This window comes from Chionomys nivalis, chromosome 7, assembly GCF_950005125.1.
Source record: "Chionomys nivalis chromosome 7, mChiNiv1.1, whole genome shotgun sequence".
Taxonomy (NCBI): Eukaryota; Metazoa; Chordata; class Mammalia; order Rodentia; family Cricetidae; genus Chionomys; species Chionomys nivalis.
In genome coordinates this window covers 85,097,502-85,230,644 of record NC_080092.1, presented here as the reverse complement: position 1 = coordinate 85,230,644, position 133,143 = coordinate 85,097,502, and the positions used below count along the sequence as shown (strand labels likewise).

At 42.5% G+C, this 133,143-nt stretch overlaps 2 protein-coding genes and 1 pseudogene across 5 annotated transcripts; 2 read left to right on the top strand and 1 right to left on the bottom strand.

The window, feature by feature from the left end:
• Positions 1-21,200: 21,200 nt before the first annotated feature.
• Myl4 (myosin light chain 4) lies at positions 21,201-31,864 on the bottom strand. Its single transcript, XM_057775672.1, has 7 exons — positions 31,674-31,864; positions 28,603-28,630; positions 24,557-24,706; positions 24,137-24,310; positions 23,333-23,410; positions 22,209-22,252; positions 21,201-21,321 (listed from the first exon to the last, which is right to left on the bottom strand). Exons 1-6 carry the CDS (start codon positions 31,800-31,802, stop codon positions 22,224-22,226), a joined length of 588 nt encoding a protein of 195 aa, XP_057631655.1. The 5' UTR covers positions 31,803-31,864; the 3' UTR covers positions 21,201-21,321; positions 22,209-22,223.
• Positions 31,865-40,715: 8,851 nt separating this feature from the next.
• LOC130877086 (RNA-binding protein RO60-like) lies at positions 40,716-41,325 on the top strand (annotated as a pseudogene).
• Positions 41,326-55,976: 14,651 nt separating this feature from the next.
• Cdc27 (cell division cycle 27) lies at positions 55,977-112,916 on the top strand. Of its 4 annotated transcripts, none has more exons than XM_057774967.1 (19): positions 55,977-56,129; positions 71,694-71,769; positions 73,360-73,507; positions 74,009-74,134; positions 76,991-77,088; positions 77,946-78,100; positions 78,203-78,414; positions 79,489-79,603; positions 80,235-80,350; positions 86,869-86,968; positions 88,070-88,277; positions 89,269-89,438; positions 92,625-92,777; positions 93,474-93,682; positions 102,789-102,906; positions 104,883-105,011; positions 107,604-107,678; positions 108,274-108,430; positions 109,878-112,916. In XM_057774967.1, the coding sequence occupies exons 1-19, from the start codon at positions 56,103-56,105 to the stop codon at positions 109,958-109,960; spliced, it is 2,475 nt and encodes an 824-aa protein (XP_057630950.1). In that variant the 5' UTR covers positions 55,977-56,102; the 3' UTR covers positions 109,961-112,916. The 4 variants fall into 4 exon arrangements, with proteins under 4 accessions (XP_057630950.1, XP_057630949.1, XP_057630951.1 ...); XM_057774966.1 differs by having other exon boundaries at positions 89,266-89,438; XM_057774968.1 differs by lacking the exons at positions 55,977-56,129; positions 73,360-73,507 and having other exon boundaries at positions 71,702-71,769; positions 89,266-89,438.
• Positions 112,917-133,143: the final 20,227 nt, after the last annotated feature.

The following is a 133,143-nucleotide window of genomic DNA, read 5'->3' as shown; positions in this document are numbered from 1 at the left end:
AATTGGTAGGGCGCTTACTTGCGTGCACTGGGTTCCATTCCCAGCACTACAAAAGCAGGAAGTGATGGTGTATGCCTGTAATTCCAGCGCTAAGGAGGCAAGAGGACCAGAAGTTCCAGGTAGTTCTTGAGTACATAGGGCAATATAAGCCAGCCTGAGCTACAGGAAACCTTGGGGGAGGGGCGTGGCAAGAAGAGACCTGACGCCTTGACCCATCCACTCGATCTTCCCCCAGGAGATTCTTTTCACTCCTTAAAGTCCCATGCCTTTCCATCTGACTGACTTCCCTTCCTCTTTCCATTTGGAAAATTCCACTGATTTTTTCAAAGCATCTCATATGTCATCTCTTCCATGCCATCTTGTCTGACACTCCTCATCTTCCGGCTTCATCCTAGGCAGAGGTGAGAACTTCTCCCTCAGACCTCCCCAACACCAGGATATTATAGCATTTTGTGTAACAGGTAAGGACTTTACAACTGTACAAATTAGTTCACACAATTGCATTTATTTATTTATCTATTTCTTCTTCTTCTCCTCCTCCTTCTTCGTTTTTCAAGACAGGGTTTCTCTGTATAGCCCTGGCTGTCCTAGAACTCACTTTGTAAACCAGGTTGACCTCAAACTCACTGAAATCCTCCTGCCTCTGCCTCCCGAGTGCTGGGTGTGCTCCACCACGGCCCCACCACAATTGCATTATTATGCTATTACAACCTAGTGTCTTATACATAGTGAGTGAGCCATAGCAGAGCATGGCGATACACGTCTCAGTTCCAGCACTTGAGGGTAAGGAAGAAGAATGGCCATTCCCCGAGTACAGCCTAGGCTGCATAGCAAAACCCCATCTCAAGCAAAATAATAATACTAGTGAGGCTGGGACACATCTGAATGAGTAAGAGTGCTTGCTGGACCAACATGAGAACCTGGGTTCAAATCCCCAGCACCCGTATCCAAGCACAGACATATGTTGGCCTGTGAGCCCAGTGCCATGGAAAAGAGTGCAGAGGCGGAAGGCTGGCTGGCAGCTAGCCTAGCTCCAGGTCCAGTGAGAAACCTCAGCTTAAAACAATAAGGCAGAATGTAACAGAGCAGAACACCCCCCTCATGCTCTGAGCGCCCCATCCGCGCATGGGTACCTGCAACTACACACATGTGTACCTGTCCCACACACACCCTCATATACACATACACACAAAGTAGCAATTCACAATGTCATTTTTAATTTTAAACAGTTATTTAATCCCTTAAATAAGGAGATCAGATTCATCCACATATTTCCTGTTTCTGGTACTGAACACCATTGTATAGTTCTGAGTTTCTATCTAGAAACACTTCCCTTCATCCTGGAAAGCATCTGAAGTTTAGCAACTCCTGGCGCTGGAGAGATGGCTCCGTGGTTAAGAGCACTGGCTGTGCTTCCAGAGGACCTGGGTTCAGTTCCCAGCACCCACATGGCAACAACTCAGAATAGTCTGTAACTGTGGTGATCCAACAACCTTACTCAGACATACACGCAGGCTAAACACCAATGCACATAAAATAAAGATAAGTTAATTATTTTTTTAATTAGCAACACTTAAAACTCTCCTTAAACAAATATGCCTAACCTGCAGTTACTTCACTCTGGTTTTAATGATATTTCTTAGAAATAGCTTTTATAGCTTGTCAGAGGTTCCCCCCCATCTTATTACATCCTCAAGTTAATTGCATTGTGTGTGTGTCTATATGCGTGTGTATGGGTGTGTGTCTATGTGTGTGTGCATGTGGGTGTATGTGTGTGTGTGTGAGCGCATGTGTGGTGTATGCAGGTACATGCATGCCATCATACACGTTGAAGTCAGAGGACAACGTGGAATCCAGGGATGGAACTTGGGTCAGTCATCCCGTTTGCTCAACTAGCACATCCACCCAGTGAGCCATCTTGCTGGCCCTCCCCTTAGCACTTCCAGTATTACATTACTTTTCTCAACATACCTGACAGACACAATTTAAAGGAAGAAATATTCATTTTGGCTTCAAATTTGAGAGACTCTCAGTCCATCATGGCAGAGAAGACCCGGTAGGGAGTCGCTTAGTCCCTGATGAAAGGGACCTGAGGTTGCTGGTCACCCTGTGACAGCAGACCTGGAAGCAGGGAAGCTTAGATGAAACCCGGAACTGAGCTATTGCCTTCAAAAATTCCCTTCTACCAGCCAGGACTTTACCTTTTAAAGAATCCACAAAACGCAAATCTGCACCACCAACTGGGGACATTCAAGCCATAACAAAGAGGTCCTACCCTGTGCTGACCCCACTGTCTCTGCTGAAGTTTATCTTTTCTATTCTCTTCCCTATCTTCTTGTTCTAGCTGGTCCCCCACACCCTAACTCTTCATTTTGAAATTAGTATGTTTATCTTGTCATTACAAAGCACTAAGGAAAGTCCCCTTCTGTCCTTCACCCAGCTTCCCCTAACGTCCGCTTCACAATTACCAAAGACATAGCTTGTTAATTCAGTGTTGTGAACTAATCCTGCTACAGAATTCGAGCTATGCTGCTCTTCCCGCTGCCCAGTTCTGATCCGGGATCTCGACTGTATTAGTCGTTGTATCTCCCCACTCTCCTTCAATCTTTGACATTTGCATAGTCTTACTTTTTAAACATCATCCCTGATTGGAAAACTAAAAGGATGGTTTCTAACAGATGGTTTCTAACTGTGCCGAGAAGAGTACACAGCGCAGTTGGCAGAGATGCAGGCATTGCCTGGGTCGATGGTCTACCCTCTTTCTCTAACTGCTTCCTGGCCGTGCTCTCTAAACCCTAAGGGAACAAGTACAGTCCCTGGTGGCCATATTTCAGCCAGTGCCGTGCTTTGTGGATACAGAATAATAGACAAGGGTCTGTGTACACTATGAGCTCTGCCAAACAGAGCCCATTCCCAGAATCCTGGATTAGGAGGACACCCAGTGAGTGTTTAGTATCTGGGTCTGTGCTATCAAGCTTGGGAGCTGCAGGTCCCCTGAAAGCTGAGGCCAGGAAAGCCATTTTGAGTAGAGTGCATGAGAATGCAGACCGAAGTCTAAGCCGCTTGCTCAAACAGACTCAAGATGGAGAATAACCATTGGGATTAAAGGCCAGGAAGAATGTCCTGGAAGGTGCAGAGTGTCACTTTTTCTTCTTTTTCATCACTTAGATGTTTTTGAAAAGTTGTTAAATTTTTTTTGTAGTTTGTCTCTCGGGTTGAGTTTGTCTTCTGTTTTCTCATGATTGCCTCATTTTGGACAAGAATGCCACAAAAATGATCAGATTGGTTGCCTTTGAAGATAACATCAGGAGCACGCAATGTTAATATGTCTTATTACTGAGAAGGTTGACTTTGATGATAAGTTATGATAGTATCTGCCCAGGTTTGCTCGTTATAAAGCCACCATTTTCCTCTTCGTTACTGATGCATATTTCATTAATTAATTAATGCATATTTTATAAGAAAGGTAATTCATTTCTGTGTCCCAAGACCTGAGTCCCATCCCCAAGCCCCACACAGAAGAGAGAACTGACTTCAGCAAGATCACTTCTGAATGCACAACAATCCACTGTGGACTGAGGGCTGGGGGCAGAAGGGCGGGGATGAGACACACACATACACACACACAAAGTAAGTAAATGAAATGTAATTTTAAAAATGAAAGAACAAGTGATGAAGGCTGGATGGCAAAATTAGTGGGTTGTCAGGCCTGCCAGCAAGTGCTTCTCACTGAAGTGTCTCCCTTATTTTTCAATTTTTCCATCAGCGTTTCATAATTGCAACATTTGCCGCTACGTGTTTAACAGGGCTTTCCTACTTCCTTCGGGGGCTATTAATTAGTATTCTACACAAGGAAGAGCTGTCCTGCTTCTCTTTCTAAAATTACAGGATTCATATCACTATGAGCCCATGAATACTTATTCCATGGGTTATTATAATCTAATACTATCATTATTTTGTTCTTCAGTTTGTCCCAGTTTTTCTCCTGACTACCTTTACATTTTTTTCTTTGTCTTTGATTTTTTTTAAAGCCACTTCAGTCTATGGTAACTTTGTATTTATCAGTTTGACTTCTGGGGGAGAAACTTAGATATATAAGTAGTTTGTCTTCACTGTACATATTAGAAACCTTTAGCCATTGTTTCTTCAAATATTTTCTCTCTTTACATGTTTTAGACTAAAGGTGTCTTGCACCTGCTGAGGCTCAGGTTTTGTTCTGTGGAATAGTCTCTAAGATCTCACAATTCCCAGATGCTTGCTCTATCACCGAGCACACCCTGATTTTTTTTTCAATCTATCTATTCCTGATGCCTGTAGTGTGCACCAATCTACTGAGCTCTTTTCATGATCTCCGATCCTTTCTTCTGCCTCTCCTAATTCTGCTGAGCTTATTGGGGAAGGATTGTCACTTCAGACATTGCTTTTAAAAAAAAATCTGCTTAGCCGGGCGGTGGTGGCGCACGCCTTTAATCCCAGCACTCGGGAGGCAGAGGCAGGCGGATCTCTGTGAGTTCGAGGCCAGCCTGGTCTACAAGAGCTAGTTCCAGGACAGGCACCAAAGCTACAGAGAAACCCTGTCTCGAAAAACCAAAAAAAAAAAAAAAAAAATCTGCTTTTCAAACTGTAGTATTTTCTTTTGGTTCCCTTTTTGCTTTCAATTTTTCTGTTGAGATTCCTCATCTCTTCAACTGTCAGTCAGGTCCCTGTTTTCTTTAAGTTTTTAAGTCTGTTTACAATAGTTGTTTAAAATTCTAGCGGGGGGAATGGGGGATGAGGGGAGGTGTCATACACCTTTGATCCCAGCACTCGGGAGGCAGAGGCAAGTGGATCCCTGTAAGTTCGAGGCCAACCTGGTCTACAAAATGAGTTCAGGGACAGCCAAGGATACACCATGAAACCTTGTCCCAAAAAACAAACAAAAACAAAACAAAATTCTAGTCAGCTTGCCCTGGGGAGATGGCTCAGTAAGTAAAGTGTCTGCCCCAAAGCACAGAAACCTGTACAGGACCCCTACCTAACACCCACAGTTTAAAATAGAAAAGAAAAAGGAGAGAAAAGGTGTGTCAGTGGAAACAAGAAGCTCTCTAAGATTTACTAGCCAGCTAGTCTTTCCAAAAGGTGAACTCTAGGTTCAGCTTGCGACCCTGTGACATAAAGAAACAAAAGACATCTAATGTCAACCTCTAGAGCCGACATACGTGTGCTCATACACAGCCGCGCACAAAATTCTTATTAGCTAATTCTGTTTCACCTAAGGGTCTGTTTCTCTTGGGTTTTGTTGGACTGTTATATAAGTACTAACTTATGTATATAAAAAGTATATAATTATAGTATAATTATTAACTATATAATACTGACTCAGTTCCCAGTGTCTCCACATTCAATCTTTTTATTACTGATTCATTTTATTTATTATTGTTGGGGAAGGGACATGTGCGTGCCACTGCACACATGTGGAGGTCAAGAAAACTCTCGGGGAGTCAGTTTTCTCCCTCCAGGGATCTAGGGATCAAACTCATGTCTCTAAGCTTCCTCAGACATCTGGATAGTCTTTTGTTCTACATTTGATTTGGAGGGTTTTTGTTGCAGCGTCTCTCTATACCATGCAGGCCGAGCCTAGACGCGTGATCCTCCTGCCACAGCCTCCTTTACTGAGGTTACGAGAGGACACTCCCCAGCCTTCCTTGGTTGCTAGCGCCTTTTCCTTCATATGCATAGCGTAACCATCCACGTGCAGGTATTGATGGTGGATAGAAGGTTCTGGATTAGGTCCATAGCAACCCGTCATCGACCCCTACTTGTTTGGATTTGCATCTCAAGGATTGTGATTCTTGTGGAGCATCTCTTCCTGCACATGGTTGTCATCAGTAGCCCTTCGGGAGCTCGTTGTTCACTCTAGAGCATGGTCCTTATTCCTGGCACTCTGATTGGGCTCACTCCCCGCCCCCCAACATCTCCAAGAGGTGGCAGCAGCCTCTAGCAGTGACTGCTCTTTTGTTTCCTGGCTGTTCAGACCCAAATAATCACACAGAAACTATATTAATTACAATACTGTTTGGCCAATGACTCAGGTATTTCTGGTTAGCTTTTATATCTTGTATTAACCCATTTCTATTATTCTGTACATCACCACGAGGCTGTGGCCAACTGGGTAAAGTTCTGGCATCTGTCTCCTTCAGCTACTACAAGGCATCTCTCTGATTCTGCCTACTTTCTCTTGCTCTATCTCTGTCCTGATTTGCTACTCTGCTAAGCCATTGGCCGAAACAGCTTCTTTATTATCCAATGGTAATAAAATATATTCACAGCCTACAGAGGAGAATCCCACATCAGCAGCCCCCAGTGTCTAGCTCTCAGTTGAACTACTGAGAAAGCCATAGTGAGTCTCCTGCATGCACGAGCATGCATCCTGCCACCCAACCCCGAGACCTGTTGTTGGTTTTCTGTTTTCCACGCTTTTCCCCTAGTGTCTACCGATCTCCCCACACACACCTGATCCCAAGTCACACTCCAGGCTACTAGGTTCTGTGAGACCAGAGTTAGGAAAACCCCTAACCAATACACCGCAGAGGATGGTGTTCTCGGTGCCATTATTTGTGGAAAGACTGCAGAGCTCTTGGTGAAAATTCACTCCTCTGGTTGAGGAGACGAAATGTGATTTAGCTTCTTGGCTCAAAGGCTTCTCCTCCTACATGCTTGGCAGAGGATCTCCTTCTGTCCATTGAAATGACCCAGCTGGTCCTTGGCTCACAGAAGAATGAGCTTTACTGAGTTCACACTGATTAAAAAAAATAATAATAAAAAGGCCTAACTTAGAGTTTCACTGTTCTGGAAGCTGTCTTAGAAAGTACCCTTGGAAGGGATCTAGGAAACCGGGGGGAATGAACTCGCCCTATCAGTCACTCGCCCACATGTGCCTGACAGCTCCCAGGAAGCTAAGGATGCAATGACCGAGGGCCCTGGGAAACCTACTTCAGGCTCAGAGGGAAACTACGTCTTCACGGAGCCAGCCCTGCCTCTGCTGAGAAAAAAGTGAGAGCCCCTCAACTTGCCATCCCCACTCCACATATATGTGACAGTCTCATCAAGCCTGAACGGAAACACTGTGCCAACAAGGATGTCACATGACAACCCATGTCATGTCCTCAAAGCAATTCATAAACGTTCCCCAGCTAATCCTCAAGACAAAAGATACCTCCTTCTGATATGGGCTACTTCTTGGCTTCAAATTTGCCCTGGCCACAGATTCTTATTCTGGTTCCTCTCTAAGTCGCTAGTCCCCCAGCCCAACTCCAAGGGTTCAGCTCTAGTAAGAACAAATCTACTACCCAGCTGCTCCCAATACGCATTTTAGATATCTCAGTGTCCTTATTCACCTGCCTAAGAGACAACTTGGTTAAATGGCTCTGTAAATGCCCTTGGGACTAAACCTGACCACTTTAGATCCCTGAGGCCTACATGGAGGATCTGACCTTCACACCTAAGCAGCCACACATGCTCACAACCACATGTACATACAAGTAAATAAAGTAATTTTTAATTTCAAAAGGAGACTGTTGGAAATAGCCAGAATTTTTTTTATTGATTTTTATTGAGCTCTACATTTTTCTCAGCTCCCCTCCCTGCCTCTCCCCTCTCCCAAGGTCCCCATGTTCCCAATTTACTCAAGATATCTTGTCTTTTTCTACTTCCCATAGATTAGATCCATGTATGTCTCTCTTAGTTCCTCATTGTTGTCTAGGTTCTCTGGGATTGTAATTTGTAGGCTGGTTTTCTTTGCTTTGTGTTTAAAAAACACTTATGAGTGAGTACATATGATAATTATCAATTATCTTTCTGGGTCTGGGTTACCTCACTCAAAATGGTGTTTTCTAGCTCCATCCATTTGCCTGCAAATTTCAAGATGTTATTATTTTTCTCTGCTGTATAGTACTCCATTGTGTAAATGTAGCATATTTCCTTATCCATTCTTCAGCCGAGGGGAATTTAGGTTGTCTCCAGGTTCTGGCTGAAAATAGCCAGAATTTTAACCTCAGTTTCACAGTTTACCTTGGGAAGTCATTTAACTGTCTGAAACTTCTGTTCCCTGCCCTGTGAAATGGGCATTCATTCAGCTCACTAGCTGGCGTGTAATAATAGCTCAGGAATGTGAGCCTGCCACTCCCCTCTGGACCAATCCTCTTGTGCTTGCTGTTATGATGTGGTCTGACTGCATCCCACCAAAGGTTTCTATTCACTGGGAGGCAGTGTGAGCCTTGAGATGGAGCCTAACAGGAGGTCTAAGCCACTGGAGGCGTGAGATGCTTCACACGTGGCCAACTCAGCAGGTCCCTAAGACCCTTTAGCATTTCTTCCTAAGAATGCTATTATAAAAAGAGCAGGTCTGGCCTTATCCAATGTTCTTCTTCCAGTTGAAGATGTACTGCTCTCCTACATATGCTTCCCCTTTGCCATCTGCTGCTTGCCATGGGGTCCCCCCGGAACTAAACAAACGCAGGCACCTGCCTTTGAACGTCTATAGATATGAGCCAAAGAAATGTTTTCTCCGTGAGACTCAAGAGATGAAGTGACAGCAGATATGGGTCTGGGTTCTCAGTCTAGTCCCAACATCTGCCTACAAGTCAGGAAACCAACGGCTTTGCTGCCGCTGGCTGTCATTAGCTGTCTCCTCTCGCCAGTGCTGGCTGAACTGAGGCAAGAGGGTATGGTAAATTACGGCACTGTTGGTGCTGAACAAACTCACCAAAGATCCGGGTCTGGTCTTCTGCCCCTATGCTACACCTTGGGAGGAGTCAGTGGCTATTCCCTCTTAAGTAGTGCTGCTAAGACAAGCTCCTTCGTCCCAAGCACTGGCGAACCTGCTTCTTCTGCTGCCAGGGAGAAGTTCTTCACTGGAGTTTTGGGAGCTTTGTGGGCCCTCTCTAGTAGGCAGACGCTTGTGCGCTGTCTCTGTTTCCAAGAAGGAAAACAGACTTTACCTTTCACCAGCTTCTAAATGGGTCTGCAACCTCAAGGGTTAAGAACAGAGGGGGAATCCTGGAGTCTAGAGCTCTAGGGTACTGCAAGGCCTCACGCTAGCCACTGTCCACGACTTAACCACTATTTCTGCCACTCTGCCAGCCTCTCTGTAGAAGCAGGACCTAGTCAGTGGCTCCCCAGTCCCTTGACACTTCCCTCCAAGAGTCACCTCCAAGGCTAGGGCTCTAGCTCACTTCCCTGAGCATATGCAGGACCCAGGGTTTGACCCCCGACACCACAAAAAAAAAAAAAAAAGAGGGTGAGAGGAGTTAGCTTCACAGGTCTCCAGGCAAAGGAATGACCTCCTTCCTTCATGCTAGGCTACTTTCCTTTACCATGATGGCTCCTGAGCCAGGCCCACCCTCCAGAGTTTCTCCTAAGGGTAGGAACTAGAAACCGAGAGCACCCACCATATTTAGCATTAAATACTGATCATTTCCTGTTCTCACGGTTTGGGTTTTTGTTTGTTTTATTGTTGTTGGTTTGGTTTGATTTGGTTTGGGTTTGGTTTGGTTTTTCAAGACAGGGTTTTCTCTGTGTAAATGACTATCCTGGAACTCGCTCTGTAGACCAGGCTGGCCTCAAACTCACACAGATCCACCTGCCTCTCCCTCTTGAGGGCTGGGATTAAAGGTGTGCGCCACCACAGCACAGCTACAATAGCCCGTCTTACAGAGATGGAAACTGAGCCTTGGAGGTATGAAAATATATTTATTATGTTGTTCATTATTATTCTATTACTTGCCATTTATTTTTGCAGTATTTAGATGTTAAATACTATGTTAAACATTTTTTTCCATTATACTTCTTATTTTCAGTGAACGCAACATAGACACGAGAATCCTAATTTTACATGAGCAAAAAACAGCGCCTCAGAGAGACGGGGTGATTAGCTTCAGAGCCCAAGTAGTTAGTGGCAAGGATGGGATTAAAAACAGATCCATCTGACTCGACGCTGACTCTGTAATCCAGTTTCCCTCGCTGTAAATAAGGCACAAGGTACCAGACAGCCTTGACTGTTTCGTTGTGGGCCGACGGGAAAGCTCCCATCTTTTGACTAAAACACGCTTGAATATCTTGTTTCCTGAGATAAAACTGAGGAGCCCGTAGAGAAGTGATCTCTAGTGCCATGCAGCCCAAACCAAGCCCAGGAATTCTGTGCCAAGAAGGCACCTTAGGGCCAGCCGGTCGCACCCTCCCACCCCCACCGCCTGCTCTATTTCTAGGTCTTGACCACTTCCTGTCTTGACTATTACAAGGAGTCACCAGCTCTGTCTGACTGAATCCTGATACAGCACCGGAAAAAGCTGGGCATTAGACCAAGGCCTCGGTGAAACACAGCACCCCGACCCCACCCCTCCCGGGATTCGGGCTTTTCCCTGGAAGGATGACGAAGAGTGGGGTGACTGGGAGACTATGAGTTTGGAGCAGAATCTCCTGCAGCAGCGGGCCTCACTTCCCTGTGCCCCAGGTTGTTCCCAACCCGGGAAGACCCGAAGTCCTCAGCCCTGGTCTGACAACCATGAAGAAGTCCCCAGGAAGGAGCAGAGGGAAGGCATGAAGAAGTTTCCAAGAAGGAACTGTTAGATATAATCTTAAAAGAAGCCTCTCCGCTAACGCAAAATAACTCCAATCAGACCAGATTAGACCAAATCAAAGATGCCCACTTTTAATGAATGCTGTGCTCCCTGGTGGTAGGGAGCTGGGGGGGGGGGCGGGGGATGAAGACAGAGAGGGAGAGACCATGAAAACCTGCAACCACGTGTTCCTACCCCTCTCCCCAGCCTAAATAGCCTGTGGGAAGCGTTTGGTGGGCTTTCCTGTAGGTAAAGTCTGGACCAAGGTATCGCCCAAGGGAAGGGGCTTAGGAGTGATGCCAGGGACTGGAGTGATGCTTCCAATCATCCCAGGCTCCTTGGATATAGGGGTGTTAGAGGGAAAAAGCCAATCGTGCCTTCTTTTCCAGGCAGGACACCGCCCCCCTCCGGCCCCTGCCTCACCACCTTCCTTTCTCCATCCCTTCTCTCTACTCTTGTACCCCATTAATCGGACTCCGACACTCAGGGGCTCATACTCCTGAAACAACCCTGGGGTATCTTTATCTGCCTTCCTCACGCTGCTTCTTAAAGGGTTCTTCCTTTGGACCTTTGGGTCTCTATCTAGACCCTCACACCCATCCCCCTCAGTGGTCAGAGGATGCTGCGTGGTAAACCTTCAGACCCGGACTGTACTAAGTCAATGAGCACCCGGTTTTCTAAGCTTTCCTTTGTCGAGATCGTAAAATTAACTCACACAGTCTACCTTTTCTGAATTACTGAAGCGACGCGCTGAACAAGCTGCATGCTGACAGAGAGAGCAGCAACCCTTCCGCAACTGCCACACTGAGGGCGCCTTTACGCGTCCGGCGTTGTGCTGTCTGCCTCCAAAGGATCCCACACTCTTGGACTGGGGATCACAACCCCATATGGAATTACAAACTGAATGTGGGGGTCCCAGAAAACCTGGCGACAGGAGATTTTTCTTTAATGTGATATGACCAAAACTTTATTCGAAATCAAACACGTTACGAATCTGAGCTGTTTCTGACAGGTCCCACGCATGCTGCATCACGTGATTTACAGCAGCTTTGGTTCTGAACATAAAACATGCTCGTTTTTGCGATTCACATACCATCACACCAGACTTCGATGAATGTTGCCCGAAACACCTTAGCTCAGATTAGAGACATATGTTACTTTTACATTTGTATTATATGTATTTGTTTATGTATTTATTGGGGGGCATGCATGGAGGTCGGGAGACAACTTGGAGGACTCAGCGCTCCCCCTCCGCCACACGGATTCTGGGATTGAACTCAGTCATCGGGCTTGGCAACAGACGCCATGAGCCTCTGAGCCATCTTAGCAGCCCAAGACATGTGCTATTAATTACAGAGTTTCTTCTGTGCATACAAAGTTTTCCATTTTTATAAAAACATAATAGCTCGTGGGAAACAGAGACTTTACACGTTTTCCTACCATCACACTCAGTATGTATCTAGCTAGTATGCCTTTGGACTGGGCAGCATCAGAATGCTTGGTTTAAAGTTTGCTGTTTGCAGTTTTCTGCCTTGCCTTTTATTTAATAACCATTAAGAGAAGGTTAAGGATGTAGCTCAGTTAAGGTATGCTTGCCTGACATGGGCAAGGCCCTGGGTGAGGTAACACACACTTCCATCTCAGCACTTGGGATGTGGAGGCAGGAGGGTCAGGGTCAAAGGTCAGCTTTGGCGCTGTGCAATGAGTTCAAAGGACCCCGTCTCAAAATTGGTTGTTTGATAGCTGCTGATGGAAAGTCAATTTTCCTCAGGGATGTGGCCCCTGAGAGGCTGCCCGCGGCCCAGGAAATGGACCTACATCTGCACACACCGACACCGCTAAGTGAACTTGGTGGTGGGTTTGCAAAAGAAGACCACGTGAAGTTAGAAGGGGATAGCAAGACAGGAAGAACAGGAAGGGGAGAAAGTAGGAAGCGGGTTTGATCAAGACATTATACGCATGTATGAAATTCTCAAACAAAAAATTATTTGGTTGATGAATTTGGGGTTGACATTGGAGCAAATTTCCAGCCATTTCTGAAATGGTCTTGAATATATTTCTGCCATTGTGTACTATGTCTTGGTATAAAGAGTATTCTCAGTTTCGACAATTATAAAATCAAAATATCTACCAATTCTGGAAAAGGCTGAAGATAATCTACATTTTTTCTTAATTAAATGCTTAGATATGATATAATTATCTATCAAAAAGTAACCAAGTACATCTATCTCATTCACATGTAAATTGGCTTTTATCTTTAGGAAATGGTACAAATGCCAAAGAATTGTCTTAAAATACCTTTCTTAATGATCCCATGTGGGTGTTGAAAGTCAAACCTGGATCCTCTGCAAGAGCAGCAACCACTGAGCCATCTTGCCAGTCCATCCCAACTTCCTTTCTCAGTGCCTCCCTCACTACATCTGTCTTCTCCTTGGTACCTTTTCCATGCATTGTGCACCATATATGACTCTGTTTCCACGCCAGACTTAGCATTCCTTTAGGGCGATAATTTGATGTTATTCAAGTTTATAAAAACCCCAAAGTTCAGGCAAAATATCAGTCATCATTGTAAGAAATGAGACACTAACACATATCAAAAAGGCTAAATTCTAATTCAAGAACTAGTAAGGTAGGCTGGGCATGATAGTGCATGCTTTTAATCCCAGCAGAAGCAAGTGGGTTCTGTGAGTTCTGATCCACAGAAAAAGTTCCAAGACAGCTAAGCTAAGCAGAGAAACCCTGTCGTTAGAAACAAAACAAGCAAACAACAACAAAAGAAAGAGGAGAGAGAGAGTGGCACAGTGTGATAAGCAAGGTTTTGGGGTTCCATCCAGTTCCAGGAGGGGAAGGGAAGAGAAGAGAGAGAATTAATTCTAATTCAAACAATATCAACAATAAAATGCATTGAATAAATAGCAAGGTAATGCATGAACTCTAGCTACATTCTCGCTAATGACTGTAGTTTTCTAAGCTAGTTCTTTGACCCTTCTTTTCTTTTCTTTTTTTCTTTTTTTGGTTTTGGTTTTTTGAGACAGGGTTTCTCTGTAGCCTTGGAGCCTCTCCTGGATCTCACTCGTTAGACCAAGCTGGCTTCGAACTCAGAGAGATCTTTCTGCCTTTGTCTACCGAGTACTGGGATTAAGAGAGTGCAGTGTGCACCACCACCACCCAGCAACCCTTCTTTTTAGCATGTAGAGGCTGAGTTGAGGGCTGGTGTGGGTGGGAATATAATGAAAGAAGGGGCGGGACCAAGGAGGCCATTATTTGAATCTCCTCTATTGCCCCAAGTCTGAGAAGGTGAAATCAGACCACACAAGCCAAACTGCTGGCTCATATTTTCCAACGCCAAAGTCTCCCAAGGAAATCTGAGACACTCTAAGCCCCGGTCCCTGCATCGGCTAAGTTACAATGTGACTCTTCTGCTCCAGCAACTCATACCATAGACGATGTATGTAAATGCAAAGTGATTTCTTGCAAGTAGAGACTAGAGAGATGGTTCAGAGACTAGGGGTGTGTGTGGCTGTTGATGAGGACTAGAGTTCAATTCCCAGCACCCAGATTGGATGGCTCACAACAGCCTGTAACTCCAGCTCCAGGGGATCCAGCATCTCTGGCCTCCCACAGGCGTCTCCACTCACATGCACAAACCCACACACAGACACACTCGTACACTTCATTAAAAAATAAATCTTTGAAGGTGCATATGCTCTCCTGTATATGACCAAATGTTGAGATGGGAGTTATTCTTGTTTGACAATGGACACCACCCTAAAGAAAAGTTAAACTGGTAGGAGAAGGCGCATGTGCGTGCTGAGCGTCAAGAAGCGGGGGAGGGAGCACATGCGTCTGAAGGGGGAAGCCCAGGTGAGGGACACGTGCCCTATACAGATCCAGAAGGTTCTGGAAAGAGGCTTACTGGGCATGTGTAATCCTAAGCAGTCAGGAAGCAGAAGCAAGATGGCCGCAGTTTCCTGAGCAGGCTGGCTCTGTAGTGAGACTGCCTGGGAACAAGCAGAGGGGTTCGGTAAGAAGACCCTCCCACCCCCCCACCCCTCACTCCCCCCCCACCCCCGCTGCCAAAAGAGGGACCACAGGGGCAGGGCAGAATTTAGGGGGGAGGGGCAGAAATGAAGCCAGTTCTGAGCTGCTGTCAAGTTCATGATGGCCTGGGAGGAAGACTGGCCTGGCCAGATGCAATGTCAAAACATCCAGCAAGATAAACAGAATCCCACAAAGACTCTAAACGGCACTTCTTGACCTTTTATGGGTCTCTGAACCCCTGGAAAATATGATAGCAAAGCCCAAAACCTCTTCTTGGAAAAGGAGCACACGCGCCTGCGGAGAGAGTTTTTTATGGTTAAGGATCCCTGTTGCTACCACAAAAGGAATGAACACGCTCTGCGGGGGAAATTCTAACAATGCAATTTGCAAACAATTAGACAAGAAAGCGAGGTGAGGAAGGGAGTCCCCAGAGGCTGACAGGGCTGAGGGAAGAGAGTCTTGCAATACTCTTTTACACAACACCAGGAAGGGCCAGCTAAGTGATCCTGCAGACTTAAAGTTATGGCAAGGGTCTGAAAGCTAAAACCTAGAAGACCTGAGTTCAAAATGAGATTTAAACACAGTATCAAAGGCTGGGGAGATAGCTCAGTCAGTCAATGCCGACCTGAGTCTGGATCCTCAGGACCCACATAACAATTGGCATAAGACGTACTGCACCTGTAACCCCAGCTCCGGGGCAGGGAAGGGGAGCAGACACAAAACAAGCAGATTCTTGAAGCTCATCTGGCAGACAGCCTAGAAGAATCAATGAGTTTTCCCATTCAGTGAGGGTATGTGCACATGAGTGCAGGTGTTTGCCAAGAGCAGAAGGCGGAAGATGGCTTCAGATCCCCTGAGGATAGAGTTGCAGGCAGCTGTGAGCTGCCCAGGGTGCTGGGTCCTAACTCAGGTCGTCAGGGAGAACAGTGTGCACTCTCAATTGCTGAGCTGTATCTCCAGCTGTGCCGCATTAGATCTTACTGGGTCCATTTGGGAGACAAATGCAGAGCAGCAGTGGAAACCTTGGGGACCTAAGGGGAATGTGTTGGTGCTTTTCCTCTAGTTAGGAATAGCCTACCTGGGAAGATAATGAGCCCCACACAAGGTAGGTAGAAAATGGCAATTGTGTTACAGGGATCTTTCTTTGCTACTGTTTTTGGCTGGGTGCTTTTAAGACAGAGTTTTACTCTGTAGCCCAGGCTGACCCCAAAGTCTCTCTGGGTGCTAGGGTTGTGGAAGTGAGCTGTGTTACTTTAAGGAAAAGTCTGAACTAGACAAAGGTTGCCGATCTCTGGGAGCCTCTGTGGTCCTACCAGAGCAGGAGAGGTGAGAGCGAGTCCCTCCCCAGCCTGTCCCCAGAGGTCTTCTCTCCTGGCCTGAGTGACTGCACATCCCTGAGTACACATCCCTTCCCATCCTCTCTCAATGCCTTTTTCTGCCCATCTCTTACTCAACCCAAGTACTATTCTCGGGACTCTTCCTCATTCCTCTTTCATTGCTGTCTCTTTTTAGCCAAATCTTAAAATTCAGGGCAATGCATACAGCTCTTGGTTTTTTTGTTTTTTACCCTTGGGATTGAATTTAGGGTGATGTATGTTCTAGGCAGACAGTCTACTGCTGAGTATATCACCAGCCATGTGTGTATGTATGTTTTATTTATTTATTTATTTTGAGATAGAGTTTATATGGCTCAGACTAACCTGGAACTTACTATGTGACCAAGGATGCCCTTGAACCTCTGATACTCCTGTCTCTGTTTCCGGAGTGTTGGGATTACAAGGGTTGACCACTATGCCTGATTGGTTTCTTTTTTGTTTTGTTTTGTTTTACTTTTTTTTTTTTTTTTTTTTTTTTTTTGGTTTTTTGAGACAGGGTTTCTCTGTGGTTTTGGAGCCTGTCCTGGAACTAGCTCTTGTAGACCAGGCTGGTCTCGAACTCACAGAGATCCGCCTGCCTCTGCCTCCCGAGTGCTGGGATTAATGTCTTACTTTTTTTTTTTTTAAGCAGCACCTTACCAACTAAATTGTCCAACTAGACTCCCTCCTACCTCAGCCTCCTGGAGCTGAGATACAAGCCCTTACCAGCATTCTTGACTGTCTACATGTTTGACAAACCTATTTCATGAAGCCCTCCTCCCTCCTCCTTCTCCTCCTCCGATCTCTTGCTGCTCTGGTCCTCATCCCTCCCTTAATCCTCAGGACACTCTCTATTCTGCCCCCTAACATAGCTTTACTTTCCATGTATTTATTATTTTCCTTTGGGTAGAGAATAGATTCATGGAAGGAGAAACCCTGAGTGGCTTTGTCTCCTGAAGAATCTGCTAGTGTGTGTTCACACTGATCTGTTCAGGATACTCACCACTGAAGGCTCAAAGCTCATGTACACAAAGATCATTTTCATCCAAATCCAGCACGAGGAGCTGAGTTCAGATCTCCAGGGCCCTCAAACTCAGCAGCCTTCCTCTGTGTCCTGGTTGGGGTTGCTATGGTGATGATGGACACCATGGCCACAAGCAAGTCAGGGAGCAAGGGTTTATTTGGCTTATGCTTCCACATCATAGTTCATCATTGGAGGAAGCCAGGACAGGAACTCAGACAGGGAAGGACTTGGATACAGGAGCTTATGCATAGGTCATGGAGGGGGTTTGTTGCTCATGACTTGTTCACCTTGCTTTCTTATAGAGCCTAGGATCACCAGCCCAGGGGCGGCACCACCCACATTGTGCTGGGTCCCGCCCCCATCCATCATTGGTTAAGAAAAGCGCTACAGGTTTGTCTACGAGCCAATCAAAGAGAAGGCATTTTCTCAACTGAGGCTCCTATCTCTCTGATGACTCTAGCTTGTGTCACGTGGACAAATAACTAGACAGCCCATTACTCTGTAACGCCTGCAGTAGTGAGGGAGAGACGGGGACTCCTGGAGCTCACTCTCCAGGTAATCTTGCCAAATCAGTGAGCTCCAGGTTCAGGGAGAGATCCAGCCTCCAAAAAATAAGGTAGAGGGAAGGCCAGATGGCTCGTCAGTTAAGAGTGTTTGCTGCTCTTCTACAGGACCTGAGTTCGGTTCCCTGCACCTATGTAATTCCAGGTCCTGTAGATCTGACATGTTCTTCTTGCCTCCAGACACACACACACACACACACACAATGAATTAAGTGTAACAAAAAATGTTTTAAAGAGGATCCAGTCTATCCTCTTATCTTACAAGCTATGGGACTAAGGGAAAGTGGGTACATGCTTTAGGAGTCAAATTGGGTCATTCCGGGAATCCATATTTTCACAATGACTTCTCCGTGACCCTCATTGCAAAACCCTGTAATGAAGCTCGCAGTCTAACTAATTGCTGTGCTTCTTTTAAAATAAACAAGATCTCCATTTGTCCAAAGGCCCAAAAATAAGCTAAATGACTTCCGAAATTTCTTCCAGCCCAGGCTGTGAACTTCAGGCCACACATGGGGCTTCTGGTGGAGGCATGCTGTTGCAATTCCGCCATCTAGTGGTAAGAACTAGACATGGCACCTCCAGCCATTACTAGTACAACTTACTTTAAATGCCCCAATAACCAGTTTTTGCAGGATGCCAAACACATGGTGGCACTGTGCTACACACTGCCTTCAGGTGGTTATGTGACACTGGAAATCAAAAGGCCTCTAGTTCTGACATCTTCAGCTCTCAACCTTGTGACTCTGTTGAGGAGAATAAGCTGAGACCTTGGGGTAAGAGGAGCATTTATCTATGATGGGGGCGGGGGGGGGCGGGGGGGGGAGCAATAGTGAAGGGCCGAGCCTGGCTCGGATCTTGAAGAGTCAGAGTAATTTTAATGTTGCCACTCTACTGATCAGCCAGGAAAGATGTGGCCCCTCCACAATAGTGACAAGTCTGAGACCTGCTCCACGAGTGGAATTCACGCCTGATGCTGTAAATAGCCCAAAGTCTGTGACTAGGGAGAGCACAGGCCCTAGTGAGCATGCTTCAGCTGTCGTTTTGCTGAGTGTGATGTGCCCATCAAGTTTTACCTTCTACCGGATTTCTTCACTCTTATACAATCCCGGATTTGCTACCTAGGGAATGGTGCCCCCCACAGTGGGTGGGTCAGCACGCCTCTCTTAATATAATCAAGATAATCCAGACAAGCCCACAGGCCAACCTAATCCTCACTGAGACTACCTTCCTGTGTGGTTGTAGATTGGTTCGAGTTGACAATTAACATCAACCGCCTCACCAACCCAAAAGTATTTGGGTATTTCTGTTTCTGTTGTTATTGACGGGAATTAAACCACAGACACTAGCCAAGAGCTCACCATTGATCTACATTCCCAGCCCTTACTATGACTGTTAGATTTTAATGTTCTTGAATGGGAATGGTAATTCCCACCTCCTGGGGTGCTGGGAATGGCCGTGGTCTGCTCAACACAGGGACAGGCACCAGAGTAGGTTCAGGACACTGACGGTGTTTTATATTCTCTGAAGTTTGCCTTTGTCCTTAAAGGACCCTGCTCCACCATCACATCATCTCTAAGGTCCACTTTCCTCAATCCTCCTGACAGGGAATAGAGACTGTGGGCTGGATCAGAAGTTCAGTGCAGAACTGGGAAGAAGTGGGGGAAGGGGCGGGGACAGGAACGGACACTGCCTCCCGCTCATTCCCTCTGCTAAGGGGACTTTCCACCAAGCTGCCCTTCCTCTCTGATGGAGAGCATTCCTCTCCATGGAAACCTGAGCTGAGAACTTTGTTTACCGTCTTAGGTCCTGGGGGGGCAGAGAGCTCGGCCACACTCAGCCATTCTTCCTTCCCCACAGCAGCTGCTCTGTGGCCCATCACTTCCCGTGAATCCATAGGATGGGCCCCGCGGCCAGAGCCTTTCTTATGTCTCCCCATTGGAATTAAAGGACAGGAGTTTCTTCTGTCTTCACATGGCTAGACCCCCAACACCACAAAGGGCATGTATTGTCAACTGTGTAGCTCCTGAACGCTCCTCAGTGGACAAGATGGCCGAGAAGCAGCAGCCACCTTAGATCACCAGGACAGCTCACACGTGAGGAGACAGTATAAAAGTGGCTAGAGTTCCTGTGGATTTGAGCAGAATACCAACGCCAGCGTCCTGGACCCCACTGGGACAGAGAAGAATGAGTGCACATCCATCTGCTGTCGGGGTTGGGGTTGTTGTTGTTGTTTCTAAAGGTTTTAAGGATTTATTTCCTTTTTCCCTTTTGTGGGTGGGGCATGGTTTGGTTTTTTTGGGGTTTTTGTTTTGTTTTGTTTTGTTTTCGAAACAGGGTCTCTCTATGAAGCCCTGGTTGTCCTAATACTCACTATGTAGGCCAGGCTAGCCCCACTCACAAAGATCTCTGTCTCTCTGTGTCCCTTTAACTCCCTCTCCCTCTCCCTCTCCCTCTCTCTCTCTCTCTGTGTGTGTGTGTGTGTGTGTGTGTGTGTGTGTGTGTGTGTATGTCCTCAGAGGTCAGAAGGTGGCATTGGCTCCCTGGAGCTGGAGTTACAAGTGGGTGTGAACGTCTGATATGGATGCCAGGAACTAAATCTAGAGTCCCCGGGATGAGCGGCAAGCACTCTTGACCACTGAGTCATCTCTCCAGGCCCACAATGCAAAGGTTCTTAACATTGCTGCAGTCATTTGAATGTAATTGGCCCCCAAAAAGCCTACTGGGAGTGGCACTGTTAGGAGGTGTGGTCTTATTGGAGGAAGTGTGTCACTGTGGAGGCCTTTGAGGTTTCATATATGTGCAAGGCGTACGCAGTGAGACAGACCACTTCCTGCTGCCTGAGAGTCAGATGTAGGACTCTCCGTTCCAGCACCATATCTGCCTGCTTGCCACCATGTTCCACCTTGATGATAATGCACTAGATCCCTGAAATTGTAAGCCACCCCATTAAATGTTTTCTTTATAAGAGTTGCTGTGGTCATGGACTCTTCGCAGCAATAGATGCCCTAATTAAGACAACAACTGAATTGATTAAAAAATGGCTATCCCGCTAAAGTCTGTATTCTAGATGTTTAATCACATTTTTTAAAGGGGATCTAATGTAATTACACATACTAAGCAAGTGTTGAGCTAACATTTTTTTTTAAAGCAGGCTGTATGTAGCCCATGGCTACATGTAGCCCAGACTGGCCTCAAACTCGCTATGTAACTCAACATGGTCTGATCCTCCTGCCTCTGCCTCTCTACCATGGTGATCACAAGTGTGTGTTTCAATGTTTGATATGATTTAAAGGAGAAGAAGAAGCAAGGACTCCGTAAGGGATCTTGACAGCCCCAGGTGTCCCTTTTCCCACCTTCGACTTAAGGGTGACAAAGTAGAGAAGGAGCTTTGGAGGGGGTGAGACCCTGGGTCCTCAAGCTGCAGGCCCCTCAAGGGCCTCTTGCTCATGTGTCTGATGCTATTTCTAGATCCTTGACCTTTCGTCCTCATCTCCCTGCTCCCAGATCCAACCCATTTCTCAAGAACACGAGGCCTCGGGTGACATTATCGCACAGGCACACACAAATAAACTCCATCGGCGGGTTTTAAAAAGCAGTCGAGGGATTGGTGAGACTCGGTGTTAGGCTGTTTATTCACAGGGAAGGCCGTAGGTCTGAGAGGTTGTGGAGCTGTGGTATGGCGTGAGTCCAAGACTCTGTGACAGCCATCGCGGTCTCTCGCTCGCTCACCCAGGACCAAGCACCTGAAGAACAAACGTGCTAGACGAAGAGAGATTGTCACCCTGTCACATCCCATGCCCTTTCACAGCACCACATCATGGGGAGGGCCCTTCACCAAGGGACTGAAGTAAAGGACATAAGTCACTTGGGGTGGGACTTTGTCAAACCCAAGAACCTGCGCTGGGCCCAGGCCTGAGAGACCTAGGGAGAGGCAAGGGGCAGAACAGCAAAGGTCAAAACAGGGCATGTCCTGTTTGGCTTTTTTGTTTTGGGTTTTGTGGTTGTTGTTTTGCCTGCGTGAGTTGTCTGAGAAAAAGAACCTCAGTCGAGAAAATGCCTCTATCAAAGTGCCCGTAGGCGAGTTTGTAGGATTTTGTTGTTGTTATTGTTGTTGTTGGGTTTTTTGGGTTTTTTTGTTTTTGTTTGTTTTTTTTTTTGACTAATGATTGTTGTGGGAAGTCCCAGTCCACTAGGGAAAGCGCCACTCTGGACACCCCTGGACACCCCTAAACTATGTAAGAAAGCAGGATGAGCAAGCCATGAGGAGCAAGCCAGTAAGCAGCACCCCTCCATGGCCTCTGCTTAAGTTCCTCCCTCCAGGTTCCTACCCATCAAGTTCCTGCCCTGGCTCCCTCAATGATGGAGTGTGATCTGAGAATTGTAAGCTGAATAAACCCTCTCCTCCCCAAGTTGCATTTGGTCTTGGTGTTTAGTTAGCAATAGAACCGCTAACTAAGATAAGGCAAAAGACAAGGGGCAGGGGGCTGGGCAGGTGAGGAATGGGGCCTAGACCCAGCACCAAGCTGGTAGCCCCAGGCTGCCCTCCTATCTTGGCTCCACAGACCTGGCACAGAAGACTTCTGGGGCATGTGCCGTATCCAAAGGACCTTGAGGAAGAGGCAGAACTCACCTTGAGAAATCTGCTCTATCCAGACATGATGTGCTTGACAAAGGCTAGGAAAGAAATCGAGAATCAGCCATACAAAGTGTCCCTCGGAGCTCCGCCCTCCTCTCCGCTGCTTCCTGCCCCCACCCTTCCAGCCTTGCCATGCCCTTTCTGCAGGTGGTAATGCTCTTACTGGAGGGTCATGGAGAGGACAGAAGAGGGGAAAGACCTAAACTCTGCTAGGTGTCCCTCTGTGCTGACATTAGACAGATGACATGAACGACATCATCACCATAGAGTCCCACAATTTACAAAATGGGTCAGCATGCCTCCCCCCCCATTTGAGGCTCAGAGATGGAAAGTGACTTGATCAAAGTCACACACATGGTTTATCACAAGGTCCTGGGCCAATAAGATGGATCGGAGGGTACAAGTGCTTGTCACAGAAGCCTGATGACCTGATGGAGGAAGGTCACTGGCTAATAAAGAAACTGCCTTGGCCCATTTGATAGGCCAGCCTTTAGGTGGGTGGAGTAAACAGAACAGAATGCTGGGAGGAAGAGGAAGTGACCTCAGACACCATTTCCTCTCCTCTCTGGGGCAGATGCGATGAAGCAAGCCGCCAGGTCAGACATGCTGAATCTTTCCCGGTAAGACTGGTGCTACACAGATTACTAAATATGGGTTAGGAGGCTAGAACTAATGGCCCAAGCAGTGTTTATATGAATACAGTTTATGTGTTGTTATTTTGGGGCATAAGCTAGCCAGGCGGCTGGGAGCTGGGTGGCAGAAACACAGCACCGCAGCTCCTTCAACAATGACCTGAGTCCAGTCCCTCAGAACCAACGACAGAAGGAAGTATTGATTCCTAAAAATTATCTTCTGACCTCTGAACACACATGTGTGCCCACACCAACATTTATATCATGCCTATATACATACACAACAATAATAATAAACATATATATATATATACGCCCCTTCTTTTATATTAGATATTCACTCCCAAGATGGAAAAACAAACAGCCTCCAGTGAGAATTTGCCACAGCCCATCAGAGACTCACATTCTGCAGCCTCCAGGCTGGCCAATCCCATCCCACACTCCCCTCTTACCCTGGGCACCCTGGGAAGCCAAAAAGAACCATACCTTCATAATTGATGCAGCCATTGGCATCCTCCTGCCCAGACAACAGCTGTTCCACCTCTGCCTCGCTCATCTTCTCCCCTGGGGGTGTGGGAATGGGGTTGTAATGACAAGGGGCAGAGAAGGGGAAGGAGAAAACAGAAACACTCAAAAGGCTTAGAGTAGTACTCTAATATGTGTATATTCCATACTTTCTGCATCAATGAGGGCTGCTGAGAAGTCAAGGGCAATGGCACTGGGTTTTGATCCTACTACACGTACTGGCTTTGTGGGAGCCTAGGCTGTTTGGATGCTCACCTTCCTAGACCTGGAAGAAGGTGGGGGATCCTTGGACTTCCCACAAGACAGGGAACCCTGACTGCTCTTCGGGCTGTTGAGGGAGGGGGAGTTGATTGGGGGAGGGGGAGGGAAATGGGAGGCGGTAGCGGGGAGGAGGCAGAAATCTATAATAAATAAATAAAATAAAATAAAATAAAAAGGCTTAGAGTCCCCCCGGATCTGAGAAAATGTCAAGCCTCCACAAAGGCTCGGGAAGGTAAGGCTCAAGTCTCTCAGGGCCCAGCACCAGTACAGCAGGCCCCAGGAGTAACCCCTGCTCTCCCAACTCTTCTCTTCCACTCCTGGTGCTTGCTGGGCAAACCCAGTTCCTGGGGTAGATGGGCAGGGGGTTCCCACAGAGGCCAGGGAAACAGGCCCTAGATTAGAGTTTGCCGGATACAGGGTCCCTTAGAGAAGCCCCATCCCGTGCCACTTGGCCCCTCTTATCCTACATTTCAGGCGGTTTTGATCTCTGCGCAGCTAACCTACCCAGAGTAGCAAGGACGTGCCGGAGCTCCGCCCCCATCACCGTGCCGTTGCTTTCCTTGTCAAAGACCCGCAGCCCCTCCACGAAGTCCTCATAGGTGCCCTGCTCTTTGTTGCGGGAGATGTGCTGCAGGATGGGCAGGAACGTCTCGAAATCCAGGGTCTTGGAACTCATCTCTGCACGGGCAGACAGAGAACACCACTCAAGTAGATGCTCTGGGGAGGAGAGGCCAAGGGGCTTCCCAGCCCTGACATCACTCGGGGCTTAGGGTGAGACACCCCGTCGATGACAGGTAGAGTCACGGAGATAAGCCAACAGAATTGGGGGTGGGGGGGAAGTATCCATGTAACTCTACACTGGGTCCAGTTACTAGGCCATTCGGTACGGGCGCTGGAATATTTAGACATTAATCCCACACTAACCTTCAGCCTTGGGTTTGCCCAAAAGACGCAGCACCTCTGCGTTGGTGGGGTTCTGGCCCAGGGCCCGCAGCACATCCCCACACTGCCCATAGGTGATCTTCATCTCTCCAGTTGGAGTCCGGTCAAACAACGAAAAGGCCTCTTTGAACTCTGTAGAGAGATATCCAGCTATAGCCTCCTGCCTGGAGAGAAGGCAGCAGCTGCAGCTTGAGAGACGCCAGGCTTCAGCCTCCAGCCCAGAGAGAAGGCAGCACCAGCTCACTGGAGTAAAGAATGTAGCAGTTCCCTTAAGCCACTGTTCCAGGCTGTTCTTGAAGCTGCTTTAACCCCATCTTCTGACAAGCAAACTCACCTAGGGACCCCATGACCTATCCAAGCACTCGTCTCTGGCTCCCTTCTCCCAGTCAGTTAGAGAACTGGCCAGTTCCCTGCTTCTCCACACCCCACATCCTTCCCCTGGTAGAGGCAAGTCGCTTATCCCTGCCAGGAAGGTTTCCCTGATTTTCAGTTTGGCTCTGCCTAGAAGAGCAGGAAAGAGCCAGGCCGGTCTCAGTTCCCTCCTGCTCCGCCCCCTATCCCTGTCACTGTGAGTGTCCTGGAAGGTGGCAGGACACAGAGACAGCTTATGAAGTGATAAGACCTTTTCAAACGTCAGCTATTATCAGTACTGCTTGCTCCCAACTGCAAGAGTCAGTCAAGGTGACTTTGGGGCCACAGTCAGATCACACCAGGCCTGTCGCTGATGTGATTTTGGTGGGTTTTGGTAAAATGACACTTCTGTTGGTCCTCTGGTTCTTCGCTGTAAGAGAGGACACAGTGTTGTTTGCCTGCGTGTATGGCTGGTGGGATCACAAAGTGTGCCAAGTGTGTGACTAACAGGGGTAGAGAACAGACCAAGGTGGCTCCCATGTCTCCTGCCTCTGGCGCTAACTCAGTACAAAAGAGACCTGACACACTGAACAGGTATCTAAGGGGAAAGGCCAAATTAAGACACCCCTGGGCCCTTTGTAAACAGCCTTACTTCTTCATCAGCTTGTTTTTGTGTTTTTGAGACAAGGTCTCATGTAGCCCAGGCTGACCCCGAATGTGCTAGGTAGCAGAGGATAACCTGGTACCTCTGATCCTCCTGCCTCCGCCTCCCAAGTGCCAGGATTATAGAGATGTGGCACCATGTCTGGCTCATTCTCCATCTATCTGGATTCAGTTACTTTATTAGAATAATGTGAACTGGTAGTGAGCCTGAAGTCACCTCAGGCCTTTGGCAAAGAAGCGGACAACCACAAGTGACAGCATACTGCCGTAGCTAACAGGGCAGCAAAGCGTCCCATGGCAGAAGCCCTGTTCTAGAAGAATATGCAAATCTGGCAGGGGAAATCAGAGCAGACATCAACAGCTGGAAGCTGGTTCTTGTGGGGGGTAAAGCAGCTCAACAGGGAGCTACTGTAGAGGGACGGGGTGGCCACCCTCAATCCTTTCCAGGTACTTAGAACTGCTTGCTTCCCTAAAGGCTGCATATGAATTACTTACAAATTATTCCACCGTCAAAGCAGAGTACCTCAGGCTTACTTACAACTCTTCCTGCTGGGGATCTCAGTGACCACATGAAAACATCAATGCTTGGAATTACTACTAGGAATAACAGAGCCATTGGTGCAGGGACAGCACAGGGCAGTAATGAGGCAGCTGCCCCGAGACAAGGAGCCCCATGGTGGAAGCCCCTGTTCTAAAAGGTTGTGCAGATCTGGCAAGGGGTCAGAGAAGAAGTCAACAGTTGGAAGCTGGTTTCTATGCGGGAGGGGGTATAAGGAAATTAGAGCCATAGCACCCAGAAAATGCAAAGCTTAGAAAAATGTGGTAACTAGCTCCAGAGAGATGGAGGATGGATGTAGACAAGATGCTGAATTATCACAAGACTTCTGAACTGGACAGAACCAAACAGCCTCGCTTTGAATAAAAGAAAATTAGGTTTTATAGAAGAGACGCCTGGGCTAGAGAGATGGCTCAGTGGTTAAGAGCACTTAATGCTCTATCAGACACGATTTAAAACCCAACACCCACATCGGGCAGCTCACAAAAGCCTGTAAATCCAGCTCCAAGAGATCTGATGCCTGCTTCTGACCTCCACGAGGGCATATGTAAGCACACATAAATAAAACGAACCAGGAAGATGAGGCGGGGGAGGGCAAACATCGTATGGCTCATCGTGGAAGAACTGGCAACAATAAAGCAGTCTCCTGATTCCCCAAGAATGCTCTTTTCACTGTAACACAACTAAACCATCAGCTGGGGCTTGGGGATGTGGCTCAGGCAGGAGAGATCTTGCCTGGCAGGGGCGAAGTCCTGGGTTCAATCCCAGCACCACATAAACCAGGTGTGGTCATACACACTTAGAACCCCAGCACTTGGGAGGTGGAGGCGGGAGAATCAGAAGTGCGGAGCTATTGTCAGTTAAAAGGGAATTTGTAGCCAGGCTGAGTTAACTAAGACCCTGTCTTAAAGGGGGGGGGGAGAGAGGGAGGGAGGGAGGGAGGGAGGGAGGGAAAGAAAAAGGAAGGAAGGAAGGAAGGAAGGAAGGAAGGAAGGAAGGAAGGAAGGAAGGAAGGAAGGAAGGAAGGAAGGAAATCATTCCCTAGCTACAGCTTCACCAAAAAGCAAATGAAGAGACAACAGGGATGAAACCTAAAGAAGAAACCTTCATAACCCCCACCCCACCCCCGGGAAGAGAAGGGGCTTCAGAGCGAGAGTGTTTAAGTTTACAGAGAGCTACCCCAGCCTGGAAACCTTGCGGGAGAGCAGAACTCAAGCAGCTGTCTTGGCGAGCTTCCACCACGATTCCCGTGGGAAACGAGATGCTAATTATTGAGTGAGTTTCCAGTCCTCGTGGGTGCCATGGGGCTGAAGTAGCTACAGATACGTGCATTTAACTAGAAAGCACTAAGAATTCCACGGTGTCTACAAAAGTATCACCTGACAGTGAGTCTCCATGGCCTACGACAGAAACAGATTCCTGTCACCAGCCTCGAAACACATGTGCCGGTTTTCATGTTCTGTGTGTGAGTAACTGATACAGCTTTCTTAGAGGGAAACTGACAGGAGCTATCATTAACCTTACAACTCCAAGGCAGACATCTTTCACCCAGTGCTGGGGAGACCAATGGAGAAAAGATGCTAATGCCCCCTACATGGAGACAGCCTGAAGGTCTCTCTGATTATTCAAGTACATCCATGTGTGAGAAGTCCCAAGGTTTCTCTCTCTTTTTTTTTTAAAGGTTATCTTTTTTAATTGCGAGGGTATGGGGGTTCATGTGGGTGCAGGCGCTGAAGTTACAGGTGGTTGTAAACTGCTCTGGGAAATGAACTCAGGTCCTCTGCAAGAACAGTGCACACTTCTAAGCACTGAGCCATCTCTCCAGCCCCTTGAGACTTATCCTAAAGTTGCATTGACTGACGATTTATATAAGATTGGGAAAACCTCAGTTGTCTATGTTGAAAAATGAAAGAGTTGTTGACAGAGACCACAGATGGACCAAGTACCTACAAGTCACTCCTGGCCCCGCCACCAGGGAAAGTAGACATGTCGCAGACTTTCTTTATGATGAAGGAGGGAGAGCCCATTAGCTAAAAAGTGTTTCCAGTATCAAGAACAGAGAGAAGGGCTTCCAGATATCCTCACAGACTGGAGTGGGGGGATGGAGGGGGTGGGGTTAAGACAGCAACATCAACAGTATCTCAACCACTCTGAAAGGACAGCTAAAATCAAGTCTAGAGTAAAATACCCAGATTCACATCCTGGACCCACCACTGCTGGCCCCATGAGAATGGACAAGACACCCAAAGTCTCTGAGCCTCATTTTTACTACCTGTGAAACAGCGGCAGTGCTAGCTACTATACCTCACAGGATCATTTGAAGAATGAAGTGACTTGATCCATTTAAAGCGCCCAGGACTGGGCCTGGCGGGCCTGCTGGGGTGACAAGAGAGTTACCACAAGGACCCCTACTCCTTCTCTGGAAAGCGCAAGAGAACACGGAGTTGTTGACACTCACCTTCGATCTGGTCGGCACTGAAGTCTATCTGTAGGGAAAGAAACACAGGAATGAGGGCAGGGAATGCTGATGGCTTCCAAGGGGGAGTCTGGTCACCTCCAGCAGGCTACTGATGAAGAGGGAAGGACACTGGACCGAGTGTAAGCCAGTCTCCTGATGAACAGGTCAAAGCTGAAAATCTATGACATAGTGCACCCTTCATGGCTCTCTCAGAACCGAGAAGGGAAGGGAGAAGGGGTGGAGCTGGCAAAATGGTTCCACAATTAAGAGCCATGGCTGCTCTTGGAGAGGAGCCAAGTTCAGTTCCTAGCACCACATGGCGGCTCACACCATCTGAAACTCCAGTTCCAGGGGTTCCAATGCTGTCTTCGGGACTCCATGAGCAACAGACATGCACACGGTACACATGTATACATGTGGACAAGAGAGTCATACACATAAATGAATCTTAAGAAGAAATCACCGCCAAGAGGAAACAAAAGAGAAGTTAGCTACCTACACAGTCCCAGAGCCTACAGTGACCCATGTTACAGTTCCTTAGAGTACAGCAACTTCCTTCTCAGCCTAGACAGCCAGGGACAAGCTGCTCTCCCTGACACCCCCAGGACCCCCCTAGTTCACAATGCCCTGACTAAATGTGCCTCCTCTGGCTTTGAGTGTTCACTACTGTTTATTCTGGGACCCCCCCCCACCTCACTGACTGAAGCCTTCCCTTCCCCCATCCCACACCATCTTCCTCTCAGGCACTCTAGTGAGATCCTGGGTTCTTTGTCACTGCCTATCTGTGCCTATTTCAATAAAACCAGGTCCCTATCCTCCCCCCCCCCAAGGAGGGTAGAGACTTTCGTTATCACTAAAGTGTTTGGTATATAGTAGGTACTCAAAAATATTGTGTTGAATGAAGAAATGGATTTGGGGTGCCCACCCCGCAACGCACATGGTTGTGCCCAGGTGGGAAGTTCTGGAAAATGAACTGAGGTGACCGAGCATAAGTCATCGTTTTAACAGTTTTGAATGACAGTTCAATGTCTTTTCCCACTCTGCTCTGCCCTGGCCTTCCATTCCCTAGTGGTGCTTGGTGCCACCCCTGAGGCATTTCATGTGCCACCAGGCCACGCCCCACCTCTTCTTCCAGAACTGACACCACAGGGGCTCAGCCGGGAGACTATAGCCGAGAGTGGTTTTGCCAAGTGTAGAGGTAAATGAGGCAAAGCAAGGTCTACACTAACCCTCCAGGGGAGAGGCAGCTTGCCTTGCTTTACGATGCTTTCTGTCCCAGGACTAGACACACACAGACACACACACACACACATTTGCGCGCAGACGCATTCAGTCTGACCACGTGGTCACCATGACACCATGGGCTCAGGTTTGTCTCTGCTCTCATTGCAGTCAAGGGATCTTATAAACAAAGGAACTGGGCAATATGTGTGTGAGCAGGGAATGGCTCCCTGAGTGGAGGGGAGTGACAGCTGAAAGGGGAGAGAGCTCATTTGATGCCACTGGGAAGCTGTCCAGACAACAGGCACCAAATATGGAGTTTAATCTGACAAACCAGAATAAAGGCAAGGGGGGGCTCCTGGGGGCACGGATGCTCAGCTTTAGGGAAGACAGATGATGCAGGAAGCCCCCAGGTACTATGGCGGGGGGGCTTCTGCTACTCTCAGTTTCCCCACAAGGAGCCACACAACCAAGTCTAGGCATGGAGCAACTTCCTGAAGTTGACAAGTCAATCCCGCTAACCCCCTGGGAGGGCTAACGGGGTCTTGACTCCCTCGATACAGGACTGTCTGAAGTCTCCGATGTGAGCTTGATCCTGAGAAGACTATGGAGGCCCACACAGCTAGAGCCTTGGGTTCAGGGTCTCTGCCTGTGTCAGAGAACCTTGGCCCGTACTTCTCATCTCCCCCCAGCCTTGTCCTGTGAGATCCCCGAGGGGGCCCCCCACTCCAGACCTGATATTAATAGTTCTTCATTCCAGGAGCCACTTGACGGCTCCCAGCCTGGTGCCAAGTCTTCAAACTGCTCCTCTCTAGAAGCTTCAGACCCCCTCCTTCCCAGGCCCAACCCTTCCTGGTTCATTCCTTCAGCAGCTGGGACAGATGGCTGGGAGGCCTAAAATGACAGTCAGTCAACAGGGGCTCATACCAGTTCCAGGGAGGGGCTGGGGGCGTTACCAGCCAGATGAAGGGAGCAAGACGAAGCAGGGCATAAAACTGAAAGACTAAAGAAAGCAGGACCAGCTTCCTACCCAGGGTAGAGAAATCTCAGCCAGGAGTGAGCCTGTCAGCCTGTGGCCATGAAGGAGTGGCCCACCAGTGTAAGGGAAAGCAAAAGGGAAGGCCCCAGGCTGCTCCTGTCTTCTCTGCCTCTCTTTCCAACTGTGTATTTGTGGTGAAGGTTCCCACGCTCCGGCACACTAAAGGACCCCACTGGCTGCTCACACCCCACTCCAGCTATACCACTAGTTCCTATTACGTGTCTATTTTTCATAAACATACTCCACCTCTCGGGGCTAGAAGAAGAATTTAACGGTTAAGAGCACTCGCTGTTTTTCCAGAGGACCAAGGTTTGGTCCTCACCACCCACATGGCATCTCACAATCTGTAACTCCAGTTCTGAAGGACCCAACGCCCTCTTCTGGCAGTAGGCACTGCGTACATGTGTTACACAGACATACATGTGGGTAAAACACTCACACAGAGAGAATAAAATAATAGATTGTAAAAGTTATATTCATCTCCCACTTTAGGTAAAGGCTGATTTTTGCTTCACTATCGTTCCCCCACACGATGTTTTACAAAAGCTGACTGGTTGCATCTACCACCATCTTGGATTCTGCTCCGCTAATCAGAAGTAGCCTGACACCTGTGCACAGAGCAACGCCCTGTTGTTCAAACAGAAAGCCTCTGAGTCTAGTTCTGGTTCTACTGGCCCTTGGAGCTATGACATAGGGCACAGATGCCATGGTCCTCATATCTGTCTGGCCTGAGAGAAACAGATCCCTCAGCAACAGAGAGAATAGGAGCCCGTGCTCCCTACCCATACCCGATGGGCTGAGATTCACTCACCTTCACACTCTTGGGGTCAAAGGCAGAGTCCTTGGCCGGCTCAGGAGCTGGGGCAGGGGCTGGAGCAGCAGCGGCAGCTGCGGCTGGCTTGGCAGCCTCCTTCTTAGGTTCAGGTTTCTTGGGAGGCATGTTGTCTTGGGAGCTCCAGTGGAGGTGGGACCTAAAAAGGAAGCAAAAGAGGAGAGGTAGCCCCTGAGAGAGAAGAGGGAAGACTGGAAGGCCTCCCTCTGCTTTTATCCTGGGCAGGAGCCCCCACAGAGGGGCTGGGTGAGAGCGAGGGCAACGGCTGCTGGCTATAAAAGGAAGAAACAGCAGCAGGGTGCAGCTGGCATCTCAGTATTGTCACCAGTTTGGGGCCACCAGTTCCCTCTCCACTCCCCCTCCCCATACACACACCTCACTCCTCACAGCCTGCACCTCTGGAGCAGATGGATTCTTTCCTGCCAATTGGTGGAAACCAGAGAGGGGGCAGGAAAACAGACCCTCTCCTAAGCGCCAGAGTGGTCAGAGAGAGATGAGCTGACCTGAGCCGTTGATAACCCTCACACATAGTCCAGGGGAGGCTGAGGCTTTTTTTAGCCCCTCCTGAGCAGAGGCAGCCCACTACACATTCCTTTGAAGCCAAGAGCTTTTAAGCTGAGAGCCCCAGTCTCTGCCCTAGAGGCTCAACTGGCCAGGCATGGAGCCCTGAGGCAACAGCTGGTCCAGCCTGCCCTGTTGTCCCCACTCTCCCAACCCACAGGGCCAAATCCTGCATTGTCCAGGGCAGGCATCCGGGAACTCCACAGACTTCAACTCCCTAGATCCACCCTCCACCCACAGTTGTTCATTTAGCAAGTATTGCACATTTGTGCCCCAGGGGGATCCGGGTAAGAACAGAGAGATTAGAAACCTTAAGATGTAGTGTTTGCTCTGTCTCTAACTCATTATGCGCCACTGGAGGGTGTGTGTGTGTGTGTGTGTGTGTGTGTGTGTATGTGTGTGTTGCTTACTATGCACCAGGTACTACTGGATTCTATTCCTATACTATCTCATTAAATCTTCCATAATCCTAAAAGGCAGATACTATTAATACTCGGGACACACACACACACACAAATAACTTGGCCAAGGTCACTCAAATGATCTGTGTGATCTGGGATTGGAAGACAGGTATATCTGGTTTTAATGTGTATAGTTGAATAATTTATATTACAGTCTCATTTATATGAAAAAGAAACATGGGGTGGAGGTGATGTTAGGAAGGGCAGGATGGAAATAGAGCAGAGTGATGCCCACCTGGCATCCTGGCACTCGAGACAGGAACAGAGGGACCGTGAGTTTGAGGCCCGTCTAGGTTATACAGCAAGATCACAGTTCAAAAAACATAAAGAAAGGAAGGAAGGGAATGGGAGGTGAGAACCAACCATTCAAGGAGAAAACCCCTGGGGATCTAGGGGGAGGGGAGAGGAGAATGGTAGCAGTTTCTTGGGGTTTTTTTCCACTTCCTAAAAATGAAAAATTTTTAAACAATTGTGATGTTTTGAAAAGAAAAAAGAAAAAAATGAAAGTCAATGATATTCAGAAAAACAACCCCCAAAAGTCTGTCCACCACACACCTGTGTTGAGCTGGATCTTTAGACTATGCAGAGTTCACAAGATCAAAACCAAGGAAGGCAGAGCAGTACTCTGTCTTCCTAAGCCATTTCTTCACCTATAAAACAAGATTGTATGAACTGAGAATATAGCACAATTGGTAGCATGCTTACCAATGCACAAAACCCTAGGTTCGATTCCCAACGCCACATAAAACCAAACACTATGGTGACACCTGCTTGTAATCCCAGCACTCAGGAAGGGGAGGCAGGAAAATCAGAAACAAGAAGTCATCCCCGGCTATGTAGTGAGTCTAAAGCCAGCCTGGGTTACATAAATAAAGTAAAATAATAAAATAAAATAAAGATTACCAGTTGGGAGAAGTAGAACCTATCTGTAATCCCATCAAAAGGTTGACATAGGAAGACCGAGATTTCTGACCTGGGCCACATAAAAAGATTCTGTCTCAAACAAGAAGCCAAAATTCGTAGAATAGTCCCAGTTGAGCTCCAAAGCCTCCAATTCCAGGTACCCTGGAGACAAACATCTGCCCCTTCCCCAGTTCCCTAAACACAGCCCCAGATCACTATGAACACTATGAACGCCTATAGTGTACCCTGGGGCTCAGATTACCTTTTGCCACAGAGCCTTCCTGGAGAAGAATCTAAGACCCAGAGGGACTTTGAGATGCTCAGATGCTATCTGCACTGGACTGGCTAAATCGACTCCCACCCAGTGTGTGTGCTGTCTTATGCCACACTGTCCCTCCCCACGGCCTGCCTGCACCTACGCTAGTCACTGCTGGGCAAAGAAACCTTCAAGGGAAACTGAGGCAGGAAACGTTACCAGAAGTTGCCCCCCAAACTAAAGAAAGACTGAAACTCAGTCCAGGTCTGTCTCTCTTGTCAAGGTGCCTCTTCCTCTCACCTCTGCCTCACTTCCCTTTCTTCTCACCTGTTAGACCTGCCCACCCCCCCGAAGGCCATGGAGGTGGTGCTCTAGGAAGATACCCCTGCTATCAAAGCTGTCAGCTTGAGTTCTGTCCTCGGAGTCCACCAGGTGGTAGGGAGAACTTAATCCTCAAGCTGTCTTCTGACCTCCACTCCCACAAACACAAAGTAATTAGTCAAGCCGGGTGGTGGTGGCACACAGATCTCTGTGAGTTCAAGGCTAGCCTGGTCTACAAGAGCTAGTTCCAGGACAGGCTCCAAAGATACAGAGGAAACCCTGTCTCAAAAAACCAACCAACCAAACAAACAAACAAACAAACAAACAAACAAAGAAATTAATTCGTTAATCTTTTTTCAAATCCAACCCCTTGCCAACTCAAGATTTGCATCCTTTTCTATGCCCTGCGAGTCCCCTCCCAGACCTCTTTCACTTGGGCTGAAGTTAGGTGACTGGGGATGAGGAAAGAAAATAAGAGCCCCTCAGTCTCTGCTGCCCCCTCCCCCTCCTCCCACTTCCAGCCTCTTTACTGGACAAGTATCCTGGCGTGTTTGTATGGAGAAAGACCTATAGACTTCCCTGGAAAGTGTGTAAAAACATGGCAGCTGGAAGCTAACTCACCAGCCACAGTGGGCCACAGCCAGCTGGCCTCCTACATGAAAGAACTTTCAAGACACGTTCAACAGAATCCTAGTGCCAAGACTTTCTCTGGTACCAAGAGATGGAGAAACCAGGTCTGGGGCTTCCCTCTACCACCAGCTGATTAAGCAGCACCCTTTCCTGTTGGGTTGGGTTTGGTTCGGTTTTTTATAGTTATTTATTTATTGTGGTTGGGGAGAGGCAAGCCATGGGCATGTGGAGGTCAGAGAACAACGTGCAGGGGTTGGTCCTCTCTTTACACCGTGTGGGTTCCAGGGATTGAACTCAGGTCGCTGGGCTTCCAGCAGATTGCTTTTGTTTACTGAACCATCCTCCCGGCCTTTGTGTATTTAATTTGGTTTGATTCTTTAATTTTTATTAAATGAATTTTATTTTCATTTTAAACTTTTTAAAGATTTTATTCTAAAATTGTGTGTTTATGTTATGTGCACGTCTGTAGATGTATTTTTCTACAGGCCATCAGTTCACAAAAAAGACACATAGACTTATTACTAATTATAAAAGTTTGGCCTATAGCTTAGGCTTGTCCTACTAGCTCTTATAACTTAAATTAACCCATATCTTTTCTTCTGCACTCTTTTACACAGCTCAATTACCCTTACTCTGTACTGCCCATTGCGCTTCCTCTCCATCTGGCTGATGACTCCACCTTTCTTCTTCCCAGAGCTCTCTCTGTCCAGAAGGCCCTGCTGTACTTCCTGCCGAGCTATTGGCCATTTAGCTCTTTATTAAACCAATCACAGCAACACATCTTCACAGTGTACAGGAATATTCCACAACACATGTTTACAGGTAACTATGAGCTGCCTACCATGCCTGCTAGGAACTGATCTCAGGTCAACTGTAAGAGCAGTGTGTGCTCTTAACTACAGAGCCATTACTCAGGACTCATTGGGTTATTTTTGTTTTTGTTTTTCTGAGACAGAGTCTCACTATGTAGCATAGGCTGACCTAAAACTCATAATGTAACCCACGCTGGCCTCAGACTTATGCCAATCCTCCTGTCTCAGCCTTTAAAGTACTGAGATTACAGGCACAAACCACTATTCTAGGCTTCCTTGTGTGTGTTTATTTATTTACTCGTGTGTGTGTGTCTATTGGTGTGTGTGTGTCTGTGTGTGTGTGTCTTGTGTTTGTGTGTGTCTCTCTCTGTGTGTATGCCCAATTTCCACCGTATTTTCTGAGACAGAGTCTGTCACTGAACCTGGAGCTCACTGATTGGCTAGATTGGCTGGCCATGAAACTCAGGAGATCCAACTGTCTCCAAACCACACACACCCAGGACTGGGGTTACAAGTATGGTGCAAGTGGCAGGTGAAGATCCGAATTCAGATTCTTGCTCTTGCCCTGTGTCTTAGTCACTATTGCTGTGAAGAAACACTATGACCACGGCAACTCCTATAAAAGAAAGCATTTAATTAGGGGCTTGCTTACAGTTTCAGAGGCTTAGTCCATTGTCATCATGTCAGGGAGTATGATGGCATGCATGGTGTGGGAGCAGTAGCTGAGAGCTATATATCCCTGATTCACAGGCCAAGAGGTGAGGGGTGCGTCTAACACGGGCTTTCGAAAGTTCAAAGTCCACCCCAATGACACACTTCCTCCAACAAGACCACACCTCCTAATCCTTCCAATCCTTTCAAATAGTGCCACTCCCTGGTGACTAAGCCTTCAAATATACGAGCCTGTGGGGGCCACCCTCATCCAAACCACCACGCCTGCAAGCACTTCACCCAATGAGCCATCTCCTTCCTGTGTGTTTCACATACTCAGCTTCTCACAAACATTTTCAAAGAAATAGTTTGACTATTTAAAATTTTTTTTACATAACCAATGAACAAAAATCTCTCACCTGCTGACCATTTTAAACACCAACCATTTTTGTCATTCTAGAAAGAAATGGACTCACATGAGTCTCAAAAGGCAGGCCTAGGAGGCTGTTTTACTTTTCTTGCTTTTTAGGGTGTTGCTTTGTGTTTTGTTTTGTTTTTTTAATCTGGGCAGGTAGATCAGAGGTAGATCACCTGTCCATCATTTATGAAACTCTAAGTTCAGTCTCTAGCACCATAAAAAAAAAGAGTGGGGTGGGGAGAAGGTGGGAGGAGTGGGAGGATGGGAGGGAGAGGGAACTAGGGTTGTTTTAAATATATATGATATATATATATCATATATATTTAACCAGAATGGTCTGTTTTATGTGCAATAAAGTTTGTTTATTTTTAAAATTATCTAGAGGGGCTGGCGAGATGTCTCTGCAGTTCACAGCAGTTGTTGCTCTTCCAGAGGACCAGAGTTTGGTTCTCAACAGCCACATCAAAGTGCTCACGGCTGTTTTTAAAATCCAGCTCCAGGGGACTCGATGCCGATGACCTCCTAGGGCACCAGCACTCAAGTGCACATAATCCAAGCAGACACACATACCCTACACATTTAAAACCATTAAAATAAATATTTTAAAAAGAAATCTGGAGTTTTAAAAAGAACATCAGGTCTGCAGGGCTCTCTCGAGCATGCTGTGGTATGGCTGAAGCCTTTTCTGCCATTTCCAGTATAGGGTCGTGACCCTTAACATCGCAAACTACTGTGAGATTTGTGAGAAATAGCAATCCCAGCAAGAGATTTGAATTTCCCATGAGTTCTCCAGGCAGAGGATGCCGGGCTTCTCAGGTTTCCTCAGAAACAGAGCCCTCCAGGAGACAGCGAGGTTCAGAGGAAGGAAGGACAGCGCACGGTGATGGTGACTAAAAGGGCAGTGAAGTGTGGGTTTAGAAAAAAGGAAGGACGAGTCAGAAAGGGATGGGAGAGGGGCAGGGTGGCAGCTTAGAAAACAGCCTGTGAAATACTGCCTCACAGAAAGCATGAGTTCCGAAGACCAGCCAGCCTGCTTCCTCAGAAGAAAAGCCATATCGCCTGAGATCTGTGGCCATGGGGCACCCCAACGTGGAGCAGGGATGAGGTCAGAGCATGTTATATGTTTCTTCTGGCTCTCAGCAACCCCAGGAGAAAGGAGCCTGGCACTCTTGAAGCAATGGAAGAACACTATGGTTTCTGGGAAGGAGCCATGTATGTGGTCAAGAGTCCCAACCAGACTCTTATCACCTGAACTCACTGTCTCAAGAGATTCCAGAAGCTGGAGCCAGAGGTCCCACATTCTGATCCTCCTCATCTGTTTCCCAATGACTGATGTTGAATTTTCACCCATCAGCAGGGACTTGCCCCTCAGCACAGGTCAGCCAGTCTAAGACGAGAGGCCCTGGAGAGTGAAGAGCTATCCCGTGGGCATTGGCAGCCTACACGCAACCTCTGTGGGAATGGCTAGCAGCACCTGAGCCAGAGTGCCTCCATCATACATGCTCCCACTATGCAACCTCAAATGCAGTTGATTGAAAATGTATGTGATAGGATTTCCTGCCAGCCGGTGTTTGTGAGGGGTCGCTCAGAGACATGCGCACTGAGAGCTGCGAGCAGTCCTCATCTGGACTTTGCTCATCGGCACCCTCTTCTTTCTGCCTGTCACCTCTGACCACATTGTGTCTGTCCCGCCCTGAAAGAGATAGACTCTCCTTCCTGGGATTGAATGCTGCTGACGACAGCGCTGGCTGTTAATACTCCGTCACTGTCACCCACCCTCCTCCCTCATCGGTGTCTCATAAGCCTGGATATCACAGGCACTGCCGCAGTCAACAGCGCCTCCTTAATCCATGTCCATAAAGGAGCTGGCAGGAGAGGTCGAGGCCCACTCGGGAGCCAGACTGGGTGGAAGCCCTGACTCAGCACCATGGGCTCGCCAGTTAACTTCTTTGTGCCCCAGGATTTCTCCACTGGAAAATGGAGCTGATAACTTCATAGGAGATTTGTGATTAAATGACTAGCTGTTTGTGACTTTTCCGTGTGTGTGTATGTGTGTGTATTGTATACATTTGGGCTTATGTAGAGGCCAGAGGTTGACATCAAGTGTCTTCCTCGATTGCTCTCCACCTTATTTTACCCATTTTTATTTACATATGTGTGTACGTGTGCGCACACGTGTGCACACGCACACACAAGCACTTGCCTGAGTTCCTATGTACCAAAGGGTGTTGGTGTCCAACGAGGCCAGAAGAGAAAGTTAGATCACCTGTAACTACCATTGCAGTCAGTTATGGATACCTGATGTGGGTGCTGGGAACTGAACTTGACTCCTTTACAAGGATAGCTAAGCCAGCTCTCCAGCCCCATCTCCACTTTCTTTTTGCTGTTGGTGTTTGTTAGTTTTCTAGTTAGTTAGTTAGTTAGTCAGTTGGTTAGTATCTTAGTTAGGGCTTCTGTTGTGGTGAAGAGACACCATAGCCACAGCAATTCTTATGAAGGAAAGCATTTAATGAGGAGGCTTACAGTTCACAGGTTTAGTCCATTATCATCATGGCGGGACATGGTAACATGTATGCAGACAAGGTGCTGGAGCTGAGAGTCCTACATCTTGATCAGCAAGCAACAGGAAGTAAACTGAGACACTGGATTTGGCTTGAACCAATATGGAACCTCAAAGTCTGCCTCTACAGTGACCCACTTTTTCCATCAAAGCCATACCCCAGCAGGGCCATTCCCTATGTGCTTATGGGGCCAATTACATCCAAACTACTACAGATAGATAGATAGATGATAGATAGATAGATAGATAGATAGATAGATAGATAGATAGATAGATAGATAGATAGATGGATAGATAGATAGATAGATAGTTTTGAGACAAGGTCTCTACATAGCCCTGGCTATCCTAGAACTCACTATGTAGACCAGGCTAGCTTCAAACTCAAAGAGATCCATCTGCCTCCAATTTCCCAGGGACTGAGATTAAAGGCCTGAACCACCACACCTGGCTCCGTTTTCTTTTTTCAGACAGGATCTCGCTCCAAACCTGGAGCTTGCCATTTTGGCTAAACTGGAGGTCCAGTAAGCCACCAGAATCCTCCGGTTTCTGCCCGCCACTACAGCACTGAGGTTATAAGCACGTGTCACCACACCTGTTTTTACATGAGAGCTGAGGACCAAATTCAGATCTTCATGCTCCACTGGGAAAGCCATTTCTGTGCGCCCCAGACCGGGCAGGCAAGGATGGGGGAAGGAAAGAACTGAGTCCCCAAAGCTGTCTTCTGATCCCCAAACACACACACACACACACACACACACTAAAACGTTAGTATGGTCTTTGCTCTAGCAGTTATAAAATACAGACCAAGAAATGGAAGAGCTCTCAGCGACCTGTTATCCCTCTAGTGAAAGATCTACCGCCCCTGACCAAATACGTTACAAAAGACGGGAAAGAAGTCCACAAACTGTGTGAAGAGAAAGTACTTTCTGTGGAAACTGAAAAATTATAGAAGCATCTGGAAGCTGTAGGAAAATGGAAGTGGAGAGGCGAGCTGGAAGTCTTTGGTCTAACAGAGAAACATGAGTTACTTAACAACGTCTAACGAACCACTTCAAGTCTGAAGAAACGAGGAAGGCATTGTTGTCAGAAAGCTTCTGACTGCGTTCCTCAGGAATCTGGTGACGATGACAACTAAATTGGCGCTTGAACCAGGAGGTTCTGGAATATCTTTAGCCTGTGAAACAGAGCAATGAAAAGGCAGGGTGTGGTAGCATGCCTGTGATCCCAATGCTGGGAGGTGGAGACAGGCGGACCCCGGAATCACTGACCAGCCAGCCAAGTCTACAAACGGTGAGTTCCAGGCCAGTGGGAAAGAAGTTGGGCAGTGCCTAAGGAATGAGAGTGTCCTATGCTCTCTACAAATGTGCGCCCCCACACCAACCCCAAATGCACATACGTACAAGTCCTTATGCATGTGCATGCAAGCACACACACACACACATCTATTTCATATTTTAATTGCATCAAAAACTAATAAAGCAGGTCAGGGGTTCAGGAGAAAACTGAAGTGGTGCCCTGAGGAATTATAAAATTATGAAAGTTTTGGATGATGCTTTCTATAAAAACATTTCAGACAGAGTCAGCGGGAATGCATTTCTGGTGTTGACAGCAGGGCTTCTATGAGTTGGGGCTCTGATTAGTACACATGAGGCTGGTGCAGTTGCTGCAGCCGTGTTCTTGGTGGTCACATGGACAGAAAATGATCCTTAGGTCATTGCTTTTTCAGATAAATTGGTACCACGTCCTGTGACTAGGTGCGACCTTAAGACAGGTTTTAACGGTCATGCGTCAAATCCCAGCAGGTGGAACTGATTGCTCCCCCCAATGATCTGGGTTCAGAAGACAAACACAGTCGCTTGTGTGTACATCATGACCACTGGTGAGAAGTTTGCTGGAGAAGTGTGACCTGCGGTTGTTCTCGGGGAATATTGAAAGGAAACAGATGTTCCAACCGACTGATCTGAGGGACAGCGTCGATGTTTCACTGTTTCTGACCCAGATGTTACAGGCATGTTGGGCATGTGTGACTTTGACACTGGAACTCTTGGTGTAATGTGAAATTTCACATCACGTGTGATGTTTCCATAACATCTGCATGACCTAGGAAGTCCACAGCCATCAGTGATCTCACCGATTACACAACTCTGCCGCTTGCCTTCTTGCCTTTATCTTCTGTATCCACTCTGCACACATTCATCTGTTCAACCAACAGGTACTGGGTGCCCATAATGCACCAGGACTGTTGCTAAGGTGAATAAGGGGCCACAGCAGACTCACTGACCACACAGAGCTTTAACACGCTGACAAATACGAAGATTGTATAAGATATTCTTTTTTTTTAATTTTTATTTATTCATTATGTATACAATATTCTGTCTGTGTTACCAGAAGAGGGAACCAGATCCCATTACAGATGGTTGTGAGCCACCATGTGGTTGCTGGGAATTGAACTCAGGACCTTTGGAAGAGCAGGCAATGCTCTTAACCTCTGAGCCATCTCTCCAGCCCCCTAAGATATTCCATAACAATATACATTAGTCCTGTGGGGGGGGGGGGGAATCTATGTCTCAAAGGCCCGGCTTCTTTCCCAGACAGCTCAGGGTCTCTCCACATTTCTGACTGACTTCTGGGCCTTTCTCAGTGGCAACACTCCAAATGCAGTTCAGTTGGTCCTGGATATCTGTGGGATCTGTATGAATGGATCCAACTAACTACAGAAGGAAAATATTTGAAAATCTGGGTGTAGTGGTGCATGATTATAATCCGAGCACTCAGGAGGCTGAGGCGAGAGGATTATCAAAAGCTGGAGGCCAGCCTAGGCTACATAAGGAGACCCTTTCTCAAACGACAAAGATCAATTGTGTCTGAGACTATACAAACTCTTTCCATCATTGGGCCCTGTCATAATGTTCACACAGTGTTTATATGTACTGAGTATGATATGAAGAGCTGAGATGGTTTAGAGCAAAATGGAGTAAGGGTCTAGTTCCCTATAAGACTATACTATTTACACCATCTTGTACAAAAAAAAGACTTGGACATCTATAGGTGTTGGCCCCTGAGTCCTTGGAACTTGTGAACCAGTCCCAAAAATATGGGAAGAAGATGGATGTTTTAAACCTAGTCCCTCCCTGACAACACAAATCAGACTTTTGAAGGGTTTTTGTTCTGTTCTGGTTTGATTTTTTTTATCTGTCTGTGTCTGTGTGTGTGTTGCACACACTTGAGTGTGCACGTGAGTACTTGCAGGGACCAGAACAGGATGTCAGATGTCTTCCTCTGTCACTCTCTGCCATATTGCCTTGAGACAGGGTTTGTCACTGAGCCAGAAGCTGGCCATTTTGGCTTGAGTGGCTGACCGGTGAACTCCCTCAGGATCTGCCTGTCTTGGCTGAATGATACCATGGTAACAGGCATGCTCAGCCAAGCTCAGCTTCTTATGTGGGAGCTGGAACGCTAAGTCAAGTCCTCATGCTTGCAGAGAAGGTGTTCTTACTTACTAAGCCAACTTCCTAGCCCTGGCTTTTGCTTTTTTTTTTTTTTTTTTTTTTTTTTTTAGACAATGTGTAACATAGCCCTGACTGGTTTCAGACAGTCTGTGTAACAGAGGAAGACCTTGAACTTCTGATCCTCCTGTCTCCACCTCCCCAAATGCTGAGATTACAGGCTTTATACTCCCATTGTGCCTGATTTCCAAATAGTGTATCTACAACACAAGAAAAATAACAAAGTCTCTTCAGGCCGACTATGGTAAATACTAAAGACTTGAATATGAGAGAGTGGAATGGCACACACTTGTAATCCTAACACTTGGAAGGTTAAAGCAGAAGGATCATGAGTTCAAGACCAGCCCCAGTTACAAAATTTGTTCAAGGCTATCCTTGGCTAAATGAGACTCTACCTAGAAGGAGGAAGAGAATACAATTGTGTCTGTGTTTTATCTATTGTTCTGTAATTATTAAGAATTAATTAAAAGTGTGCCTAGAACTTAGTCAAGGAAAAAACAAAGAACCTATTCAAGAACATGTGCATTCTCTCTCTCTCTCTCTCTCTCTCTCTCTCTCTCTCTCTCTGTGTCTCTTTGATCCAGTTATTTTTAAATTATTTTTTAATCAGTTTACAAAACAATAGGTTTCCATATGACATTTTTTACACATTCTTGGGGCTTTTTTTTTTTTTTTGAAGAGTTATTTATGTATGAGTGCTCTACCTGCACATACGCCTGCAGGCCAGAAGAGGGCACCAGATCTCATTACAGATGGCTGTGAGCCACCATGTGGTTGCTGGGAATTGAACTCAGGACCTCTGGAAGAGCACGCCGGTGCTCTTAACCACTGAGCCATCTCTCCAGCCCACATCCTTAGTTTTTAACCCTCCCTCTTCTCCGTCCTCTCTGCTGCTTTCCAACTCTCATCCCCTCTCAAGCCCTTCTACCGTCAGTAACACCTTCTCTACATTTATATCACACATTTTCTACTATCCCCTCCCATAAGCCCTGCTTATGGCTCCTTTCCAGTTTCCTGGCCTCTACAGGAACTCTGATTCAGACACATAAATCCCAGTTTTTGAAGCTGGGACGCTTCACCCGCCTTTCTCGGCCTGGGCTACCTCATTCAGTGTATCAGTTTCACAGTTCCATCCATTTTCCTGCAAATGTCATCATTTCATTTTTCTTTACAGCTGAATAAAATTCCAATGTGTACATGTACCACATGTTCATTATCTATTTATCTGCAGGCGGAGACTGCTCTTTCGTTTCCCGGCCACCCAGCCCCAGATAATCACACAGAACCTATATTAATTACAACACTGTTCAGCCAATGACTCAGGCATATTCCTAGCTAGCTCTTACATCTTGAATTAACCCATTTCTATTAACCTATATATCGGCACAAGGCTGTGGCTTACTGGTAAGGACCCACGGCTGTCTCCTTTGGCAGCTACATGGTGTCTCCTTGACTTTGCCTGATCTCTATGTATATCTCTGTTCGGATTTCCAGCCTGGTTTTATTCTGCTAAGCCATTGGCCAAAGCAGCTTCTTTATTAACCAATGGTAATGAAACATATTCACAGCACACAAAGGGAAATCCCACGTCATTCATCAGTTGATGGACAGCTAGGCTGATTCTATTTCCTAACCACTGTGGGCAGAGCAGCACTGAACGTGGATGTGCAAATGATACAGATATTTTTGATCTAGTGATCAGGCAGGCATATGGATCCTATCGGAGGGGAAAAAAGAGATGATAACTTTAGATATTTGCTTCTAAGTCTGTACTCACCAAACAGCCTTCTGGCTAGCGCCTGGATGCTTTCAGAATCTTTCTCAGTACTTTTCATTAATATACATACATGTTATCATATTCGTTATAATATATATATTCTCTTTAAATTCATAATGCACAATTTGCTTCAATCCCTAATCTTTTTCCAGATTAAGCTGGCTAGGATGTTAGGAAAACAGAAATTTAGAAAGGCCTAGACTCCCCCCACACACACACATCTCTTTGTAGCATTTCTAGCCACTGGGCTTTCTCACTTCCAATTCACATAATCCTCAGCTGCTAGCATAATCTCCTTTGAATTCCCTTCTCCTGAGGTCATTTTCCAGATCAATCACCACCACCCTGAGTCTGTTTTATTAACTCTGAACTCATCAGCCTGGAACTTAAGCTTTCAACTCTCACTAACCCCATAATTTTAAGCAAACATCCAAGGCCTCCACTTCAGGCAAGCAAATTAGCTTTCTTTCAGTTCTGGCCCTTCCTAAAGGGCTATTTATTTCTATTGTATGTGTATGGATGTCTTGCTTGCATAAACATGTTTCTATGCCACAGGTGTGTCTGGTGCTCCAGGAGGCCAAAATAGGGCATTGGATGGATACCCTGGAACTGGAGTTAAAGGCGGTTGAGTGGCCAAGTGCGTGCTGAGAGTTGAACCGAGGTCCTCTGTAAGAGCAGCAAGTACTCTTTTTTCCAGCACAAACGTTTATTGGGGGGGGGGGGTATCAGTCCTTCTTGGCCACCACCTCCCTATGGCCGCCAGCACACACAGCAGCACCCCAAACTGTCGATCCAGCCCATAGCCCAGCCATCTTCCTTTGTACTTTATCTGTGCATCTGGTATGCAAGCCTTAGCGCAAGGAGCACATATCATACATAGCTCACTTCACTCGAGATGCGGTTTGGGACTATCTAATGTCTCAGACACCACCTTGAGTTTGTTTTTTAACTTTGTGTGATATTTATCCTCTTCTGAAAATTTTACACAGTCACTGGAAAAGACATCATTCCCAGATCTTTATTTCTGCCTTGTTTTTGTTTGTCTTTTTTGAGCCAATGTCGTGAAGCTTAGGCTGGGGTTGATCTGACTGTGCAACAGAGGACGGGCTAGAAACCTGGTCCTTCCTCCTGCCTCGACCTCTCCGACTCAGGGGTTACAGGCGTGCATCATCACGCCTGGCCCTACTTCTCTATTTCTACACCACCACTGCCCCCTTTAGCCACAACACTTCCTTCCCTGGGTGCTTACATTCTTTTCACTGTTTTCTTGAGAACCTTTGCTTTCCATACAAGGCCATATCTTTCAAGCCTATGTCTGTCTGGCTCATTTTTTTCTATAACCCAGAGAATCATAAATCATGCCAAAGGCACCAAAATGGGTTCTGAGACTGTTTAAATGCAAAGATGACATCTGGTATGCTCATGTGTATTTTAGTTCATATTTCCTGAACTTCTGTGCTATGTACTGGTCTTGGTGTCTTCTAGGGTAAAGGATATACTGTGTGTAAGAATGTGAATCTGTGTGTGCATGTGTATGAGCATGTGTATAGAAGCCAGAAGTCAACCTTGACCCTCATTCTTCAGCAGTTATCTACTTTGGATTTTTTTGTTTATGTATTTTGTATATATGGGTACATCTGCATACCAGAAGAAGACATTAGATCCCATGTGACTATATTATAGATGGTTGTAAAGCTGCCAAATGGACACTGGGAATTGAACTCAGGACCACTGGAAGAGCAATGACTGCTCTTAACTGCTGAGCCATCTCTATAGCCTCTGCCCTCCCCACTTTGGATTTTTGAAAAAGGATCTTCAGTAACCTGGAGCTTGCTACATGTAGACTGGCTGGCTGGTAGGCCCAGAGAGCTGCCTGTCTCTGCCTCCCAAGCACTGGGGTTACAGGCTCACACCACCCAACTCAGGGCCTGCTGCTGTCAAAGCAACACCAACTGACAATACTAACTGAGCTATCCCCCCACGCTCCCTAGGGTGAAGACTATGGAAGATTCCTCCGTAAAGGAATCACATGATTCCTCTGAAGCAGGTGGCTCGTCATGAACGTCCTGGGCTGTGTAATTCACTTGCTGCTCAAGAGGCAGCTGGTTCTCAAGCAGTTGGGGTGGAAAAAACTGCTTTCAATCTAAATCCCTTCATCTTTTATACCAGGGGGGAAAAGTTCAAAATAGCATCAAGAAGAGAAGAGAAGTCAGGCACAGTAGCCCATTCCTTTAATCCCAGCACTTGGGAAGCAGAAGCAGGCGGATCTCTGTGAGTGAGTTTGAGGCCAGCCTGGTTTAAATATTGAGTTGCAGGACAAGCAGAGCTACATAGTGAGACCCTGTCTCAAAACAAAACAAAGAATAGAAGACATAAAATTAAGCATGTAAGTCATTTAGCCACCAGGTATTACAAAAATGTGTATATTTTTGAGATCTTGTCATTGTGCAAGGTGATGGGGAAATCATTACTGGCTAAGGTTCCTGCCCTTGTGGAATTTTAGAAAAAAGAATACAATGACCATGCCTCTGTGAGAGAAAGGAGCGAGCTGTTGTGAGGGGAGCGGGTGGAGCCGGTCATTTAGACGAGGCAGCACAGGAGCCTTCTGAGGATAGGGTACCGAGATGAGGCTGAGAAGACAAACAAAACTCATCTGCTAAAAGATAAAGGTAGGGGCTGGAGAGATGGCTTGGGAGTTAAGAGCCCTGACTGCTCTTCTGGAGGACCGGGGTTCAATTCCCAGCACTCACATGGCAGCTCACACCTGTCTGTAACTCCAGTTCCAGGGGATCCGACACCTATGGCAAAAATGCCAGTGCACATAAAATAAAATATATAAAAAGAGAATAAAGGTAAAGCATTTTAGGAAGGAAGGTAACGTGTATAAAGGTTTCTGTTTTAATCACAATCAATAGCTTTAAGCATCTTCTTCTATACAGTTGATGCTTTTCAAAGAGCAATATAGAGAATGAGCCGGCCCTCCCTACTGGAGACAAGACTTAAATAGGATAACCACAGCATCTGGCTGCTATAATAAAATGCCACAGAATGCGCGGCAAGAGCAATAGAAATTTATGTTCTCACAGTTTTAGAAGCTAGACATCCATGGTCAAGGTGCCAGCAAGCAGCTTCTCGTGAGAGCTGTCTTTCTGGCAACCTTCTTACAGGGCCCATATATGACCTTTCCTCCATGCACAAGGAGGAGGGGAGGGGAGGGGGAGAGAGGGGAGGCCAGCCTTTGCTACTTAAGACCCCAACTCAAACAACAGACAAACGAAGAGGGGGTGTCCGAGGACAGAGGCACAGAAGGCCTCTGAGGGAGAGGAACAGATAAAGATATTCTGTGCAGCTAAAATGCTGGGTGGAAAGCCTAGAAGGGTAGCCAGGACTGACCCAGCAGGTGGGAGCGGACCTGGGAGGGCCTTGGGAAGGGAGGTAAAGAGTTTGGAAGGAAACCCTTAGGATGGGTAGAGACGGGATTCTGAGACATCAGCCTTATTTTGGGAACAGGAAAGACTAGAAGCAGGAAGAAACGAGAAGTTATATTTGTAACTAGATGTAGGGGTTGTAGAGAATCAAATATGCTGCCTTGACACGCTGGTTATTTTTAGCTAAAGGCACTTGAAAAACAGCAGATGCAAGAGGGACAATCTGACCTTCCTTTTGATTTTTTGTGGTACTGGGGATGGAACCCAGGCTCAAGTGCCTACCACTGAGCTACACTCTTGAGCCCTGACCTTCCTTCACTCCTAAAAGCAGGCGCTGAAACTCGCACATGAAAAGCACCCTCCCTATGCTAGGAGAAAGATATCCACCTTTCCTAGTTTAGCTTCTATTGCTGTGATATAGACCATGACCAAGGGGGCTGGAGGGATGGATGGCTCAGTGGTTGAAAGCACCGGCTGTTCTTCCGGATTTCCCTACATTCACACTGTGGCTCATAACCATCCTTAGCTCTAGTCCCAAGGGATCCAGTACCTCTTCTGTCCTATGTGGACAACAGGCATACATGTGATAATAGATACATAGGCATTCATGCAGACAAATATTAAAATAAATAGTTAAAAAAAAAAGACTATGGCCCCAAAGCAACGTGGGGTGGGGAGCGTTACTTGGCTTACAGGTTACAGCCCATCATTGAGGGAATCCAAGGCGGGAACTCAGGCAGGAACCTGGAGATAGGAACCGAATCGAGACTATGAAGGAATGTTGCTTACTGTTTGTCCCTCATAGCTCACTCAGTTTGCCTTTCTATACAACCCAGAATGGCCTGCCCAAGGGTGGCACTCCCCACAATGTGTTGAGCCCTCTTGCGTCAATCATGAATCAAGAATGCCCCCCAGACTTGTCCACAAGCCAAACTGATGGAGACATTTTCTCAGTTGAAGTTCCTTCCTCCCAGATGACTCCAGACAGGGTCAAATTGACAAAAAGAAAACCGATAGCACACCACCCAAGGATGGAGAAATGTGCACAGACGTTGTCAGTCTAACCCTTATCTCCTCATTGTTTTGCATTACTGACTCCCGAGGCCCACACTCTCAGTCTTGTTGCGATTTCACAATGTATTATTCTTTGCCCAGCCTAATAATAGTGAGTCTCGTCCTGTGGACACAGGGTTCCCGTGAATTCGAGGCTGAGCTATTATTGAACCCCTACCCCCAAATTCTTCTTTTGCTATGAAAATAAGTAGACCAATATGTTTCTCCTCCTCCCTCAGTTATAGAAGAGCTCCTTTAAGCGACTTAACTCCACAAGCCCCCAGGTCATTTGCACGGCTGCTGCTGAAGCACTTAGACACACTGCTCTCCCAGTGCCCTCACGTGACCCTCCCAAAGCACACACAGATTACAGATCCTCTCCCAGTCAATAAACCCCATGGCTTCCCATCACCAGGACCTGCTCTGAAATTCTTTTCTGCAGAGTCCAACAAAGACTCCTGGCCGTAAGTTGAGTAGAGGCTCCAAGCCACTGAGGGGGACTCCTCAGGGTGCACCATCAGCAATGTCGAGCTGTGCCCAACCCCCAACAACATCAGCAATGTGACTGAACAAAGTAAAAGACAGTGCTATCTTCAGTCGGGTTAGGAAGCTTTTTTGGGGGGGTGGGGGTGGGGAAGCATCTCGAGCAGGGTGAATGGAGGACCCATCCTGAGCAAAGTGCCTGTGGAACATTCTAATAGAAATGTCTAATTGGCCAGCTATTTGAGTCAGGAGTTCTAATAAGAGGTTGACCACAGATACCGTTTCTTTTTAATTATTTGTAGATAAGAAATGGAGGTCACAAGAGTCGGCAAGTTCGCCTAGGAAGAATATGGAGGGTGAGGAAAAGGCTAAAACGGGCCCCTTGAAGCCCTCTAATGTCAAAGGGGCTGATAGGGTCCTGCAAAGGAGATTGAGAAAAAACAGAGCAGTGGGGGAGGGGAGGGTGATGGCAACAGGGGTCTGTGTTATCAAAGCCACAAAGGATGAAGCGACTAAGAGGAAGGAGAAGGCACGGTGTGGTGGGAGAAGCCTTGAAGTCAAGTAAGATAAAGAGGGCATCAGGCCTTCCCGGGCAGGAGAAGATGTCAACTGCCCGCAGGCGGGAAGTGAGGGCACTCAGCAAAAGAATGCTCTTGCTGAGTGTGCTCACAGCTGCTTCTTGAGGATCTGGCCTCTGACAATAATACTGCAACTGCCTTTCTTTGTTTGGTTGGTTTTTGTTGTTGTTGTTGTTTGTTTCTTTTTTTGTTTTGTTTTGTTTTGTTTGTTTGTTTTTGCTACAGGTCTCTGTAGCCCAGGCTGGCCTTTAACTTGCTATGTAGCTAATGGTAACTTTGAACTTCTGATTCTTCCACCTCCAGCTCTCAAGCATTGTGATCACAGGCACGTACCACCAAACCCAGCTATATGTAGTGCTAGGGACTGGTCCCAGACATCAGTTTACCAACCAAGCTATATCCCAGCTCCTACGACTGGCTTTCTGACAAAAGTTCAGACCTTCAAATTTAGCTGAATGTTAAATATATTAAGATTCAGGCCAAAGAAAAGAAACAATGTGTGCTGTGGGTATAGTTCTGTTGACAGAGTGTTTGCCTAGCATGCATGACAGTCTGGGTTCTAGCCCAGCAGGGCATAAACTGGGTGTGTGGCAGACCCCTGTAACTGTGGCGCTCAAGGAGGTACCAGCAGAAACATCGAAAGTTCAAAGTCAATCTCAGCTATATAGTAAATGTGAGGCTAACCTGGGATACATGAGACTCTGTCTCTGAAAAGGGGGTATAGGGAGCTTGATGAGGTGCCTCGGTAAGTAAGAGCTAGCTGTATATGCCTAAAAACCTTAGCTAAATTTCTAGAAGCCATATAAAAAGGCTGGCTGTGGTGGCTGGACTCTGTAGTTCCGAAGGAAGCTAGCGTGGCCGGAACAACAGGAGAGGCCCCGTGTCAGAAAGAAGGAAAGCAAGAACTGATTCCCTAGAGTTGTCCTTTGACTTCTGTGTGTACCATGCAAGTACACACTCAGCATGCACGCACACACATGTACCCACGTTAATAATAAAGAAAATAAGTTTAAATTTTCAAATGGGGCTAGAGAGACGGCTCAGTGTTTAAATAGCACTTGCTGCTCTTGAAGAGGTTCTCAAGTTCTGAGTTCAGTTCTCGGCATTGATGTCACACAGCTTACAGTTAATTGCATTAAACTCCAGTTCCAGGAGATCTGATGCCCACTTTTAGCTTTTCAGGCCCACACAGACACACACACACATGTAGCATAAACTCACGCCAAAATATGCATATGTACACAAATCGTTAAAAATACTTTTAAAACAAATAATCTACATTTGGGGCTAATGCTTATTGAAATCTAACTCCAATCACTAGATACACATATTCAATATTAGATAACAGCAGGGTACCAAAGTAATGGCAAGATGGTAAGTTTAAGTAGATCAACCAGTGTCCTAGTTTGGTTTCTGTTGCTGTGACAGACACCATGACCAAAAGCAACTTGGAAAGGAAACGGTTATTCCCTCTTACACTTCCAGGTATCCATCCATCACTGAGGGAGATCACAGCAGAAATCTCGAGGCAGGAACTGAAGCAGAAACCACAGAGAAACACTGGTTACTGGCTTGCTCCCCCAAGCCCAGTCAGCTGTTTCTCTCATACAGCCAAGGCATACTTGCCTAGGGTTAACACTGCCCACAGTGGGCTGGGCCCTCCCTCATCAGTGAGCAATCAAGAATAAGCCCCACAGACCAGTCTGAGGGAGGCAATGCCTCAACTGAGGTTCTCCCTTCCCAGGTAGGCACAGAAATAAGTCAAATGCTCTAAAAGAACTCACTGGGGTAGAAGCTGGCAGATCTCTGTGAGTTTGAGGCCAACCTGGTCTACAAGAGCTAGTTCCAGGACAGGCTCCAAAGCTACAGAGAAACCCTGTCTCGAAAAACAAAAACAACAACAACAAAATAACTCATTGGATAGGCTGGAGCGATGAGTCAGCCATTTAAGGCTAGGCTCACCACCAAAAAGAGAAGAATCCATCAGAGTATTTCAAATAGTGTGGACTTGCCATGGATCAGTAGAAAATCACATGACAGACTACTTACTGGGTGATCAATAGTCAGAAGAAAGGCTCTCTCTCTCTCTTCCCCTCTCTCTCTCTCTGTGTGTGTGTGTATGTACATGTGTGTGGAGGTCCCCAGTGTCATTTCCAAGCACCATTCACCTTGGCAGGATTTTTTGGGTTGTGTGTTGGGGTTTGTTGGTTTGAGACAGGGTATCACTAAGTAGCACTGGCTCGCCTGGGCTCCGTAGAAGAGGCTAACCTCAAATTCACAGAAATCAGTCTGTCTCTGCCTCCCTGGTGATAGTATTAAATGTACTGCCATGCCTGGCTCCCCCTTGGTTTTTGGCCCAGGATTTCACATTGGCTTAGAGTTGGCCAAGTAGACTGAGCTGGCTGGTCAATGAGTCCCAGCAATATGCCTGTCTTTGCTGCCCCAACTCCGGGAATCGTAATTGTGAGCCACTACATACGGCTTTTGCCCATGAGGCCTAGGGACTGAACCCGGGTCCTCATGCTTGTAAGGCAAGCCCTTACTGATTGAGCTAGCTCTCTAGCCCTAGATGTTCTTTTGCTTTGTTTTGTTTGAGACAGGGTTTCTCTGTGTCCTGGAACTCGCTTTGTAGACCAGGCTGGCTTCGAACTCACTGAGATCCACCTGCCTCTGCCTCCCAAGTGCTGGGATTAAAGGCATGGGCCACCACTGCCCAGCCTTGAGATGTTCTTTTTTATGGAACAGGAGTTTTGGAAAAATTACATTCTAAGCTCAAAATCCACCTCCCCTGTGGTAAACCTACATTTGGTTTACAGAACTCCAGTGAACATGTCGAGACTTGAGTTGACACACCCTACGTGACAGAGCCGTTCAGTGTATAAATTAACCCCAAATCCAGCATTAATTGTGCTGTGTGGTTGCTATAGCATGCAAACATGGCTTTAAATTGTTTTAACACAGCTTTGGGTTGTTTTAATAAAAGTTTCCAAATAATTAATAACTGGCGATGGTTCGTCTCGATGTCAACAGAACAGGTTGTAGTGTGACCCAGCTGTGGAAGTGAGCCCCTGGGACTGTCTGTCTGTGACCCAGCTGTGGAAGTGAGCCCCTGGGACTGTCTGTCTGTGACCCAGCTGTGGAAGTGAGCCCCTGGGACTGTCTGTCTGTGACCCAGCTGTGGAAGTGAGCCCCTGGGACTGTCTGTGAGGGAGTTTCTGAACAGGCTCTTTGGGGTGAGAAGACTGCCCTAAGCATGGGTTGCAAGATTCTGTGGGGTGGGGTCCCAGACTACATAAAAACAAGCAAGGGAGCTAGCCTTCCTCCCTCTCCCTCAGCTTCCTCACTGCAGGTGCCATGCGACCAGTCTCCTCAAGCTCCTCTTGCCCTGCCTCCCCCCACTAGAAGGGACTGTACTTTCAAACCATGAGCCAAAATAACCCCATCTCTTTTGTGAGACAGGGTACCTGGCTGTCCTGGGTCTCACTAGACCAGGCTGGCTTGGTCTACACACACATGACTATCATCTGTCTCTGTCTCCCAAGTGCTGGGACTAATGGCACGTGACGCGATGCCCGGCGACCTTTTAAGTTGCTTCAGCAGGTATTTGGTCAGAGCCGCAAGAAAGGTGACTGATGCATAGTCCCGCAGCATCCTAAATTACCAGAATAAATCTACAGGGCTGTTGAGCTTCTAGGGTCAATGTTTAAGGTATTACCTCTTCCCATCCCTTGGTTTCCATTTCCACTGACAGACTCTCTCATCTTATACCTGATATGGCAGACCATTTCCAAGGATGGCCTGAGCTAAGGGTGTATCTCAGTGGTAGCGCTTGCCTTATATTTGCAAAGCTATGAGTCTGAACCAGGGTCCGGGAAGAAGTCAAAGATGACCCAACAACCCCTCCCATAGCGCAAACCTTTTGCCACTCCTTCCCTGAGAGATGGAGCTTGTTTTCCTCCTAGTGAATCCAGGCTAATCCTGTGTCTTAAAGTGACCAGCAAGAAACAATAGGTTTGACTTATATAGATCTAGGCTTGAAGGGGCCTGACAGCTTCTGTTTTCATGGTCTTGCTTCACAGCCACAAAATCAAACTAGAATAGCCCACCGACTGGTGAGCAATCACTGTATGAGAGAAAGGTTTTGTGGGGGAGAACTGAGTGGCTCAGATATAGCGAGACCAAGGCCTTAGACCCACGGGTAAAGTTGTGCTCCAGCTCTAGCTATGTCAATCATGACAACATTCTATGTCTGTATGACTCTCTTACCACACAGGACTTTGGGCTGTGACTATTATCTGAAGAATTTCATGTGACTTAAACTGAGCTTTAAATAGCTAGAAGCTGTTCTATAGGTCAGCACAGATGTCTATTCCCACTCTAATTCATCCAACACAATCCCAGTAAAATAACAGCATGGCCGGGCGCTGGTGGCGCACGCCTTTAATTCCAGCACTTGGGAGGCAGAGACAGACAGATCTTTGTGAGTTCGAGGCCAGCCTGGTCTACAGAGCAAGTTCCAAGTTCCAGGACAGGCTCCAAAGGTACAGAGAAACCCTGTCTCGAAAAACATAAACAAACAAAAGAATAGGGCATGGGGCAATGTCTAGAGATGGTTGATGAAGAAGGATAAAGATCTATTAGAAGGAAAGGAGGAAGAGGAAAAAGACGATGGCACCTGACTTCCCTCCAGCATCACCCAAAGGACAAGAGGCACACATGCTAATAACTTCATCATTTGTACACAATGTGGAAATGAACGGTTGGGGGTGAGACTGATTGATTTTCAGAGCTAGGCCTGGTGCCAGCAGTAGTCTGAGAGGCTAAGACAGGATTTAAAAGTTTAAAGACAGCCTGAATATCTCCAATACTTTAAAAGAAAAAGAGGTAACAAGAGGCCTGGGGATGTAGCTCAGTGCTTGATCACTGGCTCAGTATGCACCGCAGTGAGAGGTTCAAGCCCCAGTTATCAAAGGGAGGAAGGAGATTTCCAGTTTCACATCCAACTTAAAGGATTCTAAACAGAAAGTTAACTTTCAAAAGTTTTTCTTGTCTGATGAAAAGTGAGATTTTAATAGTTCCTTATTTTATTCTGAGGATGTGGCAAAAAGGTAGACGTTAAACCCGTTAAGCCCTCTGTTTGTGTCTGTATCGACATCTGTCATTTTAATCCCTACTTATTTCCCTCTTCTCTGAAGTTGAAGTTTTACATCATCATAACAGGTAGCACATAACGTAGCTCTCAGTTACACAGATATTTTTTTTCCCATTAGGAGCCAGGGTGTCATGTAGCCCAGGCTTGCCTCGAACTCGCTATCTAGTTTGTTAATTATCCTGTACTCTAGATCCTTCTGCTTCTACCTCCCAAGGCAGGCGTGTAATGTCAAAAACATGTCGGGTTTAGTTGGTACTGGCGACCCACCCCTAGTGCGCAGCCTAGTCGTTTTTTCTTTGCAGCACACCGTAATCTCTGTACAGGAAAAAACTATTAAATTCAACCCCAAACTAGTATTTTACCCTTTGCTGAATCTACCGTGCACAATGCAGAAGGACAGAGGCGCGAAGCCAGACCTCAGCTCCATCCGCGTATCGCGGGTCTCCCGGATCCCTCCCTCCCGGCCCATCCCACTGGGTGCTCTTTGGGCGTGGCCCAGTAGCGTGGCCGACTGGGCGTGGCGTGTGTGGGCGAAGGCGTGGCTAAGAAGAGGAACTTCCGATTGGATCCAACCCAACAATTTCCGGTAGCACTCGACAATTTCCGGCCACGGGCTCCGCCTCCGTCGACGCACCTCGTGTATTTCCGACATCTCTCGGGTTTTTCCGTCTCCCCCTCGTTTAGCACTCTCCACTTCGGCTATTTCCGTGTCGCGCTCGGAGGAACTCGGCAGCCACTCGGCCTCCCCCATCCCCCGGTAACGGTCGCTGGTGAGTTTAAATGAGCCGGGGCTGGCCGGGCCGGAGCCGCTACGGGGGGGGCCTGAGGCACTGCAGAAAGTGGGCCTGAGCCTCAAGGATGACGGTGCTGCAGGAACCTGTCCAGGTAATGCTAGCGCCTGCTCCGAGGCCTGGCGCCATGCCTGGGTCGCAGGCAGCGAACAGCCACTTCGCGGCCTGCTGCGGCCTAGGCCCGGCTTCTCCCGCCTCCCTTTCGGCGAGCCCTACCTGTCTTTCGTCAGTGCCGAGGCCTGGCCCGCGGCCTCAGCCGAGGTTTGCCCCGGCCCCGCACTACTTCTCGCCTCTTGTGCGAGCGCGGTTCGACGGGAATCACTCGGTTTCCGTCGGCCCTGGCGTCCGGCCATTCCCCTCCTGGTAGTCGGGGGCCCTGCCAGCGGTGGGAGACGAGGGGCCGAGATGGCGCCCCGAGTGCTCGGCGCCCCGGGGGCCGACACAGGAGCGCTTTGGAACCCAGCTGGTGGGATTTCACACTGGTGGGGCAAGTTTCCTGGTGTTTTCTTTTACGTGAGCTGGTCAAGGGAAGAAGGTAAAATTATCCGTATTTTTGATACTAGTTTTTGTTTCGGTGGCGGACCTTCCTGTCCACGTTACCGCTCTCGCTCAGTGGATTTCCCACCGTACAATGACGGTCCGAGGAGGGAACTCCTAGGCCCGGTGCTGCGGTGCAAACGCCCAACCAAGCAGGGGAGTGGGCGACAGGGCAGGACTGGGTTTTTCCATGACCTAGCATTGGGTATCGAGAGGCATTTTATCGTGCATATTTAGAAGGCGTTTGAGAAATTAGAGATAATTGCTTTCCCGTCCATTTCACTCTTCGTCCATTCCTTAACCACACCAAGGTATGCTTTGACGCACACGCTGCTGTTGTCAAAGTGTGTGATGCCTTGCCAAGTCATTTCCCACCTGCCACATCTGAAACCTTTTGTCCCTTGGTGATGGACCAGGTTTGGGAAATTTGCTGTTCCTCCGTATGATCTTTGACACGACCAGAGTTGGCCTCCATTAAATTATTGCCATTAAGCCATAAACTTTATTTTGAAGTTATAAAGCAAACCGATTTTAGAAATGGCTGCGAATGGCCTGAGGTAAGGCTGACAACAAATGGCAAATATTTTAATGCGTCAGAAAGGCATTTCCTTAGCTTCCCATCACAGCAATTGTTTTCCATGGTTAGCCTCATCGCCTGCGTTTACATGGTGACAGCTATTAGTATTTGAATTAATGTAATTCTGGGTTATATCTTCGCAACTGTACGTGTCGTCGTACGTTGTATCAGTTCTTCCAAAGCTGCGTTTCTTTCCAAATTTCTCTTCCTAGTGTAGAGTCCCTTGTATGACCCTTTTGAAGCCTAACATGCAATTAATTCGGATAATTAGTTTTTTTTTTTAATTTTATACTGTAGTTTTGCTGATTCTTTTGCTTTTCTGGACCCAAAAGGCTTCTAAAGTGATATGATAGTTGCAGTGATAGCGTGTAAATCACTAATTTTAATTTATATTAAAGCGTACGAGAGTAGACTATATTGTTTATGGGAGACAAAATCCAGCAGGTTTCCGGTTCGTCTTTAAAATCCTGCTAGCAATAGTACACTTACGTACTTTTATTTTCCTCCATAACTTTGTTCATCAGAGTGTAGGATAATGGTAAGAAGTTTTAGGGTGTGAGGGGGTGAGAATTTGGGTTTTCATTCATAGATATAGAGGCAGGAGGTCAGGAGTTCAAGGTTATCCCCAGCTACTGAGTAAGTTCAAGGCCAACATGGGCTGCCTGAGACACAGTCTAAAAAGCCAAACAAAACCCCAAGCTAACAACAAAAGAGTAGTTAAAGGGGATCTCAGACAGTGGGAAATGAGCTAACTTCGAGCAGGAATGCTGTTGAAGATGAGAAAGACCTGGTATCAAAGAATGAAGGGAAGCAATATTAAGATAAGTGTTTTAAAAATTACTCATTCCATATATTGGGATAAAAATAGTGTTGAAAACATTTTCTTTGTTTTGCTCCTGGTGATCTAGGCACAGGACAAAGTTGACACAAATAATGCTCAACTGTTTGTTCCTACTTTCCCCCCCTTTACAGATTTTACATGGAATACCAAGCGGAATATGCCAAATAGACTTAAATATAAGCCCCTCCCCAAGTTAATGCTCTTAGAAAAAGTATTACTTTGTATTTGAGTCCTTACCCTCCCAAAAGAAAAAAAAATCTTTCCTATTTCAAAGCAAAATTTTCTTTTGTGGCAGGTCTCACTGTATAGCCTGGCTGGGATTAAAGGCATTCACCACAGTATTAATTTGGATGCTTGTTAAAAGTTCACTTGGTAAAATTGGTGCTGTTTTTATGTTGGTAGGGTGTTTTGCTTCTTGTGTGTGCATGTGTGTGTCAGTCTTGGTGACAAGCATCTTTACCCTTTGAGCCATTTCACTACTCTGTTGTGGCTTTAAGAGGGGGGCATTTTATATAGATGTATCAATTGATAAAGCTATATCAACTGTTTCTGTAAGTGAAGCTTCACAGAAGTATCGGATAAAATTGTCAACAAGCCTTTTGAAAATGATTTTAATATGCAATAGAGTAACTGGATATAAAAACCCTGCGTGTTAGCCTGCTTCTGAAACTCCCAACTAGAAGCAGGAAGATGCTTAGTTCAAGGTCAGCCTGAGCTACATAAGACCGTCTTTAAAAAAAAAAAAAAGAAAAACAAAGTAATTTGGGTACTATTTATATACATATTCTTTTGGAGTTTTATTAAATAATGAAAAAGTACTTTTGGCTTGGGGTAAGATGTCCCCAAGTGTCATCTAAGATTGATTGAAAGAGTACCCTACTCTGACTCTCTGTGAGAGGTACTGTGATCAGGAGTAAGCCAGCAGTCTTAGAGTCAAAGGGATCTAAAGTAGCAATGGAACGGGAAAGTAGGTAAAGGGTTGCAGAGGTAGAAACACATTCAGGAAATAACCTGGGAAGTAGAACCGTTGAAACATGGCGTTGGGGCTTCCTGGAGTTGGTATCAAAATGACTGCCTGGATTTTATTTTGGTGGTACTATTTTAACAATGAAAAATCCAGCTGGATGTTGTGGCTTATGCCTTTGATCTCACCATTTGTGAAACTTGTGAGATCAAGGCAGGTAAATCTCTGTTAGTTCAAGGCCAGCCTGGTCTACATAGTCAGGGCTGCATCGTGAGACCCTTTCTCAAACAAAACACAATTCAAAACTTCCCAAAGCTAAAACTTAATCCCTTAGGGGAAAAAAAAAGTGTAATATATATATATATATATATATATATATATATATATATATATATATATATATATATATGCTTTTCTGCCTCTTAGGATTGGGGGAGGATTCAAAAGGACATTTAAGAATTCTGATTAGAAGAAAAGAAGTTGGAGATAACTTTTGAAACTATCAACTATAAAGACATAATCTTAGGGTTCTAGTCCTGAGAACATGGAGAATGATTAGCAGGAAAAAATGGATGTTAAGTATGCATTTGATTATACGGATAGTAATACAGGAATTCAGGAAAAAGATACCTTTGTAGGTCAGGAAAAAAAAGCAAATACTTGCTTTTGAGCAAGTAGAATTTGAAACCTAAGAAATTGGAAAGGAGGAGGAATATTCTTGGCATGAAATGGCATAAGCAAAAGCCCAAGGATGAGAGTGTTATTTAGGGAGAAACAGTAAAATATTGTATTCTTAACTAGAATAGAAGCTGAAAACAGAAGGGTTTGAGTAACCAGAATCAGATTACAGGAGACTTCACATTTAAGATGAAAGATGTAGATTTAGTGTATTAATAGTGAATCTTGGACTGACTTTGTACCCTCTTTGTAGCCCAGGCTGGCCTATAACCTACTATGCTCTTCTCTTTGCCTCTGGAGTGCTTGGGTTATGAACTTGTACCACTACCCCTGGCTTCAAGACAGTTTTAATAGAGCTGTGTAGTGAAAGCAGTGTGTTGGGACCAGGAGGAAAAGACGAGTTAGATACATAGACTGGAAGGATGGCCCGCTACTTGGTAATGTGGGCCAGGGTTTTTAATTTTGGCAGGATTGACATTTTGGAGAAAGTGGAGTGGGTTATGTGTGTATTAAGGAGTGTTTTACTGCATCTCTGTTTATTTACCAGATGCCTCCTCCGTTTTGAGGCCAAAAATGCCCCCCACCAGACATGGCTAAATGTGGGGTCAGAAAACCACCTAGATACAGAACCATCTTACAGTGCTGGGTATGATGGTAACATGCCTGCAATCCCAGCACTTGGGAGGTAGAGGCAAAAAAGGATCAAGGAATTCAAGGCTTTCCTCAGCTGTGTCGTAAGTTTGAGACCAGCCTGGGCAAAATGAGACCCTGTCTCAAAATCAGAAACATAAAAAATAACCTATCAGATAGTAAAAACTAGAGTTACTGAAATTAGATTCTAATGTATGAGATAAATTCTGCAATTTGTGACATTTTTTTGTTAGGGTTTTTCCCTTTCTTCCTCCCTCCCTCCCATCCCCTTTCCCTTCTTTTCTCATACCTTACTTTTTATAAAGCTTTTCTTTCTTGTTGTTTTTCTGGCCTTAAAACAACTTTTTCTTTTGTCAAATATAAGACCAAACAATTCATAGCAGTCACATTTAAATCTGAGTACAGTTTACATTTAAGATACTTGAGCTGGGTGTGGTGGTGCATGGACTTGGAAAATGGATGCAGGACCGTGAATTTAAAACTAGCCTAAGTAACATAGTGAAAACCTGTCTTAAACTATACAAATAAAATTTTATTTCAGCAAGTTGTGACAATGTAAGCCTGTAATCCTAGCACTTGAGACACAAAGGCAAGCAAATAAGGAGTTCAAAGGCATTCTCTATTACATAACAATTTAGAGGCAAGCTTGTGCAATGGGGCTCCTTTTTTCTTTTGTTTTTCAACAAAACCTCACTTTTGGGCCTCTTCCTTAGTTTACTAGCCCACTTTTATTCTTGGGAATGCTTTTTCTTCTCTTTTTTTGGTTTTTCAAGACAAGATTTTTCTGTAGCTTTGGAGCCTGTCCTGGAACTCGCTCGATAGATCAGGCTAGCCTCGAACTCACAGAGACCAGCCTACTTCTGCCTCCTGAGTGCTGGAATTAAAGGTGTGTGCCACCACCATCCAGCTGCTTTTCTTTTTATTAGGATTTGTGTGTTTATATATGCACATGCCCCTACATGCTTGCAGGTGCCCTTGGAGGCCAAAAGAGAGCCTTGGATCACATGGAACTTAAGCCAATAGGTAGTTGTGAGCAGCTCCATGTGGGTCTTGTAAATTCTGTCTGCATGTATGCCTGCACACCAGAAGAGGGCACCAGATCTCATTACAGATGGTTGTGAGCCACCATGTGGTTGCTGGGAATTGAACTCAGGACCTCTGGAAGAACAATTAGTGCTCTTAACCTCTGAGCCATCTCTCCAGCCCAAGTTGTCTATTTCTATTCCATACTTAACGTAGAAGACACAACCTTTCTCCATCTCTCCTTGTGGTAGCTGTGAGAATCTTCACCTAACCTGTACTTATTTTTTTTTTCTTAAACTCTACTTAGTACAAGTTATCCTCAAGCTTCAAAAACAAGACCCCTCCCCCACCAGTTTGATATTATCAGAATAGATGGTAGGACTAGGAGAGGCCTCAGTCAGCAGAGGAATTGCTGCACAAGCACGAGGACCTGAGATTGGATTGCTAGCAAACATGCAGAAAGTCGACTATGGCTTAGCTACCTAACTCGGCCTCAACAAGTTCCAGGCTTATCAGAGGGACCCTGTCTCAAGAGGATAAGGCAGAACAGGATGGAGATGGACACCAGATGTCTTCCTCTGGCCTCTGCACATGTGTGCACATGTGTATACAGTGTACAGCTAAAAAAAGTTATTCGTTTTTAAAGGTGAAGAACAAATGAGGAAAACACCTGACATCAACCTCTGGCAATGCTCAAGCACATGAATGCATGTACATACAGTGTACACAAAGAATACATAGCAAGTAAGAATTTACAGCTTTATGCTATTGGTTCATCTTTTATCTGAAAACACCCAGGACTAGATCATTAATTTCCTCAGTGGAATGTCTCCTACATATTTTGTTAGAAAGGAAGGAAAGAACGCTGCTCTGTTTGGCTTCCTAACTTTGTTTAGCAACTTCTTAACTTCTTACCCATCTGGCTTTTAATCTATAGAAATGGTGCCCTGGGTGCTGTTTTAGGAGAGGCCTACACCATCTGTTGGACAGGGTGCTGAGTTTAGCTCTGGGTTCATCATCAGCTCTTGATTTGTAATGCTAGGGAACAGTCCACTGCACATCCCCTTCCCTCAGTGAGTGTCCTATCTATCACCCAGGCATCGATACCTGAGCACAGATTTGGGGTGGCCCATCTCTTTGTTGATGCTAAGAAAGGATTGATGTTCTGGGTAAATCTTCTTTTTTTTTTTTTTTTTTTTTATTTCTTTATTTTGGGACAAGATCTTAGTATTCGCCCACGGCTTTCCTAGTTCTATTTAGCCCGTGTGATTAAGGCTCAGAAGTGATTTGTTCTGATCAATGTCAGAGGAATCATCTTTATCTACCTGAATTTGACTATGAGATTGTAATAAACATTCAAGAAATAATTGCTAAGTTGAGTTAGAATTAATTTCTTCTGTCCTGTTTTCTGAGTGACTCTTTGGTAGATTGTTACAGAATCCAAAATTCTGAAGTTCTCAAAGGAGAATATCTGAAGTGTATCACATATTTTAATCTTAGTTTCAGATATATTTTATATTATTCACTGTTTCCCCCAAACCAAAAAACTCCATGACAGAATTAGAAATTAGAAAAAAAATTTGCTTTTTGTCCTCTCATAACTAGTATCCATTGCCCACTCTCAGTCCTTCCTCATCTCCGTACATTTTGCCTATTGTTCTTTTCTTCATATAATGCTATACCTACATGAACATTTGTTTATGTGCACACATGTATTATTGATTAGAAAAGATTTTTTTTTTCCTAAGGAAATCTTTATTCAGGTGATAACTGAGGTAAAATATTTGACACTTGAGGCTTATACATTACAGGTTTTTTTTTTAAAGAATCTTCCGTCTTTAATCTTGTAAAAAAATGATCCATAGTAATTTCAGTTCTCTAGTGATGTCATAATTCTGTGAACATTCCAATTGCATCATTTGCTTTGAATTTTATTTTATAATATTGTGTGCAGGTTTGTTTTCATGTTTATTCTTGATTGTTTAGAAAAGATTTTTTTTGAGATTGTGTAAACTCAGTATTATATATTTTAGAATAATGTTAGGTAAATAAATAGTGATAATTTAGAATAATACTTAGGTCCATCCATTTTCCTGCAATTAAAAAAAATGTTTTTAGAGTGGAGTAGTATTCCATGTTTTATGTATGCCAAATTTTCATTATCTGTTCATTCATTGATGGACAACCAGGTTGGTCCTAGTAATTTTTTTTTTTTCGAGACAGGGCTTCTCTGTAGCTTTGGTGCCCATCCCGGAACTAGCTCTGTAGACCAGGCTGGCCTTGAACTTGTGCGCCACCACCGCCCGGCTCTAGTAATTTTTTTTTTAATATTGAATAAAGCAACAATAAACTGGGCTGCAAATATCCCTGTGGAAGAAAGGGTATAGGGCTCTCTGGGTATTTCCCAGGAGTGAGATAGCTGAGTCTACAATGACTGTTAATTTGCAGCTCCACCAACAGTGGATAAAGGTCCCTTTCTCACCGTGTCTCTCTGACATTTGTTGTCAAGGTTTGTCGGTGATGGATAGCCATTCTGACTTTTTGAAAACTGCCTCTTCGGTTCATTTGTCCATTTGTTAATGGGTAGTTTTATGGTATTTAATTCCTATAATTCTTTGTAAATTCTAGATGTTAGCCCCTCATCTGGCGCGTGGCTGGTAAAGATTTTCTCTTATTCTGTGGGCTATTAATGCTACTGATTGTATTCTTTGCTGTATAGAAACTTGAATTTTCATGTAGGTTCATAATACTTAAGAAAGAGTTAGTTCCTTTGCTGTTGATATTATATTTTAAAAGCTCTTGCCTACCCCAATATATTGAAGGGTATTCTCTCCATTTTCTTCTAAAAGTTCCTGGGGTGGGTTGCTTGGTAGGTTGGTTTTTCCAAGACAGGGTTTCTTTCTGTAGCTCTGACTGTTCTGGAACTCATTCTGTAGACAAGGCTGTCCTGGAACTCACAGAGATCTGTCTGCCTCTGCCTCCTGGGTGCCAGGATTAAAGACGTGCGCCACCACTGCTTGGCAAATTGTGATGTCTGAAACAAGGACATGAATCAGGTTTTAAATTAAGGTCAATTTAAAAATGATTTTTAAGTTGATTTTTGTACAGTCGAAAGCTATAAATGTAGTTCCCTCCATCTGCAGAAAGAAGTCAGTTGTGTCAGCACCATTTGTTTACTAGCCTGCTTTGTCTACAAAGGATGCTCTTGCCTCCTTCCTCAAAAAGTAAACTTTGCTACTTTATTTCCAAACGTAAGTTAGATAGCAATGATTTTGTAGAAAGAAAGAATAAATGAGTTTGGGAGTGTATATGTCAGACTGACTTCAAACTCACTGGATCCACCTGCGCCTGCTTGCTGGGCGCTGGGATTAAAGTATGTGCCATCACACTCCCTTGATCTTGAGTTGTTTGGTTGCTTGCTTTTGGGTTTTCAAGACAGGGTTTCTCTATATAGCCCTGGCTGTCCTGGAACTTGCTCTGTAGACCAGGCTGGCCTCGAATTTACCGAGATCCTCCTGTCTCTGCCTTCTAAGTACTGGGATTAAAGGTGTGCCTCATGACCGCCTAGCTAGTCTGTAGCATATTAAACACCTGCCCTGGAGTTCATGCTTACCAACCCATATGTTTGATTTTTAAGATTCAGCTTCCAGCCAGGCAGTGATGGTGCATGCACTTCTTCAATCCTAGCACCCAGGAGGATCTCTGGGTTCAAGGCCAGTGTAGTCCACAGAGTGAGTTCCAGGACAGGCTCCAAAGCTACACAAAGAAACTCTGTCTCGAAAAACAAACAAACAAAAAGATTAAGTTTCCAAACTGTATGATTTAAGAAAACAAAATCCATCAAGCGGTGGTGGCACATGCCTTTAATCCCAGCTCTCTGGAGGCAGAGACAGGAGGATCTGGAGGCCAGCCTGATCTACAGAGCAAGTTCCAGTACAGGTTCCAAAGCTACAGAGAAACCCTGTCTCAATTAAAAAAAAAAAAAAGAAAAGAAGAAGAAGAAAGAAAAAAGAAAAACAAAATCACCCGATGAGTGACCAAACCTTTTGAAGAAGCTTATTCATAATTTCTTTCTTTCTTTTTTTTTTTTTTTTTAATTTTTCGAGACAGGGTTTCTCTGTACTTTTGGTTCCTGTCCTGGAACTAGCTCTTCTAGACCAGGCTGGCCTCGAACTCACAGAGCTCCACCTGCCTCTGCCTCCCGAGTGCTGGGATTAAAGGCGTGCGCCACCACGACCAGCTGGAGAGATGGCTCAGCCGTTAAAGGCTAGGCTCACAACCAAAAATATTCATAATTTCTTATTGCTAGTAGAAATTTGAATATTGTAGATATTGCAGTTAATAAACAAAATGAAGAACTTTAAGTTGGCTAGGTATCTTTTATTTGTGTGTGTATGTTTGAGTGTGCATGAGCATGCATATGGGGAGTCAGAGGACAGCTTTCTGAAGTTGGTTCTCTCCTTCCATCATGGGATCTGGAGACCAACTTAGGTCATCAGCCTTAGTGCTTTTATCTGCTGAACTTTATATTGTTATGCAAAGTCAGAATCATGTGGCCATCAAGATAGGTACGCTGTCTGTTATGTTTAATAGATGAATGCTGTTTCCAAAAGCAGTAAGCAGAATAAGTCTGCTGAATGATGTGAAGGTACATGAGATAGTCTAGACCAGAGAGCCCTGGACTGTCTTCCAGGTATGTATGAACCAACCACTATTGTAGGCTAGGCTGACTGATTGTCCATGAGTCCCTGGAATCTTTTAGCTTCTTTCTGTCCAGCCTTGGAATTAGAAGCCTACACCGCTGTGCCCATCAGACTCAAGTCCCAGTGTTTACCAGGCAAGCACTTCACCAGCTAACCCATCTTTCCCCAGCTCTGCGGGGTTTCTTGTTTGTTTGAGACAGGCCCTTATGTAGCCTTGACTAGTCTTGAATTCCTGATCTTCCTGTCTTCTGCCAAGTTCATGGGTTATAGCATAAGCTACCACATGGCTACAAAAAGTTTGAAGAATGGAAATGCACTGAATTTTTAGTGAATGGTACAGAATTTTTCTAACTTTAGACAATAAAGCTGAAAATTGCTTTTAAAAGACGATTAAAACAAAATTGATTTGAATATCTAGAAAGAATGTGCTTTATTCTGTTGACACTAATTTTGTAAGCTTTGTGTAGCTTTCCAAAGAGAATCATTTGATGAGGGAAGAAAGATAACAGTGACAGTAGCTAAATTGTTTTGCACAGTCACCAGCTCTATGCTAGGGATTCCCGTGCTTCACTGGGGTTTTGTTTTATATAGTCAGTTCTTAGTTGGGAGACTGTGTAATCACGTGAGTACAGGTGCTTGTGGGGAGCAGAAATGTCATAACCTCTAGAGCTGGAGTTACGAGTGGCTGTGAGCCTCGATGTGGGTGCTGGGAATTTTAACTCTGATAGAGGTGGGTCTTGTATTTATCTGTTGCTTTCATTGGTTAATTAATAAAGAAAACTGCTTGGCCCCGATAGGACAGAAAATTAGGTAGGCGGAGTAGACAGAACAGAATGCTGGGAGAAAGAAGCCGAGTCAGTGAGTCGCCATGATTCTCCCACTCCAGCCAGCTCGTGGTGCTACACAAAATATTAGAAATGGGTTAGATCAATATGTAAGAGCTAGCCAATAAGTGGCTGGAACTAATGGGCCAGGCAGTGATTAAAAGAATACAGTTTCTGTGTAATTATTTCGGGTATAAAGCTAGCCGTGCGTACATAACTCCAGTCCTTAACTCCTAAACCGTATCTGTAGTCCTTGAGTCTTATACTTTAAATGAAGAGACACACTTAAGCACAGTGGGGGGAAAAAGCCACATGTGTGTGTGCACATAAAATATATATATATATATTCAAGTAAATAGACAGCATTTAATCTCAGCACTCAGAAGGTAGAGTTCAAGACCAGCATGGTCTACAGAATGAGTTCCAGGACAGCTAGAACTGTTACACAGAGAAACCCTGTCTGGGGGGGGGGGGGGTGCGTGGATGAAGGGTTGGAGAGATGACTTAGGAGTTAAGAACACTTTTGTTGCTTTTACAGAGAATTGGGGTTCATTTCCCACCACTTATATAGACTCACAACGTTCTATAACTTCCAGTTCCAGGGTTTCTAGTACCCCCCTTCTGACCTCTTGGTTACTAGACATACACATGGTGGGCATACGTACATGTAAGCAAAACAATCATACACATAAAATAAAGGTAATCTATTTTTTTAAGGTATTGGGGAAATGGCTTTGTTGGTAAGGTGTTTCCTACACAAACCTGAGAGCTTGAGTTTAATTTCTGTCATCCATGTGAAAAGTCAGGCGGCAGCACACACCTGTAATCCCAGCAATAGGAAAGAAAGATAAGATGATTGATCCCTCTGGTTTGCTGGCCAGCCAGTTTAGTGCAGTCGGGCCACTAAAGGCTCTGAGAAACCCTGTATCAAAAACTAAGGTGGAGAGTCAGTCTTTGACCTCTGTTTATATAACACACAGGAATGGACTTTGAGGACTGATGGTGTCACTTGGTTGGTAGTATGCTTGCCTAATGTCCATAGTCCTTGGTTCAGTTCCAGCACTGTATAACCAGTAGTGGTAGTGCATGCCTGTCTGTAATCCTGCTCTTAGGAGGGTGGATGCAGGAGGATCAAAAGTTCTAGTCATCCTTGATGTAGGATGTCCTTCTGTTATATGTGTTACTTCTATTGGCTAATGAATAAAGCTGTTTCGGCCTAGCAGAGTAAAGCCAGGTAAGAAATCTTAACAGATATGGAGAGTAGGCAGAGTCAAAGAGACGCCATGTAGCTACCGAAGGAGACAGACACTGGAATCAAACAATAGCTGAAAAGCAAATCCATCCCACTTCATAATGGATTTCAATTAAAATTGGTGGTAAAATCAGATAAAATTCCAAGAAGAGGCCTTTTTGAAAATAAGAAATTGCATGAGATAGCTTATGTATATTATATTATATCCATTGTGTCACTGTTGTCTTACTGTATCAAGCTGGAAATAAATGTTGCCTGGTCTGCACAGCTCCCATCTTATTAGGAGGCTCATTTTTCTCTTTGTTTTCATGCTTTGAACTAGTAGGTTGGCTCAGTAAAAAATATGTGGAAATTTTAGGGGAAATGTTTTTGTTTTTCTCTGTAGCTTTGGATCCTATCCTAGAACTAGCTCATGTAGACCAGGCTGGCTTCGAACTCACAGAGATCCACTTGCCTCTGCATCCTGAGTGCTGGGATTAAAGGTGCATGTCATTATCGCCCAGTTTAGGGGGAAATTATTAAGGAAAGAAAATTCTGTTATGGACTAAGGTTTTTATTTTGTTTTATTTTGAGATAGGGTCTTTTTAGTCTTGGCTGGCCTAGACCCCACAGAGATTTTTCTACCTTCCAATTCCTGGGATCAAAGACATGTACTCTGGCATAGATCTCTTTCTTTAGGATTGGTTCTGCAAATTATGATTACATTCACTAACCAGCCAATTAAAACCTTTCTGATCTGGAATGAACTTGATTGAAGCACTAGTGCAATCATTCACTTGTATACTTAGCCAACACCTGTGACTTTGTATGATTAAAAGCCATTTCCTTCCTGTTAGCGCCTGTGTGATTTTTTTTTTAAGACACTAATAATATAGTATTCTTCAAATTCGAAACAGAAAGGGCTGGACAGGAGCACTTGTTCTTGCAGAAGACCAGGTCTATCCGAAACTCGAGTTGAAGGAATCCAGCACCCTGTTCTGACCTCCTTGGTACCAGGCATGCATGTGGTATACAGACATACATGAGAGTATTTATGAGTCTCAGAATGTACGCAGCTTTCAGTATATATTTAAATTATAACAAACCTCAGATATACACCAGGTTTTCGAAACATGCAAGTTTTATTATATATGCCTTTCTCTGAGAAGCTCTGTAGTTTTCACAAGATTTTCAAAAGAATGTATATAAGTGGAAGTCAGCCGGGTGGTGGTGGCACATGCCTTTCCCAGCACAGAGGCAGAGGCAGGCGGAGCTCTGTGAGTTGGAGGCCAGCCTGGTCTACAAGAACAAGATCCAGGACAGGCACCAAAGCTACAGAGAAACCCTGTGTCGAAAAACCTGGAAAAAAAAAAAAAAAGAAGTGGAAGTCATACTTTAGTGCAATGTGGAATTTACTATGGGTGTTGCAGTTTTAACACTTAAATTAGTAATTCTGAGCTGGAAAGATGGCTAACGTGGTAAGTGCACACCTATAATCCCAGGCAGAGGCAGATTCAGGTTATGCTTTCAGTTTGAGACCAGCCTAGTCTATAGAGGGAGTTCAAGGCCAGGCAGGACTGCATAGTGAGACCTTGTCTTAATAAAAGGAGGGGTGTAGAGGGAAGAGTGGGCTAAAGATGAGCAATAGTAAATCTTGACAGAATCTGCAAATTAAAAAAAAATTAAAAAACAGAAAAAAATTTGAACACAGTATTTATTACTGCTGTGCTATGTTGATATATACTACAAATACATAAGAAGGAATAGAGTCCTTGCCTAAATAGCATGTCAGTAAATTAGCAGCAAATATGGTGGTGCATTTTGTTGTAATAGGAGGAGCGGGGCTGCGTCCCCGTCACCTGGCCGCCCACATGGCTTGGCTTAAAATAATTACACAGAAACTGTATTCTTTTAAACACTGCTTGGCCCATTAGCTCCAGCCTCTTATTGGTTAGCTCTTACATATTGATCTAACCCATTTCTAATATTCTGTGTAGTACCATGAGCTGGCTTACCAGGGAAGATCTTAACCTGTGTCTGTCTGGAGTGAGAGAATCATGGTGACTCCTGACTCGGCTTCTTTCTCCCAGCATTCTGTCTGTTTACTCCACCCACCTAAGGGCTGGCCTATAAATGGGCCAAGGCAGTTTCTTTATTAAATGAAAGTAACTCCTCCATCAGCATTTTATGAGGGTTCTAGATGTTCTGCACAGTATATGTTTGGTACTTTTTAAAATGGCTTTAATGGCTGCAGAATCCTAGAGTAATCCAGCAAACCTTTCTAGCAGATCCTGTTTTTGTTTAGTGGCCTTGTGATTTTTATTTTTCCTTATCCCATCTTTATTTCCCAATCAGTAGAAAACCCTCTATCGAAGTGGTTCTCACCCTTTACAGTTCCTCATGCTGTGGTAACCACCAACCATAAAATTATTTCCTTGCTACTTCGTAACTACTTCAACCCACAGGTTGAGAACCACTGCTCTGACCCTAATGAATCTCTTTAGTGTGGTGTGATATTCAGTATTGTAAATATTCCTTTTCATGAGATTGAGCATTATTGAATTGATTTGTATGAAAATATTTTGGAATAATTGTATTTAACTGCTGACAGAAATATGACACATTTAAACATGTACATATGGCCGGGCGGTGGTGGCGCACGCCTTTAATCTCAGCACTTGGGAGGCAGAGGCAGGCGGATCTCTGTGAGTTCGAGACCAGCCTGGTCTACAAGAGCTAGTTCCAGGACAGGCTCCAAAAAACACCACAGAGAAACCCTGTCTCGAAAAACCAAAAAAAAAAAAAAAAAAAAAGTACATACATACATATGTACATAGAGAAAGATACAGAATCCATAGCCTGGAACTCTCTCTTTTCAGCCCCCTATTTTAAAAAAAATTAAGAAACTTTTTTTTTCTACCATATTATTAAAAATTTAAAATCTATCTCAAAAAAGGAATGAGGGTAAAAAGAAGAATGGGCTAAGGAATTTTTATGAATTATTATTTTAAACTAGGTTTTGGGGATGATCAAGTTATTGGTGGAGAAAAAGGATATACAGACGTAGGAGATTGGAAGTTCATGCAAGGATTGAGAGAGTAAATGTAGATATGTTAGAAGTCATATAGTGAGAAACTTCTAGCACACTAGAATTTACTCTGGTTGTTGCAGTTTTATCACTTAAGTTGGTAAAAGTGGGCTGGAAAGATGACTCACTTGGTAAGAGCACTTGCTGCTCTCACAGAGGACCCACAGGGTTCCTAGCACCTGTATGTGGTCTCATAACCACCTCCAAGGGATCTACCCACCCCTACCTCTGTGAGTGCCTGCACACACATGTAAAATAAATAAAAATAACCAGGGCTGCTAAGATGCTGCAGCAAGTTAACAGACTTGCTGCCAAGCCAGATGACCAGATTTTGATTCCTAGGGCACACATGGTAGAAGAGAGGTCAGCCTTTGACCTCCTGTTACACCGTGCCACACACGCGTCCACCCGCTTACACATGCATGCACAAACAAAAATAACATAAATTACAAATAAGAACTTGAGTATTATGTTCAAGGCTGTCTGCCAAAAGTTACTCATAAACTGTATGTATTTATGTGCCTTTCCCCTCTGTTCACAGGCTGCTATATGGCAAGCACTAAACCACTATGCTTACCGAGACGCAGTTTTCCTCGCAGAGCGACTGTATGCAGAAGGTTTGTGATCTATTCATTTGTATAGAAGCAAAAATGAATGAAATATATATGAAATTCCATCACTTTTTATGACTATCAAGATTTATTCATTCTATCTTTAAATTTTTTCTTATTTTATTATCCTCTAAAGTTATTAATTATTAATCCCCTAGAGTTAGAGTTGTGTGTGTGTGCTAAATGTGTGTGCTGGGAACCGAACCCCGGTTACTGTATATTCTTAATTGTTCAGCTACCTTTCTAACTCCTCTTTGTCTTGTTTGTGTGTGTTCCTGTGTATTTGGGTGTGTGTGCAGAAGCCACAGGACAACCTTGGGTGTTGTTTCTCTAGCATTTTTGCACTTTTTTTTTAAACAGTCTGTCTCTTGCCTAAAACTTTTCAAGTGAGCCCCAGAATTCTTCCTCTACCTCCTCAGTATTGGAATTATAAGCATGTACCAGGATCCAAAGAATTGAAGTTAGGTCCTGGTATTTTGAATGTGAGCACTTTACTCACTTGAGATCTGTTTTTGTTTTTAGTCAAGCTCTCCCTCCCAAACTGGCCTTGAACTCTCAACTGCCAAATCTCAACTCTCAGTCTCCCAAGTTCTGGGTTTTGGTCCTGAGCCACTATGCCTGTCTTTTTTGTTTGTTGGTTGGTTTATTTGTTTTTCAAGACAGGGTTTCTCTGTGTAGCAGTCCTGGCTGTCCTGGAACTCTTTCATTAGACCAGGCTGGCCTCGAACTCACAGAGATCTCCTGCTTCTGCCTCCAATGAGCTGGGATTAAAGGCGTGCATCACAATGCCCGATGTTTTTTTTTTTCTTCAGAAAATTTTTTACTTTTTTTTAATGGGATGGCATATGCTGTGACTTATATGGAAGTCAGAAAGTAACTTGATTGGAAGAGTTGTTTTTCTTCTTTGTGGATTCTAGCGATTTAATTCAGGCCCTCAGGCTTGGCAGCAACTACACCATCTCCCAGACCCCAAACTTTGCTTTATCTTGAATGTAATTTAGTATTTGGTGTTAGAGAGGAATTTTTTTTAATCCATTCATCTTAATGCAGAAATATTTTGACTCTAGTAATAAGGTTTATTTTTCCCTTCCTAGTAAAATTTACCTTTTTTATTTTTCCGTAAGAGGTCTATTTAGAAAAATATTACCTAAAATAAGATGCTTTCCTGGTGTCTGTTGAAGGGTAGGAGTGTTTGTTTGCATTTCTTCTGTGTTTACAGAAAATATCATTAGCTCCATTGTATCTGCTACCTGGTTCTTGTGGAGAGATGATCAGAAATTAGCAAACTGACTTTTTTTTGTTTGTTTGTTTTTGTTGTTTTTTTTCTGTTTTTCTCTCACTGTATACCCTGACTGACCTAGAACTTGAAGTGATTTATTTTCTTCAACCCATTGAGTGCTGAGATTACAGACAGATATGGGCCACCAACTTTAACTTTTCTGTCAAGACTTGATTTCTCCATAACTCAGATTTGAATTAATAATTGTTAATTACATGACAGGCTTAATTTCTTTTTTGCTAAACTTGTTTATTGAGTAATTATTATGTAATATGCTGATTAGTAGCAATTTATCTTCTTTCTTTTTAATGTCTTAGTACATTCAGAAGAAGCCTTGTTTTTATTGGCAACCTGTTACTACCGCTCAGGAAAGGCATATAAAGCATATAGACTCTTAAAAGGACACAGTTGTACTACCCCACAGTGTAAATACCTGCTTGCAAAATGTTGTGTTGACCTCAGCAAGTAAGTATTAATTTTTCTTTAGCTAGTTTTGTTACATGTCTATTGAATTTTAGATAAAATTCTTCTAACAAACTCCTGACTTCTCTTCCTTTCTCTTGAATAACAATTGAAATGTTTATAACATTGACTATGGCATTAATTTGATCGTGGGAGATTTCACTATAATGGTGATAATTCTCTTCTGGTTCTGGGGATCTCTAACCCCAGGCTTCATGCAAGCATGCAAACAATGTTTGTTTTAATATGAGTAATACATTTGCTGCTCAGACTAGATTTGTCCATATAGAAATTGAATTTTAATGAGTTCTGATTTTAAAGACAAAACTGAAAATTTAAGGTCATAAATTTCCAGCTTCTCAATGATTTCAAGTACATGATTGCCACTATTCTAAAAATACTGTTAACTTTTCACTATATTTGTCATTAGACTCACAATAATAATGAAAGATATCTTTATGAAGAGCTTTTATATTGATATTAAAATTAATTTATATTTTAAAGGCTTGCAGAAGGGGAACAAATCTTATCTGGTGGAGTGTTTAATAAGCAGAAAAGCCATGAAGATATTGTCAATGAGTTTGGTGATTCAGCCTGCTTTACTCTTTCATTGTTGGGGCATGTATATTGGTAAGTGAGAGTGATTCAGATTACCAGAAAGGGTCTCGTGCATATACATGTAGTTCCTGACCTTTCTCATCATGACCTCATTAAGTCTGTTAAATAGTAGCAATGCTGATCCCATTTTGCTCTCCCCGTAGCCTCAAAAATTCTTACAAGCTCTTATCTTAGGTAAAGAGAGCACATGTGTGTTTGATTCACTTTTAAAAAGCGAGGAAAATTTTTTTCTTGATAGTAAATATTCCTACTACTCCTTTCTAGACTTGATAGTAAATATTCCTACTACTATTTCTAGACTTCAAGGCAGGTTTTGGTACTAGACATGTTTTCTATCAATATATAGTAATCTTTGAAGTGAATTTTTAGCTGCATGAACTTAGAATTATCATTATATAATAGTAACATGAGTCTCCCTCAATTTTTAAAAAGTACTTTAGAAGTTGAGTAGATTAATAGAAAATATTTATAACTGCCCATGGAGTATTTTGCATGTAAATATTCTTTAAATATGATTAGGTTAGATAGAAAAGTATCCTTACTTTAGAATTGCTGAAAACAAGTGTAGAAGGGATGGATAGTCACAGAAGCTTAAGTCAACCCTCAGATATTGAGGTCTCTCTGGCTCTTTCCTTTAACATTTTTTAAAATAACTTATTTATTCTGTGTTTGCAACGTGAGTGCACTAAGGCCAGAGGAGGACATTGGTTATACTGCTACATCACTACCTTCTGTGAATCAGGGTTTCTTTCCCTGCCGAAAACTCATCCTGGCAGTCACTAGACCCCACAACACTGGGGTTACAGACTCACTTATGGTCATACACAGCTTTTAAACATGAGTGCTGAGGATTTGAACTCAGGTTCTTGTGCTTGTTCAGTGAGCATTCTTATGCCCAGAGCCCACTCCACAGCCCCTGTGTTTTTTGTTTTCTTAAGCTTATGTTGAAAATATCCATGGGTTAATTTGCTACTTTTAACTTTATTGATTTCAGAAAATGGCCTTTATATGCCTTTTCTTCATTTCCTATTTTTAAGTTACTTCTATATTCTGGTAGGTGATTTAGTCAGTCTTGTGACAATTATTTTTGCTTTATTTCATCTGAATGGTATTAGGTATGATTTTCCTGCCTCATGTTCCTCCTGTCTTTGTCCATGTTTATTGTTTTTATGAACAACACTTCCTTTTCCTCTCAGTGCTGAGCTAAGTAACTCTTCTACCATGAGACCCCACCCCACCCCTAGCCCGCATTCTTATCTTCTTAAATTTATGCTGTTATGTGCTCACTTGAAAGCTTAGAAGTGAGACTTCTCCAAAGAGTTCTTTACTGACAATCTGCACATTAAACAGTGTATTTATCCCGTAGTTTTACTTAAGAACGGTGGCTCTCAACCTTCCTAATGCTGTGACCCTCATATAGTAATGATACCCCCCCAACCATAAAATCATTTTGTTGCTACTTCACGCCTGTAATTTTACTGCTATTATGAATCATAATGTATGATTTTCCAATGTTCTTAGATTACCTCTGTGAAAGGGTAGTTCAACCCCAAAGAGGTTGCGACCCGCAGGTTGAAGAACCATTGCTTGAAGAGGTTCCTTTGAAAATTTTGGTTTCATACCATCTGGTCTTTTTAAAACCTTAGGGTTTTTGAGTAAAGCTGGGTGTAGTGGTGCATGCCTGTTACCTCCCAGTATTTGGGAGGTAGAGGCTTGAGGATCAGGCATCAAGATCATCATCAGCTATATAGAATTTGAGACCAGCTTTGGCTACAGGAGATCCTGTCTCCAAAAACAACAAAAGTTTGAATTGCTGTAGCTTGATATCCCAGCCCCCATTACTCCCCTCCCTGTATCCAGTAGATAGTAAGGATTTGAACCTTGAACCAACTAGAGTTTGTGTGTGTGTGTGTGTGTTTTGTGTGTGTGTTGTTTGTTTTACTTATGTGTCTTGTTTATTTTTTAAACTGAAAGGAATCTTAACTACTGACCCCCCTTTTCTCCATTTTAAAAGGTTAAGATGCAGTCGGACCACTCTGATAGTTCCCAGAGTGATCAGGGTATAATTGGTTCCAGGGCTTCAACACTAATTTTTTCTATACCCGATTAGCATCAGTCTCCCTCTTCATTACATGGCACACACCTCTAATCCCAGGGCTTGGGAGGCAGGTGAGCGGACCTCTGTGAGTTTAAGCCCAGCCTGGTTTGGCTCTCCAAAGTGAGTTACAGGACAATCAGGGCTATGAAAATAAATACATACATACATACATACATAAAAAATAAAACTTGTCTCCACAGAGCAAGTTCCAGGATGTCCAGTGCTACAAAGAAAAACCCTGTCTTGAAAGCACACACAAAAAAGAAATCTGATCATTTAAATTTTTGTATTCAAATCATGTAAATTGCTTTCAAAACAAGTAAAAAATTGAAGCATTGGCTGTCTCCTTTCTATATTTCTTGTTGGTCACTGTGTAACCCTTGACTGGCCCGGAATTCACCAAGTAGACCAGACTCGTAAACTCATAAAGATCCTCCTAACTCTGCCTCCCAAGTGCTGGGATTAGAAGCATGTATGTTTTGTCATACCCGGTCTTGTCTTTTATCTGTCAGCAAATTAAAAGTCTGAGAATGCAATGAGAACAGAGCACAGTAATAGAACCCTGTCATCTGAGACAGGAAGATTGAATTTGAGGCTAATTGGAGCCACATGACATAATCTCAGAAAGCAAGAGAAATTAAGAACTTAGGGAAGCCTCGAAAAGAATGCTGTAAGAACTTATATATAAGAGTAATCTGATTTTTATATCAAAAATTTTAAGAAAAGCTTTGGGGTTTATAGTTTGTTTAATTTGTTGTTTCTCTCCACAGCAAGACAGATCGGCTTGCCAAAGGATCAGAATGTTACCAAAAGAGCCTTAGTTTAAATCCTTTTCTCTGGTCTCCCTTTGAATCATTATGTGAAATAGGTAAGCTTATGAGATGGGGGCAGGATTCCACTTTCCTCTTTCTTTTTTTTTTTTTTTTCTTTTCAAGCAATGTTTTCTTACCAATTTTTTTTTATTTGAAAACTCGTAATTGTTTAGCTACAAGAAACTATTTTGCAAGATAAGGGTCATTAAATTAAAAATAATAGGTTAAATCCCAGAGTGATAGCACATGTCTGTAATCCCAATATTAGAGATCCAGAGATGGAAACACATCTAAGTTTAAGGCCAGCTTCAGCTACACTGTGCGACCAGCTCACTTGCAGGAAACCCTGTCTCAAAAAGCAGCCCTTCCTTAGAATCATTCATCTTTTCTCTTTGTCCAGTCTATCTTCAGTGTATGTGTCCTCCAGATTATATGATACTGTGTATATAATACTAGACAAAGTCACTTTCATTATAAGGGAAAAAAATAACAAATTTCTGCATGTGGTGTGTATATGTGAATTGGGCGCATGTGCCACATAGCACATATGACAACTTCAGGGGTCAGTTCTCTCATCATGTATGTCTTAGGGATTTAACTCGGGTTTCAGGTTGGACAGCCGACCTTTAATTTAGCCGCTGAGCCATCTTACTGGCTCTGATTTATGATATTTAAAACTTGTAATTTATTTTCCAAATTTACATCTTTACGGGTTAACTTCCACAATAAATTAATGCTTGTGCTTTAGGGGGGGTAAGATTGATTAACTTAAATGGACAGGAGAATTTTGAAACTCTAAATAAGGCTTTATTTCTGTCTAATTATGCATACTTGAAAAGAGATTATCCCTCTGAGGCAAATTTTTGGTGTTTTTTGTTGTTGTTGTTTTGTTTTTGTCTCTTGGTCTTCACAGGTGAAAAGCCAGATCCTGACCAAACATTTAAATTAACATCTATACAGAATTTTAGCAGCTGTTTGCCCAACACTTGTACAACTCTAGTATCTAACCACAGTTTATCTCACAGACAGCCTGAGACAGTTCTTACAGAAACACCCCAGGACACAATCGTAAGTGTATCCTTCTCATGTTCAGAATATTCTGAAACCCAGCAGAATTATGAGAACTAAACAGTGCATCGTAAGTGACATGGGCGAAAATTTCTGTTTCAGGAATTAAACAGACTGAACTTAGAATCTTCCAATTCAAAGTACTCCTTGAATACAGATTCCTCCATGTCTTACATTGATTCAGCTGTAATTTCACCAGATAACGTCCCTCTTGGAACGGGTACTTCCATATTATCTAAACAGGTTCAAAATAAACCAAAAACTGGTCGAAGTTTATTAGGAGGACCAACTGCTCTTAGCCCATTAACCCCGAGGTAAGTCACACAAGGTATTTTAAAATGTATTCTAATATAAATAATCTTTGAATTATAATGCAAGTTAATATAAGCAGCATCTTACCTAAATCAGTGTGAGAAAGTGGCATTCTGAAGAAATACATGTATAAAATTTTTTAATTAAATATGAGGGCTGATATTGTAGCTCAGTTGGTAGATTGCTTGCATAGTGGACACAAAGCCTTGGGTTTGATCCTTGTGTAAGTGGGCAAGGCTTCAATGCCATGTAATCCTAGTTAGTACTTGGGAGGTGGAAGCAGGAAAATCAGAAGTTCAAAGTTCTCTTCAGCTACAACTTAGAAGCCTATGGCATATAATGACCTTTCTCAAAATAAAGCAGAGGTAAAAGGTGTTTAAAATATGACCCAATTAGTATATGTATTGAAAGATACTATTTATGGCTGTGCATCTGCAGATAGCAGTAAAAATTGAAATATTGTTTATGATATAGTTATGGCAATGTTATCAGTTCATTTTTCTAAAACTTAGAAGAAAATTGACACCTATCATTTTAAAATATGTTGTCAAAATTATTAAAAACTATATAGTATATGTATTTATACAATAACCTGACACAAAGGCTATATACTGAGAACTGTGAAACAAAACTCACAAAAGAATAGACTATAAATGAGTCTCAAGGCCAGGAAGGTATTGAAATAGCATGACTAGGAGATTGATTAAGGCATCTACAGAGACCAGTGGATAACTATATCGATAGTTATTAGGTAATTACCAGTAATTTCTAGGACATTGTCTCCATTGTTCCAAGAATTGGAATTTATTTTTGTCATTTGGATCTTAGCTTTCATAAAGGCAGTCCATTTCTAAGATCAGCAGCTGTTGTTCAATTTAGGTCCTTGTCCTTTTTTTTAGTTCTGGTGGGTGGAGTACTCTACATTCACAGCTCATTTTTAAATCTGCCCCTCAGATCCTCACTGCCCCAAGACTGATTTGCCATTCTCTTCCTTTTAGACCTTCTAATTTAAGTATACTGCTGCTTTATATATGCCTTGATGACTTTTTGACACCTTGATTTCAACCTCTTCTCAGTTTTGGGATTTTGCCATTAGAAACCCCAAGTCCTGGAGATGGATCCTATTTACAAAACTACACTAACACACCTTCTGTAATTGACGTGCCATCCACCGGAGCCCCTACAAAAAAGGTATTTTCTATGTAAAATGTAGTTTGGGTAAAGAAACTTATTTAAAATTCCAGTCTCTATTTCAGAGAGAATCCAACTTTATATAATTATTCTTTCCTTAGAGTTACCAAACTATAAAAGAATGTTATTGTCACAGCCTTTCAGATACATCAGACACATACATCTAGTTTATTTCTTAACTATGTTAAGATTTGTTTCTATCACATTGAACAATTATGTCAGACGAGGCAAACAGAGACCTTTTTCTTCCCCTTCCAAGCAAGCAGAAAGCAATAAGTGAAACATTAGAGAAACTAGAAATTGTGAAGCAAAAGAACAGTGTCTTTAGAATTTAGAAAAGCACCACGTGATTTTTTTTATCTCCTCAGACTCCTGTTTAACTCTGTTACCAAATACAAAAGGAAAAGTATAAATCTTGTTGTATCATTTTCTTTATATATAGCAAATTAATTCCTAAATATTAAGGCAAATAGCTGTCTTTTAACACAATATAGTGATAGTAGTGATTGTTTTAAGATGACACATATCCTGAGCTGTTTTCATTGAGAAGATGCAGATAGGAACATCATAGAGTCTTGTCGCTTACAGTGCAATCTATAATCACAAACCTTAGACTTTTTGTGTTTTACAGTCTGTTGCCAGAATGGGTCAAACTGGAACGAAGTCTGTCTTCTCACAGAGTGGAAATAGTCGAGAGGTCACTCCAATTCTTGTCGCACAAACGCAAAGTTCTGGCCCACAAACAAGGTATTTATTATGGTGTCTAAGGTATTTTTTATGGTGTCTATTTCTTTAAAGTTTTTGTTTGTTAGTTTTTGCTTGTTTTGTTTTTAAGACAAGAGTCTCTGTATTCTTTACTCCTTGGCTGTCCTGGAACTCAGTATGTAGACCAGGCTGTGATCTGGCTACCTCTGCCTCCCAAGTTCTGGGTAAAGATGTCTGCCACCACGCATGGCAAATCAGATTTTATTCTCCTCCCATTATTTATTTCAGTACATGGATCATAAAGTCAAACTTTAGACTGTCACTGATTACAGTCTTGACTATCTAAAAGAAATCACTATCACTGTAATGTTGGAGTGGTGCCAACTTGCAGACTGCAGTTGCCAGGGGTCCTGTTATAAGAATTATTTGAGTGGTGGGATTTGGGTTTTTTTATTTTGTAGGGCAGGCAGTTGTTACTGGTTTTTGCTTGTTGTTTGGTTTTTTCCCTTTTTGTTTTTTGATATGTGACCCTAAATAGTCAGAAACTCACTATGAATCCCACACTGGCTTCGAACTGGCAGCAGACCTCCTGCCTCAGCCTCCTGAGTCCTGGCAAGGTCACTTTCCTAAGCTACAAGTAGTGAAGTACACCGACTGAACCCCTGATTTGAGAATCCAAACGTCTCTAAAATACAAGACCTTGAACACCAGTGTTACATAAAAGGCTTCAGATTTTGGAGTAGTTCAGATATTATCATTTTGAATCAGGAATGCTTAACTAGTAAGGATTTTTATACAAATATTTCAAAATCCAAACTAGCTGAAATCTGAAATACTTGTCATCTAAAGCCTTTTGACCAGACCAGGTGTTACTCACTGAGTCTCAAACTGGGTATCTTTTTTTTTTTTTTTTAATTTTTCAAGACAGGGTTTCTCCGTAGCTTTTGGTTCCTGTCCTGGAACTAGCTCTTGTAGACTAGGCTGGCCTCGAACTCACAGAAATCCGCCTGCCTCTGCCTCCCGAGTGCTGGGATTAAAGGCGTGCACCACCACCACCCGGCTTCAAACTGGGTATCTTAAACCAAATTTATTCTCTTTCTTTTTCCCTTTTCCTGCTTCCCATGTTGCTAACAATCTCTCCAGCTTTAAAAATGTATAAGTTTGAAATCAGGTATTGGGAGGAACATTTCCCCTCCAAAGTCTATAGGGAGGATCTTTCCTTACTCAGACCATCCTTGGATTGTGACTGCATAGTTCATGTCTTCCTTTGTCTTGACAAGACCATGTCTGTATCTAGATTTCCCTTCCTGTAAGGATGTCAGTCATACTGGATGGGTCAGTACCCACCTTTATGACCTCATCATCACTTGATTACAGCTGTGGAGACCCCATTTTCCCAATAACCAGTCACAGATGGGTTCTGGGCATTAAGAGAAACTCAATTGACTACTGCCATATTAGCAACCAAGCATTTCTTAGCAGCTTTCTCTTTTGTGCCTTCGAGTGGTGAACCCTTACAACAGTACTTTTTGATGCTCTCAGGGAATATTATAACTGTTTTGTATCCATATATATATTAACCCCCACAATATATCATTGTTTAAATGTTAAAAAAGTCATCTCATCCCCTGTAATGTGTCACGGTAATGAATTTTTCCTCTTCTGCATATCAGAAAAAAAGCTGTTTCATCTTTATTTTTTTAATACTTATTTATTTCACATTCTGACCGCGGTTTCCTCTCTGGAAGTCTTTCTGTTTTCTAGGCTAGTCTCACTAGGCTCAAGTAATCGTCTTACCTCAGCCTTCCAAGTAGTTGGAATGACAAGAGAGTATCACTGTACCTACATGTCATTGTTTTTAAAAGAAATTTTACTGAGTAGGCGTAGCTGAGGAGATGGCTCAGCAGATATATGTTCTTGTTGTGAAAGCAAAAGGGCCTGGTTCAAATTGATTCCCAGCACCCACATAAAAGTTGGGTGTGTCCACATGTGCTTCTAACCCTAATGTTGGGTGGAGACAGGCAGGTCCTGGAACCTTTCCTGCCGGCCAGCCAAACCAAAACTGTGAACTTCAGGTTTAGTAGAGACTGTCTTTAAAAATCAGGCGGATGACTGGAGAGGTAGCTCAGTCCTGAGTGCTTGCTTGTGAGACATGAGCACCTGAGCATGACCAGGCATGCCCGTAACCCCAACACTAAGAGATAGAGGCAGGAGGATCTAGAGAGCTCACTGCCAGCAGCCTAGCAAAAAAATGAGCTTCTGGTTCGGTGCGGGACTAATTTATGAAAATAAGGTAAAGAACCATAGAGGAGGCTATCTGAGGCCCTTTTCTAACTTCTGCTTATACACTTAGGGTGGGAATGTGTGTATGCATACACACACACCTTGTATTTATTATTTATTTATATTAACTATATATATATATATATTTTGGTTTAGTTTGCATTTGGTTTTTCGAGATAGGGTTTCTCTGCAGCTTTGGGGCCTATACTAGTTATTACTCTATAGACCAGACTGGTCTTGAACTCACAGAGATCCACCTGCCTCTGTCTTCCTAGTGCTGGGATTCAAACCGTACACCACTGCCTGGTGCTGTATGTATGTATTTTAATTTTATGTGCATTGTTATTTTTGCCATGGGTGTTGGGTCACCTGGAAATGGAGTTATAGAAAGTTATGAGCTGCCATATAGGTGTTGGAAATTGAACCTGGGTCCTCCAGAGAGCAGTCTGTGCTCTTAACCACTGAGCCATCTCTCAGCCCCTTGAAAATATTTTGTTATCACGCATATGAAGGATTTCCCAGCATGGCCAGCCCCATCGTTTTCTTTATATAAATTATCCTCTAGGATTCATTTGTGTGAATTTCTCAAGGTATTTGTTGGTAACCCAGGACATTTTATTTTATGTGTATGGATATTTCAACTGTGTGTATGCCTGTGCACCATGTACCTGCCTGGTGCCTGAGAAGCCGGAGGAGGGCGTCGATCCCCTGGAACTGGAGTTATACTGGAGCCATCTCTTCCGGTCCACCCTCCCCATCATATTTTAAAACAGCGATGCTAGTTATACCTTTTTTTTTTTTTTTTAATGTTGGGACTGGATAGATGACTGCTCTTTCAAAGGAATGAGGTTTGTCTCCCAGCACCCACATGGTGACTCACAACCTTCTATAACACTAATATCAGAGGAACTAATGCCTTCTGACCCATACACATAAAATATTTTTTTAAAAAAAATAAATGTTATAGTAATTGACACATAATCACATATGCCAAGCACCTTTTATTGTCAGGCTCCGAGTTAACCAAAAACAAACTTAAAATTCAGACACTGTTCACATCATATGAAATAAATATATATTTTCTGATTCCTCAGACTTTGGGGGAAATCTCCACTTGCATCAAGTGAGTCTTTGAAACCAGCAGAACCTTAACAAAAACATAGAAAAGTTTCTGTCCTAACCTCTAGCCTAAAAACTGCCGTAGCTTTCTTTTTCTTTGATGGAGAATTGTGTCACCCTTATGCAGTCTTTTAAGTCAGTCTTAAACTGTTCCTAGATTTGTCCTCCCTATAAACTACCCTGCATTATAAAATTATTCCTTTCCACTTCTTGTCATAATTCTTTTTTTTTATAAGTAATCACATTGATAAGATACATTTCTTATTATACTATAAATGAGAGTTGTTGCTGGAGAGATCACTCAGTGGTTAAGAATGGTAACTGCTCTTGCAGAGGACTGGGGTTTGGTTCCCACATGGTGGGCTCCAACTGTGTGTAACTCCAACTTCAGTGAATCTGATGCCCTCTTCTGGCCTCTGCAGGCTACTACATGCATGTGGTGCTTATAAACTTATAAAGGCAAACAAGCAAACATGAAATAAAAAGTAAATAAATAATATATATTATATATAAATATATAATAATGGTAAGTAATAAATAAAGCTTTTAAAAGAGTGGATTGATTCCCCCAAAATGTTCCTACTAGGTAAAATTTACTACTAGGTAAGATTCCCTTCACTGAACTATGTCTAGGATGGATTAAAGGTAGCTCTAAACAGGTTTTACTTACTAGTTGGTTTCTTATTTTTAAAACTTTCTGACCAAGACAGGTGATATGAGGGTTGATTTCATTTGTTAAGTTGCGGCAGGGTCTGGAATCACCAAGGAACGGTCTGTTGGTGAAGGATTGTCTAGATCAGGTTGGCCGGCCTGTGGGCATGTCTGTGAGAGGTTTTCCGAATAGGGTTAGTTGAGGTGGAAAGACTCTACCTGAGTATGGATGGCACCGTTTTATGATCTGGGCTCTGGTCAGAACCAGAGAGAAAGAACTCAGCAGAGCTCTCTGCTTCTTGACCCTTTGTCTCTTATGTTGTTTTTGCCAAGAATATTTGGAAACCAAGATGAACAACCAATAATAATTACCCATAAGTTATGAAGTATTTAGATTTACTTAGTCCGTAAGCTGTCTGTCTCTTCTCCCCCCTTTTATACAGGGTCTCATGTATCCTAGAATGGTTGCAGACTTGCTGTATATCTGAAAATAACCTTAAACTAATAGCTCACCTGCCTGCACCTCCAGGGTGCTAGGATTACAAGCCCTTTAGCAGTATATCAAGTTGATGTGATGCTAGAAGCCAAACCCAGGGCTTTGTGCAATGCTAAGGAGCTGTATCCTCAGACCTGTTGCCTACTCTTTTTGTTGCTCTTTGAAACAGGTCTCACTGTACCTTACTCAGTCTTAATTAGATCATTTTAGCTTTTAAGTTTACTTGTTTGTTTGCTCTTTTTTTTTTTTTTTTTTTTTTTTTTTTTGAGACAGGGTGTCATTCTGTGTCGGAGCCCATGTTATGGGCCCACAATTCTGTAGCCCAGACTGGCCTTGAATTAAAACCTGTCTCAGCTTCCTTTATTATAGAGATTATCAGCATTATTACACCCTGCCTAACTAAGTTATAATTGAATTCAAAGAAAAGAATTTTTTTAAAGATTTATTATGTTCCGCCTGCATATGTGCCTGAATGCCAGAAGAGGGCACCAGTTCTCATCATCAATGTCTGTGAGTCACCTTGTGACTGCTGGGAATTAAACTCAGGACCCCTGAAAGAGCAACCAGTTCTCTTAACCTAGGACCATCTCCAGCCCAGCAGTTAAGAACTTGGTGTTGTTGCAGAGAACCTAGCTTCACTTCCCACCACCTATTTGGGTGGTTTACAACTGCCTGTGACTTCAGTTTTAGGTATGTGATGCCCTCGTCTAGCTGCCTGCATACCCCTGGTGCATATGTATACATGCAGGCACTGGTGTATATGCATGATATACACCGGCTGGGTGGCCGGGCGGTGGTGGCGCACGCCTTTAATCCCAGCACTCGGGAGGCAGAGGCAGGCGGATCTCTGTGAGTTCGAGACCAGCCTGGTCTACAAGAGCTAGTTCCAGGACAGGCTCCAAAACCACAGAGAAACCCTGTCTCAAAAAACCAAAAAAAAAAAATAGCTAGGTGTAGAAATACATGTCTTTATTCACAGCACTTGAGAGGCTGAGTGTGAGGCCAGCCTGCTCTACATAGTGAATTCCAGAACAGCCAGAGTTGCATAGCTAGATTCTTGTGTCAAAGAAAAGAAAATAAACCAAATCTTTAAATCTGGAATTCATTTTTAGCTGAGCAAAGGCAGAGACAGGCAGATTTCTGTGAATTCAAGATTTTATTGATCTACATTGAGAGTTCTAGGCCAACCAGGGATACAACAAGTAAGACCTTTTTTTTGTGTGTGTGTGTGTGTGTGTGTATTTACATTTGGGTCAGACAGATGGCTCAACAGGTAATTCTTTCTTTTCTTGTAGAGGACCACCATTTAGTTCAAAGTAGAACTCTTGTCTTATAGTTCGCCTTTCAAGTAGACCTGTATAAAGTGATGATCATACTCTTTTTAGCTAAGTAAAAGAAACCTTTGATTTAGCTGGTCAAGCTTCTATTTATCCTACTGATATTTGTTTACTAGCAGATACTACACATTAAAATTATTCATGCCCAACTTTTCCTTTTACTTAATATTTTGTGCTTGCCTATGGGTGCCCCAGACAATTGTTTGTAGATGTATTTGTTTATTCACTCAGTTATTTTTTAGATTGTTTTAAGTAAAAATGTCTAATTTCAGTTAGTGAAGATTGTTACTGTACTCCACTCTATAATGACTTAATTGGGTTGGGGGGTTGTCCTGTGCATACTGGTACATGCTATGCACTCAGGCCAAAAGAGATTATAGCATCCTCTGGAACAAGACTTACTGGCAGCTGTGAGCCATACAGAGTGGGCATTAGGAGCAAAGCTTGGGTCCTCTTGGAGAGTATCAAGTACTCTTAACCAGTGAGCCATTTATCTAGCCTGTGAATAATTTTTAAATTCTGTGTTTTCATAGAGAACCAAAGGGAACTAAGCAAAAGACCAATTTTAAAATATTTCTATGATGAATGAATGTTTTAATAAAGTAGAATTGTGACAATAGCTAATGATCACAAGCTAAGTAAATGTTTTAAAATGTCTGTTCTGTTTGTTTTAGTACAACACCTCAGGTATTGAGCCCCACCATTACATCTCCCCCAAACGCATTGCCTCGGAGAAGTTCCCGCCTTTTCACTAGTGACAGCTCTACAGCCAAGGTAAAGGTCACAGTCACTTACTGCTTCCTGTGCTAAGGTTTCTGTGCATCACTGACCCCATCTCAAACAAGGAAAGACTTGTTTTTAATTTTGTTTAAAATTATATAGCTCAGGCTGGTCTGGAAATTGCTTTCCTCCTGCTTTAACTTCTAGGGTGCTAGGATTATAGGGATGCACCACCATGCTGAACTAAATAATTTATTATTTGGTGAACTAGCTATAATTTTTGTGACTCTCTTTAGTCCTTGGGTAAATGTGTCATTCTTGAAATGACCAAATTAAAATAAAAATGTCAGTTGCTTATCGGGAAATAAGACTGGAGGGAAGATGCAGCTATTCAAATGTAGTGCAAATGGGTTTGTTCTAAAAGAATAATTCTGCCTCATAACTGTTGTGGTTGGTTGCACAAATGCCTTTGTTTGATGAAATGACACAAAACTCTATACACATGCAAAAGAATTCATTAAGTACTAGGAATTATTCATGGGGTCTGTGGTTTACATGTTTGTTATCACTGAGGAAAGAAGGAGTGAAAATTCTATCATGTTATTATCTTCCTAGAATTATTTTAAAGGTTAAAAGCAAAAGATGAGGGGATATTTTGTTTCTTAGTCTGCTGACTGACATTATTAATAATTTACTTTTGATATGATATATACAATGTTTTTTTTGCCATTGGTTATAGTGCTTTGATGTGATTAGTGTTGCATTTTCCTATTTTTAAATAGTGAATGAGATTGTGATACACTTTCAGAAAAGAGCTACCCTTAGTGCAGACTGAGTTCAGTCACTATTAACTTATTGTATTTAAAATTAAATGACTGTCAGAGCTGCTGGCTCATTCCTGTGGTTCCAATACTTGGGAGACAAAAACAGGATTGCTTCAAGTTCCAGGTCAGCATTAGCCAAAAAGTAAGAACCTGTCTCAAAACAAACAAAAAATAGTTTTTAAAAACTTGTTTCTATAAAATTTCGGGTTAAGACAAAAAGACTAATGAGGATTACGCAATTCTTCTATATATAGTGCTCGAGAAGATGTCGATGAAGACATCTAAAATAATTTTGAGTGTGATAAGCATGACAATTTATCCCTTTTTACAGGAGAATAGCAAAAAGTTAAAAATGAAGTTTCCACCTAAAATCCCAAACAGAAAAACAAAAAGTAAAACTAATAAAGGAGGAATAACTCAACCCAGCATAAATGACAGTCTGGAAATTACAAAGTTGGACTCTTCTATCATTTCAGAAGGGAAAATATCCACAATCACACCTCAGATCCAGGCGTTTAACCTACAAAAGGCAGCCGCAGGTCTGTTATAAATGCTTTCTGTAGTCCTTGGGTTTTTTTTTTTTTTTTACTTTACTTTATTTTATTATACACTTATTTTAACTAAGTTTCTTCATTGTTTTTAGATAAATACTGGCATTAGAAATGTTTTATTGTTTATTTTTATGTTTTTAAATTTCTGTCTCTTTGTATTTCTGTGGATAGATGGATGCCCACAGAAGCCAGAATAGGGTGTGAATCCCTTGGAACTGGAATTATAGATGGTTGTGAGCTGTTGGGTGGATGCTGGGAACTGTAGCATGATTGATAAAAACCCAGAGACAGAAATTGGGGTTCAACCTGAAGGTCAGAAAAGCAAAACAGCCAGCCACTGGCTCTGACCTCTACTTCAGTCTGAAAATAGTGATCCTGCCTCCAGGAATCTCGGAATGAGACTGTGTCTGAGAGCTGTCTCCTCCCATCTTATATTCCTCTCTAGGGCTGGGATTAAAGACGTGCACCGCTACCACCAGTTTCTATGGCAACTAGGGGGCTACTGGGATTAAAGGTGTGTTGTCACCATTGTCAGGTCTGTAAGGCTGATCAGTGCAGCTATTTTATTCTCTGAACTTCAGGCAAGCTTTATTTATTAAAATATAAATAAAATATTTCTACAGGTTTGGAACTGGACACAAAATGCAGTTAACAACTGAGCCCCCCCCTTAAAACATTTTTTATTTGATTACATTTCCCCCTTAAAATATTTTTATTACATTTATTTGAGAGAATGTGTGTGTGTGTGTGTGTTAGGTTACAGGACAGTTTGTAGGAGTTAGTTTTTAGCATACATCATTTGGAGTCCCAGGGATCAAACTTGGGTCATCAGGCTTGGTGGCAAGATGCTTTAACCACCAAGCAATCTTGCCATCCAGATACTGGAACTTTTTTTAAAGGAGAAATCTGTGGTTAGGTTTTTTAGAAAACCAAAGTTGTATTTTTCTCCTTTGTTTATTATATTTTTTTCTCCTAGAAGGTTTGATGAGTCTTCTTCGTGAAATGGGAAAAGGTTATTTAGCTTTGTGTTCATACAACTGCAAAGAAGCTATAAATATTTTGAGCCACCTACCTTCTCACCACTACAGTACTGGTTGGGTATTGTGCCAAGTTGGACGGGCTTATTTTGAACTTTCAGAATATATGCAGGTAAGTATGCAAAGATATATATAGATATATATCCTTGTAGAGTATTTAACTTTAATGTGCAAGGCTAGATCTAAAAGGTCAATATTCACTAGTTTATTATGTGATATTTATATAATTATTTTCTTAGTATGTATAATAGTTAGGATTACTGTTGATGTGTTGAAACACCATGACTAAAAGCAACTTGGAGAGGAAATTATTGATTTATTTTACTCATAGCTCCATATAAAGCAGTGAGGTCAGAATTCATGCAAGACAAGGACCTGGAGCAGGAACTAATGCAGAAGCTATGAGGAATGCTTCCTACTGGCTTGCTCCTCAGGGCCTTTGCTCAGCCAGCTTTCTTAAAGAATTTAGGGCCACCAGCCCAGGAGCTCTTCCCCATCAATCAGTAATAAAGAAAGAGCCCTACAGCAGGATCTTGTGGAGGCATTTTCTCCATTAAGGTTCCTTCCTTTCAGATAACTCTAGCATATGTCTGGTTGACATAAAATTAGCTAGTATATTAATTTCTAAATAAAATTATTTCTTGCAAGCTGGGCGGTGGTGGCTCACGCCTTTAATCCCAGTGCTTGGGAGGCAGAGGTGAGTTCGAGGCCAGCCTGGTCTACAAGAGCTAGTTCCAGGACAGGCTCTAAAACTATAGTGAAACCCTGACTCAAAAAAAAAAAAATTTATTTCTTGCATTAAGAAATAATTTAAATTTAGTGGATTTGTAAAGGATTTGTAGAGAAAGTCATCAAGTTATGTGAAATATTTGTATTCTCAGTTGAATATGAAAATATTTACCATGTAATCAATATTTATAATGTAAATTCTTTCTATAAAATATACAGAATTGTGGGCTGGAGAGATGGCTCAGTGGTTAAGAGCATTGCCTGCTCTTCCAAAGGTCCTGAGTTCAATTCCCGGCAACCACATGGTGGCTCACAACCATCTGTAATGAGGTCTGGTGCCCTCTTCTGGCCTGCAGACATACACACAGACAGAATATTGTATACGTAATGAATAAATAAATTTAAAAAAAAAATATACAGAATTGTATACTGAACTGAATGTTTATTATTTAACATGTTTTATAAACTTAATGCTGTTGCCAGGTGTGATGGTTTACACCTTTAGTCCCAGCACAAAAACAAACAAACCTGCTTACTGTATCTGTGAAGATGATTTATGTTTAATTGAAGGCATAATGTCTTTATAATAGTTTTTTTGTTTTCTTTTGAGGCAGGATCTTTTACTTGATACCCCTGGCTACACACACACACACACACACACCGATGCTGGGATTTAAAGGCATGCACCACACGCCTTGCCTGTTTTGTTTTTGAGACAGGGTCTAATGTAGCTCAAACTGGCCTCCGGCTCTGTATAAACCAGAATGACCTAGAATTCCTGATCCTCTTGCCCCCTTCCTCCTTAGATATTGGGATTATAGGGATGTACTATCATCCCTAATTTATGAATACACATGTAGGTTGACTCCAGGCTTTTATGTATGCTTAGCAAACTCTACCAACTGAAAATTGCATCATCAGCCCTTCAACTTTTTTTAATTAGTATTTTTTTCCCGTCTTCCTGTTTGTATAGTTCATAATCACTTGTTTTTTGTTTGTTTGGGTTTTGTGTGTGTAGCTAGCTAATGCTTGTTTGATTTCACTGTATTCATTCTGCTAGCCTTGAAATCACAGGTATGTGCCATCATACCTGGATTGCTTTCCTTTTTTATTTTTGGGAGACAAAGTCTTGCTATGTAGTTCACGCTCATCTTGAATTCACTGTGTGGCTCAGGCTGGTCTCAAACTTGCCACAGTCCTCTTACTTTAGCAAACTTTATTCCTAGCTAATAATCACTTCTGCAAGGTCACAGTAGTTTCTGAAAACTTTGAAAGCAAAAGGCATTTCTGTGTGGCAAATTGCTGTGTCTACTATCTTATAGCCTGTGTCCTTTGGAAGAACTCAACGCACAACTTTTAAGAGATTTGAGGGAACTTATAAAACATCAAACTATTTCTAGATACCAAATCAACATGTTTTGGGCAAAAGTTCCCAGTTTTATCAGTGCGCTTTTCTGGGGCTGGAGAATGACTCAACAACTAAGAGAATTGCTATACTTACAGAGGTCCAGCTCACAGCAGTCTAACTCCATCCCTGGGGGTTTGACACCCTTTTCTGACATTGGGTACCCACATATATGTGGCATACATACACAAAAGTAAATATTTAAAACAGAAATTCTTCCCTTGTTTTCTGTCATCTTCATTTGAACTTAATAAAGTGATAAAACTAGGGGATATGTTGGATTTATAAAGTTGTTTGTTTTTAATAAAGTTTTTTGTTTTATTTGGTTTGGTTTGGTTTTTTGAGAGGCTTTCACTGTGTAGTTCTGGAGCCTGTCCTGGGACTCGCTCTGTTGTCCAGGCTGGCCTCAAACTCACAGAGATCTACGTGCCTCTGCCAACTGAGTGCTGGGATTAAAGCTGTGTGCCATCACTGCACAGTCGAACCTAGTTCTAAAGTTTTTTAAACAAGATGCACAGTTCCAGAAATTGCGACTATTTTGAGGAAAGGGGAGAACAAGAGAGACCTTAGGAAAGGGCAATTGGAACCCAGCAGTTCCATGCAGGTCATGGTTCAACTTCCAGTGTGCCCTAGAGTTGGCAGCCATCCTACCTTGTTTATACCGCAAAGGTTTAAACTCAGCCTTTCAGTAGATTCTCCCTACCCCTCTCTTTCAGATTTTATTTTGTATGTGTGCCAAACATGTGCCTGGTGCCAGAAGAGTATGTTAGATCCCCTGAAACTGCAGTTTGAGAAAGTTGTGAGCCACCATGTGAATGCTGGGAAACAAAAGCCAGTTCCTTTGCGGAGCTGCTGGTGCTCTTAACTCCTGAGCCTCCTCTCCGGCCCCCTCTCTTTCTTTTTTAGAGAAATTTCTTTTCAAGTTTCATGTCTTTACTCATAGTTAAAATGCAAAAAGCAAGCTAAATGTGAGTGATTGCTTCAGTATTTGACTTCCTACAGCTGATTTGTTCAGTTGTCCTTGTTGCTAATTCACATAAAGCATAATCCTTTCAGAGTTTAGGTCCTGTGAAGACTCTGACCAGCATTGCCCTGTATATGTAAACTGTAGCAACATCTTTGCCCTTACTCTTCTCTTCTCTTCACTTTTCTTTTCTATTTCAGGCTGAAAGAATATTCTCAGAAGTTAGAAGGATTGAGAATTACAGAGTTGAAGGTATGGAGATCTACTCTACAACACTTTGGCATCTTCAGAAAGATGTTGCTCTTTCAGTTCTTTCAAAAGATTTAACAGACATGGATAAGAACTCACCAGAGGTATGGTTACAATTTGTTTAATAATAGTCACTTTTCCTTTACTTGGGTTAAGGAAGTGTTTATTTAGTTATTCTTTATCAGTAAAAAGTCAGTCAGATAACAGATAACAGGGTAAGAACCTGAATGATCAGAGAAGCTGCAGAAAAGCCTCCTCCATTCATCCTTCCTTGTAGAAGCTAGGCATAGTGTAAACTACTGTAATCCCAGCACCTCTTCAGGGAGGAGACAGAACTAGGAAAACTCCTAAAAGCTTTTGCAGGCGGCTAGCCTGCTGCACACAACAGAACAATATAGACCCTGTCTCAAACAAGGTGGAAAGCAAGGAACAACACCCACACACTTAAATGTGTGCACACATATGTTTCCTAAGGTCAAAATTAAGTTTAGATACAAGAGAAATTAGAAACTAATTTTCTAAATAAACTGAGTTTCTACTTTTGATAACTTTTTTTTTTTTTTTTTTAAAGAAAGCATAAAATAGCCGGGCGGTGGTGGCGCACACCTTTAATCCCAGCACTTGGGAAGCAGAGGCAGGCGGATCTCTGTGAGTTCGAGACCAGCCTGGTCTACAAGAGCTAGTTCCAGGACAGGCTCCAAAACCACAGAGAAACCCTGTCTCGAAAAACCAAAAAAAAAAAAAAAGCATAAAATACTGTAACTGTGTTTGATTGTTGTTGTTTGTTTCCATTTTACCAGGCCTGGTGTGCTGCTGGAAATTGTTTCAGTCTGCAACGGGAACATGATATTGCAATTAAATTCTTCCAAAGAGCTATCCAGGTTGATCCAAATTATGCTTACGCCTATACTCTATTAGGACATGAGTTTGTGTTAACTGAGGAACTAGACAAAGCCTTAGCATGTTTTCGAAATGCTATAAGAGTAAACCCTAGACATTATAATGCATGGTAAGTGTAAAGACAAAGTTTCAGTGAATCATTTTGATTTCATTTGTTTGCATGTGTGCATATATGTATGCGGTGTGTGTGCTGCAGCAGACATGTGGAGGTTAGAACATAATATCCAAGAGTTGGTTTTCTTCTTTCACTGTGTGGATTAGGCTCAGCAGCAAGCACATTGCCAGCCCTTAGTGGCTTTTTTCTTTTTTATATGTATGCATGTTATGCTTGTATGTATTTTTTGTATTATGTGCAACGGACCAGCTTAGCTGGGGCACTGTGACAGAAGGGACAAGGTCTCAGGAATAGGTGGGTAAGAAGTCGGCGAATGACAAGCAGACACAAGACTCAAAGGAATTGCATCTGATTGTATCTTTACTAGGCATGAGGCTCATCCTTTATACAGAAAGATTGCTTAACAACATGTATTGTTTTTTCATGCGATACAGATTATTATTAGAATCATTGTATCAGATAAGTGAGGATAGATTTTCATCAGACAGATGTCTCTGGTGTGAGTCTGTTGGTCATGCTAGACTTGGCTTGGCATTAGTTTCGATATAAATCTTCATCTAGCCTATGAGTTCATGGCATTTTGAGCTAAGGGCAAGCGATTGTGGTTAACAGTCACACAGTCTACGGTCTTTTTATATTCCTGCCATCTATGCAGAAGAACTTCTTCTTTCCTCCTCCTCCTCCACATTTCTAACTCCTTCTCAATCCTTCCCCAAAACCAATCTCAAGACGTTACAGGCATTTATCTCTCTCTTCTATCCTTATCCCATCTTTGCTGAATCTGTCTTAATTGCTTAATTAACTTTGCCTTTTGTTCTTCTTTACTGAGCACCAGATTAAACCTGGAAACCTTTTTGCCTTTAATGTTAACCCATCTTCCTCCATTAGCATCACATACTCCCTGTATATGGCAATGTCCCATCAGTAGACTCTGGAAACTTATGTTTTCCCTTCCAGAAGAAACCAGACTGCATTCCTTAGAACATAAGCAGGTAATGCCAAAAGTGCAAGGGCTGCAGTGCAGGAAGCACAGCACACACACCTTCTCTGCGGGCACTCTTCCTTGAAGCTTGTGCCACAGCCTATGTGAGAAATCACACAGACTCCATAGGAGGTGGCGTGACACATGTTGTTTTTTGAGGTAGGCTCTTTCATGGACCCTGGAGCGGAAGAGATACTTGCTGCTTTTACAGAGAACCTGAGTTCTATTCCCAGAACCTACATGATGGTTCATAACCTTCTGTAGCTGTAGGTTCCAAGGGCTCTGATGATCTTTTCTGATTTTTTTTTTGTACATTAGGAATACACTTGGTGTACATATGAACACTCAGGCAAACACTCACATAAAATACAAATAAATAAATCACTGGGAGGAAGCATTTAACATAGCCAAGAGTGATGGTGCATAGTCTTATCCCCAGTACTCAGGGGGAAGAGCAGACAGATCTCTGAGTTTGATGCCATCCTGGCTTGTCTAGTAAATTCTAGGCCAGTCAGGGCTGCATGGTGAAACCTTGTTTCAAAAGAGAGGTTAACAGAGTACAACAAGATGGCTGAAGGTGCTTGCCACACAAGCATAGTAACCCAAATTCCATTTCTTGGGATCCACATGATGGAAGGAGTCCTCTAACCTTCACATGTGTCCCTTGGCACATGCATATAGACATAATATTGAAACGTTTTACTCTGCTGCACTTTTTTTTTTTTTTTTTTTTTTTTTTGGTTTTTCGAGACAGGGTTTCTCTGTGGCTTTGGAGCCTGTCCTGGAACTAGCTCTTGTAGACCAGGCTGGTCTCGAACTCACAGAGATCCGCCTACCTCTGCCTCCCAAGTGCTGGGATTAAAGGCGTGCGCCACCACCGCCTGGCCTCTGCTGCACTTTTTAAAAAGTTAATTAGAACTTGCTTATGATAGCATGTACCTGGCTACAACTTAGCTTTTTCTGCATAGGAAATTCCATACTAGCCAGAGCTGCATAGCAAGACTCTGTGTCAAAATAAAGTCAGGGAGGGGAGATAAAATTTAACCCGCTTAATAAAATGCTTGTCTTACATGCACAAAGCCCTGGGTTCTGTCCCCAGAACTATATATACTGGACCTTGTGGCTCATGCTTTAATTCCAGTACTGATGAAGTAGAAATGAAGTTCAGGATTATCCTTGGCAACATGAATTGGAGACACTCTCAAAAATAAATAAATATAAAATAGTATACAGATGAAGCATTTACAAATAATAAAGCATAAAGAAATCATAATATCTTAGTCTATACTATATTATATATGTAAACATGTAAGTGTGGATAAAGTCTAAAAATTAAGAAAGGAGATCATGAGGTGATGAAAAAATAGACAAAATATAGGGAGAAGGATACATGAGTCACAGAAGCAGATATAACACTTAAATGTTTTTTATTTTCAACTTCATTTAAGGTTTTTTGGAGGGGTTGTGTCTTGCATGAGTTCTGATTGGTCTTAATGATAAAAACCAGGAGCCAGATATCAGAATAAATGCTGAGAGATAAGAGAGAGAAAAGAGCAAGCCATAGCCAACTCTTACCTTGCTAACTCCTCAGACGAAAGAGGGACCAAGCTCCTGTCTCTTCCCACCTTATATTCCTCTCTCTGCCCAGCCATATGACTTCCTGTCTGTCAGTACAGACCTCCAGACTTCTGTTATTAACTAGTGGCTAGCTCTCCCCTTTAGTCTTTAGGCAAGTTTTATTTGTTAGAGTAAAAACACCACATTTCCCCTTTTTTGTCTAAGTTTTTTTTTAAAGATTTATTTATTGTGTATACAGTGTTCTGTCTGCATGTATGCTTGAACACCAGAAGAGGGCACCAGATCTCATTGTAGATGGTTGTGAGCCAGCCACCATGTGGTTGCTGGGAATTGAATTTGGGTCTTCTGGAAGAGCAGCCATTGCTCTTAACTTCTGAGCCATCTCTCCAACTCCCTTTTGTCTAAAATTTTAAAAAAGGTTATAACTAATATAAGAAAAATTATATACAATAAGTACAATTAACTATATTCAACATACAGGTGATAAATACACCAACAATGTCTAGTCCTTTAGCAATTGACTAATTCAGACAAAATACTTCATATCCTATCTTGGTAGCCCAAGATGTTGTACCTAATTTATTCTATCCTAACTTGGATTACCAACCTAACAGTAACCTTTTATGTCTCAATGCCTTATACATATTACACCCCTTTAGTGAATTTCTTTTCAGAATCTCATAACAAGGATAACTATAACTGTGACATCTTCTTCAACTTCATTAGAGACCCATGAAGGTAATAATATTACCTGAGTAAACAAGAAGTGCAACAAGTGACTTCCAAAAAATGTGAGAAATGGCAGAAACAGCTGGCTGCCTGGACAATCTCCCAAGGTTCCTCTACAACATTGAGACATCTGTCTTTGGTCTACAGACCTAGCATATCTGACAGACTTTTCTGTGAAGCAGGTCGTTCTGCAGGGCTGTCCCTCCTTGTCTTGTCAGAGGTCAGCAGTCCTTTCCTTTGTGTCCTGCTTGTCCAGTTTGGACAGCGTTCTGTCAGAAGTCGAGGCAAGGGCACTTTCTAGCCTGGTGGCTTACTTTTGCCACACGAAAAGTAAACTCCAGGGGCTGGAGAGATGGCTCAGAAGTTAAGAGCAATGGCTGTTCTTCCAGAGTCCCTGAGTTCAGTTCCCAGCAACCACATGGTGGTTCACACCCATCTCTAATGAGATCTGGTGCCCTCTTCTCGCCTGCAGGCATACATGCAGACAGAACACTGTATACATAATAAATAAATTAAAAGAAAGTAAACTTCATATGGAGTTTCTTCGATAACCTATCATTTTCTCTGAAATAGTTTGGAGCTGCCAGGAACAGACATGTCTCATTGTCATAAATTTTAAAAAAAAAGAACCTATGTCATTAAAGATCTTAAATGCTATATTCTACAGATCTTTGAAATATTTGAAGATGACCTGTCTATATATCTGTCTGATCTTGAAACATACCTGATATGACTATAAGTTCAATTGTAATAGGTAACTTATTACTAATCTGCATTTCCTTATTATCCTACATAGTTGGTAATAACTTTAAAGGACTAGAAATTTGTATTTCCTTGTTAATTGAGCTATATAGGTTCAATACCTTGAACAAGATTAGGAATGTACGTACAGTATGTTCTAACAAAAATAACCTTAATTTGTATCAATATACAATAATTCATATCAATGTAAAGTATTTAAAACTAGTGATAGTTTTGTGATGTAAAAATAGATTCAATAATCAACCTTTTTATTCTATTTCTATATCTCTCTTTTTTCAGAGTAGACTCAATAATCTACCCTTATATCCTATCATATCTATATCCCCATTTTTTTCTTTTTAAAACAGGAACCCTAAATCTAAACTCCTTTGTTCAGCTTTTTTCCTGATCATTAGCAATAACAACTTGTAACCAACACCCCCAAACAATGACTAATATCCATAACCCAATAAAAGACCAAAAACCACCCACCCCACCTCTTGGGAATGTACGTGCCATGTTCTTAAAGTTACTTCCTGCTGTTTGGATGCAGTGGCATCTTTAGAGGATCCTGAAAAGAAAAAATTGGGTTAATTGTCAAGTCCTGGGAGAGGTAGCTGTTTCATTTGTTGTCCAGTCTCTTCGTAATGGGAAACTACAGGGCTTGTCTGAAGTCCTGGCAAGAGTAGTCTGTGAGACTGGATCATCTCAGCTAGCCACCTCAATATTGTCCTGAGCAATTTGTAATTTAAAGCCAATCTTTAGGTCATGTTTGTCAGCTTAGTGGTGTTATAGTCATTGTGGAATCATTGTTGGGTATAGCATATAATTCTGATTTTTAGACAGAATCATAAGGACTTTGATTACTTCGCTCAAATTTTTGATTTGTAACCTGCCTTTCCTGATTTCTTTGCATCAGTTTAGAATGTAGGGGCTCCTAATATTGGTATTCCCCATACAGTGCGAGGAAGGATATAGCTAGTTCTCTCTATAAGTTGAGTTCTCTTGCTTTTTTGATGTTATTGTTAATCTCTCTGAAAAAATTACTGCAAACTCTTTGCTAAGGTTCACTTTCTGCCCATAATTTGTCAATTTCATCATTATTCAAAGGTACTATAATTTCTGCTGGGTATATTCCTGCTAATGGACAAAGCCCCAATTTTCCTTTTAGAATCAACTCAGAAACATAAATCCTTGTCACTGTCTAAGGTTTTGAACAAATTACTCAGTTTATCCGAATTTACCCCAATAGTAGGCTCTAGATAGGAAATGTCTCCAGCAATCTTTTTTTTTTTTTTTTTTTTTTTTTTTAGATTTATTTATTTATTATGTATACAACATTCTGCCTCGATGTATGCCCGCATGCCAGAAGAGGGCGCCAGATCTCATTACAGATGGTTGTGAGCCACCATGTGGTTGCTGGTAATTGAACTCAGGACCTCTGGAAGAGCAGCCAGTGCTCTTAACCTCTGAGCCATCTCTCCAGCCCTCCAGCAATCTTTGAAAGTCATTAAGAGTCTGCAGTTGATCGGAATTTGGACCCTATTTTATATCCTAAATAATAGAATCTTCTCTTTGTAAGCTCCAGCAAGGCAAAATTTTCTTCTTCAAATATTCTTTCTAAAATACCTACATTTCAACCAGCTAGTAAAATGTCATCCATGTAATGGTAATCTATAGATTGAGAAAATTGCTTACTTATCATTTCCAGTCACTGACATGCAAAATATTGGCACAGGGTGGTACTATTTAACATTCCCTGTGGGAGAATCTTCCGTTGACATCTCCTAGCAGACAGAGAATTACTATAAGTAGGCACAGTGAAGACAAATTTTCTTTTTTTTTTTTTTAATATTTATTTATTTATTATGTATACAGTATTCTGTCTGTGTATGCCTGCAGGCCAGAAGAGGGCACCAGACCTCAATACAGATGGTTGTGAGCCACCATGTGGTTGCTGGGGATTGAACTCAGGACCCTTGGAAGAGCAGGCAATGCTCTTAACTTCTGAGCCATCTCTCCAGCCCCGAAGACAAATTTTCTATCTTTTTCTTATAAACATATAGTGAATAAACATATACTAATCTTTTAAATTAGTAACTATAAGAGGCCATTCTTTAGGCAATAAAGAAGGCACAGGAATGCCAGACTATGGAGAGCCCATTGGCTGGATCACCTTATTAATAGCTCTTAGATCTGTTACCATTCTCCATTTTCCAGATTTCTTTTTAACAACAAATACAGGAGAATTCCAAGGGCTGGTTGATTCTTCAATATGCTGAGCATCTAGTTGCTCCAGTACCAGCTGTTCTAAAGCTTGCAGTTTCTCTGTTGTTAAAGACCATTGTGCAATCTATACAGGTTTGTCTGTCAACCATTTTAAAGACGGAGCTGTGTTGGTATCTTTGAAAGATCGGTAGCTGTTGTGCCCACTTGTACAGCCTATGATTGGTGACTGTTGTTTATTATACCTTCTAATATTTTTCCCAGAAATATTTGTTAATTTATGGTTTGCTTCTGACATTAGAAGAATGTTAATCTGAGCATTCCATTAATGTAGCAAATTACATCCCCATAAATTCATTGCTATGTTAGCCACATATGGCTTAATTTTCTTCTCTGTCCTTCTGACCCTATATATTCAACATATCTTGTGCCTTTTACCTGAGTTCCAGTTTCTAAAAACTGAACATTCAGTTCCTGAAGAGGCCAATTTTGATGCCAAGATTCTGATGGAATTATTGTTACATCCACACCTATGTCTACAAGACCTTCAATGACAATTTCTTTTATTCATATTTTTAATTTTGGTCTTTGTTCACTTATAGAAGTTTGCCAGGGTATTTGCTTTATGGTTTCTCCTGAATTTTTTGTTCTCTCTTCTACAGTTGTTCTATCATCCAAAGCAGTATTAGGACAGTAGGTTCTTTCATTGCTCTGGTAAAGTTTCCTTCACAGTTCCAGAAAACAACTCAATTGAATTTGGTTGATTCAATATTGATTATATTCCGGGTTCATTACTCTAAGGGTGCTGATCTTGCTTTTAATGGCCTAATTACCCTTTTGCATTGTGCATTAGTATTTTCAAAAGCCAAAGATTCAATTATTATTTGTTGACCTTCTGAATTTTGTATCATTCTATTTAATGCTGAAGTCAGTCATTGTAAGAAATCTGTGAAGGTTTCCTTTGGGTCCTTTATAACCTTAGTAAATGACTCAATTTTCTTTCCTATTTTTTTTTTCAGTTCTGTCCCAAACATTCAAAGCTAGTGTGACCATCATATAGAGATTGTCTTTGTACATCCGCATAATATCCCTCTCCAAGAAGTTGGTCTTGGAATATTTCCATACCTCTAGCCCTACTGTTCAATAGTCTTAGCCTCATCTTTCTACCAGGTCCCCCATCTCTCCAGTCTTGAGCAATGCTTGCTTCACGAAAGGTGAATGCATGCCACATGAGACTATTGCTTCCTTGAGTCTCCTTAAATACAACATTTTCACAGGAGTCCATTCAACTCTTGCATAGTCTTGGGGATATCTGTCATTTGGCAGTTGTTTTGTAAGGTAACTGGATAAATTAAAGATGTTTGTTTAAGAACAACCTAATCTTATGACACAGCACTGAAATTGGTTCTATATTAAATTCCTCTGTCTGAATCTGAATATCTCTATGATCTGTTTCAATAAGTTTTTCTAAGGCCTGTATTTTGGCACTCATATCAACCAACATTTTTAGAGAATTATCAGACCAACAATAAAGATTACCAAAATGATAATTAACATGTCAATCTCAGTTAAACTGATTATCCCTTCATTTAGTTGTTCTAATTTTAAACCATCCATTGTGTAATCATACAGAGGTGGTGACTGGTGGAAGCTCCTGCTTGTGCCAGTGACTACAAAGACAACAGGCAAGTGGCTTTTTCACGAATTTGTGCTATAAAGTTGGGCACCAATTGTTGCACAAATTCTAATTGGTCTTAATAATAAAAACCCGGAGCCAGATGTTGAGGTAGATGCTAAAAGATTAGAGAGAGGAGCAGCCACACCCAACTTTTGTTAACCTCCCGTCTCCTCCTGCCTTATATTCCTCTCTCTGCCCAGTCATATCACTTCCTGTCTGTATAGACATCCAGACCTCTATGGTTAACTCGTGGCTAGCTCCGCCCTCTGATCTTTAGGCAAGCTATATTTGTTAGAGTACATCACCACAGATGTGTGAATTCAACTTTTTTTGCACTGATATACTAAGAATCATTTTTACATTTCAAAAGAATCCAACATGTGTTGTTCCTTCATAACAGTGATTATGCAAACCTGGTCTTTGTTTTTGAACTCCTATTCTGGAAGAAAGGCTTTTCTAACGGCAGTTTCCCCTCCACTTTTTTCTTTGGTTTAAATCATTCTATTAAAGTATTGCTTAATATGTAAATTGTTATATAAACAGTTGTTACACATATAATATGTGGCTTAGAGAAAAAGGAGGTTGAATTTACTAGAACCAGACATTGTGACACATGCAGTTATTTACCAGCTGCTTGGGAGGCTAAGACAGGAAGATTACTTGAGCCAGGAATTCAAGGCCAGTACAGGTACCTAAAAAGAATAATTTAGGTGGTGGTGCACACCTTTAATCCCAGCACTAGGGAAACTGAGGATCTCTGAGTTCAAAACCAGTCTGGTCTACATAGTGAGTTCCAGGACAGCCAGAACTACACAGAGAAGCCCTCTCTTAGGGATGGGGGCAGTTTAGCAAAATGTTTGCCACATACATCATGCTGCAGGAATTAATGGTTAAGTTGAGATTAGAGTAGTGAGTATAAGGATACGGCTTACTTTTCCTCCATGATCATAGTTCTACCTGTTGGGTTAATTTATTATTAAAATGTGTCTTCTAAAAGGCTTCAGTGACTTTTATTATGACTAATACTTTTTGTCTCTCCATAAAACTTAACATTATTTTTCCATTGTATATTAAAATGTCAGGTACCATATGTGTTCTGTTGGTAGTTGGATTAATAAACTAGCCAAAAAATATGTTTTTTAAATTGTACTTTTTTACAATTTCAGGTATGGTTTAGGAATGATTTATTATAAGCAAGAGAAGTTCAGCCTTGCAGAAATGCACTTCCAGAAAGCACTTGATATCAACCCTCAGAGTTCAGTCTTACTTTGCCACATTGGAGTAGTAAGTAACATTGTAAACACAGCTCTGTTACCTCCCTTTTAAAATACTTTAAATGACTTTATAATGGTTATTATGAAAACTGGGCTTTTTTTGTCCATGAATCAGTTTCTCAGTCTTTTATAGCTATAACTCACCTTTTGATTTTCATGAATAAATGCTTTGTGGACCTGAGGGTGTAGCTCGGATGCTATAGATTTGGGTCTCTAGCACTGAAAAAAGCTGAGCATGACTCACAGTTAGAATCTTAACACTTCCTGGAGGTAGAAACAGGTGGATCACAAGTTCAAAGTCATTCTCAGCTATGAATGAGGTTGAAGGCCAGTTTGGACTATCTCCAGAAAGGAAGAGTTGGGGGTTGGGGGGACCCCTGTGTTTGTATACTTTTTCTGTTTTGTTTTTTATATATTTGTGACTCAAGTGATGTTTTTTGTTGTTATTTAAGAGTTACTTTATTTTTAGCCAGGCAGTGATGGTATGTGCCTTTAATCTCAGCACATGGGAGGCAGAGGCAGGTGGATCTCTTGAGTTCAAGGCCACCCTGGTCTACAGAGCTAGTTCCAGGACAGCTAGGGCTGAACTCCCTCTCAATTTTTTTTTTAATGTGTATTATCAGATATGTCTGCTTATCTGCAAATGCCCAGAGAGACCAAAGAAAGTCATCAGATCTCCTGACGCTGAAGTTACAGGCAGTTGTAGACCACCTGACATGGGTACTGGGAAGCGAACAAACTCTGCACCTAGACAAGAGCACTTTTAACTATTAAGCCATATCTCCAGACATCTATTTTGTTTCTCCTGAGACGGTTTTATGTAGCCCAGACTATAAGGAATACTTGAGTGACACAGGATTTAAGAACAATTCCTTTGAACATAGCTTAATCTTTAGAGGATCATAATAAGCCTTTAGAAATGTTGCCTGCATAAATGATAAATGGTTTTCTTGTGAAGGGTAAAACCAAGTTAAACTTTTTAGACTTCGTGGTAATTATCTGCTGTAAAGCTCAAATCATAGGTCTGGAGAAGTGGTTATGCAGAGGACCCGAGTTTGGTATCTAGCATCTGCTTTGAACAGCCTGCAACCACCTGTAATTCCAGCTCCAGAGAATCTGCGGGCCCCTGACTTCCGCAGACACCAGCACACATGTGCGCATGTGCACATACACATACACACATGTATGCATAATTCAAAATACATCTTTTTTTAAGATATTGAATTATGATTATTATCATAGGCACACTGTGGTAGGTTTAGGGGTCTGAGTACCTAGGTTTTTTTCTTATAGAGTATTATTTAATATCTCTGGAGTTCAGGGTGCTTTTTAAAAAAATTGTTGTTGTTGTTGTTGTTACTGGGAGGGAGTTACAGGACAGTAGAATTGGTTCATTCTTCTATCTTACATGAGTTAGTGGGTTCTGGGGATTGAACTAAGATCAAGGTCTTTACCAACCAGTCAGTTTTGCTGGCCCTCAGTGTGCTATCTTTATAATTGAGCAATCGCTGGACTTAGAAGAGAATTAGAGATATCTGTTAATCATTCGGTGTCTTAGTTATTTTTCTGTTGCTGTGGTACAACATCATGACCACGGCAACTTTGAAAGCATTTAATTTAGCTTACAGTTTCAGAGGGCTAAAGTTCATGATGGTGGGACAAAGGAACAAGGGAACACTGGGAATGATGTGGGCTTTTAAAACCTCAGAACCTGCCCTTAGTGACAACGCACTCTTCAGCAAGACCATGCCTCCTAATCCTATCCAAACAGCCTGCCAACTAGGGACCAAGTATTCAAACATATGAGCCTCCGGGGGTCATCCTCATTCCAACTACCACAGTTAGTAATGAGTTACTTAGTCTACTTAAACCCAGCAGACAATCTAATTAGACTATAGCCTCATCTCTTTAAGAGTTTTATTCTTGATAATGCTTTGAATTATGTTATTTGCTTCTTACCTTTCTTTTTTACTTTATTCCTTATAGGTTCAGCATGCACTCAAAAAATCGGAGAAGGCTTTGGATACCCTAAACAAAGCCATTGTTATTGATCCCAAGAATCCTCTATGCAAATTTCACAGAGCCTCAGTTTTATTTGCAAATGAAAAATACAAGGTAAAATTTATATCTGTTTCTTCTACTTTGTATTGTATCTTTTTAAAAAACAAAAAACAATGAAAGAAAACAAAAACAAACTACAAAGCCAACCTGGCCTGCATATCAAGTTCCAGGATAGGCCAGAGGTACATAGAGAGACGTTGCCTCAATCAATTAATCAATCAATCATAAACAAACATTTTTAAGAGCCTAAGTGTTATTGATGATTTGATTTTTTTTTAAACTGTTTTATCTGTTTTTAAAAGCTGTTGAGGGGGTTCTTAGTTTCATATTATTATTGCATGAACTACTCCTAGTACTTAGGAGAATTGCCACTAGCTCTACTCTAGCTACAGAGTATTGCAGTACATTTTAAGCTACAGAATGAAATTTTGTCTCAGAAAAAAAAAAAGAAGAATAAGTAGAAATACCCCTAGATTCAGAAATGTGTTAGAATTCCATGTCTAGAAAGGCTCTTTGTACATAAAGGGATTATCTTAAAAGAGAGACCGGGAGCATCCCCCTTTTAGGACTGAGGGTGGGGGAGAGTGGGCTGGTGAATGACTGCAACGCTCATGATTACGCTGGGGCTGAGAACAGAATGCATGAGGCCTGGGTGGAATCTACTTCTTCAAAAAAGGGGGAGGAAAAAATATGTATTGAGTACCTGCTGCCTTTCTAGGAAATCAGTGGTAAATAATGCAGTCACATTTTCTGCCTTAGGGACTTCCAACTTAGTACCCTAGAAGTATGGGAAGATAAATATCAGGAAAACTAAGAGAGAAAAGAGACATGAAGTGAGATGAAATTTTTTTCTGAAAAATTCAATCATGATGACAGCTATACATATTGTATATTGTTCTGCAACTTGTGTTCTTCACTTAATCCTCTGTTAATACTTATATATTAACAGAACCAGTTATGGTGAGATACTCCTGAATCCTAGTACTCTCAAGAGTGAAAGGCAGGAGGAGGGTCAAGAGTTCAGCTGTATATATAGAGATTGAGGCCAGCCTGAACTACATAAGGCTTTGTCTCAAAAGAAAGTAAACTATTTCCCCTGCATTTTTTTTTTTTTTTTTTTTTTTTTTTTTTTTTTTTTTTTTGGTTTTTCGAGACAGGGTTTCTCTGTGGCTTTGGAGCCTGTCCTGGAACTAGCTCTGTAGACCAGGCTGGTCTCGAACTCACAGAGATCCACCTGCCTCTGCCTCCCGAGTGCTGGGATTAAAGGCGTGCGCCACCATCGCCCGGCTGGAATTTTTTTTTTTTAACCTAAGTTATATTTTGTTTTGGCACAAAGAGGGCTTTAAAAAAAAAAAAAAAGCAAGAATCCTCTTGAACGTTGATACAACGTGTATAATTTTTTAAATTATGTGCAGGGGTCTGTATCTGTATGTAGGTATATGCTCTTGAATGTAGGTGCCCTCAGAGACCAAAGATGTCCAGTTCTCTGGAGCTGGTTACTCCCAGCTTTTAATTTTAAACAAGGTCTTGCTAACAACTCAGTCTAGCCTCAAACTCAGGATCCTCATGCCTCTGCCTTCTGACTACTGGGATTGTAGGAGTACACCATGATGCTAACTTTTTACTTTTTACTTTTTTTTTTTTTTCAAAAACATATGCAGGGGCTGAAGAGATGGCTCAGAGGTTAAGAGCATTGCCTGCTCTTCCAAAGGTCCTGAGTTCAATTCCCAGCAACCACATGGTGGCTCACAACCATCTATAATGGGGTCTGATGCCCTCTTCTGGCCTGCAGGCATACACACAGACAGAATATTGTATATATAATAAATAAATATTTTTTAAAAAAAAAACATATCCATTGTTCATAGAGAATGGGTAGTACTTTTATTTAACTAGGTTTTATTTAGTTGCCCTGATTGCTTCTACTGTTTACAATAGAGTCTGTCTTAACACACCCCACCCCCACAAAACACACACACAGCCCATCTCTTCAGTGTTGGGAATTAAACCTTGGGTTGCCCCAAGATGGACACAGGCTTTACCACTGAGCTGTATCCCAGGCAGGGCTGTGTGTTATAAAGATGACTTAGTAAGTACTTTTTAAAAAATTTAGAGCCTGGTGGTAGCTCACACCTTTAATCCCAGCACTTGGGAGGCAGAGGCAGGCAGATCTCTGTGATTTCAAGGCTAGCCTGGTTTACAGAGCCAGTTCCAGGACAGCCAAAGTTACACAGAGAAGCCGTCGGGGGGGGGGGGGATTCACATTTACTTGTTCTTTATTTATATGAGGGAGGGGTGTGTGTACACGTGGAGGTCTGGGGACAACTTTCTGAAGCCTTGTGTTCACAGTACTTTCCCATGTTTCAGACATGTGATTATTTCTTCTTTCAGAAGCTAGGGTTATCAGCATCAACATCTCTAAGCAGTGTGGTATATGTAGGTTTCCAATTTTTGTCTGATGAATGCCTGCCATCTGTTAGTCTCATATAATTTTTATGCATTTTATTTTTACCACAGTGAGAAATTAATGCAACACAAAGTGTTGATGATGTGCTCGTACACTCTTAGGATTGGGAGTCTGACTACACCTGGTCAGTCCGCTCCGTGGAATTTTCCTCCTCTTAAGTTTTCTCTTTGTTTTTTCAGTCTGCTTTACAAGAACTTGAAGAACTGAAGCAGATTGTCCCCAAAGAATCCCTCGTTTACTTCTTAATAGGAAAGGTAAAAATTTGGGCTTTGGTCTTATGCTGCAACTTTGTAACAAACAATAAATTCCTTTTCTTTCCTTTTTTTAAAGATAGGGTTTTTTTTGCCAGGTGGTAGTGACAGCGCTGGGGAGACAGGCAGGTACCTGAGTCTGAGGTCAGCCTGGTTTACAGCGTGAGTTTTAAGACAGCCAGAGCCTGTTACACAGAGAAACCCTATTTTGAAAAACCAATAAAAATAGATGATATTCTATGTGGGCATGGTGCTGTAATCCCAGCAGTTAGGTGCTATGGCAGAGGACTGCTCCTGTTCAAAGCCAGCCAGGACTGTCTGTGGACAGACATCGTGTCTCGGAACACCAGACATGGAGCTCCTGTAGTCTGCCTTCCAGTTGTTAATGTTCAGCTCTTCCCTACATGAGAAACAGAGGCAGGGAATTCTGAACATAATACCTGATGATAAGGAAAAGCACTTAGATGCTAATGTGAAGTCGTCTGTGGGATAAAAGCAATCTCCCCACCTGAATGGACTTGGAGTTCAGATGTCAGGAGCTCAATTTATGTTTTCATAAATTTCATTTGAGACATGAAGTGCCACTGTCTCTTTGTAGGTTTACAAGAAGTTGGGTCAAACTCACCTTGCCTTGATGAATTTCTCTTGGGCTATGGATTTAGATCCTAAAGGAGCTAATAACCAGATTAAAGAGGCAATTGACAAACGCTACCTTCCAGATGATGAGGAACCAATAACCCAAGAGGAACAGATCAGTGAGTATCACACGTAAGCTCCGTAGTATTCAGAAAGTTATCCTGTGCAGAATCTGTGGGCTGCTTTTTTATTTTCCTAATGGCAGCATTTTCTTTATAGAAAAAGAAATTTGGGGGAAATTAATTATGATGGTGTAATACCAGAGTTCGTTTACTATCAAGTAATTAGTTCTTAGATTAGTGACTTTGAACATCAGCTCTACAGTAGCAGTCCTAGGCAAATCAAAAAAAATCTAGATGTGTAATATAGTGCATATTTACAAATATTTATGTGTTTTAATAGAAAGAATTGGAAATTTCTTGATAAAACTTAGTGAACATCTTTAAGTAAAATTTTATTATCCCAGTACCGCTCTTGTAAACTGAAGGTTCTACTCCATGTTTCTGTGTGCTATCAGGGATTGTCCATAAAGTTAGTCAGTTAGGAGTTAGCAGGGATGTTAGCTTGTTTTGATAGTGCTGCTATGTTGTGGGAAGCTGCTCATTCATTTTCCAGCCACCCAAACTCCCAAAAATAATCACACAGAAACTATATTGCAGTACTGTTTAGCCAATAGCTTAAGCATATTTCTAGCTAGCTCTTATATCTTTGGTTAACCCATTTCTATTATTTTATATTTTACCATGAGGGTTGTGGCCTACCAGCAAGTTTCCAACTAGCATCTTGCACCTTTCTCCTCTGGTGGCTCCTTAGCTTCTCCCTGACTCCGCCTTTTTCCTTCCAGCATTCAGTTCAGTCTTCCTCACCTAGCTCTATTATACCCTATCACAGATCAAAGCAGCTTCTTTATTAATTAACCAATAAAAGCAAAAGAAATACAGAAAGACTTCTGCATCACTGCTGTAGCTGTTTTTAAATTGCAGAGCTATTTCTAACTCCTAGAGTAGGAATACGGGGTTAATTGGAAAGTGGGGGGAGGCTAGAAAGTTGTTCTGTTGGTCAAGTTCTTGTCTATAGTACGGAAAGATCCTGGGTTTTATCCCAGAACTTTTTAAAGCCCATATTGTGCTGCTCATGTATATAATCCTAACACAGCAGGTGAATGCAGGAGGAGCATCGGAAGTCACCCCTGGCTACACAATAAGTTCAAGTTGAGCCCAAAGAACAATTAGTCATTATTTTAAAAAGTTAAATACAGTAAGTTTAACTTCCAGGCATGCCATACAATATAGAATTTGAAGCTGGGCCTAGTGGCGCATGTCCTTAATCTCAGCACTGGGGAGGCAGAGGCAGGTGGATCTCTTAAGTTCAAGGCCAGCTTGATCTACAGAGTGAGTTCCTGGACAGCCACGACTAAACAGAGGAACCCTGTCTTGAAACCAGGGGTGTGTGTCTGTGTTTTATTAGGTAGCATTAGTAGTTTTATGGTCTATGGGGTCTCATCTTATTTTCATGAACCACTAAGAAGTAGTTGTCCCACACTTTGTTTTTGTTCTGTTTTTATAGTGGGAACAGATGAATCCCAGGAGAGCAGCATGACAGACGCAGATGACACCCAGCTTCATGCAGCTGAAAGTGATGAATTTTAAGTTCTGGAAATGAGACTTTAGTGTTGGATGTATGGCAACTGCTGACACGTCTCTTGTCCCTCCATATACTGAGTCTTAACTCTCGAGCCGGCATTGTCATCGTTCATCATCAGACCATGAGTGTGCCACTTTCATTGGACCCTGACTACACAGAATGAAAGGCAGTGCAATATTTAGCTGCTAACAAGACTGGCTCTTTTACCAGTATGAATGACAATTTGGGGGGAAGGGTGGGAACTTTTTCTTTTTTTCTTTAGTCTCCCTTAGTTGAGAAGCTATCATGGAAGGAAGAGTTATGTTTTATCTTGAAGGAACCATTAGATATGGAAATGGTGATGAACCAAAACTTCTGGTCATTTTTCCAAAATTCTGTTTTTTATTTGGTTCTGTTCCTGATAAACAGAGTGACTGACCTTCATTTTTAGGTTCTTCGAGAATGGTGTTAGCAAGTGCCAGCTGGAACAATAAAAGACATTGCCTATAACAGAGTAAATTCATTGCCAAGGAACATAACTTACCTTAAGCTTGGAGTGTCTCCTATAAGCAAATGTCGTGGGCCTATTGGGACTCGTATGTAGGAGTCAAATATCCCTCCATACAGTGTACACTTATTCTTGGCAAGAATGCTTTTATGTCTAACCAAGAATTCTAATTTATTCATCTTCAAAGTGTTGATCATTGTTGTCTTGGTATTGCAAACTTTTAAAGTTGGTCTTAAGATACTGCCTCTTCTCTTTGAGCTCTGTGGGATAGCCTTTAACATTCACAGATGATGGAGTGGTTCCCTGCTGAAAAGTCAAAACCAGGCCCTTAACCACTTAGGTTTATTAGAAGAACCAGTATGAGACCAGCAGAGAGACTGGAGATGGTGGTAGAGAAGCCTTAATTGGAGTTGTATCTAACGTGAGTCTGCGTCTTCTCTCGGATGAAAATAGAGCGCAGGAATGTGTGGTGGCCTTTGTGAGGTCAGTTGCACTCTTTTCAGCTCTTGCTTCATGTCGTTGTCAGTAGTGTGAGTCACCAGAAGCTGTAGCCTAGGGAAAGTTTCTTAAGAACGAGACAGATTCTTTCCTGAGTTCATCATAATATTGGTTGTTGTGTTTGGGGAATGACCACAATTTTAAAGATCTAATTATGCATATAAAACGGGAATTATTGGAATTTCACAGTAACAGATTTAAGAAGTCTTAAATTGTGTATCTCCTTTATTGTAATGTATTGAAAATTTTAGAGAAACCTTAGTTAACATTTTATTAAGTGCCAATGTCAGAATATAACAAATTACAGTTTCTTATGAGTTACAGGCTTATAGTTATTATTTTGGATAATTTGATGAAGGAACCTTAACCCACTGGTTACTTGTAGTTGGTAGTCGAGCTGTGAAATAAGGTGGATTACAAAGATGTGAAAAATGTTTTAGCCTATAGACTCGGTCATTTCCTATCAGTTACATAATCTTCTCATCCAGATGTGAATTAGATACCATTATTAATTCAAGTCAAAGTCTTGGATTAGGTATTAGGTGCCAGAGGAGCCTTTAAGATAATTTCCTGCCTGAATCTATGTGTGTGTACTGTCTACAAAGAAATAATTTATGAGGAAAAGGAAAAGTTGGGAATGAGTGAATACCATTAAAAATTCCCAAAGGCTAGCACTTCCTTTCTAACATAGTACTCATTAGTTATGTAAAGTTTAATTTTCATTTATTTTTTTAATTAGCAAATCATAAGCCAGCTATATTACATATATTACATTATCAGATCTAGCATTTCATAGCAAAATTTCCCCTGAGTTCTGTTGCAGACCTAGAGAGCTAAGGACAGAACTTAATTTGCTGAAGTGTAATTACCTTGTTTTTAGTGGGAACTTCAGTCCTGTGCCAGAGGACTTTCTGGTACTGAATTTTGAGACAAAGGATAGAGGGCCAGTGACAGTGGCTGGCTCAAGAGACAGTCGCAGACACTTTGGCCAGCTTCCATGGTTCCTCGCACCTGCTTTTAACATTTCAGTGTCAAAGCCTTATTTCCACACAGTAGCCACTTCTTTTCTTAGGGTTCTTTTTCTTTCTGTCTTTTAATTTTGTTTTTCTTTTCAAAGAATGGGGATCAAACAACCAGAAACACACTTTGGTAAGCCAGATGTTTGTTTCAAATTTCAGACAGTGCATTGAAGGGAATTAAGAATATAAGTACTTCGCTGTCATTTCTCCACACCTACACATACGTACACATATAAATCCACACTCTCGCCCAGAGTATGTCAGAGCATTGGATTTCATTTTCCTGTGGAAATAGTTATCACACCAGGATTTTAGAAGGTTAGAGTATTTTTTCAGGAGAACAGATGGTACTCAAAACAATGAAAGGTGGTCTCTTAACTCTTTCTGTATTTCGTTACTTAAAATTTTTATTTTATCCAAGAACTGCAAGTAACATTTGAACCATGCTGCTGTTGTACCTTAAACAAAACTCAGTGGTGACCAGTGTTTAGTCTATTAAAACACTCTCTTTGAAAAATAACAGTTTGAAAGTCTCTGATTAGCCAGAGTACAGTATAGGTCTTCGCTGAAACAGATAACGAACCGCCCATTTTCTTTGGGAAATGCAAGTGTGGGTGTGATGTGTGTGTTCTATTTGCATTGAAACAATGTACTTTTGTGTCTCCTTTTTGCTTTTCCTGACTTATTTCAGAAATTGTATAGTCTTTGGGGGGAAAGTCTTTTCTGTTAATATATTTACAGTTCATTAAAGGATATGGAAAGTCCAAATAAATTACTTTTGAAAGCAATTTATAATCAAAGTGTTAAAGCTGTGTAAAAGCTGTGCATCCGCATCTGATCCTGAGTCACAGCGGTGCAGTGACGAAAGTCGGTGTCATGTTCTGCCAGAGCTGGGACGATGTTTCTCTAGTTTATACTTACACTCTTTTTAATATATATATCTATATTAAAGTTCATACCCTTTTTAGTATTATTTGGAATTTCAAAATAAATATTATGACAAAAACAATGGTAATTTTTAGAATATATTATTTTCAAACTGCAGAATCTCTCTATTAGCAGTTGTAACCTTGCAGGTCATTCTTCAGAGATGTCATTTCTGAAGTCCCCTTGGGACACAGAGCATTTGTGTTACAATTTAAAGTCTGAAGCTGGGTATGGCGGCTCATATGTAATCTCAGTACTTGGAGATTGAGGCGTGAGCTGTGCTCAAAGCTAGCCTGGGCTACAGAGTAACACTGTCTTAAAATTAAGGTGGGAAGGGGTTCAGTTAGTAAAGCTGAATGAAGCCTAGTTTAGATCTGCAGCTAGAGCCCTATAAAAAGCTGGGCAAGATGTCACGTGACTGTAATTCCAGCACTGTGGAAGCTGGTGGGAGGATTCTGACCAGCCCGTCAGTCCAGCCCATTCAATGAATTCCAATTTCAAAGAAATACTATCTTATGAAATGGAGCTAAGTAGTTGAAGAAAGTCTGTCCTAATACTGACCTCCAGCCTCCACCAGCACACACACAGACACAAATCAAGATTTGAGCTGAAGATACAGCTCAGTGGGAGAGCTCCTGCCTAATTTGCCTTCATAAAGCCCCAAGTTCTCAGTACTGCCAAAAATAAATAGTCTAGGGACATATGCCTATCTCCAAAGGCTGGATTGAGTCCCCAGCACTGAGTAAATTAGTCCTGATGTATGTACCTGCAAAGTGCTCACTGGCCATGATGTATGTACCTGTAAGGTGCTCACTGGCCATGGTGTATGTACCTGTAAGGTGCTCACTGGCCATGGTGTATGTACCTGTAAGGTGCTCACTGGCCATGGTGTATGCGCCTGTAAAAATGTACCTGTAAGGTGCTCACTGGCCATGGTGTATGCGCCTGTAAGGTGCTCAGGAGCTAGAGACAAGATCAGAAATTCAAGATGATTTTAGCCTCATAGAAAGTACCCTGTGTAAATGTACATGAAAATTAAGATCTAGGGAAAGTAGAATATGCAAAATTAAGTTTTACACTAGTTTGCAAACTTATTCAGCTTATCTCAGAGAAAAGGGAAAGGTCTTTTCAGACTTGGAGGAAGAAGAACAACACAGAAAGCACAGAAAGCGTGGAGATTGACCTCCCTGGGAAGCCCTGCTTACTGTTACCTAAACACAGTGAAAGACAGACGCAAAGTGCTTTCTCTTGCCTAGAAAACAAGTACTTTCTTAGAGACAGGTTTCACCGTGTTGTTCCAACAGCCAGGAACTAACTTCTGGATTCAAGCTGAGTGTACAGATAATATGTGTTTCCTTCAAGGCTGAGTTGGAGAGAGAATCGTGTGTGTGTGTTTCTGATTGTGTACTGGGGATTGAATCCAGGGCTTTGTATACGTTAAGCAAGTGCTCTACCATTGGGCTGTATCTAGAACCCTCTGTTTTGGGGGATGGTTCTTTGTTTTTGTCAGTGATGGTGTTTGGTTTGTTTGGAGTGTTTCATCTTTTATCTGTTTTGTTTTGAACAACATCTTAATTTTGTAGCCCTTCCTAGCTGTCATGGAGCTCAGTGTGTAGCCCAGGCTAGCCATGAGTTTACAGAGATCTGCCTGTCATTGCTTACTAAGTAGAACCCTGTTTTTGCAATGAATTGGTGTTTTGCCTGCATGAGTGTCTGTGTGAGGAGTTGAATTCCCTGGAACTGGAGTTACAGACAGTTGTGGGCTGTCATGTGGGTGCTGGGAATTGAACCCTTGTACTCTGCAAGAGTTATCAGTGCTCTTGACTGCAGAGCCATCTCTCTGCCCCACAACTCTGTTGTTTTGTGTTTTGTTTTTTTTTAAAAAAAATTTCAGTTTGACACAGACTGGCTGAGTTGCCCAGGCTGACCTTGGACTTTGTAACCCATGGGCCTTGAACCTTGTGGTCCTCCTCCCACCGCATCCCATGTAGCTTGACTTACAGGCTGCATAACCCTGAGTTTTGTTTGGTTGACTGTTGTTTTTCTGTTTTGTTTTGTTTTGTTTTGCTTTGCTTTTGGGGAGTTTGATTTTGGTTTTTCTGTTTGGGTTTTTTGAGACAGCATCTGCTATATAGCCCATGCTGGCCTCAAACTCACTGTCCCTCCTACTTCAGCCTCTCAAATGCTGGAATTACAGACATTGCTACCTAATCTGAAGCAGTATCTTTTCTTATTTTATGTGTGTATGTGTTATATGCGCATAGGTACATGCCACAGCGTGTGTGTGGAGGCCAGAGGACAACTTACTAGAGTTCGTTCTCTTTCTGCCATGTTTGTCCCATGGATGGAGGTTAAATCATCAGGCTTGGCACCAAGTACCTTTTCTCACTGCTGAGCCATCTCCATGGCCCTGGAACCCCATATGTTCTGAAGGCACTAAACTAGTATCTAAAAATATAGGTCTTAAGCTTCACTAACTGAGTGATCTTGAACAATTAACTTTAATGAATTATGAACCTTTTTCTCATTGGTACAAAGAAGATGAAATCTGTCCTTAGCAACCTGACAGGACTTCAAGTAGTGCAGATACTCTGTGGCATTAGGTAAATGGAGGTGATGCAGAAACTGGTGAGGCATCCCCAAACACTGCTCCTCTGAGTCTGTAGAGAACAGTGAGCGTGTGACCTGGAGCGGCTGTCAATTGCTACCAGTTTTCTTGTCTTGTTTACATATATGTAAAAAGCTGTGCCCATCTGTACATGCCGTCATTACTGTTTTCCTCTGGTGAAGTTGGTCACTGCACAGTTGCTGTGTCCCCTCACCGTTTTCATAGTCACTGCGAGGGTTGTGGGGTTTGGTGTTCGGGTCAGGTTCTTTGTTTTTCTTTTTGTATGACTTCAAAATTTTATTACTGTATGTGTATGGATGCTTTGCCTACATAGATGTCTGTGTAGCAGCTACATGCCTGGTTCCCCCTGAGTTGAGAAAAAGGTGTTAGATCCCCTGGAACTGGAATTACAGTTATGAGTGCTGGAAGCCCAGCCCTGGTTCTCTTCTAGTGCAGCCAGTACCCCTATCCTCAGCCTTCCAACCTGTTTGCTTGTCTGTCTGTCTGTCTGTCTGTCTGTCTGCTTTGGGGGTGCTTTTCGTTACTGTCTTAAGACAAGGTCTAATGGAGCTCAGGGTACCTTGAACTCTTGATTCCTCCGCTTTTACCTCCCAAATGCTGGATTATAGGTGTGCACCTCCATGCCTGATATTTATGATAATCCTTTTATGGAGAAAGTTTTGTGACTCCCTAATCTAGAACTTATAGCTGGATTGGTGTGACCTCTTCAAGACACCCAAAGAACACATATACGGTGCTAGATATTCTTCAGTACTTTCTCATTGAGATATCTCCAAGCAAAGAGACATATGAAGCAACTTGACAGTACAGACAGTAGTTCTGTTTTTAATTTTTTTTTTAATGTGTATTGGTGTTTCGCCATGGGTGTCGGGTCCCCTGGAACTGTAATTACAGACAGTTGTGAGCTGTCATGTGGGTGCTGGTAATTGAACCCAGGTCCTCTGGAAGAGCTGTCAGTGCTCTTAACCACTGAGCCATCTCTCCAGCCCCCAACAGTAGTTCTTAGTTTCTTTTTCTTTTGTGTTACGTGTTTGAATGTGTCTGTGTGTGTATATAGGCCATATGAGTGCAGTATGCACAGAGGCCCCAAGGTGTTAAATCTGGAGCTGAAATTCACACAGTTGTCAGCCTTCTGACGTGGGTACTGGAAAATAGACTCAGGAGAGCAGCGAGAGCGCTTATTGCTGAGCCATATCTTCAAACCCCAATAATTTTTCTCCTTCAATGGAATGTCCTGTAAATTTACTAACATTTCAATGTGTTTCCTTTGATTATCCCGATTTATAACATTCATTTATACTTCAGTTGCCTTTCAAAACCACTGACCGTATCCTTACTCTTGGGAATTTTCAGTAGTTTCCATTATGGCTCAGTTTTGAAATGCATCTGTATTAAGAAAAAGAGAAACATTGGGTGCCAGCAAAATGGCTCACCAGGTATAAGAACCTACTGCCAAACCTGACAGCCTGACTTCAGTCCTAGGATCCAGAAGAAAAGCAGTTCCTGCAAGGCATCCTGACTGCTGTGTGTGCGCCCATACGCATACACAGAAATAATAAACTAATAAATGTAGTTGCATTCTCTTTAAATTTTTTTTAATTTATTTATTTATTATGCACACAGTGTTCAGCCTCCATGTATGCCTACAGGCCAGAAGAGGGCACCAGATCTCATTACAGATGGTTGTGAGCCACCAGGTGGTTGCTGGGAATCAAACTCAGGACCTCCGGAAGAGCAGTCAGTGCTCTTAACCTCTGAGCCATCTCTCCAGCCCCCTCTCTTTAAATTTTTTTTTTTTTTTTTTTTTTTTTTTTTTTGGTTTTTCAAGACAGGGTTTCTCTGTGGTTTTTTTTGGAGCCTGTCCTGGAACTAGCTCTTGTAGACCAGGCTGGTCTCGAACTCACAGAGATCCGCCTGCCTCTGCCTCCCGAGTGCTGGGATTAAAGGCGTGCGCCACCACCGCCCGGCTTCTCTTTAAATTTTTTAAAAATATTTTTAGCCGGGCGGTGGTGGCGCACGCCTTTAATCCCAGCACTCGGGAGGCAGAGGCAGGCGGATCTCTGTGAGTTCGAGACCAGCCTGGTCTACAAGAGCTAGTTCCAGGACAGGCTCCAAAAAAAACCACAGAGAAACCTTGTCTCGAAAAACCAAAAAAAAAAAAAAAAATTTTTATTTTGTGTGCAATGATGTTTTGCAAGCGGGTATGTCTGTATGAGGACATCGGATCCCCTGGAATGGGTTACAGATGGCTATGAGCTGTCATGTGCGTGATGGGAATTGAACCTGGGACCCCTGGAAGAGAAAACAGCTAGTGCTCTTAACTGCTGAGCCATCTATCCAGCCCTATCTCTAAAACTTATTTATTTTTATTTTGTGTGGGTATTTTGCCTGTATGTACGTATGTGCTCCACTTTTGATGCCAGAAGAGGCCATGAGATCTTCATCTGAAGAACAGTTGTGAGCTGTCATGTGAGTGCTGAAAATCAAACCTAGGTCCTCCAGAAGAGCAGCCATTAGTCATAACCACTAAGCCATCTCTACAGCCAATTATATTTTTTTAAAAAGAAAGAGGGAGCTGGAGAGGTGGCTGAGTTCAGTTCCCAGCATCCACATGGCATCTCACAACTGTCTGTAGTTCCACTCCTTGGGGATCTGACACCCTCACACAGATATACATGCAGGCAAAACACCAATGCACATAAAAATATTTTTTTGTTAAAAAAAAAGGAAGTATAATTTATGAAAGAAAAGAATTTTGAGACCTCTGGGGTGTCAGCAACAGCAGTAGCCTGGTTGTGAATCATCTCCAACAATCCAAGACTAGAACAGAGCATACACTGACTTGCAGTGGGAGGGGGTCAAAGAGTAATGTGGCACACATGGCTGGAATACATGGTATACATATATGAAGTCATCAAAGAACAATAAAGTTAAGATCAGGATCAAATACTATGAAAACTAACTTAACAGTAGTCGCTGAGACATCAGTCATCTCTCCGTGGTGGAAAGCATTGCCAGACTTAACGCCCCCATAAGCCTGTGTGTGGTGGGCAGTGGAGCAGAGCTTGTCCAGTGGAACACAGCAGAATGGAACAGAAATTGAAGGAAGCAGAGTCTCCGGGAAAAGTGGAAAACCCAGAGGCGCAAGCCAGAACACAGACTGAACTTCACTGCCCTTACGCCTCGGCTCCAGGGAAAGGGCCTCAAAATATGTGGGATGAGAAGTGGTGACCTCAAACCGGGCAGTAGTGATGGTGCACGCTTTTAATCCCAGCACTCGGGAGACAGAGAAAGGCAGATCTCTGAGTTCGATGCCAGCCTGGTATACAGAGTGAGTTCCTGGACAGCCAAGTTTACACAAATAAATGGGGGGGGGGGATTCAGCGAGAGGGACCTTGGCATCAGGTGAGAGCCCACATCATGTGAGGGACAGGCAAATATGACATGCAGACCGAGCTTAAGTGCTTAGGTGAATTACTGAGATAGAAGGCTTAGGGAGGGAAGAGACCTCTGGGGACAGGAGCTGGAAGAGATGAAGAAAGAAGGTAGGCAGAGTTTCTCACCTTTTAAAGAGACAGAATACTGCCTGCCCTGGTGGCATACTGTCAAGTCCTCCTACCCCACTGATAAAATTCTTTTTTTTTTTTTTTTTTTTTTTTTGGTTTTTCGAGACAGGGTTTCTCCTTCACCTTGACCAATAACAATTTGCAACCAACCCGCCTAAACAATACAATTACCTATAACCTACCAAACGATCAAAACCCCACCTCCCCTCCTCTCAGGAATGTGAGCATCAAGTTCGTTAAAATTGCTTCCTGTTGTCTGGGGGCTCACGGCCTCTTTAGGGAATCCTGAGAAAACTGAGGTAACGGTCAAGTCCTGTATCATTTGTTGTCCAGTCTCTGTGTGATGGGAAAGTGCAGGCCTTGTCTCAAGTCCTGGCTGGAGCAATCTGAGAGGCTGGACCATCTTTGCTAGCCACTCTGAAGTTGTCCTGAGCAGTTTGTAGTTCGAAGCTGAAGTTGGGTGGTGTTTGTCAGTTTAGTGGAGTTACCACAATCCAGGTAGATTTGTCGTTGTGGGGCCCTGTGACCTTCTTGGATCTCAGAGGTCTCTGCTCCGAATGGCCATGGTTCATCACAGGAAATGTAAACAGTTTAAATGGCAGATTCAGCAAGTGTCTGAAAGGTTAGAGGACCACAATCTATTAAGTACATCCGGGGAACACAAATTTAGTTCCTAGTTACCTGCTTCAGACTCAAACCCCAAAACACATACAGGAAGCTTGATGAGGTTTATTTCTAGAATTAGCTAGTACTCTATATGACTACTAATATCAGAATAGAAAGTTTATATGTGTATAATAATCTTATAGATCTTGATATAATATTGATACTTTAAGAAAAATTTTAAAGAGTCAAAGCCAAAGGGTTATGAGATTAGTGGTAATAGAACAGTCCCTTAATTTTGGTTTTCTTCTGTCCCACACCTGGTGGCTCTTCTGACATGAGACAGAGGTTTTGAATTTTCCTTTAACAAACATGCTTGAGTTTAGAGAAGGAGAGAGACATGCTCCAACTCCAAAGTCAGCTTTAATTTTTACTTGTACTGGGACCACAAAAAGACCAAGTGCCCCTTATGTCTGCAGAGAACAGCAGAAACAAGCATTTGGGAAGATCTATGAAGTTCTACCCTGTTGGAGGTATGCTATACCATTAGGCTAATTACTCTTTTTTCTGGGACATTTTCTCTTGATGATCCTTCCTTCTTCAAATGCCCCACTTGTCCAGTGGTCTCTGGGTTCCTTACTTGGATGCTTTTATTCTCCTGGAAAGACAAAAACAAAGCCCTACCCTGCCCCTAACTTTGGGGAGTTCCTTTCTTTGGCAGGTTATATCTTTGCTGAGGCAAAATGTTTTGGGGGGAGCATAAAAAATATGATCTTTTAATTTTTTTTTTGAAAATTTGAAATAAGCATGCCTTGGTATGTGTGGATAAATATCCCTATATCCCCCTTCTATAAATTCATTTCAAATTTTAGTCTGCCTTTCTAGTAATCCTGTACAGGGTTTCAATAATAGTTTGTAAGTATGGTATGTGGTTTTTCTAGCATGCAAACATACCAAACAGTAGCTGTACGTGAATTTTGTCTCTTGGTGGGGGGATTAAAGGCGTGCACCACCACCACCTTGTTCACAGTAACTCAGGAATTTAGAAAACAACCAACTCATGGAGATCTGTCCGTCTCTACTGGGATTAAAGGCATGGGCTATCACTGCCCTCATCAAATGTTTTATTTTAGCACTAAGTCACTCCAATTCTTAGACATTTAGAAAACAAGCTTGAACTGTCTAACCCTTTGAATTTGCTTAAAACATCTTAAATCTCTTAACTGGATTTAAAAGTTGATATCCAAGATGGTGTAAGCCACATGGTAATCTACAGTCTAACATTCTAACATGGAATTAAGACACATAGTTTAAGAGAACCCATTTTTCCTTTCATGCCAGTAAGTACCTTTGGTAAATTATCATTAAAAATAATATTTTTATTTTTTCATATGTGACAAATAAAAGGCATTTATTAGTCTTTATAAGTTCAGGAGGACTCTCCTGTTCAAATCTAATCTTCTGTATCTTGATGGTATTCACAGCTTTTCTTCTCCTGTGGAAATCAAAGCAAAATCTCTCTAAAATACAACACATATCCTGGTTTCCATTCTGAGGTCAGCACATCTTTCAAATATACAATATACAGGATTCTTTAATCCAGCAGGGTTTTTTTTTCTACTATCCAATATCTCTCTGCAACTGTTGTTCCTTTTAAAGTTAATAAGGCACTGTGTAAATCTCTTTTTTGTTTTGTTTTGTTTTTCCAGACAGGGTTTCTCTGTGTAACCCTAGCTGTCCTGAAACTTGCTTTGTAGACCAGGCTGGCCTCAAACTCACAGAGCTCCATCAGCCTCTGCCTCCTGAGTGATGGGATTAAAGGTGTGCACCACAATGCCAGGCTTGTGTGATTTATCTCTATGGGTCTTTATTTTCTGTTTATTAAGTATATCTTTTAAAGTGCAATTATATCTTTCTATAACTGCTCGTCCTATAGGATTGTGTAGTATGCCTGTAATATGCTTTATGTTATAATATGCAAAAAACATTTCATTTCACTAGAGACATATGCTAGAGCATTATCAGCCCTAATTTATACAGGTGTACCCATAATGGCCATAACTTCAAATAAATGTGTAATTACAAAATCAACATTTTCAGCTTAAATAAGCAGTTGACCTTTGAAAACCTGAATATATGAATATATACACGTATATACATATTATGTATGTATATATGTATGTATGTGTTTATATGTGTGTGTATATATTCAGGTATGGTGCACATACTTTAATTTTCCAAACTCTACAAAATTAAACAAATCCATTTGCCAAATTTCATTTCTTTGAGTACCTCTTGGGTTACTTTCTGCAAGTAATGGAGTTGGGTTATACAAAGAACAAGTAGGACATTTCCTTATAATTTTCTTGACTTGTTGACAAGTAATGGAAAAAAAATCTTTCCTTTGCTGTTATGAAATTTTGAGCCTTCTAGAACGTTTCCTATTAATAATGATCAATTTCATCATTACTTTGTGCTAGAGGGCCTGGTAGACCCATATGGAATCTGATGTGTGTTATATACATGGATGATTTCTATTTCTGTTTCCATGTTGTAATTGAATAAATAGCATAGTTAATTCTGAATCATCTGGAATAAGTTTAGCAGTTTTGATATATAAGACAGCTCCTTCTGCATACTGAGAGTCAGTAACTCTATTAAGAGATTCAGAAAAATGTAATAATACTGTAAGAATGACATACAACTCTGATTTTTGTATTGAATTATAAGGCCCTTGGGCCACTTATTTCTCCAGACTTATCACCTGCCTTTCCTGACATATTTGCATCAGTATAGAATGTATGGGCTCCATAGATTGGTGTTCCCTTCACTGTTTGAGGGAGAATCCAGTTAGTTCTGCTCTTGTCCCAGCTGTTCTAATACCCTGTACCTTTTCTGATGTCAAAGCCATTGTTCTACCCACACAGGTTTGTCAGTTAACCACTTAAAAGGCAAGGCTCTTGGTAACTTTGAAAGAGCAGCAGCTGTGATGTCCTCCTTATATACAGCCTGAATGGTTGGTGTCTGTTCTTGATAATAACTTTTAATAATTTCCTCAGAAGCATTCTTCATTTTATGGTTTGTTTCTGAGATTGGAAGAATGGTAATGTTTTCCATTGCTGCAATGAATCAAATTCCCATCAATTCATTGCTATGTCAGGCATGTATGGCTTTATTTTCCTACCTGTCTTTCTGGCCCTATGCACTCAACACATCTTGCACTTTGTTTTACCCGAGATAAAGATCTAATCCCTAGAATATGAATATTTACCTCCTGACACATCTGTTCCTGTATCTACTAATCCTTCTGTATCAAAGCTGGTTTTTTGGGTTTTGTTTGTTTGTTTGGTTGGTTGGTTGGTTTTTCGAGACAGGGTTTCTCTGTGGCTTTGGAGCCTGTCCTGGAACTAGCTCTGTAGACCAGGCTGGTCTCGAACTCACAGAGATCCACCTGCCTCTGCCTCCCGAGTGCTGGGATTAAAGGCGTGCGCCACCATCGCCCGGCTCAAAGCTGTTTGTATGTTTAGCTTTGGTTTCTGATCATTTATAGCATTTTGTCAAAACACTTGTTTACTGGCCTCTCCTGAATTTTTCATTTTATCTATTGAAGCTGTTCTGTCCTTGATCACATCCAGAGCAGTGTTGTTTTTAACGTTTTTAACAACAGATATTAAGTCTTTTATTTGTACTATGTATGAGTTTCTCTGACGCTGACAGGGAATAATTGAACCAACTTTGATACTGAGTCCTGTGGGAGTCTCCCTAAGGCATTTCCTGATGGCAAAGAATTACCTTGCCTGTTCCTTGTTGATCTTCATTTGTTTGTCCAATGAAAGCCTTTGCCACATCTTCTACATACACCAACAGACCGGGGCCCTCTGTTTGGATTATCTTTAGAAAAACAAAAACATTGTTTCTAGGAATGCCTTGCCTACTATCCCTTTCCAAATGAGCTTGCTTACCACAATTAAAACATCTGACATTTTGATTCTTCTTAAAATTTTAAGAAATTACTTCTCCTATTAAAGTAGCATCATAAACTATAGATCCAATATCAACCGTATTTCCTGATTCTTCACCCTTGATCCAAGCATTTAAAGCTGCTAAACTACATAGGGCCAAAGTGTGATCATCAAATTAACTGTCTTTGCAACTCAGAATATTGGCCTTTACCTAGAAACTGATCTTGGAAAATATCAATACCTCTAGCCCTATTTTGTTCTGCTATAGTCCTTGTATCCTTTTTTCCATGATTCTCACCATTGTAACTGAAGACCAGATTCCAATATTGCTGTGGCTATTTCTTTCCAGTCTTGGAGGATAATTCTGAGTTGCCCATCAATTTAATATCTTCTTTTATATGGGAAATATAAATCTCCTGAAATCTAATATTTCCATAGCATTCCATTTAACTTCTGCATAGCCTTGGGGTGCCTGTTGTCTGTTGGTCATTCTTGTACCAGCACACCATAATCTTAAGTTACACAGGAGTTTTTCTTGCTCATGTATACAGAAAAGCTTACAGATGCACAGTAAGGAAAAATCAGAAAAAAAGAGTCTCTAAAAGGGTGACAGTGTGTTTGAAATATACATAGGCTTGGGAGGGAAAAGATAAAGAGTATATACAATCTTAGATTTAAAAATATAGTTTTAAAATAATAAAGTCCTTAAAAGAAAAAATAATATAAAGAAAATCAGCCACATAAAGATAGAAAATACATAGAGAGTCTGGATTATATAAATTATTATATTGTCTTTAAAGTTTTTGAATGCTAAGAGGCCTTGGATTATGGAAGCTTCTTGATTCAACCAACCTATATATTTTAAAAATATCTTGACTAGCCGGGCGGTGGTGGCGCACGCCTTTAATCCCTGCACTTGGGAGGCAGAGGCAGGTGGATGTCTGTGAGTTCGAGGCCAGCCTGGTCTACAAGAGCTAGTTCCAGGACAGGCTGCCAAACCACAGAGAAACCCTGTCTCGAAAAACCAAAATAAATAAATAAATAAATATCTTGACTTCAAATTTTAACTCAAAATGTATGTTACTTTGGGGTAAAGGTTCTGCTTTTATGTCCACAGAAGACAAAAATTGTGAATTTGTTCAAAGATAGAGAAAATCAGGATTGGAGCTGGAGAGATGGCTCAGAGGTTAAGAGCACTGGCTACTCTGCCAGAGGTCCTGCGTTCAATTCCCAGCAACCACATGGTGCCTCACAACCATCTGAATACTGATGAAGGACAAACTCTGCTGAGAAACACTGGATTGTGAAAAGAGCTGCAATTAAACCAACCTGTGCATTTTGGGGATGTCTTAACTTTAAAATGAGAGTAAAAAATTATGTTGTATTTGGGAAAAGGTTATATATTTGTTTCCATAGGAAACAAAAAGATATGGAACTCTTCAAAATTAATAAAGATAATATTTGATCAGGGGAGACCTCCTGAAAATCTTGACTACAGACATAAATAAAGAAAGAAAGTAACAAGCAACAAGAACAAAAAACAAACAAAAACCCTTCAAGACAGGTAACATAGAAACTGATCCCTCTACATGGAAACATCCCTGAGACTGGAGGAGACACACTGTACATTTCATGCTTGCCTTAATGCAGATATGTATTTTACCTTTAAAAGTTTGTGTGTTTCCAGAACGAAAGGACCAAACATGTGAAGAAGGAGGCTTAAAAGAAATCCACCCTAGCTCAGAATTGAGAAAAATAGATGGTTATTTATTTAGGGGTAGACTCACAAATCAGAATCCTCTGCTGGAACGGAGAACAGAAACCAAATCCTGCAGCCGGAAAAGAGAAAGAGGACACGTGCTCTACATAGACATAAATAGTATAAAGGCCACACCCTACTGGCTGTAGGATTTCCTACAGCAGACACGAATAAAGACAAGTAGCCTAGGTGATCCAGCCCCTCAGAATGGTTCTGTTGCGGTTTCCTCAAAATTCTGCATCCAGGACAACCTTAAAGCTGCTTGTTGAGATGGTTCTGCCTTACAGACTACTGCCAGGACTTCAGACAAGCCCTGCGCTTTCCCATCACACAGAGACTGGACTACAAATGATACAGCTGGCACTCCCAGGGCTTGACCATTGTCTCAAATTTCTCAAGGTTCCCTAAAGGTATCTAGAGAACATACACCAACATTACCAAGAGGAGAATGGGTAAATTTTGATTGTTCAATGTGCTTATAAATGCTTTCCATCATTTAGGGGGGTTGGCTACAAATTATTCTTGGTCATGGTTTGGGAGAGAACTAAACAAAGGGAATTAGATTCGGGAATCTCATTCTGAAAAAGAGGGATATAGGGATGATAGGATAAAAGGGTAGATTATGGAATCTACTTTTAAACAAAAAAGCAACTACTACTCAAATATTTTACATTGGCATGGATTTTTGCATATTGATACAAATTTAAGGTTATTTTTGTTAAAATATACTCTGGCCGGGCGATGGTGGCGCACGCCTTTAATCCCAGCACTCGGGAGGCAGAGGCAGGCGGATCTCTGTGAGTTCGAGACCAGCCTGGTCTACAAGAGCTAGTTCCAGGACAGGCTCCAAAAACCACAGAGAAACCCTGTCTCGAAAAACCAAAAAAAAAAAAATATATATATATATATATACTCTGCATACATTTTTACTCTTGTTTAAGTTGTACTTATACGACTCATTTGAAAATTTAATATAAAGTTTAGTTCTTAAAACCAATTTAGGAAAGTACAGAAATACAGGTTAGTATTTAGTCATCTCTAACATCTTCTTATAGTCATGTTAGGCATGTTTTCAAGGACAAACAGATATATTGTAAATGGATAGATGGTCTTCAAATATTTCTGAGACCTACAGAATATGATATTTAAAATGTTTTAATATTAAGTTTTTCATGATAGTGAGACACATCTGCTCCTGGCAGCACCGATTTACTTCAAAATAGGATGGCAGGCATCAAAGAACCTCCATGTGGAGGTTTTGCTTCAAATGTAGCAAAGATAGTACTGGATAAGAAACAGTTCTTGCCTTGACTGCTAACAGTATGCTGTCCAAATTGGACAAGTAGGACAAAAAAAAAAAAAAAAAAAAAAAAAAAAAAAGAGAGAGAGAGAAGATATCTACCAAAATTTTCCAAGAAAATACAGGACAATCCTTCAAAATTCCTGCTTCACAGAAAAGTCTGTCCGATATTCTTGACCTGTTGGTCAAAGATGGATGTCCTAATGTTGCAGAGGAAACTTGGATGACTGTCCAGGCAGCCAGATATCTGTTATTTTTATTATTTTGGAAGTTGTTTCCTCTGAACTTCCTGTTTACTTAGGTAATATTATATATTTCTTAGGTCTCTGGTTGGGTTGATGCCATTCACCTGGTTACCTAGGAGACAGGTCTGGGTTGGAGAATGGATAGTTATAATTTTACAGTTTTCTTTGCTACCAAATTCAGAAAAGAAACTTACATAAGAGATGTAAAGTTGACCAGGTTGTGGTGGTGCATGCCTTTAGTCCCAGCATTTGGGAGGCAGAGGCGGGTGGATCTCTATGAATTCAAGGCCAGCCCTGTCTACAGAGTGAGTTCCAGGACAGACTCCAAAGCTACACAGAGGAATCCTGTTTTGAAAAACAACAACAACAACAAAAGAGATATAAATTTTATAAGGTTGAGAGACATAAAAGAGTAAGTTGTTTATGGAAGAAAATATTTTAAAGTCTAAAAAGATAATTTTAGGTTGACAATACAAGGTAGGGTAGAAAATGATTCAGGTACAAAACCTTGGACTCACCAAGAAAGGATAGCTAGTAGTATCTCCCAAGTTACCAAATACAAATGGACTGGATATTGTGAATGTCACTCTTACCTCATAGTTGTTCTTATTGTATATAGTTTTACTGTGTTAGAGTTAAACCTTTCCTTCTTATCTAATCAAAAAGGGGGAAATGTTGCAGAATATTTATTTATTCCATGTGAAGATGTGACACTGTGATTGGTTCACTATAGAGCTGAATGGCCAATATCCAGGCAGGAGAGAATAGATGGGACTTCCAGGCAGAGAGAGGAAGTCTGAGGGACAAATCTAGGTACACAAGAGAGACCAGTAAGACACTGAAGAAGTCAGACATGTAGTACAGAAGAGAGGCAACCAAGCCATGTGGTAGAATGTAGATTAATAGAAACAGGGTAATTTAAGTTTTAAGAGCTAGTTGGGGAAAAGTCTAAGCTAAGGCCAAGCTTTTGTAGCTAACAATAAGTCTCTGTGAAGTTATTTGTGAGCTGGGAGCACACAAGAAAAACCAACCACAATTCTCTTTAAGCAGGAAACATGAGCTATTATTAAGATATAATAAGATACCCATGAAATGGTTCAATGGGTAAATCGGTGTCATAAAACCTAATGACCTGAGTTCAATCCCCAGGCCCGAATGATGGATGGAAAGAACTGATTTTCACAAATTTTTCTTCGACCTCCTCATACATGCCATAACACATACACATACCCAAGCGTTTACCAATTTTTTTAGGTCATAAAAAATTTAAAAATATCTAACTGCAATGTTGTTAATTGTGCATTCTTAGAGATGGGGGTTACTTGTCTTGCTTAACATGGTAACCATAGTCCCCTGAACCTCAGACACGCCCCCTCTGATTTCATCTGCAATCCCTTGCTGGGCATGAGGTTGAGTTTTCCTTTTATCTGCTACCCCCAGAGCACAGAATCTGGTCAGTGGAAATCGCTCCAAGCCCGGAGCTACCTGAGCGTAGCTGCCAGAACCGGCTCGGGACCCTGCACGTCATCTGCTCTATTCACTCACCAAAACTCTCACAAATCTCTGTAAAGAAGCATCAAGGCTCCTTTTTCTTTGTTTTGTTTTTTATTTTTGGTTTTTCATGACAGAGTTTCTCTGTATAGCCCTAGTTGTCCTGGAATTTGCTCTGTAAACCAAGCTGGCCTTGAACTCAGAGATGAACCTGCCTCTGCCTCTGCTGAGAGCTGGGATTAAAGGTTTGCACCACCACCACCACCACCACCACCACCACCACCACCACCACCACCACCACCACCACCACCACCACCAGGCACCATCTATGATTCTATGTCTGAAAAGAATTTTTTAAAAATGGTTTAGCCTGACAGTGGTGGTGCACACCTTTAGTCTGCCCTCCTTTCTCCAACCCCACTTGCACTGAGAAAACTCTAAATAAAAGAATTGCACCCAACTACCTGCCCAGGTCCTTGCTTTTGCCCATACTTGGACAGTCCCGGCTCCTGGCTGGCATGCCATTACCCCTCACCTAAGGTCTATAAAAATCTTCCCTGCCTTATCCTGGGTGTATAACTTCTCTAGCCCCGTTCTTCGGAAGTTCCACATAGCCGTGAACTACCATGTGGGTGCTGGGTATTGAACCAGGGTCCTTTGGAAGAGTAGCCAGAGTTCCTAAATGCTGAGCTATCTCTCTAATTCCTCATTTTCCTTTTGTTTTTGCTTTTGGAGATAGGGTTTCTCTGTGTAACAGCTTTGGCTGTCCTGGACTTAGCTACATAGACCTGCCTGCCTCTGCCTCCTGAGTGCTGGGATTAAAGGTGTGCGCCACCACTGCAGGGTTCCTTTGTTTTTTAAAAAAATATTTATTTATTCTTATTTAAGTGTTTCTGCGTGTGCATGTGTATGTGCCTCCATGACTTTTTAGGCACACCACAGGTATCCAGGTCTCTACATAGGCCAGAGGGCATTTGAAGCTCTAGAACTGGAATTATGGGTATTTGTGAGCCCCCGATTGAATGGGAATGCTGGGAACTGACATCTGGCCCTCTGAAAGAATGGTAAGTTCTTTTAACTGCTAACCCAGCTTTCTAGGCCTCAAATGGTGCAAATTTCTAAAGAGAGTACTGAAAAATTGTAAACACACACACATCACAAAACATAGAAAACATGTGCTGTACTCTGTTGGACTTTCATGTTCCATAGCTCTTCTGGGGATATAGAAGTGAATACTTTATGCCAAGCGGTGGTGGCGCACGCCTTTAATCCCAGCACTCGGGAGGCAGAGACAGCCGGATCTCTGTGAGTTTGAGGTCAGCCTGGTCTACAAGAGCTAGTTCCAGGACAGGCTCCAAAACAACACAGAGAAGCCTGTCTCCACACACCCCCCCCAAAAAAAGAAATGAATACTTTAAATTGGTATAGACTTTGGTTTATTGGTACAGATTTAAGATCAATTTTGTTATATGCATATTTCTACTCTTGTTTAAGGTATTATGTTTATACAGCTCATTTAAAAATGTAATGTATAGAGCTGGGCGGTGGTGGCGCATGTCTTTAATCCCAGCACTCGGGAGGCAGAGGCAGGCGGATCTCTGTGAGTTCGAGGCCAGCCTGGTCTACAAGAGCTAGTGCCAGGACAGGCTCCAAAGCTACAGAGAAACCCTGTCTCGAAAAACTAAAAAATAAATAAATAAATAAATAAAAATGTAATGTATAATTAAAATTACAATGAATAGATAGTCAAACTTGTAGTCATGTTATTAGGTTTCATAGATATATAGAGTTATATTTCAGTTAGATAATCTTCAATACTTCAAAGACCTACAGAATATGGCATTTAAAATGTTTTAAGAACTTAGACTTTTCTCAACAGTGAGACATGTCTGCTTCTGGAAGCATCAATTACTTCACAGAAGTTGATGGTCATTGAAGAAACTCATTATGGAATTTGCCTTCAAAGTGATAAGGCTAGCCATTTGGGCATGAAACTGCTCTTGCCTGGATTGCTTGACGGTATGCTATATAAACTGGACTTGCAGGACCAACAGAAAAATGACTGCTGAACTTACCAAAAGAAAGTGAGATAGTCCTTTAGGGCTTCTGCTTCATGAAAGAGTACATTCTTCACGACACAGAAGAAAGCAACTGACAGACTTTGCCAGTACAAAGCAGAACAGATCATCAAGTTTCCTGCTTCATTGAAAAGTTTGACAAATATTATGGGCCTATAAGCTAAAGGATGCTCCAATGTTACAAAAGAACTTCTGGTGACTGTCCAGGCAGTGAGATGTCTCTGTTGTTTCTAGAACTTTGGAAGTTGCTTACAATGCACTTCCTGTTTACTTTGGTAATATTATATCCTTCTGGGGTCTTTGATGGAGTTGATGACAGATAGTTAAAGTGTTCCTTAGTTGTATTGAAAGATAGATTACATACAAAACTTTAGACTCAGAAACATAAGATAGATGATGGAATATTTTCTTTAATTTTTGCCTAATACAAATAGAATAGATATTGTAACTGTATTCTTGCTTGGTAACTGTTTTGTTATATGTAATTTTACTATGTTAAAGTTAAAACCTTCCTTTTTACTTAGACAGAAAAGGGGGATAATGTGGGATTCCTCTCTGTATGCTGTGACTATATTTTATTAACATTGGTTAAGAAAGAAGCTGCTTTGGCCTATGGCAGCACAGAAGTTAGCTAGGTGGAAAAACTAAACTGAATGAAGGGAGAAAGAAGGCGCAGTCAGGTAGATGCCATGTAGCTGCCAAAAGAGAAAGACACAGATACCTTGCTGATAGGCCACAGACTCGTGGTAGTGCACAGGATAATAGAAATGGGTTAATTTAAAAAATAAGAGCTAGCTAGAAATACACCTGAGCCATTGGCCAAACAGCATTGTAATTAATATAGTTTTTGTGTAATTGTTGGGTTCTGGGTGGTCTGGAAACAAAAGTTCAGTCTCTGTCTACATCCTGGTTTGAATAGAAAGCAGGTCTCTCAGGCCTGGGTTTTCAGTGCTGCATGTAACACACTTTATGTACACTTTCATGTACACTGTCTGTCTTAGGGTTTCTATTGCTGTGAAGAGACCCCATGACCATGGCAACTCTTAGAAAGGGAAACTTTTAACTGGGGCTCGTTTACATTCAGAAGTTTAGTCCATTATCGTCATGGTGGCAAGCAAGGCAGCGTGCATGCAGACACAGTGCTGAAGCAGGACCTAAGAGTCCTCACATTTTGATCTGAAGGCAACAGGAAATGAACTGAAGCACTGGCCATGGCTTGGGCATAAATGAGACCTTAAAGCCCGCCCCAACAGTGACACATTTCCTCCAACAAAGCCGCACTCCGGACAGTGCCAATCCCTATGAGTTTATGGGGGCTAGTTACACTCAAACTTCCATACCATCTGAGTTTTGTCCAGTTCCTACTGCCACAGGTCCTTTGAATTCTGTCCTCACAGACTAGACTCCCACAAGTCTGTGCGGAATGGTGACATCTAACCGTCACATCCCCTCTGCTAATTCCCTTTCTTTACTGTCCCATCAGATTTTACCTATAAAATCCTAGTTCAAAAATAAAATTAAGAGTTAGGCAGTGGCCGGGCGGTGGTGGCGCACGCCTTTAATCCCAGCACTTGGGAGGCAGAGGCAGGCGGATCTCTGTGAGTTCGAGACCAGCCTGGTCTACAAGAGCTAGTTCCAGGATAGGCTCCAAAACCACAGAGAAACCCTGTCTCGAAAAACCAAAAAAAAAAAAAAAAAAAAAAAAAAAAAAAAAAAAAAAAAAAAAAAAAAAGAGTTAGGCAATGCTGGCACATGCTTTTAATACCAGAACTTGTGAGGGAGAGGCAAGCAGATCTTCCTGAGTTCAAGGACATCCTGGTCTACATAGGGAGTTCCAGGACAGCCAGGGCTACACAGAGAAACCCTGTCTTGAAAAACCAAAAATAAGTAAGTAAATAAGTAAATTTTTTTAACATTTTATTTATTTATTATGTATACAGTATTCTGTCTGTTTATGCCTACAGTCAGGAAGAGGGCACCGGATCTCATTACAGATGGTTATGAGCCACCATGTGGTTGCTGGGAATTGAACTCAGGACCTCTGGAAGAACAGCCAATGCTCTTAACCTCTGAGCCATCTCTCCAGCCCAATAAATAAATTTTAAAAAAGAAAGAAAAAAAAAACATTTTGGAGGGTGGTGGTGATGGGATTGTTTAGTGGTTTGGAGCACTTGTCCTTGCAGAGGACCTGGGTTTGATTCCCAGCAACTGCATGATGGCTCACACCCATCTGTAACTCCAGTTCCAAGGGACCTGACACCTTCTTCTGATCATTTAGTGTACCAGGCATACACGTGATGCATATATACCTACAGGCAAAACACTCATACACATAAAATAAACAAATCTCTTAAGGAAAAAAGAACTTCAGGAGGTTGACTAGATGGTTCAGAGGGTGGAGTCTGCAGCTGACCCTGCTGATCTTGGTTCAATTCCCAGGACCCACTTGAAGAGAGAGCCAACTCCCAAAAGTTGTCTTCTGGGCCGGGCGATGGTGGCACACGTTTTTAATCCCAGCACTCAGGAGTCAGAGGCAGGAGGATCTCTGTGAGTTCGAGGCCAGCCTGCTCTATAGAGCGAGTTCCAGGACAGTCAGGGCTACACAGAGACACCCTGTCTTGAAC

Coding starts and splice junctions, on each gene's coding strand:
- Myl4 (XM_057775672.1), bottom strand. CDS start 31,802: ATGCCTCCCAAGAAACCTGAACCTAAGAAGGAGGCTGCCAAGCCAGCC. Junction 24,311..24,556: donor GGGCAAACCCAAGGCTGAAG/GTTAGTGTGGGA, acceptor CTGCCCGTGCAG/AGATGAGTTCCAAGACCCTG. Junction 22,253..23,332: donor TGGCTGCATCAATTATGAAG/GTATGGTTCTTT, acceptor TTTCTTTCCTAG/CCTTTGTCAAGCACATCATG.
- Cdc27 (XM_057774966.1), top strand. CDS start 56,103: ATGACGGTGCTGCAGGAACCTGTCCAG. Junction 74,135..76,990: donor TTGTTGGGGCATGTATATTG/GTAAGTGAGAGT, acceptor TTCTCTCCACAG/CAAGACAGATCGGCTTGCCA. Junction 102,907..104,882: donor TACTTTGCCACATTGGAGTA/GTAAGTAACATT, acceptor TATTCCTTATAG/GTTCAGCATGCACTCAAAAA.